We start from the raw sequence: 142,532 nt of genomic DNA, 5'->3' as shown, positions 1-142,532 counted from the left end.
TAAGACGAAGGTTGTAGGGACCCAAGGCCAGTACATGTAATACTGTGCCAACCCTAATCTCTGTTCCACAGTGAGTTGGGCGTTGGTCTATCTCAATGTGTGATGAACCGAACCGATTCATGCATAGACTCTCACTAACTGATTAACCCAGTAATTAATTAAGCACACATAGACACTTCTAACTAAGAGTGTTAAACGGTTCGTTTTGGTGCAATTGGTTCGGTTAGATGCAAGGATTTTTAGGTGAAACCAAAACCGAACCGTTTATTAAACGGTTTCAATTATTGAAAACGGTTTCAATTATTGAAACCAAAACCATTTAGTATATGATTTTGGTTTATAGGCCCTAAATGGTTTCGGTCACTGTTTTAGATACTTAGATACCGCTTGATAACCTTCAGAAACAGTTTCTGGTCTTTTCCCGTTCTGAGAAACGGGAAAACACCCTAAAAAGCATTTGGTAAATAGTGTTTCGTTGAACGTGTTCTTGGGAGCATAAATTAAAATTTATGTGGCATGGAAGACTTTTGACAGAACATGCTGGATATGTTCTGTCGTTTCTAGGCTGAAAATTATAAAACTGTGCCCGATAAAAACTCCTATAGTCGTTGGACTAAACACTTCACGATACACACACCTCTCACTTCTCACTCGACGCTTTGGGAGAACCTGCAACGCTCCTTCAACCTGCAACTCTACTTCGACTGGGATTTTTTTATCAACCATCCAAGGTAAGCTCTCTCTCTCTCTCTCTCTCTCTCTCTCTGAGATCTGGTTCACATAAACCCTAAGAACCACGGCTTCTTTATGCATCCATTGGAGTGAACTGAAATCCGTGGTCCTTAGGGTTTCCCACCTGATTGTTGATTCCTCCATCGTTCCCCTCTATTTGGGAACTCGATTAGTGATGCTTGATCCCTTCTTCTTCCTCCCTATACCAAGAATCAAACAAAGTCCAGAAACGAAGAAAGGCTCAGAAATTGAAACCCACCAACACAACCACCCTCTCCCTGCTTCTCTCTCCACTATTCTCTCACTCTCTTGCTCTTTCTCACTATCTCGCTCTCTCTCGCTTACCCAAAAAGGGGTTGTTTGCTATGTTTTATACTTGAAATTTAAATCTTATGAGCCCAATATAATGCTTATGAGTAACTTTATGTTGATGGGTCTTTTAATTAATTGTTTTTTTCTTTGGGCCTACTATATATTTTGACAGCCCACTTCATAAATTATTAACCCAGTACCCTTTCTTCAGAGTTCAGACAAGATTGGGTGACCTATTAATTGACCAGATTGACCCAATTAGATGATCTGTTGGTTGACTCGTTGAGATCCACACTTGGTTACATAACCTTGTTGCATTTCAGATTGTCACGATATTTGTGAATCCAATTTAAAACATGGAATAATGCTTGCTGTAATTTACGATTTTGCCATTAAATCTTCTAAAGACTTTTTTTTTTAATGGTAAAAAAAAAACAGTGGAATTAGATAAATGAAATATGTACAGAGTATTTAGCTTGTGCATACCTAGCCAAATTAAGAACTATAGACATACAAAAAGTATCTCCTTTTTTATCAAAAGAGATATTTTGAGCTATGTTGTTTATATATAATAGATCTTTAATAAAATACCAAGGCCAAGGAAACATAGTTGGAGATGGAAGAATATCGGTGATCTGTTAATTGGAACACCATACTTCTTTAATCTTCAACCCCATGTTGGAAGCATGGTCAAGATCCGTCCTAATACTGAAAAGCTCAGCTTCCATATAGGTGGAAGGCTTCATATACCCTGTAGCAAATAAAATAAACCTATCATCTAGCAAAAAAATATACGATCATCCTATCAAAATTACTCCCAGAATCTAGTATCTTGCAGAAATTAAAACAGGAAATTTGAGATTTGATAAAGAAGAGATGGTGGAAATTGTAATATCCTCCTCAATACTAAAATATACAATATGGGACGAAATTTTGGGGGGGAAGGGGGATATATTTAAATCAATTAACCAACGGTTGACTTGATTTACCACCCAAAATGGATCAGGTTTTTTTGACCTAATAACAATTTTGTTCCTGACAATCCAAATAAAGTAGCAAGTAATATTAAAAACTTCAAAAAAACCAACAAGAAGATTTTTTATGTAACTTCAGAGAAGAAAAAAAGTGAAGGGAGTGTCTAACGATAATGGTGTTTAAGACTTTAATGATCTGCTAATTAGGTTAAATGGGAGTATCCAACAATACGCATTCTTTTCATTTGTGTTAGTTCAAATGTTGACAATAGACATAATTGTATCATAAATTCAATTTTAATAATAATTTTATGGCCTTATGATGATGATGATCATTATGTAACAATCAAGTTATGATGGAAATATCCAAAGATTAAATTCTTGTTTTGGTTCATATGTTGACAATAGACATATCTTCTTTGAATATTTTTTGCGTCGAGGGAATATCCAAAGGTATCAATTTTGGAATTCTATGTACCATAAGGATCAAGGATTAAATAATGGATATCAGATACGGTATTGATCTCAGCTGATACTGATCTAGATCAGATCAAAATCAGTTTTTATTTATTTTTTTACCCTTGATTTATATCGGTGGATCAATCAAGATCAATCAGAAACCAATATTTGCCTCTGCTAGTACCTATCTATACGAATTGATTGATGCAGAACCGATTCAATTGATTTGATACCATATCTAAAATCATGATGTAGACACAATATCTATGAAAAACAAAAAAGGGGGAAGTTTTCATACACGGTCGTGTAAGCATGCACGATCGTGTCCCCTCTCACAAAGAGTTGAAAAAATCATAAACTCCCACCTCTCACATACACGGCTTACACAGCTGTGTATGAAAACTTTCCCCCAAAAAATAAAGAGACACGAAAAGGAAGAAGCTAATAATATCTAACAACCCCCTCCCCCTCCATAATTGGTATCCTCTCCAATGATAAAATCATCAATAGTTGGGCTATCTAGCACACATCCTGACACAAGTGGTGTTTGAGTCATTTCACATATGGACCCCCCATTAAATGATCAAAACACCCTATTGCTCCCACCACGGCTGGAGGAGGAGAGCCAGATCTAAGAAGTGGAGCCCAAACCCCATATGGCGCCAAGCAAAACAAGATTCGCCACAGATTCTGTTACGTACAGATACGACCACTGTGATCGTCATGTCTAAGCAGGGTTTTGCTTTCCATGTTAGGGTTCTTTAACTTTTGCCCACAACTTGATAATTTTGTGAGGTTTAAATTTTATAAAGAAATTGTACAAATAAGAGAAAATTATTTGAACACCCGTTCTACTATGACCATTTTGCTTGCGATTACCAATGTTTGAAACAATTACTTGACACCCCCAAAACTTGACGGTGTTAGTCTATTGTTAATGTTTAATTGAAAATGTTCATTTTACCCTTATCACCTATTCAAAAGAAAACAGTGGAATTGACAAATTTACACCCTTTTCTTCTTCTTCTTCCTCCTCTTGCAACCCCACCACCCCTATCCCCTACTGAATTACTGATTTCAAACCCTAATTAATTTCAAACCCTAATTGATTTCAGAAAATTTCTCTTTTTCTAAACAAATTTCAAATCAAAATAACCCAAAACCCTTAATCGATTTTCAATCACTGGTTTGATTGTTTACTAGTTGCAGCAACCTATGCTGTCTATATACTGGTTTTTGCCCCAGTTATTGAGGATACAAAGCAAAACTAGGGCACTCTACTACTCCTACTGTCATGCTCATGAAGTACTATTGATCCAGAGATTAAATTTTTGGTGCTTGTGGTTCCAGATTCTGGAAGTTTTCTGAAGTTTGTGGTGTCTGCAATTAATTTCTAAGCTGCCACCAGATGTTGAATTTCTCAGGGATTATTACCCTAATCTAGAGGCCTGCTTGATCCAAAATCGGAGCATTCTGCTGGTTTAATTTTCAACATTCAAATTTCTCCCCAACACAGGCGGCTACTCGGTTTTTGGGTCTAAAATCCGACCACCTGTTATTGCAATTATTTCTGATTTACCCACATGATCGGATTAAAAGTTTGGGATTTATTCTCCTGTCATAGGAGGTCTTTCAGTTTCAGTTTCAAGATTTGAAATTTGTATAAGAAAATTGATTAAGGGTTTTGGGTTATTTTGATTTGAAATTTGTTTAAGAAAAGAGAATTCCTTTCTGAAATCCATTAGGGTTTGAATCAGAAATTGGGTTGTAGGAAGGAGGAAGAGGGTAAAAGGGTCACTTCACTACCCTGAAATCGATTAGGGTTTGAATCTGATTTTTTTTTGGTGAAATTGGGTTTGAATCTCAAATTGGGTTGTAGGAAGAAGAAGGAGACAGAGGGTAACATGGTCACTTCATTACCCTTTAAGGGTAGTTTAGGTATTACAAAAAAAAATTAACTGATGACATCATCACTAAACTAACGGACAGGACCTACTTGAAAGAAATGGTAAAATACAGGGGGTGTCAAGTAATTGTTTCAAACGTTGGTAATCGTAAGCAAAATGGTCATAGTACAGGGGGCGTCCTCTGTGTCTATCTCTTTTCACTTTTTTTAAATGATCTCTTTATCTTGTACGATGTTTCGTCTAATGTTCCCCATTGGTGTCGTCTGCTAGTTTACTGCACACATCCATGTGTCCCTATCCCTTTCCCAAAAACATATATGAAAAGGGTTTTGCCTAATCTAACAATAATGGCTATCTTATTCGAATGGTGTACTCTTAGAACTGGAAAACCCGTACAGTAAGAGAATGAAATGTTAAAATTTAGGAAAAAAACATAGAATGGGTACTACGTACAAACATTGGAACGTGCAAAAATATCATCCTAGCCCTCATGAAATCAAAAAATTACATCTAAATTGATGCGCTTACGTGCAATCTCATTAACCCTTGTACTGGTGTAGGGGCTGCACGACCAAACAACAGTCCCTGGCCTTAAAATTTATTTGAAATTACATTGGATTGTGATGTCTCAGTCATTGTACGTGAGGTTAGCTACTTCACAACCTAAACAGCTTCTTTATTTTCATTACTTCTAGGTGCAAGAATTGCCCACATAACAATAGCATCATGTGGGAAGTGTTATCCCAAAAGACATTAAAATACTCCCTCGATCTATCCGAGTCCAACTTGTTTGCTACATATGTTTAGCTCATAATTTGGCAAATAGAACTAAGACTGAGAACCTTAGAATGGTTGTAACTATGGGTGAAATAGGTCGGGTTGGGTCGGGATTTTAAAACCCTGGCCCAACCTTGAGTCTTCTTAATTCAATCTAAGCCCAACCCGGCCCTAGGTCGGGCTGAGATATCTCAGCCCACGCCCAACCCTGTCGGGCTCAGCCCAGCCCGACCTTGATTGACTTTGATCGGGACAGGTTGGCTCTTATTTTTGCTAGGGTCTAGTTGGCCTTGACTTGCCTTACTTTTTTGTCATTTACATCATCCTATATGCATTAAAAAACAACAATGAGACACATATGATTGGGTATTGGTTTGTTTTATACTCAATTGACTATTAGACTTTTCTTTGGATTAAAAAACTTAGCCCAATCTTAAAATTTTAAATATTTTCATTCAATAGATAATTAACCTTTTTTTAATAAATCAGTGGATAATTAGATACTAAACAAAAAATTGCAAAATATAAACAATAATTTGTACAACATAACATCACACAGGTCGGGCCGGGCTGGGCTTAGCTCGATTCCTCAACCCTGACCCAGTCCAACCCTAACCCAGGGCTTGAAAATTTCAACCCTAACCCACCTCAAGGTGAAAAAATCCAGCCCAGGCACTGTTCGGGCTCAGGCGGACAGGACCAAATTTACACCCCTAGTTGTAACTTGTAATTGAGAATGTGGATTCTCTTTTGAATTAATTTTATGGGAAAAAGAACCATGTCCGGCAGTGTGGCCTACGCCAGCACTCTAATGAGTCTATCTCTCTCCTCAAAACAAGGGGACAGAGGTGTCTTTTCATATGGGAAGGAGAGAAATAGACTCATGGGAGTGCTGGCGTAGACCGGACTCCCGGACAAAAAACTACTTCCTTAATTTTATTTACTTTCTCATAAAAAAAGTCTAACTTGTTTACTATGCCATGGGCTCTACAAGCCCCACACTAAGCCTCATAGATTGTTCCTTATTGTATGGTTCATTTGGTAATAAAGTTTTTAAAAAATCCGAATCAAGCTTCGAATCAAAACGGAGGAGGCCAGTTCCAGTTCAATCCGATTTAACTAACTTTGACCTAACAAACCACAATTTGGAGAATTAAAAAAGGACAAAAAAATAATGAAGAACAAGGAAAAAATTTAAAAGATATATCAAGTCAACTTAGGAATTGATACATAGTTTAATTCCAGTTATAATCTTAGATAGTTCTCTATCCAAAACCAACCAGACAAAAGGTGGTTTCACACAGGTTGACCATCTTGTTCTTTCAATTTTTAAATTCACTATACAAATCAGGTTAAGGGTATGTTTGAAATGTAATTTCAGAATAGATTCTGGCTCTAAAATACATTCTGAAGCAAGAATATAAACAAAAATCGAAATCTCCGAGAATGTATACCAAACACAACCTGGAAACTTGAAATGAATAACAAGATCAAACTCCATTTATTCTTATTAGGGAAAGAGAATGACATGGGCGTGCCACCCATGCACCTGACACAAGGGTAAGCGAATGATCATCGTACCCCCCTAGAACCTTGAAAATAATTAAGCGTATAACGATCATTTTGTGTACCCTAGTGTCAGGGTACAAGGGCGCCTAGACGATATATCTAGCACAAACAAGTGGCGCTCTTTCTCCCTTCTTATTAAAATCAATTTGAAATCAGATAGAATCAATCGGACTCGGTCAGATTCAGTCTAAACTCAATAAATGGAAATCAAAATTAATTGAAATTAGGGTCAATTGATTCCTAGTCAGATGGACCATTTTCGATCCAAAACATGGTAGCCACTAGGCACTAACCATGTTTGAAACTATTTTCCCCCAACAAACCGATTGATTGCTCATCATGAAATCGGGATTAAACCCAAAAAAAAAAAATAGGAGAGGGATGGGTCATTAAAGTCCTTTTATTTATTTATTCTACTTTGTTTTTATTTTTTTTAAGGGAGAGAAGAAAGCGTGAGAAGTAGCTGGCAGAGCGGCTAATCCGCAAGCAATGATAAGAAGCCAGCCCATACCCACTACATAGTCACGTGGGCTTTGGCATTGGGTTCCACCTTTCACACTTCACTTTTTTTTTTTTTTGGTAAATTCCTTCACACTTCGATCCAAAGTAGGTTAAGCAACCATATAAACCCTTAAAAAATTCCTAAAATTAATGTCCCACTTTGATATTCAAATATGGAGAAAGCTCTCTACCAAGACCAAGTTGGAGATGAGAAGAGACTTAAATTTTGTGAATATGGAAACATCGATTTGGGAAATTTTTCCTAAACTCCTAGCACAATGATGACCCTGGTTCACAAATTTAAGTTTGAGAATGGCAGAATATGGGATCCAAACATAGCCGTTTTTTATTTTTTTAAATAAAAGAAGAATCTACGTAACTGTATCAATCGATTCGTATCAGTCAGCCGATCGAATCCCGACACATAACACCATGGCAATAACTGGAATGAGTCCACTACCCGTCTGCCATACAACACAATTTCTTTTCTTTCTATTATTTTAATTTTTTATTAAAATAATATTCACGTAGGCATAAATAATTTTTATCCGCAAAGGATTTACATCCACAGATCAGATCTCAACGACTTTTAGGACTACAAATGAATGAATAAAATCCCTCCATCTCTCTCACCTATATACTCTTGTTTTCTATTTTACTCTCTTTACTTTGTATCTACACCCACACCCAAAGAATCATGCCATTTTCCACCCATCATCTCCGCCTTCTGTCCCTCGTTGGCAACCAAAAAAACGGATTTCCTCCCAGCCCCAACTAGTATGTACGATTACAACAGTCAAAATTACACCTCTAGCTTCGTCCCTGACTCCCTGCACCTGCACCTGCACCTGCACCTGCGCGCTTCTGTCACACTTGCAGTGAAACCCGTGTCTTTATGGGTTTCAGCTTCAAGCCCATGCTTTCTGGCGAGAGCAGCTCCGGTGAGATGCACGATGGACTCAACGGACTCCTGGGGCTGTCACTTAGCTGGCTTGGTCTGTATAGCCCATATCCCATGAAGAAATACTCCATTGGTATCAACATTGCATGGGGCTGCTCTTCCGTCACCATTGATCCACATGCCTGAACCTGCCCGTCCCGCAACCCACACATTGTTTCATAAGTTAGGCTTTCCCCTATTATTCTCTAACGGACCAATTCAGCACTCGATGTGCATGCATGCTTGGTTTTGTACGCTTTAATGAATCAATTACAAACATTACATACCTCCACCAATGCACTGTATCTTCTATCAAGTTTTGCGGTCATGTGGAGAGCTTCAGAGTGGAAAGGAGAGTTTTCACCCACAAAGACTAGTGTTCGACAGTGTAATTTCTTCAATCCATCAGTAATGTCACGTCTCCTGCTTTGAAAAAACATCAAAGAGAGGACACATTCAAATTCTAACTCTTACTCTTACCATACTTACACTCGTAGTAGCAGAATATGTGGATACAGTGAGACACTAAGCAAATATCAAACGAGTTTTACCCATTAATCGCCTGAAGAAATCGCAATACATTTGCACTCTGCCTCTCATCCAACAACTGCATTAACAAGCACAGGATAAATGTCAAGTGGTAATTCCTCTTGACTGACCACTATCAACAATATAGAGAATTGCACTGACATGTGGGGGTGTGTGTGTGTATGCGGGAGAGAGAGAGATGGAGAACTCACACTTCTGCATGCCTGCACAATATCTGAGTCTGGGACTTGTCCACTACCTCGAACTTCCTAACAGTACATAAGCAAATCCCAACACTCAATCCACTATACACAGGGAAATCAGCATTACAAACAGGTTATGAAACTAACAACATCTGCACCAAGTACCTTGCTAAAGTACCGCTGAAGCAAGCATTCTTTCATCATATTACACATTCCATAGAAGTAGAGCAAGTTTATCATCACCTGTAGATGAGATGCAATCTTAATTTTGAGATGACAGTACTGTAAAATTAAAAGGAAAAAAAAAAAATCAAAATGCTGCTTTTAAAGTGGATGATAGCAAAGGGAACATAGAAGTAACCTTATTATACAACCATTCCGTCCAAGACGGTGCTTTACATAGGGGAGAAACAAGTATCAAACCAATGACTCGTTCCCTATATTTCATCTGCAACAACAGAACATTTACAAATATAGAAATTAGAACCAAACCAAAAGTTACTTTATAGCAACCAAAACACAATCAACCACGCGTCAACATACCGCAAATAGTGTAAGGATGTAAGCACCGGCTGTAACCCCCATACACATCACTGCACCAAGCCTAAAAGCAGAAAATAGTATGCACATTCCATTAGAAGCAAATTATTTTTCAAATAACATGTAATTAGCCAGAAGGGATTTATATTTCCTTTTCTTCCTCCACCCAGGAATATTTTAAAGACTCTATACAGCCTTCCAGAGCAAACTGAATGCCTATTTAAGGCAGAATTACTGGTGGAACACTGGAACAGAGACATAACTAGAGAGAAAATTATAAAGACTGACCCTAACAAGGAAGTAAGCCATGCATGACTAATTATAAACCCAAACAAATAAATAAAATGCAAGTCTGCTATAGAAATTACCCAAAGAAATCGAGAACATCAGCAACCTGTTCTGCTAAGTCATCAACAGAAGCCAGAGGGATGTCAGAAGAAAGTGCGGCAGCACCCAACTGCAAGAACTCTTGAAGAAAGGGCCAAAAGAGAAATCATGTGAACAATAAAATTCCAGGGTAGAATGGCATATTGTAGCACATCGGAGAAAAAAAATTCAGAAAAATAACAACAATATAAGTACTGCAATCAAGTCAACAAAGTTACCGACCTGATGCCCAGGAGGACTAATATGATAAATGCAGAAGTTGTAGAGCAACAAAGATGCGGCTTCTGGACAAAAGAATAATCCTTGGAAACAGGACATATCTGGTCAAAGACATACAGAATCACACAGAATTATCATATTCATCCTTGAAAATATGTAAATAAAGAGGCAATCGACTTTTGAACGAGGTCTAATATTTCATAATTAAGAAGTGACACTCCAAACGACAAAAGATGAGCACTGAACTTACGATTTAGAGCTAAATCAGGATAAGTAACAAGTGCTGGTTTATCCTGGTCTCCAAACACCACAACAGACACAGGACCATGGCCAGTTTGTACAATATGTTCCTGAAGGCATACAGCACAAAGAACAATGTCTTCTTAGAAAGTTAAAAACCATATACAGATCAAAAACCATGAGGATACAAACACGAAATAGGACTGGAATAAAAGAAGCTGGTAGGCTAATTGAAGAAGTAACCATTCCCCGTTTAACTGTACATGACTTTCAGCACCAAACACTATCAGAAAATAAATAATTCAAGCCGATCTAGTAAAACGGACATCCCTAAAAGAGCCTTGGCATATGCAAGGATCCATACTGGATAAACCTACACTATCTTGCTATATGTCCACTATATGACAAATTATAGAAAATATATAAAAAAAAAAGAAGGTAAAGCTCAATCATTGGGTGTCTCAGCAAGCTGTAAAGAGAACCTTCAAAGTATAATTTTTTTTAAAGAAAAGCTGTAAAAGAACAGTTTAGTGGGAGACTATGGCAGCTAATAACATTGCCACAAAATAATCAAAAGGTGAACTGCTTAGCCAAAAAAATTGATAATAAGACAATAAAAATAAGCAGAAAAATAAAAGAACAACGCCAATAGCTTTACCTTTTCTTTCAAATACTAGTTTGTAAACCAAAGCAAACCAACAACCCCCCCCCCCCCCTCCCCAAAAAACAATGAAAAGGAAAAATAGAAAGAATCTCAAAGTTTCCATAATCAGCAAGAAACCAACTAATCCAAAAACAAAAAGTTCCACACGAGACCCTCAATTTCGTAGATTAACAGAAAAACTGCTTTCTTCTCCTTCTCCATTGCCTCCTGGCACTGCTATGCAAATGCAGCATAACAGACCAAGTCAAAAGCAAAAGATCATGCAGAGACATAAAAGGGCATTAGCTATATAAATTTTAAGGGTCTACCAAACCCGTCCGCAGAGGAAATTAAATTTGTAAAACAATAGGAATCCATCATTTTGAATAGAAAAGATCCGGTAATTTAGTAATTAAGCCAATCAAAACGAAGACAACTTCCACGGGCAACAGAAAATCAGAAAAAATTTCGAACGAATTAGAAGAATACATTAGCAGCTTCTTCTGAACCAAAAACAAGAATTAAAAAGCTCAAAGAAAATCAATTCTCCGCTCCCTCCAATAATGCAATACCAGAAATCAACAAACAAACCCTAAATAAAAAATTAATACATTCAAAATCTATACAATAAACTACGAAACTAAAATGACAACCTCCCTCACAATCAAGCGAAACGAGAGAGAGAGAGAGAGAGAGAATTATTTAAAAAAAATGCGAAGCAGAAATCGTTCAAACAACGAACAAAATGTCAAAGGAAAACTCCAATCATTCAAAAATCTTAAGATCTGGATATTTAAAGATTGAAAATTCCCCAAACATCACTCGAAAATAAAAAACAGATAGACTCGAGAAATGATACATAATAATTTTGGAAATCAGAACGAAAGAACAAACAATAAATTTCGAAATCTAACCCTTCCACCAAGAGAGATCGTCTCCATATCAACGGAAACCGAATCGCTCGAATCTGCCATGGCCGTGTATTTCTTGTGTCTGAAAGGCGAGAGACAGACAGAAACTCCGCTTGCCTCTCGCGCTTCTTCTCCTTTCCACTCTTCAAAGAAATTTTCGTCTAAGGCTTTGCCGTCTTTTATATGAAGCGATCTTCTCTTCTCTCTCTTTCGTTCTCCCGCCTCTCTCCTCTCTCTCTCTCTCTCTCTCTCTCTTTTCTATAACTGACACCCCACCGACGCTTTTCCCTCACCAGCTGCGGAGGGGACCCCGTACTAAAAGGATTTAACCTGAGACCATGGTCAATATAACCATGGTTAGAGACCGACAGACTGGAGTTCTCTCTTTGATTAAGTTCAGTTTTTACGGTTGATTGGTTGAAACAATTTTTTATTCTTTTTTCGTCTCGTTAGACTTTTGGTTTGACTAAATAACGGAGACTCCCTCTTTTCCGGACTCAAGAGGCCCGATTTCCAGGTCCGGATACATGACCCGTTTTTTTTTGTATATATTTAATCTTATTCAATACTTAATAGCTATATAACATAAAGTTACTAACAAAAAATAAGGATTGATGTTGGCTTATCGCATGGCCCTAACACCAACATGGGCCAATGAGAGTCCACGAAGCAGCATTAATCGGGGGGATTTTTCATTTTGTAAGGGGGTAGGAAGGTCATTACAAAGGATTGTGCCTGGCACAAACTACATGTGCCTAGTTAGCATTTTTTTTTTCTTTCAATTATTTATATGTTAAGAAATATATATTTGGGGCTTATTTGAGTGTTTTAGTGCCCAGAATTGTGAAGGAATGAATTGGATTATCTCTTTATTAATGGAACCATATCTTAGTTTTGGAACCATGTAATAAACATTATAGTTTTAGGATTGTTACTCTCAAAATGAAACCATTTAAGATCGATATTGGTATTGATCAGATATTCATCACTAACATGAGTATGAAATCCCAAATATACCCTTAATTCAAAGGGTATGGTTCTAGACAGTATTTGATATGCAGTCTTGGAATGCATTCTAAGTCGATTTCACATTCTCCTGTGATAAATACAGAGAATACAAAATCGACTTAAAATGCATTCTAATACCTATGGTATCAGCATCTTGAAAGCAAAATTGTTGGATACACCGATATAGATAGATATTCTTCACTCTACCTAATACCAAACCAAATGATTCTAAATTGACACCCTTGGATGATTCATTCATGTAAGAACATTAGAAGCACATCATAAGGTCCAATGTCCTCCATCATTAACCAACGACCATAAACTATTTTGATTCCGTAACAATTAATAAAAACAAATTTATAAAAAAAATGTAATAAATTATGGCTAAGCAATCATTACTTCTTGTATTAGTATGACAAAATTTTTCTTATTTAGCTTTCTAATCACCAGCAACCCCCGAAGTGATTGATTGGTAGGATTCCACTTTAAAAGAAAAGTAATGAAGGTGACTCTCTATTCTCTATTTCTCTTTTTTTCTTTAAGCTAGACGGGTGTGGCCCCCCACTCACTCGCCTGTCACCATCATTAGTCGTAATGTATGATTACTAATTGGTAATTTGAGTTGAGAGATTCAATGATTAACATTACAAATTGTCCCATTCATTTGAGGAATCATATAACAGCAGCCATCTCACTCAGACTGAGTCGGGTCTTGTTTCGAGATCCAGATCCGGAGATGGACCGATTTATTAAGTAATTGGTTGGTAAGGTAGATGGTCTCTGGCCACAAAGCCAGATGGCCGTAGGGGGTGGAAAGGTGTAAAGTGTAAAACATATAATGGCATGTCAAAAATGTGAGTGGCAGGTTCAAGCTATCTATATTGTATCGGCCGATATGTATCGTTGTAAACATGATAGGCATCATAATGGAATTGTTATCCTCTCCTGTTATAACACGGTATTGTAACGCATCGTATGACTGTTGCAGAGACCATGTGCACCATGTGGGGCATGCTATGCCACATGGCCTCTGCAGTGTCACACGATGCGTTACAGTACCGTGCTATAATAGGAGAGGATAAAAAGTCATCATAATGGCCTATGTTCAATGGTAAGTTTTGTTGAATTCAATTACGAAAGTAGTTTTCCATCCTATGTTAATTCTGAAGTCATGGTTGAGGTATTAGACACGGATCGATCGTATCAGATGATCTAGATAAGTATTGGCACAAATCAATCTCGATACTTAGTTGATCCCGTATCGATGGAACAGTACAAACCAGATGTAAAACTAAAACTGTCAATAAAAGTTATTATTTTTTTTTAGAAATTTTTATTATGTTACTATCGGTCTGGTTTTTCATTTCAATAAGTTCAATTCAATTTTGATTTGTTCTGCGCAAGCAACCGGTTCAGGCTAAACTTAGACGTCTTTAGGTTAACCCCTCAAAGACCATGGAACAAATTAATCATACACATTGTAGTACGGGGAGCTATTATCATGGATCAAGGTATCAAGTATCACTTGTACTTGGTACCAATACGAATTGGATAAATTAGCTACAAAGTGATTAGTTTTTGAGATTTCGTTCAATTTCGACCAGATACAGATCGATACAGCCTAATCTATATCAGTATTTACAGTGAATGATACGACAACCGATACCAATACCTATAATCTTGGATATTATGGAAATCAATATGGAGAAATATCAACATCCACCAATGTGATGGATCATGATAGATCAAATAGTAAAATGGCAATGTTAGTGCTTAACGTGAGGCCAAATCATATATAACCAATTGAGTGGGTGACATTCTTAGTCGTAGAGTGACATTTTCTCATTAACATTCCATAATTGTCTCACCATTACATAACATTTCTTATAATATTGAGATAAGATTAATTAATCATTCTTCTTGCATAAATTTAGAAACCTAAAATCGGATTTGGGCGAACTAAACAAGTGTTAGGTGTAACCAATAATCCATATGTGCTGGAGAATATTATCTATTCCTTTATGAGTAGTCTTATATTACATCCTTAGTACTACGGGTGTCAATCTGAGTCAGAATTAGGAATCGGATTGGAACCAATCGAATAAAATCCAGAATCGATTATTTAATAGGTCAGTTCCTTGCCATTAGAATGATTTATATTTTAGAATTAGAAACGGACCAAAATGATTAACTGGTTTAAGGACCGAAAGTATTTAAGAATTGTTAACAAACAATTTAAGGACCGTTTATGAACCTATTACCTCAAATTGGTAATAAAACCAAGACCAAAATCTTTTGAAACAGTGAAACCGAAAATTCCTTAACGTCTGGCTTTCGGTTTGGTCTAACAACAGACTGAAACCGGTCAGCCCAACCAAAACTGGACCAAATCGACGGATTGACACAGTTAAACCATACCTTAAGAATCAAACCGAATCGACCCGACCCATATTGGACAGCCGTAGCAGATTGAATGGCTTTGCAAAATGCAAATACAAATTGGTGAAGTCAATGTTAGGTGATTTCTGGTCATGGGTGGGGCAACGTAATGTACCCATACCGTACCCCGCAACGTATCACATCAATCCTTTACCCTCAATTGTCCTTGTCTGAGAGTTGAGAGAGTACAGACAAGGTGTGTCGGTGCAATTACAATAAATAGGAGCACGTGGCAAATAATTTATGGTAGAGATCGCGAGTTGCGAACTAACATCATTCATAAGAAATGAAATGGTACGCGGCAGGTACACGTTGATGATGGAAGTGAACGACTTGAAGAGGGTTTTAATTCCCGTGTCTCTCTCACGTATATTTTAAACCTACTCCCCATTAACATATCATTGATTATCATCACGCGCGTGCATCTGCGTTTTTGGCGTGTGACTTTATTTATTTTCGAGTGGCGCTCTATCTCTTCACGAGGTAAAACCTTGTCTGCCCCTCTCCTCTTTTGACACGTATTAATTCTTTTTTTTTTTTTAATATAAAACATATGAAAGACGGATTGGGGATCCTACTTACGGACCTTTAGCACGTGCGGTTCCTGTCCGCTACAGTTCCTACAATTTTGTAATAATGGGGTCAAAATGATGATTCCACCCTTTGATCGAACACTCTACCCGGGTGGAGTCTATCCCCTCTTGTCAGAGGATTGTAGGAACCGTACCGAGCAGAGAATCGTAGATGTTAAAAATTTTCATCCATGATTTTACTGCACGGTATCGGATCACAATCATCATGTGAACTGATTAGATATTAATATGGATCAGTTCGAACTAGAATCAATGTTTTAATGCCATAACCCTAGAATTTTTATCTTGTCCTGTTCCCTGCCTGAACAGGACCGTCCAGTCCCCTCATAAGGGGCACGAAATGACGACTTAACCTCCCTCGGGCAATGTGTTCAAGTAAGGGGTTAGGTTGTCATTTTGCACCCCCTATGAGGGGACTGGACGATCCTGTTCGGGCAGGGAACATGAGACGATAACGATTCCATAACCCAAGTGATCTGGATCGACCAAAATCGAGATTGACATCGGCTGTTTTAATTAGTATTGGCCAAACCCATCAAGACTTTAGAAACCCTAAGTAACTTAATGCAAAAATAATCAGCATTGAGATCCCAAATGGATCTATATCATCTTTAGGAAGCTCATAATCTGTCAAAGGTTTAAACCCTTGGGGGTCGGTCTTCATCAATTCCAGTTTAAATCGGTTCAAACTCCTATAAAATGAAATCGGAAAAAAAGGCATAGAGATCCGTGTGCATTCATGACTCATCCAAAATATGGTTATGGGAATCGGGGTCAATCAATTCCAATTTGAATCTAATTTTAATTCGGATAAAACAAATTGTTTTATTTGTGGGGAAAGAGAATACATGCAAAATGACTGCCATACTCCCGGGATTTTCTGCCTGTTCATGGGGGTACGCCCATCATTTTGCGTGCCCCAGTATTTGGGGGGAAAGGGCAGCAGAACACATGCACACAGGTAGCATTTTTTCTCCCTTAATTTGTGTTAATCATAAATGAGTAATTAGAGACATTCAAAAACCAATCCCTTGGTGTATGTTTTTTAACTAATGATATCATTTTGGTAAAACAAAAACAAAGAAAAATGTCAAGTGGAATTTTTGAAGATCAATATTGGAATTAAAAGGTTTTATAATAAGTAGAACAACAACAGAGTATATATTCTATAACTTTAATAAAAACAATAGGACTGAGTTTACTATAAGGAATTACTGCAAAGGGAATTTTTAAGTGTCTAGGTTCAATCATAAATAAAGAATGAAAAGTAGAGATGATGTTGTATAAAGTTATGTGATCGACGTATTCCTTTCAAAAATCTCAAAACAAAAAATTTATTAGAAATTTATACGACCATCAATGATATATAGAGCTGAATGTTAGGCATGGAAGTAAAAATATATAAATTAACTTTGTGTAGCTGAAATGAAGTTGTTGAGATGGATGAATTGTAAAACTAGAAAGGATAAAATAAAGAATCAATAAATTACAGTTAATTTAAGAATAAATCCCATACATTATGTTGGGATAAGACTTAGTTGACTTGTATAACAAAGTTACCAAACCAATTCATCAATTCTAATTGTACTATTGTGGTACATATATTTTACAAGTGAAATAAATGTATAATGTATCAAGGCAAAAGGTTTTATGCACGGTCGGAGCAAGGTCAAGCACAGACCTTTGCCATTGGACGAAAGGGGGTCGAAACACCATCCCCACCCATTTGATGCATTGTCACCCCCCCCCCTAAAGTGGCCGTGCATGAAAACCCTCCCCTTGAAATAATATTGGAGACTATTTCATGATTTTAAGTTTTTTTGCCATTGAGTTTAATTGTTATTTTGGAAGGAAAGAATTGTTTGCTTCATGCGTTGAGTTTCAATTGATACAATGAATTAGAATTTAGAGAAAATTACATGCAGCCCCCCAGGAGTTTGAAACAATATCAAACCATCGGAAATATTTTCACTTTAACGTGCACCCACCTGGAATTTGGACGACTTACAAATAAGCCCCTACTGTCAAGTGTAAAACGTAATTGTAGTTAAACTTTTCTAAAACCCTATTTTACCTTCAGTAATTTACATTGATCTTTTTACCCTTATGAGAGATAACCATAGCCCAAACCCATCTCTCCCAAAACCAAATTTCCATTGTCATCTTCCTCCTCCGGCAATCTGAGCACAAACACCACTGCAACTCATGTTTTTCTATTATCATTTCGTTTATCTGGGTTTTGAAGAATAAAGAAGCTGAGCACAGTCATGGCCGATGTCACCAATGTCTGCACAATTTCCTCCCCATCTCCTTCTTCTCCACCCGGGTTTCCTCTTCTTCTTCCTAATCTTCTTCTATTTTTTCTACTCCACTTTTCTTTGCACCACAGCCGACAATGGATTCCAGAGAGCTTGAGAAAAAATGAAGGCAACCAATGGATTCTGATTCTGTGTTGGATTTGGAAAAATGGGAATAAAAGAAAAGAAATAGGGATCCGCTGGTTATTGGGAGGGAAAATGGAAAAGGAAATCAAAGACAGGATGGGATCAGAAATGATAAATTAGTTGAGGATGGGTGTGGTCATGGCTGGAATTCAGATTGAGGTTTTGTTTAGACAAGGATGTGGGTTAGATTAAAAGTGAAAAGAAATGGAGATGAGAATCGGTGATGGTGGGATGAGGGTTTTTAGAATGAAAATGATAAAAAAATAAAAAAGAATAGGGATGAAAGGAGAAATAGGGGTTAGTGGAGATGATGGTGGTTTTAGCAGAGATAGGTTTTGAGAGAGGGTTGGTGATGGGGTTTCGGAAATGGAAGATGTATTTGCTTTTGGGATTAGATAGAGAAAATGGGTGGACATTGGTGACATCGGCCATGACTGTGCAAAGGGGTAAGTACACGGCGGTGGAGAGACTAATCTTCACCGGAGGGTGGCTGGGCCAGGGGATGTCCGTCGGTGATGGTTTGGTCTTCTGCAACCTTCGCCAGAGGTGGTGTGTAGCAAAACCCTAAATCGATTTAGGGATTTTTTGTTTGGAGGAGAAGATGTAAAAAGGGTAAAATGGTAATTGAATTAAATCACTGTTGGAAAAAGGGTAAAACGGTCTTTTTACTTACAAAACTAACAGTTTACTAACACCGTGAGCCATTAGGGGGTTTTTTGAAATAGTGAAACTAGGGGAGGTGGTTTGATATTGTTTCAAACTATTGGGGGGGTGCATGTAATTTACTCTAGAATTTATTATCTAATAATTGTGTTAACTTTACCTTAATGTGAATGAATCTTTTATCTTGATCTGATGTTCCCAAGCCTGCAATTTATTATTTACCATACCGGGGGAAAAAATACAAAGCCCAAACCCAAAGATGGGCTTAAATAATTTAACTTGATTTGGGCTCAAAGACATTCTCAAACCTAAGGTCGGGCTGGGCATGTCGCAAGCCCTTCTAGACCTAGGGTTGGGCTCGAGCCACTCCAGCATGCTTGAACCACTGATGCCACCCCAATGTAACACCAATGAGTCAATGACATCAGGGTTCAAAGAATCCGAATCAGATAGGCCGAAAGAATCGGCCAGTTTGCATCGCACGCTAGCAGATATGGAATAGTATAGAATTCTATTATAGGATGACTTGGGCAATTGTAGGGTTTTTTTAACCGATTCAGCCCAATTCTGGCCAATCTGGAACAGGATCGGAACAGAATCGGTGGCGACTGATTCAGGTTTCGATTTCGAACTCATGCACCTTGAATGAGATGGATGATAGATTCCCTATCACATGAACCAGTGAACCACCCTTGTACTGCGCTGTGCATAGCAGATAATCAAAAGGTCACCAAGCATTGTTAGTCAACAGGATTAATATAGGAAAATCTATAACAGGTTTTTATACAAATTCTCCACACACCAATCGAGATCCTTCCAAGAAAACCATCCATATCATAGCAGTATTTACCAAAGCAAAAGTGAGAGGCTAAATTAGACCCAATTGCTAGTGCATGAAGAGTATAACCTCAATCAACTGAAAACCTATCGATGGATGGCTCAAGTATATATCAAATTGTATGAAATACAAAATTTTCTTTTACAAAGAAAAGAAATAGAAAGAGTAGGGAAAAAGGTACATGGCTAAGACAAACAATGCCCGACGCCTTGATGACTTTCCAGCTATGATCAATTTGACTAGAACAGGCCAATGGAATGATTTTGAACATAGAATGTCATTCAAGTACTGACATTGAATCATGCTAAAAGCAGCCAAATGAAAAACCTATCTCCCATTGCTATAGCATGCTCAAAGTGCATCTACCTACCATGGAACTGAACAGCTGTTTGAATGGTGGACCAGTAGTGTGTTGTCTCAAAGACACTTCAGACTGCTTGAAGCTGATGTGAACATGAAAATCCACCAAAAGCACAATAACTAGGACCAACCTTTCTGCTTCAATCAAACCTTACAGTTCAGTTTCTTCCATTTCTTCATCAGAGAGTGGATTTTTCACCTCACTAGAACTACTACTCTGACCATCAACATCAGTAGAAGATGGGAACTTTCCTTTAGCAGAGTCATAAGTAAGTTGATACTTCATAAACTTGACTTGTGTCTCCCCTTCAACCCTCCCTTCTCTCTGTTTCCGTCTTCTATCATTTGTTGTGAACTTCATTGTATGAGCAGCAGTCAAAAATGCAGCATCCATGGATTCCATCATTTCGTGATCTCCCTCAACTTTCTTTTCCGCTTCTCCCTTGTTGTCAATGTAAAATAGGACATCACAATCTCCCAACTGGCTGTCTGGCTTTGACACTGAGTATTCATTGTCAACTTTCGACATATCAAGCACTAACTTAGGACGGAATTTTGCAATGTAGTGATCAAATACTCTTGCCCCTCGGTCTTCAAGGTTTAGCATCCACTCTGGAGCATAATATTTAGTTTATCATCAGAAATAGGCAGGAAGTATCTGTTGCAAATCACCTGATAGCTCAGATGAATAATAAAATAAATGATGACGACAGAAATATCAATCATACTTACTGATAAGAGCTTGAGGTGTCGAAACATTTGGTTTGCTCATCTTTCCCTCAATGCCAATCTGATCAGTGGCCCACCTAATCAACTGCGAAGGTAGACGAGACCTAGCAAAGGCATTTATATAAGAAATTGCAGTTTTATGATCCCCATTCGCCCTGTAACCAGTCAAATGATAAGAATTAGCATTCTAAAGTTTAAGTAGCAGCTACCAATCATATCTTAAGTCATAAACCTCTTACTTGACAACCCGAATGGCTTCATGCGCAACAATTAACCTTGTGATAGCAAGAGTTCTCATGCGGTCAGCAGGTAGATGGATCCCATTTTCAGGATTGAGAAAAGAATACTCCACCAATATCACAACATCATAGAGGACCCCTCGCAAAAATGCTTCATCTTCAGAACTCTGAAATGAGACAAATGTTTCAACCACATAATGAATATAACAAGATTGATAAAATGATGCTCCTCGAAAACCAAGAATACCTGAATATCCAATAAATAAGATTAATTTTTTTCTTTATTGATTGACTGCTAGTTGATACCTGATGGTTCAAAGCATAGTTACACAGACCTGACTGGACTGTCGGTCAAAATGGGTTGACCAGAACTAACCACCTTGCAGCTTCTGGTTTCCCATTTATCTTTATGGTTTTTAGATTAATAGAAGGCAAAAGTTTTCCTAGTCGGGCACAACTAGAGAAGTAGAGAGGTTCTCCAAACAGGGTTGCCACATTGAACATCGTGGCAATTCCTACCAGTGGATATCTAGGTAATGGTCTGATTTGCCAAATGCAAATTTCAGAATCAAATTCAATCACATAGCCTCCATTGTATTGGTATTTTCATTCATAATTTTCAGCTGTTCATATATTACCGTACACCCTCCCATAGCCCTGGATTTTCCAAAGCTTCATTTTGCCACTATGCCACCTCCAATTAGGTTGAAAGTTGACATGTGAGCAAGAGACACTTGCATCTCCATAAAATTTTAGCCCCATTGGACATCCCACATGATAGGACTAGTACCCATCTCGAGAACCTCTCCATACATACTGATTAGGAAACCTGCAGCCCAAAAGAAAAGCTGGACCGCTTTTGGTTTGCCATCAAGTCTAGTTTTCAGAACAATGTTTTCAAACAGGTTAATGACCATCTGGAGCCACCTTCCAGATCCAGTTCCCCAGTTTGATTAATGGTTTTAAATGAAAACCAGCAGTTAATAAAATTAACCCAAAAAAAGGGGACCCCTTATTGGTTCAAGATCAGTCTGGTTTTCAGAACTATGCTTCAAATAGGTTAGTGGCCATCCAAACAACTAAGAAAGAAGCAGGACACTGTTATAACCAACTGAATAAATGCCATACAGCTAATTTTTATATGGTGTCCCCACTTTTATCCATCAATAATATTCTATTCTTTATATATCAAATAAAACTAATATATGGCCCAAAAATACTTACTTTCTCGAATTCATGTCCAAAGTTTTCCAATCATTTGTAATTACAATAAAAGGATTTAAGGAAGAAATTGTAGCAGAGGTGCCAGAAAATATCAACATACCCTGTATAATATCTAAACCATGCAATGATGCTAACCAAACTTATTTAAATCAACTACTTACCCGTCCACTTTCCAAATAATAATAGCCATAGAAACCATTAAAATATTTCTCCACCTTCGAAGCTCATGAAAGGTAATTTGAATGATATACGGAAATTAAAAGAACTTTCACAAGTTATCAGTAACCATAGGATGAATAGGTGCTGAGACATCTAATGAAATTTCAGGGAGACTATAATCATCTAATGAAAGCAAGAAATCCCCCAAAAAATGGATGGAGTTGAATAAAATTTTCAAGGAAGATATACTGACCAATAAAACGGTGACAGGCAAAAGAGGATCCAGCAGCATCCTGGCAAGGGTCACTGGTGGAAAGAAGTATGAAATCAGGAAGAAAGCACCATGGTTAAATAATGAAGGCAAGCTTAGCCAAGAAAGAATTAGTCAGCAGTTAACGAAAGAAAACTCTTCTGAGTCCTATTTGTTTAAAGTATCTATCTATCTATATGGAAAATCCGAAACAAAATACCATTTATTAAATTTAAATCATCACCAGGGCCAAAATTCCAACATTTAAAAAAAAAACAGAGAGAAAACAATTTCTGGGCACTAGAAAGGTGCAACCAGGCACGGACGCACACACTCACATACACAGAGGAAATCACTCTTAAAGTGGTCCTAGATTGAATGAGAATTAGCTAATCACTAGGAGTGATAAAAAGATGTAGGTGAACAGATTCCCAGCGAAGGAGACAACTATCCAAAGAATCTTACGGTAATTTAACACTGGAAAGGTGTCCAAGGTAGTTTAACTGAAAATTCAGAAGATAATCAGCAAGAGGAAAATGATCATACCAAAGAAGTAAGAATTCCGAAATCCAGTCACGGAACAAACTGCCCAAGTCCTCAAATCTTTCTTCAACTCTTCTCTCGAAAGCCCAGCTCGAAACCTCAAGCAGAGTCTCAGCAAGAAAGCCTCAACGATAACCACACCAGTCAGATACCCTACCACGCATTCTCCTCCAGCAAGACCTTGGAGAATATCCTCACTAACGAGTGGGAAAAGCATCCTCAAATCTTCCCGAACGTCACGGTTCCGTTCCAATCGATCAGTCATCCAGACACGAATCAAATCTGTGAAACAAGGAAGCAGAGCAACCGACGCATCTTCTTCATCAGAACCCTTGCTACAACAAATGCTAATATAGCTAACAATTCCTTCGATCAAACCCTCGATTTCTCTCGTCACTTTCTTCTCCGCCTTGGAAGACAACTTCTTCTCCGGCAAATCAACAACAGATTGGTACAGCTCAAATAGAACTGGAGCAAGTACAGCGATGCTCTTCAAGCCATCACACGAAGCAGAACAAGCGGCAAGTAGCTGGAACAGATCCTTTGCCATCAGAACTCGACTCTGGGGATCATGTCCCACTAAATTACCACCACGAAAGCTGACAGCAGAGTAAAACCAGATTATCTCTAGAGGTGGATTAACCCTAGCTTGCAGTAGACGGAAGAAAATTGAACTAAAACCAGAAAAATCAGAAATTCCTTTCCGGCATTGGTCTAAGAAACGCTCTATGGATTCTTTTAGCATGATTTCGTAATTCTCTCCCACAACAAGCCCCAAATCCGGCGATTTAGCACCGTTCGAGTATTCGACGACAGCTACATCCATCGCTAGCACTAGAAAAACAGATCAAAAAATGATTCAGTAGGTCAAAAGCTTCAGATAGAGATCGAAACTTCGACGTTCAAACGGGTAGAAACGTATCAGAGAAAGTGAGCAACAACGCGCGCGCAAAGCCCAACTTAATCGATTCGAAAAGGAATATGGAGGAGGCGGAGGGTTTCTAGGGTTTAAGCCTTTTTTAGGCTTAACGGGTCTCGTTCGAATTCGGAACCAAGAGAGTTTAGAGAAAATTTAACTCTTGCTAACTTGCGCGGCTTGGCTGATCGGGTGTCACCTACGCCTCCTCAGTCCTCCCTCCAAAGCGCCACAAGTGCGCTATTTATTTAACGGTCAGATTTCAAAAAGTAGGGATGGGTTTCTACTTTCTCTTTTGCGCAACGGTTCTAAACTTGGAATCGGGTCCGAATCGGTCTCTTTTGATTTTAAACTCGGAATCCAATGATATAGTCACAACAAAACCAAGAGATTGATCAATGCTTTTGGGAGATTGGATTGATTGAATCGGATAATTCTGGCTGATTAAGGGTATTTTGCCGATTCTAGATCATTTGTGTCCGATTCAAATCAGAATTAGATTGAAATGGGGGTGATCAATTCCAATCTCTTGACCCATAATGCCAATGATGGATTAATAATAAATCAAATCGGACCAAACGATTTGGGATTGGGACAGATTGGAATCGACAGAGGCAGATCATTCTGATCGATCCTTGTACAGAAACTACCCTATTAGATCAAAAGGACGATTCCAGGGTCAATCTAGATAGATTTCAATCCAATTTGGATCAAAATCGACTGATCTTGATCCTGATTATAGGGCTTTAAACTCTAGAGCCAACCCTTTCCAAACTTCATTTGAGAAGTCATTGTCAATATCTCCCCATAAAGCAAATTACTCCTACCTTTATTTTCTAGATTTCTAAAATACCTAGTTTTCCCTTGAAAGTGAAATCAAGCCTTAAACCTACTAGGATGGGTCCAATTTATCCGCTGCCCCCCCTCCCTTCCTTCCCACCCCCATTTTTGGGTTCAACCATATTTGGATAAATTGGATCATGCAATGCGACTACGGTTGAGTACAATCTTAAAGTCAATGGTTCAATTTTTAGCCATATAATTCCTAATCGGAGCCTTTAAGAGGTCCATTCAACTTCAACTTGAGGCCCATTCTGACTCTATTTGACCCAAAGATGCGGGGGGGGGGGGGGTTGGAGGGTTTAACCCATTCCTTTACCCTAAATAAGACCATGGTCAACCCCATTAAGCCCTCTCGACCCATTTAACTTAAACTACCCATTTCGCCTAACGACCCATTTATCTTGGATCCACCCATTTAACTACTGATCCATTTAACTTAAGGACCCAACCCATTTTCTATAAATAAGACAAAGGGGGGAGAAGCATTCATTTTCATTTCTTCTCCCATCTAACCTAAATCGTGGAGGAGATAAAGAGAGAGAGAAAGGAGAAAGAAGAAAGAAGAAAGAAGGAAAGAAGAACGAAGGAAGGAGAAAAGGAGAAGGAGGAATGGAAAAGCTTGGTTGAAGGCTTGGAATCTCACCTTGTGGAGCCCTCTACGTGGAGCTTTTCTACATTGGGAAGGTAAGCCATTGAAACCCACATCTCTTCATCTATTTTGAGTTTTGAGGTTTGGAAAATGGGAGAGATTCGACCAAGGAATCGATGGAACCTCTAAACCTACACTATAGTGGAGTTATTTCACTCCATTACAAGCCCTAAGCCTAAGTAATCTCTTTCCATTTAAGAAATTTAAGGTTTCTACCCTATTATGTCCTAATTTAGGTTCTCTTTGTTTTCCCTCTTAAATCCATGGGATTACATGGACCTAATGAAGTCTTAGAACCCTAATGGACCTAGGAGGAAGCTTCCCGAACCCCGGTTTCCTAGGATTTACATGTGGTTGCGAATTTGGGCATGAAACCACTCTGCAACCACTTTGTTTACGAAACCTTACACTAAGTAATTATGGGAGACCTTTTGGGGATCCTTTCCTTCGCTCGTTTAACCTTATTTCACTCTTTGTTTAGGTTAATATATTCATCTTGTGGCTTATTGCTTGATCGAGACGACAACTTATAATCTTGGTGCTTGGCATATACATTGTGAGTGGGTTTGGTTGTTTGGGCTTGATATTATTATTGCATTGTATATTATGTCATCATTATAAATTATTAAGCATGCTTGCGCATGTTGCATATTTTTATATATGAATGTTATGATGTTGATTGGTAATGTTGTACCTTGATGGGTCTCGGTGCCGTTGGGTATCGGTCTGGAACCCCGAACACTATATACATTTATGAAGAAATTATGTTGAATGTCATGTTGAACTGTATGCGCCGTCCGTCTTGTGTAGGACATGCGAGGAGCCTAAGTCGTGTTAGAGGAACATGGCAACGGTGTCCTTGTGACGATTGCGCCTACGGGTGAGAACTCTAGGGACTTGTTCCCCTTTTGTTTATTTTAGGCGTAGGCTCATGAAAAATATTTTTATACCCTTGTTAATCATTATTAGATGGTAATGAAAAATGGATTAACTACGTATTTATCATCTAGGCTTTGATCATTTTGTAACTATTGATTTTATACGCTCGCAAAACTACGATCATTTGGAATGTAATATTTCTTTTCGCACTCGATATTATATTGTTTTAATATTAGTTTGTGTGCGTGGACACTGTCGTGATCGCACTTAGTAGGATGACAGCGTTGTCTAGTCACCCTTATAATGTATTTTATCCCTTGTTGGGATGGGGCGTGACATGTCCTCTGAGTCCCTATTTCTTTCTTGCATCTCTCATCTATTCTTTGTAAATGACTGCATCGTTTTTTGCTAAAGGTACTCATTCTGAGTGTAATACAATCATGCCCATCCTAAGAGACTACTATTTTGCTTTTGGGGAAGAGGCTACCTTTGGAAAGTCTTGTATCCTTTTTAATCCGAAGACAAAGCCTACTACTAGGGATACTATGTCCTTCATTTCTAGGTTTAGGATCATGTCTATATTGGGTAGGTATCTTAGTATTCCTTCTACCTTTGGCCTCACAAAACGGCTGGTTTTTCACAACATCATCAAGAGGGTACAATCTAAAATCGTCGAGTATGTGGAAGGAAAACCTTTTGTCTACAGTTGGCAAGGAGGTCTTGATTAAATTAGTAATGGAAGTCAGGTTGATGTTTACAAGGATCCATCGGTTCCCACTTTGCGTAATGGGTGCATCCTGGGCCCTCCTATTACCTTTGCGCCAAAGGTGGTAGCTAAGATCATTTATGAAAGGATGCGACTATGGGACAAATGAAGTGTAAGCCGTATGACTTGATCGAACCTAAACCATATTAAAGCACAAGTTCTAAGATTTCAGTTTTCACTTCATCTCTTTCACCTCCATCTTCGACTTTCGATTCTCTTCAATTCTCTTCTATAGTTATGCACTTTTGCTCCAAATTATCGAGACTGTATAGAACCAAATGAAACCGAATAGAGAAAGTAAAATAGAAACTGAATAAAACCAAACCGATTGATTTAATTTGAATTTGAAATTATGGAAATCAGATGATTTTGGTTCGATTTGTACAATTATTTTATGAATCAAATCGAACAAACCAGAACTGAACCGATTGACACCTTATTGTGGTGTAGGGCTAGTATCTCTGGAGTCAGGCGCAGACCGGAATAAGGGTGTTGACTTGGAATCCAAATCTGGATCAACTACCCACATGGGATCGGGTGGGGACAGATCTGACCCCTCCATGGGGCGTGCGTGGGTCTCACACCCTGGAGGCGGATCCCACACCCCATGGAGGGTTCAGATCTATCCCCACCCGTCCTCATGTGAGTAGCAGATCTAAACTCGTTGACTTGTTGTGTCCACAACCCCTATTCGCAGTAAAGAGTGGGACCAGAGTCAATTAACCAATCAGATGATGGCAACACGTGTAATGAGGTCATCGCAATAGTCCGTTCTCTTGTCGAACGTATTCTGTACTTTGCGCAACTTCACGCACACTCTGTCACTGCTCATCGTTGCCATTACAAAGCCTCTTTGGACTCCAAATCTAGTGTTCTTCAGAATCGCACCAACACACAGAGCGTGAGAGAGTTGCAGAGCTTAGTGAGAGAGTGATTAATGGCGAAGATGGAATCAATCAATGTTCTACTACTCTCAGCTCTGTTAATTTTGTCATTGGTACCCAGTTCTTACTCTGCCAAGAAACCAGTTTCTGTCGCTAGGAAGGAAGACATTCCGTATATCAAATGCCAGGTCTGTGAAAAGATCGCTAATCAGCTATACCAGCAAGTCAAGGAGAAAGAAGCCCAGATCTCTCCCAAGAAGGTTTTTTTTTTTTTTTTTTTTAATTATCATCCTTCTGAAAAGCAGAACTTCTCTTTTTCGTAATTTTTATCCGTGAATTCAATGATAATGGATCATGGTTCGTCTCTAATCTATTTGTTGTTATATGGGTTGAAGAAATTTCTTCATTTGTTTCTCTTTCGAACTTATTTGTTTCGCACTTGGTTTTCGGATCAGGTATCGGAGTTACAGATCATCGAAATATCTGAGAATGTTTGCAATTTAAAAAAACACGAAGCAGATTGGATTCTGAAAATCGACATAGTGGAGAACGGGAATAAGTTGGAGGTAATCAGGATATCTTTTCTTCCCAACATTTTCATTTCCCTTCCTGTTTGAGGATTTGTTGGGTGTTTGATTTTTTTCCCCCTTTCTTCCTTTTGTTTTTCAGTTCTACCTGTAAAACCTATAGATCTCAATTCACCCATTTTGGAGTTTTTTCAAAATTTCTTTTCGTTTAGCTCCTAGCGGCCATTAGAGATGCCTTCTTGTTTTACCAGTAAGGTTGGAAATTGTGAGGTGGAGTGCTAGCTATATATTTTTTTAGCCGCCGGCAGCATCACCTGTTTCAGTTTCTTCAGATGATTTCTCATAATAGTTTCCTCTTATGACCAGCTTGTTGAGCAAGACTCTGAAGGGCAATGCAATTCAAAATGTAAGACTATAGAGCGGGCTTGTCAGGAGGTGAAGTTTTATCTTATTTTGCCATTTTCCCCCATTGTTTTGTGTATATGAATCTTTTTTTTTTTTTTTTTTTTTTAACTCCGTGTTATTTATTTACTCCTATTATGGAATTAAACTGTTCAAGTGTGTCAAGATTGCTATTACTTGGACCGAAATTGCTAATACTTTGATTCATTTTATGTTTCTCTTTCCTGACTGAGTATGTGAATCATTCCTTTGTTCGTTCTAACGCAGTGAATTTCTCTTTACTGGGTTTTCTTAGCATTGCGGCCTCTTTAGCCAGAACTTGAGATTCAATATAATGCTCATCTCCACTGCTCTAAATTTGCTCAATATGGAAGTTTCCTTAGTACAGAGAAGAAAGAAGAATTGCTGAGCATTTTCACAACTGGATATGTTTTTTTAATTGAACTGTTCAAGTGTGTCGATATGCTATTAGTTGGAACAAAATTGCTAGTACTTTGATTCTTTTTTGGTTTCTCTTTCCTGACTGAGTGTGTGAATCATTGCTTTGTTTGCTCTAACGCAGAGCCTCTTTACTGGGTTTTCTTAGCATTGCGGCCTCTTTACTCGGAACTTGAGATTAAGATTCAATATAATGCTCATCTCCACTGTTTTAAATTTGCTCAATATAGAAGTTTCCTTAGTAAAGAGAAGAAAGAAGAATTGCTGAGAATTTTCACAACTGGATATGACTTTTTTTTTTCAGGTCATGGGGTATTCTGACACTGATGCTGCTGAATATTTGTTTAAAGCCAAGCCTCAGATTGATTCACTTGTAAATTATCTGTGTCATGATCTTACTAAAGCATGCTCTGTCAAGCCACCTCCACTTCCTAAGGTAACTGCCATTTACTGTAGCTTCAAGGAACTAAAACCTGTTTATTCTTGCATGCTATTTTGCTTTCCAGGGGTGAAGCTTTTTTGGACATCTAGGCCAATTTGGACCCTTTTTCTCATAATTATTAGTTGAGCCCTATCTGCCCCTCATTGATACTGTGCAATTTATTACAGGAGTAGTATAATATAAAACAAAAAAAAAAATTTTAAAATGTTTACTTTCCCGCAGACAAGGAAACACTGGTGGCTAGTTCATCCACCTGGAGTTATTTATTTCATCACTGTGACCTGTAGATATGTACAGAAAGTATTTTTTTTGTCCATGGACAAGGAAACTTTCCTTCATCAGTGGCTATTTCTGCCATGTGGAGGGCATTAGTTATTTTGACCCTTAGCTGCGTACATTGACCTTTGGATTGCATGTAGTGGCCTATCTGTTTATAGTCAACAACTATTCTTCTTTCCTCTTGTACTTTGAGTTGCCTGAAACTTGACATGAGAGCAGCAGGTGAAATAGTATTAACACCAATCAAACTGCCATGCAACAGATATACCAGCACAAGGAATGGTTTCCTTATCCATTAAATGTCAAAAGTCTCTCCCTAAGTGTGAGATACTAGCTCACAGCTTGCCTGTCATACATTAAACTAAAATGTTTTGTAGCTTCAGACTCAGATGTCTCTGTTAGTCTAGGCCATGATAGAAAATTCGTCGCAGGAGTCTTTCTGCTGAAAGATGTGTATGCAGCTACAAATTCTAGAAAATATCATAATCTCAATTCAATGCTCACTCCAGTGTGCCTAATCATTGTCACTTAGTCAGACTGGAAAATCCTTAAAGCAGAGAATAAAGTAGAATACTAAAATGTGGCAGTCGATATTGTTTGTTCGCAGTACTACCGCATGGTTTGTCTTTCTGTTGCTGCGACCATATTTCTTTGTTGTGAAAAATCAATGGCAGATCCTAGAAGACCATTGATTAAACAGAATTTTTTTTTTCTTGGGGATCAAGGAGGTAAAAGTTTATTAGTTGCCAAATGAAAGGAACATCTCACACCATGAGCAAAGTTTCTTGCATATTTCATCAATCCATATCACCTGAAAATATTATCTAAACAGAACAACAGAACTAGTTGTTTGGTAACCCCTTCAACCCCCCGGCCCCCACCCAGAAAGGGGAAAAAGTAGTTCCTGAGATGGAGTATAGCATTCCAGATGGAGAAAAGCCATCAGACTTTATCCTTAAAAGTTTCTCAATATAAAGATTCAATTAAAGGGTTGAATTCTGGTGGAATCTCCCACCAATTCAACCTTATCTTAAAAACCCATCATATATCTCCTTTCCTGGATATTAAGATGGAGCAGTGACCAAGGAACCACTAGGCCTAGACCTACTTAAACCATATGAGCAGCCAGCACAATGAAGGCGTTGTAGTTGCACTTGTCCTGATCAGTTGCTCTGACCTGGCTAGACAGACATGACCCACTTTGGAGGCCCAAACCTAGAACTGGTCCTAACCAGTTTTTTGGTCTGGCAAGGGCTGGTAGACTACATAGGATGCAATCTTTAGTTTATCTTATTCTTTTTTGGATGGGTAGATTAAGTAGAAGTTATTTTGGTAGTTTCTTTATTAGAGACATTGCCTTGTTTATTTAGTTTCTATTTGTAATGGGTGTCTATTAGTATGTTAGGGGAGTTTCATTTATACTCATGTACTACGATTTCCAGATTTTAATAAAAAAAGATTGGGCGTGGTTATCGTGACCGGTGCTGTGTGAGTGCTGGTCGAGTGGCCTTTCCCTGTAACTCCAAGTTTTATTTATATTCATATACCCTCTTTTCGTTCTTCCTCATTCCTTATTCCTTTTTTCTCTTGTTAACCCTTCGTCTCCCATCCTCTGTTCGTTAGTTCTTTCAGTCTTCTTTTCCTTCATTTATTATTCTGTTCCAGTTTCCTTCTATCTGCCGTAACCTTGAGTTGATCACAAGCATTAGAACTCCTTGGATTAAAGACCATCGGGTCTGAAATTTCTGGACAGCAATATCTTACTTCTGTGGAACTCGAATTCTAGGATTTCAGTGCTGAAGGGTTTCCCTGCTGTGAGAATCGAGTTCTTCTATAGACTGGACTTGATATTGCCGCTAGGTATAGTTGCAGGTCTTGAAGCTTCTTTCCTTGTGAACTGTTCAAACTGTTGATGTTTGATTTATATAGGGCTCCCTGTTGCGATTAGAACTCTAAACCCCTATTCTGCTTGGATCACTTGTGAGGGAGATTTTCACCGCAGAAACCAGTCTGCTATCCACTGCTGTTCGAAGGTCAGAGTTTGAAAAAGAAACACCCTTCTTAAATCCCTGTTTTGCCCTTCCTTTATTCAATATCAACTATTGTCCTATTTTTACTTCTAGTTCCAAGTTACCCCTCCCCCATTCATACTTGTTTCCTCTATTTACTTGTTTTCTTTTGTGACCTTGCTTGGGTGGGCCCACAAGGGTTGTTTCGACCCGGGTTCGCATCAAATTGTTATTAGAGCAAATCCCTGCAGCCATGGTGAGTAATAATGAACTTCTTCAACGGATTAACTCCAATAAAGATGAAAGTGACACAGTCATTATCAATCTCAGTGAACGAGTGACCACTTTAGAGGTTACCACTAACTCACTAAAAGGTAGTGTGAACACTCTCAATAGCAATGTCAGTTCTTTACAGAAAACGATGGCATCTTTTCGGACGTCCGTTGACAGGATGACAACTTCTAGGAAAGGAAAGAGTCCCATGCTATCTAGGGATTCTTCCAACTCTATCCCACAGGATTCGCTATACCTCACCCCCACCACCTCTCACGACCACTCTATCACTACTGCCACATGTTTAACCACCTCCACCACCACCACAACCACCATATGGGGCTGGATGTTATGATGATGGAGTGGACAGAGGAGTGAGGTTGGACGTCCTTGATTTTTATAGGGACCACAACCCAGAGCAGTACCTTGATTGAGTTCACTGTGTGGACATTTTCTTCAGATGATGCACCTTGACAAACTCTAGGAAATTGTTGTTTGCAGAGGGTAAGTTGAAAGACATAGCTCAGGTCTGGTGGATCAAATAATAGCAGCAGAACCAGACTTGAGGTCTTGGTCTAGTTACTACATGGGCTGAGATGTGATATGTGATGGACTGGAGATTCCTACTGGCCAACTATTAGCAACATGTACACCTCATATTTGAACAGTTGAGATAGGATAGTTTGTCAGTTAAGGAGTACGTGGCCAGGTTCTATTAATTAGCCACTCGTGCTAAGTTTGAGTGGGACAAGGAGGTCTTGGTGGCATAGCTCCACAACGACTTGCATCCATAGATCAACACTGCACTTGCAGCCATTAGAGTGCCTACTATGAAGGACGTAATTCAAGTGGCATCCAGGTTGAGAAAAGTCAGAGGAGGCCTTACACTCGGAGGAGTTTTACAGACACATAATCCAGAAGTGATAGCTCCCTCCCACAGCAGCCTTTTGTTCAAGAAAAGTTGGTTTTGGTTAGTTAACCACAGGCTAGTGGTCTTTTATGGCACCTTCACGACCGGTCGGTCCTTACTCCCCACCTCTGCGAGGTTCAGACATGGGGTCTGCGAGGTTCAGACATGCCTTATTCTCCACCTCGACATGGATCCGACAGACCTCCTTCGAAGCTGCAGCCCGAGCTACAATGTTTTAGATGCAAGGGGTTCGAACATTTCTCTGCACATTGTCCTAACTGATTGATAGCTTACATTGATAAAGACTCTTTCATTCCCCTTTGTACCAGTAGAGCGACGGAAGACAGGGACAATACTTTTGGAGGCTGACTGTGAGCGTGAGCCTAGTGAGGTCAATGACAGTAATAGTGACGGTGAGCACCAACAGTGCCATGTTATTCGTCCCCTCTTGATTGCACAGAAGGTTCCTGACGAGGAAGATTGGCGTCATAACAGTATCTTTCAAACCAGGTTGCTATGCAATAACATCTTATGTGCTATGGTGATTGACGGTGGTAGTTGCACCAATGTCGTCTCTAAAGATGCAGTTCGCAAATTGGGTTTGGAGACGGAGCCTCATCCGAATCCCTAAAAGGTTGCATGGGTGAACAACACAAATCTCAAGATTAATGAAAGGTGTTTGCTCATGTACTCTATTGGTGGACTGGTTGATTAGGTGCAGTGTGATGTCCTCCCTCTGAAAGTCTACCCTTTTGGGATGTCCATGGTTATATGACAAGAACTTAAAAAGGCTAAGCATCGTGGTTATGAGAATGTATATTCCTTTTCAGCATGGTGGGATTGAGATGAAGTTTCTTCCGGCAAAAGGATCTTCCATCTATCAAACTCAAGCGATCAGCTGATACATCTCTTCTCGGGCGAGTTGACTAGGACGACATTCTTGGACCCCATCCAAACTTGATGGAGTCGAGTTCTTTTCAAGGGAGGTGAGATGATGTAGCTGCTCTAGCCTACCTAGACAGACATGACCCACTTTGGAGGTCCAAACCAAGAACCAGTCCTAAACCAGTTTTTTGGTCTGGCAAGGCTAGTAGAATACATAGGATGCAACCTTTATTTTATTTTATTTTTATTTGGGTGGGTAGATTACATAGAAGTTATTTTGGTAGTTTCTTTATTTGAGAGTTTGCCTAGGTTATTTAGTTTCAGATTTGAATAAAAAAGTTGGGCATTGTTATCATTACTGGTGTTCTGTGAGTGCTGGCTAAGTGGTCTTTCCTTGCACTCAAAGTCTCTTCTCAGGTACCCTCTTATCATTCTTCCTCATTTCTTATACCTTTTCTCTCGTCTCGACCCTTCTTCTCCCATCCCCTGTTCGTTAGTTCTTTCAGTCTTCTTTTCCTTCATTTATTATTCTGTTTCAGTTTCCTTCTACCCGTCATAACTTGAGTTGATCACAACCGTTAGAACCAGTGAATCAAAACTCGGTTGAAACTGCTGAGTTGTCTCGGTTTCGACCGGTTCCGAGACGAGTTTAGCATTTACTTTAAAAAATCCCTGGTTTCGCATGGTTTCGACGGTTTCCACCAGGTTTCGACCGAAACCATATGGTTTCGGTCGAAACCTGGGGAAAACTTGTCGAAACCAGGCTATCATTTACGTTTTGAATGGTTTTTTAATGGTTTTTCAATGGCATGTGAAGAATAATAGTACACAGACATGTTTTTGAAGAATAATAGTACATAGACACGTCTTTTCTTCTTTTTCTCTTTCAAACTATGTTTTTTCTTGGTTTTCGCATTCAAACTCTGTCTTTTCTTCTTTTGGCTTTCAAACTGTCTTTTCTACTTTTTCGTTTTCAAATCAACTATTGTATCACATGCAACATCCGTTGAAGATGTAATCAAATTTGGTTTGCAGAGCATTCCATCATTGCTTCACTGCTGAGCTCCATCTCGCTGTCCATCCGAACCATCTTCCTCCATGCTTCTTCTCTAGCCTTCTCTTCTTCTCTCCTCTCCAAGTCTTGGAGAAACTTGTTTTGCAATTCCTCTTGGACCATGATCTTGTTCACAATCTCTTGAAGAAGTAATCAAATTTGGTTTGCAGAGCATTCCACACTTGTAGCTTGCAACCAACGGTTTCGATTTGAACGGTTCCTGCAAAAAGCAAGGTAACAATTTTACAAAAATGACCCACCAAGAAACTCCGCATGGAATTGAAGAGTGGAATTTTAATGTTTTATTTGGATTCAATGTATTATTCAGGGTTCAAGTACTTTATAATTATGTGAACTAATTATAAATTTATAATACCACTGTAGTGTACGTATCGTATCAGTGCGTACGTTAGTAAACTTGGGTCAATAACCACAAGTACTATTTTCAATGATTTTTTTGTCAATGTAATTCATGGATTGTGTTTAAAATGTGAAAAATAGGCAACTTGCAAAAAATCAGGCCTAAAAAACCTTGTTTTAGGGTCGAAACCTTGGTTTCCCCATCAATAGGAAAAAATCCCAGGTTTCGACCGAGATATGGTCGAAACCGAGACGAACTCAATTTCTGGCTGGTCGAAACCTTGTCGAAACCCGAGTTTTAGAACCTTGGTTAGAACTCCTTGGATTAATGACCACCGGGACCGAAATTTCAGTATCGTACCTCTAGGCAACTCGAACCCTAGGATTTCAGTTTCGAAGGGTTTCCTTGCTGTAAGAATCAAGTTCTTCTGTAGACTGGACTTGAGATTGCCGCTAGATATAGTTGCAGGTCCTGAAACTTCTCTCCTTGCGAACTGTTCAAGCTTGTTGGTGTTGGATTTACATAGGGCTCCCTATTGAGATTAAACCTCTCAACCTGATGTAGATCACAAGTCCATATGTACCCGCAGGAACAAGCCCCAAAACCAGCCCAGCAAGGTTGTGGGATTCGACTGTTGTGAGAGGCAGCTTGGTCTGATGATGTGGCAAGTTTTTGGTTTTTGTTGGTTCGATGGAGCATAACCTAAGTCAGCCCCAGCCCAGAGAGAAGCATGAAGAAGATAAGAGACCAAGACAGAAATTATTATTTTTTTTTAAAATTACTGTTCACATAAACAGTACCTGAGCTACTGTTCATATGAACAGTGATTTGGGGGCATATATGGACAGCTTTGTTCCTATTTTTGTTTAGCTATGTTAGGCCTGATTTGGTATGATTTCTATTTCTGAAATTGTTTGGTTTGATTTTTGCACCTTATTTTAGTGAAATAGAAATCAAGTTGAATAGAAATTCTGAAATAGCTGAGGAGCTGTTTCAGAATTTCTATTTCATTTGATTTAGCACTCTTGCTCTTGACTGAGCACATGGTTAATTTCATGGGCAAAGTAGTAATTTCATGTTAAAAATAAAACACCACCCTTCTCCTAATGGTCGCACCACCACCACCCCACTCCCACCATTGTCACTGCCACCACCACCACTATTACCCTGTTACCACCACCACTACTACCCCGCTACCACCACCATCACCACCACTACTACTCCGCTACCACCACCACCACCACTACCCTGCCATCACCACCACCGCCACCACTGCCGCTGCCACCGCTACCGCCACCACCATCACCTCCACCTCCACCTCCACCGCCACCGCTACCCCTTCACCACCACCACCACCATCACAACCACCGCCACTACTTCCACATCACCACTACCCTGCCACCACCGTCACCACCACTACTACCCCGCCGCCACCACCACCATCCTTCCCAAAGAAATATAGAGAATCTATTCTCAGAATTTGAAATATCAAATGGATTTTTTTTTATTCTTGAAATATTTCATATTGATACAACCAAAACAATTTTAATTTTTTGACCAAAAATCTATTTGTTGACTATTTCAAGAAATCAATCCAAAATTGAAATAGAAATCATACCAAATCAGGCCCTAGTTTACCTTGTTTCTATTTTCCAGTTTGGTTGTAATAGGAGAGTAGATAGTTTCTAAATTCTGTTTTAGCAAGTTAGTACTAGTTTCTAATTTCAGATTTAGAATGTAGGCTTAGCTTTTATTTAGAAGTCTCTATTTTCTTAAGTTTCTATTTCAGTCCTTTGTTTCCTTTTAGTTAGATTTAGTTTCTATTTTTGTTTGGTTTCTATTTTTTAGACTTTCTATTTTGTGAAAGCTTAGGCCAAGCTATAAATAGGCCCCTCAGTTGTACTTGAATTCAGACTTTATTAATGGAATTTCTTTTGCTTGTTGCAAGTGTTTGGTCTGAGAAGACTTGTGTTCAACAACTGAAATAGCTGTGGGTGAGAGACCCTAGGCTGAGATAGCCTACTCCTACTACCCCTATCCTCCCTTCTTCTTCTTATCCTTTTTTTATGTTCTTCTTTCATGTGTAAACAGGGGGAAAAAAATACAAGTTTCAGCTATTCAGTTCATCCTTATTGTGTTGATCCTGGCTGCAATCAATCTCCCGCTGGTTTCCGTGGTTCGAGGTCAACTTTTGTTTTTCCCTCCCTCTATTCAATATCAACTATGGTTCTATTTTTACTTCTAGTTCCAAGATTACCCCCAACCGTTCCCCCATTCATATGTGTTTCTTCCATTTACTTGTTTTCTTTTGTGGCCTTGACATTCACTAAACTACCACCCTGCCACCCTCTTATAAACTTCAACTTATTTACAGGATCGCCTCCCTCTTTGTAAACATTGATTTATCTACTGTGTTTCCACTCAACTTTTGGCTTGAGTGTTTCCTTGCTTGGGTGGGCACTCACAAGGGTTATTCCGACTTGGGTTTGCATCATGTCCTCATCTTGAAATAAATATCTATGTTCTTACTGTCTCTTACAAAATCTCTCTCCTGTAAAACTCGAAGCGAAAGGGATGCTCTCCAGCGTTGTTTACGGTTTGAATTAAACAAGTCATGTCCTTCACACTGAATTGGTCATATATTATCAAAGATGAACGCAAGGGCTGGTTGCTGCTCACCGCTTGTTGAACCTATTGGTTTCTGTTCGCCACTTAGGGTATGGATCTAGTCCATTTGGGTTCTACCGTTGCAGGTTGGAGGGCATTGTGGTGCTCTAAATACCAGGATTTAGAGGTCACAGTCAAATGAAGATTTTAAAGAAGGGTTCTGGTTACATCTGAGACTGCTTTATGTCTGAATGTATGGGTTTTAACCAAAGTCTTGTTGAAGTTTGATACTGCTATAACACTTAAAAGGTCAGGATATTTCTTTTAACACATATATTGTACAATATATTTTATGGACTAGAGATCACTGCCTTGTCGTGTGGCCCCTGCACCAGCTCAGGGGCCAAAGAGAGCACAAGCAAGGGCATCAACATGGTTTTGATCTTTTATTTCACTGGGGGTGTCTGGGCGCAGGGGCCACACCTCCAGACAACATTCTTTTTATTTAGATTTTTAACAATTGCTTTTTTGGGTTGATGTAGCCTATTGAAAGTTGAAACTTTCATAATTTCATTTGACTGACTGCTGTGTCTGGTCAAAATTTCATAATGTTCATGTTTCCGCGAAGATTTCTTTTTCTTGTTAATTTCACAATTTTCGTTGGATCTCTCTTCGAAGCCTATAAGTTGGACATGGGTCAATAGTAATGGGTATGGAAACTTGCTCCTCTCTGTGCAACTTGTAGAGTGATATTTCATGAAAATATTGACCATATGTACTTTAGCATTATCAACTCATGAGTTTCTTGACTTCATGTAATTAATCAACAGCATGTTACAACTTTTGAATTTTTGAATTGTTTTGTCTCTTGTGTATCTTAGGATAGGATTCCAGGTGAACCTTTTGTTCCTAAGTCATCTAAAGAGGCTGAAATGGAAAAGATATTGAAATCAATGGAGGTAAGTTTTCTTAATAGCTTTATGTACTGGCACCTTTAATAACAATTTCTTTCGATCCTGGAATTCTTATTCCTAGAAAATATGCCACAGGGTATCCCTGGAGCACCTGGCATGAAAATGTACTCAAAGGAGGATATGTTGAATATGAAGAACTTTGGGGATGAGGAAGACGATGAAGATGATGAAGATGATGAGGATGATCTTCCTTCTAAGCTGGTAATTACCATTCATGAGAACATGTGCTTGTTTCTTTGCTTAACTTGCATTGTAATATAATATAACCCTTAGTGAACCTTTTCAAATTGATGGGGTCTTTCTTTGCGGTGCTTGTAGGGAAAAGTTCTAAAAGAAAAAGAAACCAAAAAGGGAGACTGGAAACAGAAGATGACCAAAGTAATTGCAAACACAGGAGCAGCAATAAAGAGACAAGCAAACAAGGTCTCGTTCAGGGCAAGGCAATGGTGGTCAGGAAAGAAAATACAAGCTCCAAAGAAGTCTCAAAATGCTAAGTCTGAACTGTAGAACCCTGCATCTCAACTTATTTTATCACTCATATTACAAAAAGTTGTTTGGTTGTAACTGTTGAGGGGAAATTAGAATCCAACTGTCCCAGTCTGTAAACTCTTGATGTTAATTGTAACAGTGAGCAATCACGAAATTTTGGGTATATTGATGGCCTCTTCCACCAGACTATATTGCAACCATGTGTTGGAACTTACTTTTATACAAACCAACAAAAAGCAATACGTTGCCAATTCCAAAACAAGCTTGAAATCAGAATGCATTTGATTCATTGACTGTATGCCCAGAACAACAGAGTTCCAGACATCTGAAACAGTACCAGAATTCTCTCTCGTAGTTCAGAAAAAAATTCTTGTACCCATTCCAGAGAGTCCATGCCTAATTCAACTGCTGTGATACCTCTGAGTTTTGAAAAAAAACACTTGTGACAGCTGATTTTGCATTCAACAAGCATTTGGCATTTACTTGTGCTTAATAGTCAGCTTCTCAAACCAGTTCTATGCTCAGGTATAGACTTCAATGGTACGGTGGAAACGGAATTGCAATTGGCAAGGTGCACAAATAGAAACAAATTCAACTCAATTTGAGCACATTCCATTTTGGGGTTTACTCGGATGAATCAAATCGAGTTGATTTTAATTAAAAACAAAAACAAAATGTTACATTTAGAACCATCGAGCTCTTTCTCCTTGAAATAGTTTGTAAAAAATATTGCTTCTCATGAAGTATCACGTAGGAGAGAATCATAGTACTCTTGTCGTGGAGGATCAGAGCACAAATCAACGCATTTTATAATGTTGAGTTCTTGAGACCTGGCAATTCAGGCCATTCAATGAATACTTGAGCACAATGTCTACATCACGTGGATTCTTCTTGTTGGGTGCCACGGTCATGCTCCCAACCACTGATTCCCCTTCACATATGGTTAGTACATCTTCCAGGTATAAGACTGTTTGCTTCCAATGTGTGGCGCGTGATCTTGGCCCTGCAATTTATTATTGGATACTAATTAATATCAGGACATAATAAAGCATCCCCAACCCGTTGGCAAAACTGTTATACAAAATCTTTGAGCTCGACACTACTTAACAAAGTAAAAACTGCTTCTTATAAGCAAAAAAAGACTATTAATTAAAAACACAAAGTTGGAAAGAAGAAAGACAACCTGTTGAGAAGCCAGTCAACTTGTGACACTTTGTAAATGCGACATCAAAATATGCAACCAGAGCATGGATGTAATCATTGCGTTCTGCCACAAGTTTGAAGGGTGCAGTGAAGGAAGCATCCCCAAGAGCCATCTTAGAGATATCCATAGTCTAAATCGGTGAAATCAAATTCAACAAATTTAATCAAAATACCATCAACACTCAACACTCAACACACATTACAATGAAGGAAAAGCAAGAAACAGCAAAGTCAGTTCACCTTGAGTAATTGACAGTTTGTAACTATCTGGTTCTGATCAACAGTGTCAACTAGAGGTTCCATCATGGCTTGCTTCTTGATGCAGCGCATATCAAAGCCATATACATTATTCCAAACTGAAAAAGCACAAGAATTCCGTGGACAGGAGGAATAAATAAGCAGCAAATTGCAACAGTGCAGCCACACAATGACATGAGATATTTGCTCAAAGACCAGCTAGTGACCCCTTTCATGCTGAGCTTAACCCAACTCAACAAGTGCAGCACATGAAAACATAAACAGACATCTAATCAATACAGTGCAAGAGAATAGACTCACATTCGATCTTGTCTTCTTTGTAATCAGCATCTTCAATGGCCGTTAAATATAAGTCAGCTCTGTCTGGTAGCACAATTCCATCGTTAATCTATAAAAACGCTACAACATATAAGAATAGGCAAAAGATAATGATGAACTAAAATTCAAAAGAAACAGATCCTTACAAGCCATTTATCACGTGCATAGAGCACAGTATCTAACATATTCTCAAACAACAGGAAATAGCCCATCCATTCGGAAATGATGATATCCACTTGAGCAACTGGCAGCACAATCTCTTCCATTTTTCCCTTCAAAACAGTTATAACTGAAAGGGGGGGGGGGGGGGAGGAACTGATGAGGATCAGTAAAAGAAGGATCCAACATAATTGTAGTCAGTTGAACATATTTATGATCATCAACATTAAAGCAACCACTTATATTTGTGGTTATTAACAGGCTTCTGGAATAATAATCACCATTTGAAAATCCATTGGCTTCCACAATCTCTTTTGCCATATCCGCCATTTGGGAGCATTCAACCTGCAATAGAGAAGGCTCACTTCAGTAATTGCTTTACGCACTGATACAATCTACAAGACAAAACAACATACCCATGCAAATACGACACATGTAGAATCATGTTGAATGCTACCATAAATGTTGAAAAATTAAGAAAATAGAATTGTTATTCAACAAATGTGACTTCAACTATGAATACTACATGTGGAAACCCTGTAGTGGCTTGGTTAAATCTAACTATTTTGAATAACAATTAGGAAAATAGAATCTTACAATAATCTAACAATTCTAGCATCAGGGGGAGGGAACCAACCAAAAATCACTTCCTGCCTTCACAATAAAATCTTAAGAAAGTAATACTACCATAAAATGTAGAAACTTCAAATACAGTGATTCTTGTGAGAAGCACTTAGGCCATGTTTGATTGGCAAGAAGTGAGTAGAAAAGAAAAGTAGAATATTCTGATTTACTAGAATGGAAAATAAAAGGAATATTTTTCTTGCCCAACAAACAACCTTAATTTTCTCGAGAGCTTTTGAGAGTAAATAAAAATTTACAGTTACTGATCCCTACAAAAATGTACTTATATCTTCAAAGATTACTGTCCAAAGCGTTTTTTTTTTAAGGGGGGGGGGGGTGGAAGGGGCTACTCCGAAGAATGAAGATCGCACCAACATAATCCACTGTGGACAATTACAAGCCCCCAGAATCAAATTGGAGAACTGATACCAGATACTGCCTAAACATATTTCCTTCAACCATACATCCATACAGAAGAATCCAATTACACCACACAACCATTCTGTATTTTTTTAGGGGAGCAACTATGTGATAGTCAAGAGGCAGCAAAACCAACAACTACTAATCTTACCAATGGTTTTTTAAATATTACTGGTTAGTTATTAATCGTTCCATCTGTTAGCAGAGTTAAGGAACTGGGAATTCTTTGTTACTAGAATAGTCCCCTCAACTTCTGTATCTGACATATGACCATAAACCAATTTTCTTTAGGAAGACAAAGTTTAAGCATAAGAGGAACAAAGGACCTTTCTTTCCATCAAGTATATTTATTCTTTTTTATCATTATTCTTTAAACCTAGATTACCAACATACAAAATTTTGTAGTCCGAGGCAAGGATTTAGTGCCTAGAAATTGGGATAAGATCAGTCCTGCTGATCCCAAGTTAAACTCAGCCAATATGGCCGATATTTGCCGATTCTTGAAGAGGATACTTGAGGAGATTGGTGGTATCAACTGAATTGGTCCACGCTGATCCCAAGTTAATTCTGCCGATAAGACCAATATGTAAGAGGAGTGTTCATGGTTAAAACCTTACAACTCAATAAATTGATAACAATAAACTTTGAAACAACAGGAACAAAAATAAATTTAATAGCACAACAGATAAAGGGTCAATGACGGGTCTGCAATCTCATAACATTTTAAAATTTTGAAACAAAAAGAAAAAATCAAATCACTTTGAAACAACAAGAACAAAAAAAAATTTAATAGCACAATAGATAAAGGGTCAATGAGGGGTCTACCATCTCAAAACATTTAAAAAATTTGAAACAAAAAGAATAAATCAAATAACCTATTGCACAACCTCACTCTATTTTTATATTTACTTTTATTATTTATTTTTTTGGAGGGGGGAGAAGCGGTGGAATACTTACTGCATAAACATGCTTTGCCCCTGCTTTTGCACAAAACAGAGACAAAATTCCAGTCCCTGCTCCAACATCAAGGACCACTTTGTTCTTGAAGAGGAAAGTATTCTGATAGATAACATTTTGGTATGTCTTAGTCCTTATTGTATCCTTCAACATTTCCTGCAAGATGAGGCCAAGTCAGAGAATTCTTGTTTAGGATAAAGAGAAGTATGCATCAAATCATTATCCTCCAGCATAGCAGTTCCAAGGTGAAGAAAACACAAAATTGCCAGCAATTATTTGCAAGCTCTAGAATGATGGACGGAAGACATGAAATGGAGACCCAGAGACATTATGGACCACCAGCATGGCGGGGGAAGGGAAGTTGAAGGTCGCCTCCCAACAACATGGTAAGGGAACTTCCCCTGCCGCCTCCTACTGCAACTAGTGTATTACAGCTCTTTATCATGAAATCCTCCTGAGCATCCGATAATAAAAGGCCATAGTTTTCTTCCTCCACCTTCCAAGTGTTTTCAATATTCGAGCATTAGAAACTGCAGAGTTGCAACTAAATATACGCAGATGGCTGTATTATGAGCAACCTAATGGTGCATGTATCATCAAATTTAAAAGGCTGAAAGATGTCCAACCCAGAAAGCATAGCCACTAAGTGGGTTTTGGGGAAGGTTACTAACATTCTACAGAACTATATCATACATTGCCAGTGTTCGTGCCAGAGGAACGATGTAACATACAGACTGCTTCCAGGACATTCCCAGATTCATAAAACAGTAAATAAGGCAAAGATTGAAGCATAACAATAACCACAAGCAGGGAATGATGACTGAAACAATATCCTAGCATGGACAAAGACAAAACAATATAGGTTGAAAAACACATTGATCAATTGACAAATTCTTCACAAAGTACTGCAAGACAAACAAATTCAACACCATTCGGGGCTACCATAACCAATCAATTGAACTCCATCGTACTCCTTCATTACAATTATAAAAAGCTACATTTCCCAAATTGGTAGATCCGATGTGGTGTACTTACTTCATGAATACCTGTTAACAAAGAAATAAAAAGAAACATGAGTTCTTGCAAATTGAATACTGCACATTCATTTGAAAGCTTTTAAACCAAACAAAACTACATAAAGTTATAAACCCATAATCACAGGAAAGAAGGAGGAACACTTCTTCTTTTTGGTAAAGGAAACCCACATAAAAAGTAAACTGAACATAAGCAAAACGAGGAAAGAAAGGGCATTGCAAAGGAAACTCTTACCAAAGTGAGAATAAGAATCAAAATAATAGTCAGCACTGGTCTTGTCAGCACCAATGAGACTATCACCAGGCTCATCGGAGATGGGGTCATCGAGGTTGGAACTCTCAGTAGTCTCATCCAAGTCCTCGTCATCCACCATCATATTCGTCACTTGCTGGTGGCTGGAGAAGTTGTTATTGCTGGACGAGCTCTGTTTGTTATGACCCTTTCGCCGACCCATTCACTCCTTCCTTTTTGGGTTTTTTATTTCAGTTCTGCTTCAGGGATTGATTACTAGGGTTTTTGAGCTGTGCTAGTGATGCTGAAGACTCTATGGTTGGCTCTCACTGATGGGCTAGTGCTTTGCTTTCAAGTGAAAAACTTTTGATTTATATAATAACTTCGATCTCGATGTTTCGGCCTCTCTCCACTCGGAAGAGGTGAGAGAGGGTTAGGCGCTTGGGGTTTGATTTAGGGCATCAGCCGAAATATCAAAGAGAGAGAGAGAGCACTACATCACTACCGACGTCTTTGTCTTGACAGTAACTCCATTGAGTCCAGAGTCCAAAGTCCAAACAGATGCTCGGGTTTGGATCCACTGTACACACATGATCGCTGTTGTATCGCACGATGACACAATAGCGCTGTAATGCATAGCAGCGGATAAAACTTCCTCGGATTTCAGCTCTGAAAATGATTTTATCCATTGGGGGTAGGGTTTCAAGAATCAGTGAATCCGATCGAGAATCGCACAATTCATATTATGGAATCGATCGATGCCTGTCTTTTCGATTTGAATCGGAATCAGCTTGAATCTATCTGAAAAGATCGGGTCGGCTCGTATCGGTCTAGATTGAACAAATTTACCTTTATTGTTTTCAATAAATTATTATTTTTTTACTTTCTTACCCTTGGTTCGCACTGATCCTCTAATACATGATTGGCTAGGAAACTGTATCGGTCTCTAAAACACCCTGATTTGGGATAAAGATCCCCACTATGGTAGAGTGGGGATTCCTTACCATACCCTCTTGCATAATAAGCTAAGATATTTTTTCCATAATGTCAATGTAATGCCACGATTCAATGGCATGTTTGGTATTAAGGCCAAAACCATCATCAAATCACGATGCATGCATACACATATCTTCTCAAGAGTTATAGTCATGCCAACAATTTGGCCTTAATAATGGGGTCCATATTGACACACTCTCCTAGATAAAGCATGGGCTCTAAAGTACAAGTTTGGCCCAACGAGCCTGAACCCATCTTGAATCCAACAAGGCATGGGCTGGGACTTTCAGCCTGCAAAGGTGGGCCAGGGTTGAGACTCCTAAGCTTGAGCTTGGGCTAAAGCTTTGGGTTGAGCCTGGCCCGGCTAAACATTTAGACATTTTTACGAGATAGGGTTCTTTGCTTGGTAGTGTGGCCCCTATGCCAATGCATGAGAGCATAAACAAGAGCGGGGTTTTTCTCACTCAATAGGGTAGTGCGATCGTTTCGCCTCCGTTATGTTTAGGCACAAGCGCCACGCTGCCAAACATGGCTTTTTTCCTTTTTATATTTATATAAATCAAAACAAAAAATATCGTAAATAACTTGACATGTCAAACTTTATTTATAGACATCACATTCTCTATTCCTACTCTTACTTTTTCAATGTGTGACAAAATAGGTGATGAACTTCTAGCTCAGTGGTGCCAGCTAGCTAGTGGAGGTCTAGCATAAGTCCAGAGAGAGGTCGAGTGTTTGACCCTCCTACTCTCCACCCCCTCTAAGTAATTGTAGGTAGAAGTAGTGCGACAATAAGTGGCCCTCAATGGTCCCCTATCTAGCCCCTCGGTGGGTTCCTTGTTTGTCCCTATAGTGGGTCTTGCACCCTCTTACAGAGGAAATGTGATTCTTCGATGCTTAAGTCATAATTCTGTGGAACAACAGTAATTTGTGTTGGGAATAATTGAAAGAGCAATAAGCAAGAGAAAGTATTAAGCAATTAGGATCCTCTACCTTGTGCCCTAACTTTATTATTTATAGGGTGTGGGATGATGTAACCCTAGTCGAGTGGTGAAAAGCCATCTCTGTCTTCATTGGAAAAATGCCTTTACGAAGAGTCTAAAGTTTGTTATTCGATGGAGAGCCCAAATAATAAGATAATGTGATGGTTATAATCAAGTTTTGTTTTGGTATGGTCTCCTGCCACGTGTTGATCATCCCTGGCAACACGTGGCATCATCCAATGGTGGGTTCATTTTATCTATATCACACCCAAAAAAATTGTATGACCCAAAAATAATTTTTTTGATCAAAGGAAAGATAAAAGACTAAAGAAAATGCACTCATTTTCAATCTCAAATCCATGCTTGGCACTGCTGACCCGGCCGATTCCGCTCAGTTAAAGCTAGCCTGACACGATTATTAAACATGTTGGGCTTAATCGGACGATCCTGGTGTGGGGCCCTAGCCCGTCGGGCGCCTGATCATACCAATCAATTCCAGGTCCAATCTAGCCCGCCCGGTTACAACCCGACCTAGCCCGGACTTTTAACTTGTAAATTTCCCCTCCCCTTCCCTCTCCCATTCAAATCACTGCATTTGGAATCTCTCAACTCTCGTAGAAATAGACCTTGACTCCCTACCCATTGAACATCTATAGAAAAATTATATATGGTGAATGTATGGGAGCCCCACCCCTATTTTTAATTTAAAAAAAAAAACTTTAGTAGAATTGATGAAATTCCAATACAACTAAACCTCAAGCCTGACCAATTGGAGTTAAAAAATGAGCTTAAATTTATATTATGGGTTAGCACGAGTTGCACTATTTTCTAATGAATCAGCCATGTTCAAACGGTTGAAATATTCAATTTTAATTGTAAAAGATATTATTTTTTTTTTTTTTTTGGGGTGTAAACAAAGAATTAACTTCTTCTATTTTTATTTTTCAATAAATTTTTTTTTTAGGGTTGCACTGTTTAAAGTCAGTCTAGATTTAAACAGGCCCATAGCCCGATTAAGGCCTGGTTTTAATACCCGATCATAGCCCGACCGCGACCGGTTGACACCCCTAAATAAGAGAATGAGAGTCCATAAGTAAGAGGGAAAGATGATGGATAGACTCTAAGTTGGTTATTTCTACCCCAAAAAGTTGGTTACTAATCTCAAGGAGATAGCGTAGTTGGAACAACACTTCACAATTAAGAGGTCATGAATTCAACTCTGTTTGGGACTTATTGAAAAAAAAATGTTGGTCATTATTGGACTAACAAAATGGTTTGATAATAGAATAGAACCAAGCTCAACCTACTTTGAGCCTGACAGGGCTGGTCCTAAGCTTAAATATCTTAGACCGACCTAGGGTCAAGCTGGCCTTATGGATCCTAAATAGTTAAAGGAAAGGTATTTGTACATGGCAAATTCTTCCATTGACCACGTCAATTAGGTGGGCAAGGGTGTTTATTTCAGTTTGAATGAACATTTATGCCAATCTGACTACATTTAACACTAGTTGGTCATGCACATGCATGGCCGTGTATGAAAAGTTTTGTCATAGTTAAATGGAAGATAATAAATTTCATTTATAATTCCTATAAAACAACAAATTACAATCAAACTTTATAAGTAAACATTACACATATGGATTAGATTTGTTTCCCTAATTTACAAATTTAGTTTTATAAAGGGAGATGGTTCTATGGGCAAGCACGGTAACTTACACTCACCTCACAATGATTTTTTTATTCAGTTTTATCTCTTCTCAAAAGAATTAATAATAATAAAAACAAACTATGCGAGAAGACATAGGCTATGCCGCATGCTTAAGGAGACTTTTCCATTTATTTAAAGATAACATATTTAAGTTTAATTCCAATATTTCACATTGATGGATCAAAGCCAATTGAGGGGGGAGGGAATGTGTTAATTTAATATTTTTGCAGCCTTTGTTTCTTGTTGTCTTTCAATGTTAGTGTGGCTTTAGGACACCTGTGTATAACGTCGTTGTTAATAATGTTATATTATACATAAAGATGAGTAGACTTTCGCACTTTTTAAAACTTTATATGAATAATGAACCAAGTTATATTTTCTATATTCTTTATTTTTAAATTCATTTGTTATCTATTTCAAAGATCCTTCTCTTATCTATAGGTTTTTTTTTTTTTTTTCCAAAAATAAAATAAATATAAAAAAACAAATAAATTCAACAACTTTACTCATGTGTGAAGTTTTTTCAAACTTCTCCTTAATGTTATTTTATCATTACAAAAAACAAATTATGTCAATTCATAGAAGAAAACTTCAACATCATTTGGATTCTCGCACAACCAAATTACAAATCACAGTTCTCATAAAAATTAAAATTAATACTCTTAAGATTCATCTTATCTATTTGTCACATGAAAAGTCTTTTTGATTTTAAGTCAATAATTGCACTATCCATAAACAAGTTAGCTAGAGGAACTCCAAATCAATCATCATTTGCTTTATATGTTATTATTATTGTTATTAGTTGGGTTAAAAACGTGATTGCAATTAGATGATGGGTTTCAGTTCAATCGTAAAATTGCTCAATTCACTAATTTGAATTGGCAAACAACCTCTTTGCAAAACAAGGGTAAAGTTGTATACATTATGACCCTCCTTAGACTACACAGTGGTAGGAGCTTCGTGTGCTGGGTTGTAATGATGTTAATTATCACTAAGTAATTATCCTTCATCAATGATAAGATAGACATGGGGAGGTTTACGATTTTTAAAATGAAATCCCTAAAAAAAATATATACAAATGAAGACAACCATGTAATCTACCTTAAACATTACTTCTATTCTTTTTTTTCGGATGTGTGATGATGCAAATTCAAAAAACATGTAGGACTATTTTTTTTTTGGGTAAGAATGTAGGACTACAAATTTACTTTATTTTGATGTAAGTGCATATATTATATTGGCATCACAACATCATAGTTGTACATATGAATATGTGAGGAAAGCGATTGATAAAGTTATTGACCTTATATCTCGAGGCTATAAATGATTGATTGTATACATACTTAAAACTTATTAATAGAATCAATTTTGATTTTTCTAACGTAATAGTCACTACTATGTATGTGGTCTAAAGGTCTTATGTGAATGTTACATTTGGAATGATCTCTTTCACAAATCTATTAGGTATTTTAGAAGAAAAAAAAAAAAAAAACTGTAAATTTGTTTCTTTTGTTTTTTAGATTTGATGGGATGGTCAGACTGTGCGTCTAATAGTGGTAGTTAATATAGCATTTTTTTTAGTGTATGTTTTTTTATGTATGACACAAGTATAATACAATATGATATCTATGGATGATAGGTGGAAGGAAAAAAAAAAAAAAAACCATAATAAAAGAATACTATTTAAGATTTTAGGATTGAAATCTAGGGTTAGAGAACCCAAAGATTAATAAAATGAAAAAAATTTCATAATTGATTTTGCTTAATTGGTATCAGAGATAAAAAATAATTTTATTTTTTATTAATGATAAATTTATAAAATTAAGCTCTTTGTATATATAGGTGTTTCGTATGTTCTTCTTTAATGTGCTATTAGATGTTATTTTTGTTAGACACATGCATGATGTAGAAAGAAAATATAATTTTAGCAAACATGAAGGTCCTAACAAAAATTTGACCCTTAAAAAGATATCATGTTATTTAGGTAAAGGTTTCTCTATACTATGGAATTAATAGGATATCTCTTAATTATACACCTTATCGTACCACATGGAAGGGTGATATGGCAAGACCAACAATTGGATATATAGGAAATTGTCTACCTTGGACATGTGTTGTCACACCCCCATCCCAATAAGGGATAAAATACAATAAAAGGATATGACTAGGACGACACGTGTCATCCCAACCACTATCAGGATCACAGATGCAGTGTCCCAATACACAGTCAGAACTAATATTAACAATACAGTAATATTGGAGTGCGGAGGAAGAAATATTACATTTTGAAAGATCAGAAATACAAGCGAAAGCATTTACCATAATAATTATTTCATGCTCAAACTACTAAGTGATACATATAGTTTAAAGTTTTCATCCTGAGCTGACCATATAGTAACTACACAAAATATATAGTGTAGCAGACAATGTTATTACAAAGGCACAAGGCCCAAAAGTCAAAATAAAAAAAGAGAACCAAGTCCCAGCCATTAGTACTCCCCATAGGCTCAATCGTTGCAAGAACATCGATCGCAGTGCTCCTCTGCCACCTGCATCAACATCTAAAAGAATGTGTACAAAGAGGTTAGCTCCGCTGAGCTACTGAGGGAGAGAAGGGGATGCATAAACACACGATCACAAATAGTCCATGATGCATGCACATGTTAATTTCTTTTTCACCTAGCACACAAACTAAGTTAATGATATATGCTACTATAACAACTCGAGAGATACTGTGGGTCACTTAGATTATCGCCACAATGAAACCTCAATTGTCACCAGGGGTCTATGCCGGTCGAAGCCACCAAAACCACCCAGTGGCAGACCCCGATAACCATTACTACTATGACTGGCTCTCTCTCACGCTCCACAGAATCCAGAGCTCTGGTTACCCAACACCTAAACCCCTGTTGGTAAGGGTCGTAGCATAAGAGAACAAAGATCCTAGCCACAGATATACTACATGCAAGTCCTATCATCCCGAGAGGTATTTCGGATGCATCAACATCCCATTCTATCTATCACCCGGGTATCAGCATGACACAGCACATACAGTTCAATATGGTATGCAATAGAGGATATCAAATACATTTCTGGGGGTTCTGGCACTGGTGCTTCCCGGCACCGTAACCCGACGTAAGAGAAGAATACAAGTCACAGCAGTTCTCATATCACATCATATATCAAGAATAATATGCAAGTATGTTATATGCTCATTCATGTACAATTACATGTTAGATACACTGCAGTTCCCATATCACATCATATATCAAGAATAATATGCAAGTATGCAATATGCTCATTCATGTATAATAACATGTTAGATACAATTATCATAAGTAAACCCAAGGAAATCACCCAAAATCCACTCATAATATAGGTTAGGCCCTGTTGCTACAAGTTCGTCGCCGCGATTGAGTAATACGCCACAAGGTAAGAGTTTTAAGCATAGGAAAATAGTGAGAATAAAATTAAACAAGTAATGGAGAGGATCCCTAAAAAGCATCATTTAAATCACCTAAGTATAGGGTTTCAAAGGCAGGGCGATTTTATGAGTGGTCTTAACCCAAATCCTGAAACCATATGTAAAACCTCTCTAACCAATAGCTTTAAAGCCTGGCGGTTTTATGGGTGGTTTTACTCAGAGCATAAAACCGTATGTAAAACCTCTCTAACCAGGGGCTTACACAGGGAGGCGGTTTCAAGGGTGGTTTCTTGTAGGTCTCACACATGTAAAACCTTACACCTTCAGGTGCGAGATTCAAGGGATTTTTCACCAAGGGTTTCATTCCCAAGGAGTTTGAAGGCATGAGAACATCAAATGAGCTTCCCCCTAGGTCCCTTAGGGTCCTAAGACCTCATTGGGTCCATACAACCCAAAGGATTCAAGAGGAGAATCCAAGAAGAACCTAATCTAAGGCATAATAGGGTAGAAACCCTAAGTCTTTCAAGTAGGATGAGATGGTGAATCTTAGGGTTAAGAATGGAGTGTAATAACTCCACAATAGGATAGGCTAAAGGTTTCAGTGGATCATTGGGTTCCAAGTAGAACCTTAGGTCAAGGTCTTTCCATCTCCCAAGTTTTCAAACCCAAAATCGATCAAAGAGGAGGGGAATGAGATGTTAATGGCTTACCTTACCAATTAGAGGAGTTCCACAATTTGTCCACTAAGGGATGTGAGTTCAATCTTTAGCCAAACCCCTTCTCCCTTCTCCTTCCTTCCACAGGTTTCTCTCTTGGCTTGGCCTTCAAGAGGGGAGGATGAGAGGAGCTTCAAGGGAAGGATAGCAAAGGCTCCCTTCTTTCCCTTCTTCTTCTTCTTCTGCCCCTCCTTCTTTCCTTCTTCTCCTCTTCTTTCTTCTTTCTTTCTCTTCTTTCCCTTCTTCCCACGTTTTGGCTTGAGGAGTAAAAGAAATGGGCTAAGGGAATCCAAGCCTCTATTTATAACTTAAATCCTTCCTAAGGTCTGTTTGGTTGGGTATTAGATAGGTCAAAACCCATTATTGGGCTATAAATGGTTAAGTGGGTCCACCTATCAGTCCCACGAGGAACAAAAGATTATGAATGGGGTCCACAAGATATGGGAACACAAGTCCCTTACATGTTTCCCAAGTTAAGTGGGACCCACAATAGAATATTCCATAAACAGCTAAAATAGCCTAGGAGGTCCTATGGTGGCTTTACTCAACACCCAAAGCACATGATAAACCACCCAAACAAGGATGGGTTACAGCTTAACCCAGACATGCCCAGCTTGGCCCCGCATTTCGAGGACATCAAAGGGAAGGGTAAACAAATAAAACAAGGGACTAGAACTTACTTCTCAACTGTCATGGTGTGTCCCCCATGACCCCGAATAGTTTTTCCACAGCAATACCAAGTTCATCACTGAACGAAGTATCCAAGTGAGGCGACGCTCCGGGGTACTCTCTCTGAAATTCTTTGCTTCCCGGGCTGATACTTGGGGGATAGTCAACAAAGTCACCATGAATAAATTTCTCCCACTGTCGGTTAAGGAATCTTTCCTCCACAGGCAAACCCGTACTATGGTCAATGATCTTGTAGCTTAGTTTGACCACCATTGAGAACAATTCACAAGCATACAGGACAACGGTATTTACACGACACGAGGAAGAAAGAATCATTAATTATTATCCCGAGTGCGGGTATAACATGTGTAAAATTCCATACTCAATTTTTTTTTTGGGTAAAATTTCATACTCAAATTTAATTGTATAAAAGGTGTTAGTTGTCTCATTTAGTAAAGACCTTGACATGTTGCTATTAGGGTTTGGGATTGAATCCGCCTTCACTTTTCACGTATGACCCTCCCTCGTCCTCTTGTATATGTATTATGTGATTCATACCATCTGTGCCATGAAGTGAGTATGGTAAATCGGTCTCAATGGGCAAATAAACCCATATATTATTGTATTTACTCGTATTTTTCAGCCATTTTTTTTTCTCATTTTACCAAACAACGAAAATGTGACATGTGAGTAGAGAGCACTGGGGTCTATCAACCACAAAATTCCAGCTCCATCAAACTGCCATGTGACAAATATATTGTGACTTTCATAGATCCCTTAATGGGCATGTCACCCAAGGAGATCACTTATTGACGTTTAAAATAAAAGAGGGAGAACGCCACCCGGTCGCGCAGTGCACCCGACCCTAGCACCCAGACACAGGGGCGTGCAAATTGACCGCCACATCCCTAGTTATTTTCATCTTTTCAAGGGGTGTGGCGGTGTGCGATGGGCAACCGGGTAGCGTTCTTTATCCTAAATTAAAAATATTGCATTATAAAAATAGAAAGAAGGACAATTTTTCTTTCCAATTTTAACAAGATACATTGTGATGATTATCATTATACTTATTTGAAAATAAAAAAATGATGGATTAAATAGAAGTCACGCTGCACTCGTGTTTTACTTGTCATTACTATCCATACACGCGTTTATAATACTTTTTATTGTCATTTTTTGAAGATGCATCCACGTTGTATATGTCGAAAATAACGTTTCTAAGACCATCCATTCACTATTTATTGGAAGCCAGTTCATGGAACTGGTGAAGACAAGCTAGAACCTTTAAATATTGTAGAGGTCTTCCTCAATTCAATCGTTTTCCTTTTTTGCTCTAGTCATTCTATATGTAGAATTTACATCTCAGGCCATTGCCTTCAAACCATTTCAATGCGATTGATATAAAGAGTTGTTTTTCATCTCCTTCTGTTGAGCCTTACTGATAAGGGTACGCTACTTTGTATTGAGCTTAATTATTTAGTTTATTTACAACATGCAATGTAATTTCCCTTGTTACCTTACCAAAAACATTGATTAACTTGGGTAAAAAATCCCTGATTAAGTACTAGCTTCATAGACATTAGGTAAATCTAGGAAAAATATTAAAGGAAATAACAATCTTTTCCTTCCGAGAGAGAACTTAGAATTCATTTCCACACCCCTGGGTCATGTTTAGGGTTTTTTTTTTTTTTTAGGAAGGGGGGGGGGGGGGGAGAGAGAAATTAGGTTTTACTCCCACACCCCTTATATGTTTTACACCTTAACATGCAATGTAATATCCCTTGTTTCAATTTACCAAAAAATAAAAAATATCCCTTGTTACCTTATCAAGAACATCGATTATTTTTTTGGTTCATATGTAAACAATAAGTTAGTTGTGATTCATGTTGATGTTAGTACTTCGGTAAAAAATGTCTGAATAAGTACTAGCTTCATAGGCATTAGATATATCTACGAAAAATTAGGGTTTATTTCCACACCCCTGGGTTATGATTATGGTTAACTTCCTTTTTCTTTTCTTTTTTTTTGGGGGGGGGGGGGGTTGGGGGAGAGAAATTAGGGTTTACTTCCACACCCCTTATATGTTTTATAGCTTATATGGGAAGGAAAATTGTAGGTCGAAATAGATTTCAAGTCACCTAATCATTCAAGACAATGATAACCTCTTGAAAGTATATAATTGTTAGACATAAATTTTTTTTTTCCGATTTAGTTGTGTTGATAAAATGGTCACATACATTGTTATTCATGATTTCACAACCATCAAGGCATGACAGAGACTGGATAACTAGTTTTATAGTTTTATATGTTATACCAATAAAAGTAAAATATATAATTTAAAATATATTAGCATAGCTTATTAAGCAAACTTAAATTAAAAAACTTTGAATACTTATCTTATTATATATTAAAATGAAAAATATAAATCAGTTTGGAGCGTCTTTAAACAAAGGGATATTCCCCCTTTGTGTTTAAATAGACCTTCAAGCGATATCGATATGGATCAGTTGTACCGGCTAAATCAGACGGGTTTTACTCTCAATTTTAATTTAAAAATATTATGGTTCAAAATATCCGCTATATCCCTGAGAAATTCTACTTTTTCATGGGAATACGACAATCATTTTGCAAGCCCTTGTCTTCGGGCATAGGGGTAGCGCACCACACACGCCCAGATAACATTCTTTCTCCCAAATATTATTACATAGATTTAACCCAATTAAGATACCTTGATATAAGATTGAGTGAATATTGATATTGAACATGGCCGATACATCCGATCTGATACCATTTTTTATAACCATACATCCCATCAGTAGGTGAGATTTGTCAAAACAACATCTTCTTCTCTTATCAAAATTTACTTTAAAATACATTTTGTTATGGGCATTTTTCTTTTCTTCTGGCGCGTCCATGGGTGCCTAGACACATAGGGGGCAAAATGATCGACTTACCCCCATGAAATGTGCAAATGATGCCTACACTTGATGCCTCTCGCACATTCTCCCATTGTTCTGGACGGAGAACACTTCCTCTTACCTCCCATGAAATGTGCAAATGACACCTACACTTGCAACGTATCTTATCTTCCCCGCGACAAGAGGACCCACTTAAAGTTATCAGATCATGCAGAAAGCGGTAGTTTAGCATCCAAGTGCAAAGCATGTAATGAGAGGTTATTACCACTGTCCACCTAAGCCGTCAGGTATGAGATTCTGACACGTGAAATCTCGTTAGCTAAACGGCTCGTTCAGGAAAAATGTGTTAACACATGCTCACGTTGATAATCACAGTAAGGCAAAGGTGCGAAACACGTGAGATTCTTCTTACATCCCTTAAAAATATGCCACGTGTCATTAGATAGATGGCTATACGGGAATTTTGAGCAACGCTTCTCCAGTTCTTGACAACGAGATGCTAGCCTGCTAGGGAGTGAAAAGCATTTGAAGTTCTTGCTACTGCTCTCATATGTTGCCACGTGTTAGGTTTCAGTTCTCATTGGCTAAAAGGGCGTGTAGATAACGTGCATCAACACTCCTATCGCTCCCACAATCTGACAAGTGTCAACACATGGTTAAAGCTGAGCCCCAGGCCTCCAACCGGTTGGTTTGATCGGAAGCATCCGGTTCATCCCGGACCAAACTGAACTATTACTGGTTGAGTTTTGGATTAGAATTGTTTAGAACCAATATAAATCAAAACCAAGTCAAGCCCCGAACTCGATGGTAGTTTGATTACAAATCAATAACAAACAATCGAAAATGACTCTAGACCAAATTGGTCTAAAACCAAAAACCTCTTAATGGTTTGTTTTTCGAGTTGACCTCAATAAAACCAGATCAAACCGACCGATTGAAACCCTTAGAGTAGAGAGGAGGAAAATCTTGTTACGGAATAATGACACTACACTACTATAGTGATGCACGAGAGTTAATCACCTCATCGAAGGCCGTTCGATGGCCACAAGTTACATCAGAGCCGTCCGATCATGATACCAAGTTACAGGATTATTAGACTAGTAGGTCTTTAAAGGCATTTTGGACATTATGGCGAGATTACGTTTACGTTCCATCCACTTCGTCGTTTACTGGGAAATTTTAATATATTAATATATATTTTAAGTATAAAAAAAGGAGGGATCAAATTACAGAGAGCTGGTTAGGGAAGAGTGATTTGGTTCCGAAAGCTCGAAGGGACGCATTTCCTGCTCCGTTATTTTCTTCCAATCTCAATTTTCTCCCTCTCACCACGGAAAAGGAAAGGGAAAGGAGGAAAAAGGAAAAAATAAGAAAAAAGGGAAAAGAGAAGAGAAGAGAAGAGAAGAGGAGAAGAGAGCCCCAATCGCCTCTACGAACCCTCAATTGGTTGTTGTCTGTAACTTCGATGGAATAACCGAGAAAACCTGCATTTTTTTCATAGTGTATTGTGAGGATTTGAAGCTATGATCTTCTCTTAAGTCTGACAAGAAGTCGATCCTTTTTCATGCCGTGAGTCCTTAATCTGGGGATTCATTGGTTGATTTGGCTGGAAATTTGCTCGGGAAATGAACGGAGGGGAAGAGTCAGGCGTTTCTGCTCCAGCGCCGCTTGAGTGGAAATTCTCTCAGGTTTTTGGTGAAAGGACTGCGGGGGAAGAAGTTCAGGAAGGTATGACCTTTTTGTTGGATCCATGAGATTGTTTGGTCTTTTAAGATATCGGTTAGATTCAATTTGGATTAGGGTTTGTTTGGCCAGTACTCGATCTGTTTCGGATCATTGATTGCTGGATTGTTATTTATATTTTTTTGTCGATTTTTTAATGGGGTTTCTGGAGAAAAATGTGATTTTGTTGTTGATTGGAGAGGGGAATGCTGCATGTCTGACTGTTGCTGCTGCTGCGGAGGTGAAAGAATTAATCTACAGTGCATGTGATATCTATGGTGATTGACAGAAAGAACTGGTTAATTTGTTTATTTAATAGAAAAGACAACAGTATAGAATTGAGCTCGATAAAGCTGATGTAGTCTTATTTTAGTTTGTTAGTGAAGGGAGGTTTTACCTTCAGTGAAGGAGAACATGTTTTAGGTTCAACTTTGTTGAAGGATTTTTCTGATAGCTTGCACGCACTTTCAAGTGTAACATTGGTTGAACTTGTCTTCAGATAGTAGAATCAGCCATATGCAATTGAGTTTAATACATCGTAGTTCTTATGAACGCAATACTTTTATCTTTCTTGGTAGAAGAACTAGACCTCTTCCTCAATCAACATCCATGGGCCTCTCTGTTAACAATTTTCAATGGTTACTCAATTGATTGTCTGTTCATCATCATAAGGAGTTGCACTTAAAGTGCTTATTTTGCATTGTCATTAGTGCATGTTTAGGTCATAATTTGGTACGCCAGGTCAGATGATATATACCATATTTTAGGTGGTCTTTATATGTTTACATTCTCATAGGTTAGTTCTCAAGTGTTGTGATAAACTAGATTGGTTCATGGGGACTTCAGACCAACCAACAACAGTAGTTGCCAATATTAACAATATATTCGTCAATGCCATGTTTTATGTAGATTAATGTGGGGTTCAAATCATCTAATTATTATAGTCTACTACCTATAGGATGGTGGCTTTAACCTTTGCTGTATGCCTTTCGGTATTGTTCTGTCTGTTTTAATATTATTTTATTCTTCAACATGTGATTTGTCCACTTAGATATATTTCTCTTTTTTGTAATTCGCTGAGTAGAGGGAAGTAGTTTATGCATACATGCAGTCTACTAAATTTTGGTCTTTGTAGAGGGACTATCTATAAAATTTTTGGACCGGCTGATAAGGCTCACTCAGTGGCTTTTTGTTGTATGTTATATCCATGATGTTCTTGTTGTCAGCTGGTGATCTAGCGAAAGCTCAAGCCTTAAGTTCTTCAACCAGTCATGGAGCTAATGCACTATCCACCATGACTCCTGTCCAGAGACAGAACCCTAATACCATTTAGAATTTAACTTCCACGAATCCTACCAAAATATTTTTCTAATAAAAGGCAAAAGGAGACAGAGGGAGTGAAAGAAGAGGACAGAAATCAACGAAAGTACGATTCTTTGGGCCTTAGGTACATCAACATAGGGGACTAAGTGGGCCTTTGTGGTTGTGTTTTCGGGGATTAAATATTAACCAAGCTGTTGTAAAGTAGTCGAAGACTATGCTAATTGCTGAGGGAAGAAATATGCAATCTCATTCGATAATTTGGTATATGTTTCTTTATACCCATAAGAGGGTGGACGAGATTAAGCAGTTTTCTTGCTGCAAAAGGGTTCTTTGCTTGCCATATAGCTTCTGCATGGGCCGATAGTATGTGTTCTTAATCTTTTTAATATAATTATAAACATTTTCTTTCACATGTGCATGGAGAGTTTTGACCCAGTCAATACCTCTCTGAGTAAATTACTTTTGCCAATTTCGAGTCTATTAAGAAAATGTGATTTTTGGAAATCTAGGTGCACCCTTGACTGCTCTTCAACTATTTTTTTTTGTGTTTAACTTTTCTTTCTTGGAAGTTTTACGATTTGGTTCCCATTTTGGTACTTAATTCACTAACCAGTTCGGTACCTTTTTGCAGTTGATATCATTTCGGCAATTGAGTTTGACAAAACAGGGGACCACCTAGCTACTGGTGATCGAGGGGGACGGGTGGTTTTATTTGAAAGGACTGATACAAAAGATGTACATTTAATGACCACCTTTGATCTATCTTCTTTCATTGTTGTTTCCCATCTTGGTGTTTGTTTTAAAAAAATAAATATTTGATATTTCGGTAATTATGATCTGTAGCATGGACATCGAAGGGATCTGGAGCGAATGGATTATCCAATTAGTAGGCATCCTGAGTTCCGCTACAAAACAGAATTTCAAAGCCATGAACCAGAGGTATTTTTCCATTTTATTGCTAGTTGAATTCATATGTTTTCTATATAGCTTTCCTTCTATACTTCGAAGTGTTAACATATTCTGCAATTTTTTCTTTGTTGTAAACTCAGTTTGACTATCTGAAAAGTTTGGAAATAGAGGAGAAAATTAACAAGATCAGATGGTGCCAAACAGCTAATGGGGCCTTGTTTCTTCTGTCTACTAATGACAAAACAATTAAGTATTGGAAGGTGAGAATGGTCACTGTCTCCATAGTTTTTGGGGATATCAGGATAAACTGTTTTGCATTTGTCATGAATTATGATGTACCGTCTTCCTAGGTTCTAGTTTTGAGATTAAACTACTTTGCATTTGTAATGGATTTTTTGTTATGGTTGTGCAATCTGGTTGTAAATAAGGTGTTTTCTTTACAAGTATTATGTTGTCTTGTGTGCTTAATTCTTCATGAAACATAAGATTGCATATTTTTCCCTGTATTATTTTCTTTTTGGGCTTAAAGTTTGTGAAAGTGTTAGTTATGCATTTTCTTAGAAAGAAACATATCTTGCTTAATCAGTATCTGGTAAGATGAATTGGCAGTATGTTGTATGCATTGGTGCTTGCTTGTTTATTTTTTAAAATGTAATATCATGATGCATGCTCTAGGCCATACATGCTTAGGAAAGTACTGTAAATATGGTTTTGGGCAGCATAATCTATGGTTCCATGTAGTTTATGAATCACCCATGTAATTTATGAATCGCCCTGTTCAGGCTTTGTGACTCTGTTGTGGTAATAGGCTACTATAAACATTTCTTAAAATAATACATGCTACGATTTTTTTCTTCCTTTTATTGATCTTCATTTGTTCTTCTGTATGTAAGAAGTTAGTATAGTTAAGGTTTTAATCTGTTTAAACACTTGAACTGATGCATTATGAATGCGGTTACGTGGGTCTCTTTTGGTGAATTCTCTTTGTTCCAAACATGAGATGCATTACGAATGCGATATGTGGGTCTCTTTTGGTGCATTCTCTTTGTTCCAAACATGAAGATGGATGCCTCTGCACTAGTTGAACCTGGTAGCTAGAGTCATATAGTCTTACTACTGTGGATGAACTGTGAAAGGATTATAAGAAGAGAAGCGTGTGTAAGAGGATTTCCAAATGTCAAAAAGACATATTCTTCCATCACTTATCGATGACAAGTGATTATCCTTCTGCTGGTTCTTCAATACAAGCCTTGACATTTGCCAGTTTCCACTGTTCTGCCTCTTAACAGTTGCCCAGCAGATGATTCTGACAATCACTTGGTTGGTGGTTCTTCAACACATCCATTTTATTTTTTCAGTTACGACAGTTCTCTCATCATCTGCTCTCTATATGGCTCTTTGATAGCTCTTGTTTGATCATCAATAGGTGCGCAGATTTTTTTCTTTTACTACATTCCTGGTTACCTGATTATACCAAAATGATCCTTCCTGTTTTTTGGGGGGGTGGGGAGGGGAGAATAGTACAGTGTACATCAGACCACTTACGGTACTCGCAGACTAAGAAGTTCAATACTTATGTTGAAAGTCAACATGAATATAAGAGCATGGGCCCCAGTTTATCATGATGAAAAATATTTTCTTTTAACAACTCAATTATATGGCAATATGGCATCAACCTGTGAACTGCTTATTAAATTTATATTTTTCATGTACCTTTGATATGTACATTGATTTAAGATTTTGTTTCGGTCTGTGTGATTTCTAATTGGGGATTCATGGTCTAAATTATATCAAGGTTTAATTTAGGATTTCAAGAGTAAACATTGTGGAATGTGAATTATGATGGGTGCTCATGTGTGAACCACTTTCATTTTCCCCCTCTCAAACCTTTCCTGGATAAGTATTTTCAATCCTTATTTGGATATTGCTGTTTTGTACATTACAGACGCTCTCTCTGAATGTGATCTGATTTTTATTTTATAACTATTTTTCATCCTTTAATATGATGTAATTTTGATTTTAAAAATATTTTTCATCCTTGAATGCATATGATTTTGATTTTAAAAATAGTTTTCATCCTTGCTCGATAATTATAGGTGTTGCCATTGTAAAAGTAGTATTTTGGGCCAATTTTGAATATTGAATTTGTTATTAGTCTGGAATTGCCTTTGGCTGGCTCTTAGCATGCAACCACTATGCATTGCATTGCTAATGTCTTATATTTCCATCTGCATTAATTAGCCACTTTTGGGTTCCTGGATGGCATCTTCCTAAGCTTCTGGCCTATTTGAGATTCTGCAGGTACAAGAAAAGAAGGTGAAGAAAATTTGTGAAATGAATCTGGATTCCTCAAGAGCTGCCGGAAATGGTAGTATTGCTAGTTCAAGCATATCAACCAGCCCAAAGCCGTATCTTGCAAATGGGGGATGTCTAGATAAGTCCTACAGTTATTTGAGCAATGACTTCTCATTCCCACCTGGAGGCATTCCATCACTACATTTGCCCGTGGTAGTTGTACTCAGCCTAGCCTAATGTCTTCTCTGCCTGGTTTTGAAATGATGAGTCTTTTTCAGATTCCTTCAATTAAATTATTTTCTGTTTAAAATAGACCTCGCTGTTTGATTACTTGGATACAACGAGCTTCTTCTTGCATATACTTTTCTTTATGAACCTGATGGATTAGCTTTGGTTCTAAAGTTTGTCTCATTTGTGATATTTAGGTTGCTTGCAATGAGACAAGTCTTGTGGCTAGGTGTCGAAGAATCTATGCCCATGCTCACGACTATCACATCAATTCTATTTCAAATAACAGGTTCATACAGATCTTTCTATTGAATACACACTTTTTACTTTTTTACTCATAATAATATTGTAGGTATTCAGTTCAATGTTTTGCAGTGTACATGGGTTTAGCAGTAAAGATGAGTATATTGAGCACATTGTTCTCTAGCGTTGCATATTTATTTGAAGAATTAATTCAGTATTTTCTTTATCAGTTCTAAGTTCTCTCTCTCTCTCTCTTATAAACATAAGGAATCATAAGATGGATAAAAAATTTTCATCCTCCCATGGTTTTTAAAGGATGAAAGCTGTTCGCTGAGGACCAGATAGCCTGTTTTGGAAGTTAGGTTGCAGTAGAGTCCGCAAGAATTTAGGAATCTCTGAACTGTTTGGTTCCTCATGCCATTGCCATATGTTGCTTTATTATTATTATTATTATTATTATTATTTTCTTTTAATTTCTTTGGATAAGTTTTTTTGTGCCTTTCTGTTGGCTCTGGAAGGACAAAAAATTCTATTTTCAGCCTTTACATCTTCTCTTTTATCTTTAAACTGATCCTAAAATTTTTGTAGCATTATTGATCTTTACAATGGAGTTAAGGATTGTATGATTGAGTGCTAAGTAGTGCTAGAACATCTGATGGAGAGAGATACTTCTGAACAAAATGATTTGGTCCGGTGTTAGGCCTGGATTTATTCATATGTCTCTGTGTGGAGCCCTACACCACAAATATATAGACACATCACTGGTCAAGCAAAAATTGAAAGTGTCCAGATTTGTCATTCAAGGGTGAAGTTGTAAGTACTTGAGGGCTCTTTCAGTTTGATTGTTTTATCAAGGTCTTTTGGGGTGCCATCCTTCAACTTCTCCTAGAAGCTGTTTTGGAGGTCTTAGGTTTGCAGTAGTTTTCTTTGTCTGGTCTGTGTCACTTCTTCTGATGTCTGATTATTGTACTTAGAGAGGGTTGAGGTTACATAGCATGTGTTTCTTGTGTAAAAGGGATGAAGAAAACGTGGATCATCTTCTAATGTATGTTTCTTTATAGACGGTGGTTATGTGGGAATATCTTGTCTTGCTTGGTGTTAGATTTTCCCAAGAAAGTTTATATGTCTCTTTAATGGAAAGAAAACTCTTCAATTTAGAATTTGGAATTGGTGGACATAGTTTGGGAACCTTGACTTATATTTTGAAGCTTAGAAGAGGAATTTGAAGAGCTTTGGTTACAATCCATGCCTTCATCATGGCTTGACTTGTCCATAAATTTTTTTGATTTGTCATACTTGAGGTCTAATGTCTGGCTGAGTTGAAATATTTCATGTGCTAATAATGGGATTCTAGGTTCGAAAACAGCAAACTACAGATTCCACCCACAATGTAGAACCATAGGGTATCTTTGAGCAGAACCAAAATTGGAAAGTAGTGTTATGACTTATGATGTTATCTCTCAAACCAGAACTTAGATGGGGTTGAAATCAAGGTTGAACAGACCTCTAAGATGGCTGAAGAACACCTCATTGTGTGGCTGAAATCTAATGGTTAGATTAAAAGTTATTGACACAGTCATGGAATAAGCAAGTAGGATCAGAATTAGAAAGTTACTGATTCCTACAGATCTAACCAGTGGATGGGGTTCAACTTCTGGTCAAATGAAGGGTACTAACAGTAGATGAAACTCCCCAAATATCACAAGGATCTGCTGGACAGATTGAGTGATAATAGGGGAAAACAGTCACCGGAATAGAATTTCAATAACTAGCCGTAGTGTGTAGAAACACTGAGATTGCGCTTCAAACAACCTTAGTTGTAACCAGCATTAAGTTCTCCAATAGATCAGCAACACAAGTTCAGAAGGAAGGCTTGGACAGGTTCAAAAAAGAGTTACAGGGATCAAGGGATTAAGTGGAAGAAGGAAGGAAGAAAGAAAGAAAGGGATATGTTGGTCTCCCACCAACTAGAAGATGGCCTCTCACCAATCTCCACCTTGGAATCTCACCAAGGTTTGCTGTCTCTCACACTCACACACATGCACAAAGCACACATACGTTGGCTGTCAAAATCGTGGGAAGCTAGGGACTGCCTCCTCCTTTATTAATGAATTGCCTTGTTACAAAAAATAGAAACTTTCGTTGGCTAATTTCGAGATCTACAGAATAGCAACTGAATAAAGCCTAACATTGTCAATGAATAAGCAAAACATAAAATAGAAACTAACTACTTAATCCCGTATAGTACTTAAATCCCTAATACTTGGGCTTATAGAATTGGACACTCAAAATTACACGTTTTTGTTCATTCTTGGTCCAGTTTGATGGTCTGGTTTGTTGCTGGCTTTCTTGGTTTTTCTTAACTACATCAGGTAACCTGGTGAGTTTATGGGTGTTTTGGTTTGTCTCTTGGCTGCATTTTCCTTGGGTTGAAGATGCGGATTCCTAATGTAGAATGAGAAACCTATGAATCTATTTTTGGAATTCTGTGGGATCTCATAAGCAGAGATTGAGTTTTATTTCCAGTACTGTATGTAAAGCAATTAGTTGATATGAGAAGCAAATTATTTGCCAAAGGGATGAGGAGTCAAATTGATAAAAGGTTTCTTAGTCTTCCGATATACAATCTATTCTTGTTCAGCTTGAAGAGTCTCAATGGCAGAAGAGTTGGAAACTAAAGGTTGTAAGAGAACAAGAAGAGAAGGGAGAAGATGAGGGGAGGAGGAAGAAAAGATAGAGTTGGTGGTAATGTGTGTTGGGAGAGAATAGACTTTTCCCATATATATATATATATATATATATTTTTGGTGAAAACTCCCATATATTGATTCACTTAGCCATTATAAGAGAAATTACATACTTAACCCCCATGCTAATATAAGATAGCGAAGTGAGGTAAAAAGGTAAAAAAGTAAAAACACAATACAACATAATATCCCAGTACCCAAAGTACTCTTATTACATGAAATCTAACAAGAAGAACAGAGAAAATGCAAAGGAATTTCTTATAGACAAAGGGTGAGAGAATTTATTTAATTGCCTAATTGATTGGGAAGATAGAAGTGTGTGATCATTTGTCTTCTTTTTTACTTTCTCACCCCCTGACCCGAAAAAAAGATGAAGAAAAGATTGGGAAGATATGTGGGTCTTCCACATGTAACTGGTGGCTTGGGCTTTTACTAAGATTAAAGGTGTGCAACCTGGCTTTGGTGAAGAAATCTCAAGCCTGTGGAAGAATACAATTTCAGAAAAATTTGTTTTAGAGAACTTCTGGGAAACTAAGAAGGTGTCCTCTATTTATTGTATTAGTGTTAGGAAGAGTGTCATGTGGACTACAGAGCAGTTCATGGAAGGAACTTATTCGAAGTTCGGTTAATGGAAGTTGCTCTCATTTCTGTCATTTAAGTTGGGTCTTCAAATCCACTATTCAAAGTGTTTTTTCCTGAAATGTTCCGAATACCTAGCAACATTTAAGCGTTCATTGCAGATTATTGGGTGGTGTTTAGTGTGTCTACTTGATCATGTGTTTCCTCAATTTGGAGAAATTTTAATGATGGGCAAATTTCTGATACTGCATCCTTATTGAATTTGATGGAAATTTCAGTTTACCTGAAGTGGTTGAAGTTTAAGGTGTCGGAAGTGGAAATTTTCAGGCATGAGTAAACTCAGTTTGAAGTGATCCAGGTTTGGAAAACCTGATTCTCTACTCATTGGGCGCTGTGGAGAGAAGAGATTCCTATCGAATCTTATTCTCTAAATAGATTCTTTGTTTTCATTCAATGTTCTGATATTGCTGCAGGTCTGAGGATCAATCTGAGGTAATGTGGTGCTGGAATTCATATTAATGGCTACAATGGTACTGAAGGATTGTTCCCTGAATTGCTGACTGGAAAAGACCATATCCCTCCTTGCAGTTCAGTTTTCCTATGATGTTTTGCTGAGGCAGTCAAGCCTTTCGATCTGGGAATCTTTCCATAAACAGAGCCCAAGTTTTGACAGTCAAATACCCACTATCCAGGCCCCCTTCGATGGCAGTTTGATGTTCATCCGATGGTTAGGTTCTTCAGTTCCAACTAGTTACTAATTCTGGAACATACTTTCTAATTTCTGACCTTGATTATAACTCCCAATCTAACCATCTGTTGGATGAGATATTTGGAGGGTTATCTCCATTACTTGAGTCCTATATCTGTCCCAAATCTAAAGGTGATCGGTACGGTTGGGCTGTTTCTGGTGGTTACTAATTCTGAGGTACTGTTGCTATTTTTGCTCCTGTTGAACAGAAACCTTAGTGATAAGGATTTGTTTAAGGTGGGATAGAGGTGGTTCTTTGTTGAACTACTGCTACATTAAGGTGGTATAGGGGTTTGTTTAATTTTATTGAGTTGTATTGGTTCCAGGGTTGCAACTTTGGGGCTGTCATTTATGGTCAACTTTTTGAGTGATTGTTTATGAAGGTTGCATTGGTCAGAGGACCCAATGAAATGTAAGAAACTATCTTAGTATTCTTAAAGTTGTCAATATTCATGACTGTTAAGATTTGCCATCATTATGGCTACTGTCAAATTCCAGTTGTCCACCTTGCAATGTTTTGGGTCATTTAGAGGAAGGTGGTTTGCAGATTCAACAAAATGTGGGCTACCCTGGTAGACCTGAAGTTGATCCCTTTTATGGAGAAGCTTTGTGCTGGGAGAAACCTGTGGAATCTTTGCCCTTGCCTTGATTTATGGATGGAGAACTCCAGAATTTTTGAAGGATCAACATCCAGGAAGAACATAATGATTTATATCTTGAGAAAAGTAAAATTTTGGGGCTTCAAACTCGATTGTTAGAATTTTAAATAGCCAGATCGTAGAACAGGTGTTCCGTAAATTTTGAATTGTTGGTGGATCAAATTTCTGTATGTTTCTTGCATCTCTGATGGGTGACTTGCACATCCTTTTGGAATAGAATTTCTCCTTATCCCCCCCCCCCTTGAAAAAGAAGGGGGGGAAAAATCTGCACCTCTGCATGTATTGTACAAGTAGTGCAGGTTTTGGTTCCTTTCTCTGCCCACTACCTGCTTGCCGAGTACTAGGCATTAATATTGCCTATCAGGAAATTGAGAAAAGAAAAGATGTTTGCCACTGCAGCATTTGCTGGATATTCTCTTATATAAACTATTGTTATGTACTTATGCTGGTAATGGAAAATATATAGTACTATTTTGTGGTCCTGGGAATTGTATGTTATGTATTTAGCCCTTTTACCTGTAGTGGATTCTGTATGAAGTTCTTTATTTCTGGGAGTTTGCTTATCCTAGTTCATATAGGTGTATGTTTATTTTCACTGATTTGTTAATTTTCCAGTGATGGGGAGACATTTATATCAGCTGATGATCTGCGAATTAATCTCTGGAACTTAGAAATAAGCAATCAAAGTTTCAATATTGTTGATGTCAAGCCTGCAAATATGGAGGATCTAACTGGTAAAAATTCTCAATATTTTGATTGCCATGTGACGCTAACCTGTCAATACCTTTGACTTTTGTTCTTTTGGTTCGTTTTGTTATTTTATGATTTGAATGATAGAATTGATACTGATTTTTATATGGCAAGACACATTCTTCTGGTTCTTGGTTTTGAACTCTAGCTAGTTCAATAGTGTAATTTCACTGAATATCCTCCAGTAGAGTAACAAGTGTAACCTTCAATAACCCATTCGGTGGAGGTGATGATTTGTGGTTAAAGTTGGTAGTGGTACAGTGGTACCTCCCCCCCCCCCTTCCCCCAGTTAATTCTTATTCATGCTTCAACCAACAATGTCACTGTATTTGCAGAGGTTATAACTTCAGCTGAGTTCCACCCAACTCATTGTCACATGTTAGCGTATAGTAGCTCAAAGGGTTCAGTCCGTCTTATTGATTTGCGGCAATCGGCTTTATGTGATACTCATACCAAAATGTAAGTGATCCTGTGGTTTTCTTGCTGTCCTAATAAATTTTTTCCAAGCCTCGCATAAGTGAAAAGATCTAATGTCTTAAGAACCATAGGAATTGTTTGCATTTTCTTTTGAGTACCCATCATACGTAGTTCTATTGAATTTCATTTGATTTATTAAAAAATTACCTGTAGAAGTCTTTTTATACAATATTCAATGGTATTTCCTGCATACAGGTTTGAAGAGCAAGAGGCACCTGGCTCAAGATCTTTTTTCACGGAAATTATTGCCTCAATTTCAGATATTAAGTTTGGAAAGGATGGAAGACATATTCTTAGTCGTGATTACATGACCCTTAAGGTTTATGGCTTCACAATTTCATTCTTTCTACTAAATAATCATGGCATCATTTGAGGCTTGAATTATTAGTTAGGTCAAAAATCCAACTGGAAGTCATGCAGTACTGGATATGGTTTGGTTCTAGTGTGCATTCTTAAACGCGTTTTTTGCAATCTTTATCTACTTTCCTTAGATAAATGTACATGTGGCATATACTTAACTGGAAACAATTGTAAAATAATCGTGAACATGAATGATAGTGCATTAATGTCATGATTTCATCCTGTGGTATTTTGGCCACTGCACTTTGATTCAATCTGCCAATCAATGTCCGTTTATTTTATTTCATCTGATATCACTTTCTTAGTTTTTTGAGTGTGAAATCAGGAAGGTTTGGTAGAAGAAAATGACAATCTATCTTCCAAATTTGTTCTATGCATTTTAAAACTGTTTACAATGTTTAATAGTTTATAACACTATCCACTACTCATTCTTTTCCCCTTTTGGCCTTGTGGGAGTAATTGACAAATCTGTTCCCTGCTTTTATTACTTGTACATCTCAACTCATTCAAAGGAGAATTTCATTTGATCAACATTTTCCCACACCTTCTCACTCTAGTATGTTTTACTTGGTTACCAGCTATGGGACATAAACATGGATTCTGGTCCAGTTGCGACTTTCCAGGTTCATGAATATTTAAGACCTAAGGTACTTGTATTTCTTTAAAATTTTATTTCAAGAACAGTTGTACATGGAATTGATGTATAGCTAAATCATTTTGGGCTGATTATGATAGCTCTTGATCTTGACCAGCTATGTGATTTATATGAAAATGATTCGATCTTTGACAAGTTCGAATGTTGTCTGAGTGGCGATGGAATGCGAGTTGCCACTGGATCCTACAGGTACAGTCCTGTCCCTTTGATGTTCCTAGTTTATCATCCTCACGGGTACTCTAATTTACCATGTATCTGAAATTGTGATGCTACCTTGTTGCTGTGATTCCAGTAATCTATTTCGTGTGTTTGGTTCCGCTGCTGGCAGCACTGAGGCGACAACATTAGAAGCCAGTAAAAACCCCATGAGGTATATGACTATAATAATGATTATAGATAATGCAATAATAATAGTTGTAATAGAAGTTATTTTACTATTATTATTATTGTCTTAGCTGTAATTGTGTTAAAACCATGGTACTAAATCTCGTCTCGTTTCGGTGTTTCGGTCTGACAGAAATTTCCGAGATACCGAGTTGAAATATGGTATTTTTCTGTGGGTGTAAAATGCCAAAATGACCGAGATTTCCGAAATTTTCGAAACGAGATTACCGATATTTCCGAAACGAGATGACTGAAATTTCCAAAATATTCGAAATATTGCACGTGACACTTTTAGTGACTTTTTCAATATCTCGCGATATATTGTGAGTCCACAATATTTCGTCAATATCTCACGAGATATCGTCGAAATATGGTATTTTTCCATTTCGGATTGGTATTGTATCTCGGACAGCTCGAGATATACGAAATTTGGCGAACTTTCGCGAGATTTTGAACTATGGCTAAAACTAGATAGTAGTCTAGGAAGGCCTAAGATTTCCAGTTGACTAATTAGACTGTCATTTCATGCTATGCTTTTACTCTTAATCAGGAGACAAGTGCCAACCCCTTCGAGGCCTTCAAGATCCCTGAGCAGTCTAACACGTGTCGTCAGACGAGGTTTGTCTTGGCCTTGTTCAATTATCGACTTTTTGAAGGGCCTAGTGTTATCTATAATGGATGCCTTCATTAGCTGTTTTCTTTTGGATCTTGGTCTGCTATTAACATGATTCTTTGTTCAAATCTGTATCAGGAGCGGATAGCCCAGGAGTTGATACTAATGGAAATGCTTTTGATTTCACAACAAAATTACTCCACCTAGCTTGGCACCCAACTGAAAACTCACTTGCCTGTGCCGCCGCAAACAGCCTGTACATGTATTACGCATAAAGATGGTCCTGGAAGATATGTGGTTTTTGGCAAGCTCTTTTGTTTGCTGTTGGGAAGACCACCTTGCCTTAACCAACCAACCAGTGAGACAGAGGCTGCATGATAACTCAATGCCTGAGCATCCCTTAGATTGTAGCACGTTATCTGATACTGGGATCCAGATTGGCTGTCTCGGAATCCATGATGAAGTAACTGGTCTTTTGTTTCCGGGTGGGCGGCTTCTATCTGATTTTGTCTTTCCTAGAAGAAAAGATGCAGTTTCTGTTTTTTTTTTGTGTTGGGTTTAGGTCAAAGAAAATGTGATTTGTAGCTCTCCTACAACCAAAACAGAGGCTGTTCAATTCTGCAGCTAGATTTGAGATGAATGGGGTCTTAATTCGAATTGGAGGCAAAGAGGCTGGTCTGTTGCGTCGATCTCGTTGGCACGCATGGGGCTTGTATTGTTGGACTTACATTTTTAGGGCTTGTGAAATTTAATTTAATCATGATTATTGTCATATCCCAAGCTAACCCTTCTTTCTTCTCTTTCAGAGTTGCCAGTCTGTTTGTTTGCATGTCTGGTAGCTCTCAACTTATGGTCCCCATGGGTCTTATGGAAACTGAAGTACCCGTGGAAATCCTACTCTGCTCGGGTTTCTGTTATTTTTCAGTTTACAATTCAGTACTTGTAAATTTATGAGGGTTGGTTTGAATAAGCTTGTGACTCTCTCTCTCTCTCTCTCACACACACACAGTTGCTGCAGTTCGAATTGAATATGATCCACAAACATATGGGTTGATATGATCATTGATGGTTGAACAAGTGAAAATGTTCAATCGAACTGGTCTTTAAAACTGTTCCTTCAGAACCAATCCCTTGATTCATTGGATGGTCCAAACCATCCCTAAGTGCTTAACTAAGCTTTAACATGTTAGGACTTGGTTCATTTCAGTGCTGAACTCTTAATAATGAATTACACGATTTTTTTTTTTTATGATTTGTGATGTGGTTCAATTCTTTTTAGGGAAAAGTTCTCTTTCATCCACGGTGAAGAGTGCACATATAAATATAAGGTCATAATTACAAGGAATACGTGGTCTTTGTGCAGATTCCAATATACTCTCATTTCATAATAAAGAGTGGGATCACATTGATACTAGTTCTTCTATTTTGATCATGTAAGTCTCATGTGGATCTCATATGAATGATACCGTTTTAGATGAATGGGTTGAGTCTTATTTTATCATTTTTTATATAAACAAGATAATATTTTGGGTTTTCTTCAAATGCCCCTTGAAAATGGCCAAAGTTACAGTTGTCCCCTTTGAACTTTCACTAAATTCACATGTACCCCTGTTTTCCAAACTAAGTACCACTATAGTCCCTCTCGTTAGACAGATCCGTTATGTTATAATGGATCTTAGTTTATGAACATTTATGGATCATTTTGCCCCTTGATAGGGTAGAATGACTCATTTGACCTCACTTAAGCATATGACCTTTAGAGCAAGGCAAAAGAGGGAATCGAGTTTTAGGTCTGCAACTCAACCCGACAACTCATTTAACCCCCAAACCCTAGCTATCTTCTCTCTTGGCGATTGGCAACCACAATGCTTGTCGTGACCACCATGTTTGTCGTGATCACCATGCTTGCTGCTGCGACTGAGAGGAGCTGAGACTGAGTGCACATTGCTGTTGGGACCTGTTACTTGAGAGGACAAGCTGGTGCTGTGCGACTGCTGTTGGTGGTGTGGGGCTACTGCTGGTGAGACCTTCTATTACTGCTGGTGACTTCCTTTTGCTGCTGTTGAGACCCAAAAAGGTGATGCTACAAAGCCTTCACTCTATAATTCATCTCATCCCTAACATTTCCGAATATCCTAAGGTTTATCATGCTTCAAATGTCCACATAGACTTCTTCCCTTTCCCCTAATGTCCTGTCTAACTACCCTAGAAAATGTTAAGATTGAATTTTAATTGATTGTAGTTAATAATTTTGCAGGGAATATGTCTGTTGTTAGTGTGAATGAAAGCAGAACAAGGTACTTGAAGTTATCTTTCAAGCAATGTCATTGTAGCAAAAGAGCTGTTGTGAGGGTCTTAAACTCAATAGAGAACCCAAATAGACCGTACTACAGTTGTGATGACAAATTCAGGGGTGGTTGCAACTTCTTTCAATGGTGTGATCTAGGTCAAATGGGTGAACCAAGTCAAGTTGCCCTCACCAATGATGCACCAAACATTATGGGGTCCAACATTATGGGTGAAAACATTGCAGAAGAGCAACAAAGGATGCTGCCACAGAGTAGGGAAGAGCTCTACAGTCTGAAAGACAGAGTGAAGGCTCTAGAGGAGTCAAATGAAGTTCTAGTGAAGTCAAATGAGACAATGAAGTTAATGTGTGGATTTATGTTAGAGTAATTTCTAGTGAACCTTCTTGTTATTATTCTGAAGATATAATATGTAGATCCTAGTATGTCATTGAAAACTTTGTGGTTTGAATGAATGAATGAATATAACTGAAGTTCCATTTGGTCCTCCTAAACATCAGCAATCTAACCATCTTCAAGAAAAGAACAAATCATTTTCTAGCCGAATAAAGCAAGTCCCATCTCCAAAATGGTTTATGCCTTAAATCCATGTCCTTATCATTGATAAGCTAGCTAAGCAATTAAAAGGGCCATTGAAAACAAGATTGCAAATAATTCATGAATAAAAAATGTATATTATCAAGCTGCCAGAGAAATTTACACTACAAAGACTAAGGTTGCAAATTACACCACAGAGACCAAAGCTGCAAATTAATCATTTTAATGGATAATGGAGACAAAAAGGATGAAGAAATGAAAGAGAATAAGTAATATGACATATAATGTTATTTCAAACAACATACACAACAACTCATTGTTATTTGCATCAATATCAATCCCAATCTCATTGTTTTCGAACACCATACATAACAACTCATTGTTCTTGCAACAACTTCATCCTAAACACATAAAACCACTCATATTACAACAACTCATTGTTTTTAAATACCATATACAACACCCTAAACACATAAAACCACTCATATTACAACAACTTCATCTTTGACAGCTTCTCCATCCTTGACAGCAACACCCTCCTTGACAACTTCTCCATCCTTGACAGTAACTTCTCCATCCTAGACAGCAACCAATAGCCTTTGGCAGCAACTCTTACCCTTGACATGGATGAATCACATCAAATGAAACATATAAGTCCTTGCTGATACATCAACTTTGACCAATGCTGCTAATGAGCAGCATATTAAGCAAACTGATACATACCAAATCAACTTGGACCTTGCTGTTGGGCTACTGCCTTAGTTTTCCTTGCCTTTTTTTTGGCAGCCCTCCTTGACTTTTCTACCCAAGCCTTATCTTGTTCAGCTACATTAGAGGTTGTAGTTGAATTTTGAGAAGACCTTGTTACCCTCTGAAAGAGAGTTGGCTCTTCATCCATACTCTTCCTCTAAAAATTGCATCACCAACAGATAAGTGACTAGAAAATAAACAAAACCTAATCTAGTACTTACACAATATAATGAAAATCAAACATTTGAGGTTTTAAATAAGTATCTTGACACCATTGCTTTGAGAAGAGGATGACCCTTTTTCTTTACCCTTAATTGGACCTCATTTGCATGTCCTCCTATTGTGATCATATTCTTTGCATTTGTCACACCTAATACTGGAGGACTTCCTCTTGTTATTTTGTTTAGGTGGCTCATTAGTTTCTCTCTTTCTATTTTTACTAGGTCTACCAAATGACCTCTTCAAAACAAGAGGAAGCAAGGCAGTGTCAGCTAAATTCTTCACATCAGATAGTGGATGAATCATCTCACCATTGGCCATGAGATATCTCTCTGTAGTCAGATATGGGTCACCATAATCCAACACTCCTACCCTGGTCATTACTAGTTGAGCCAACATGCTTACATGACAATCCAATTGCTACCCAGACTCCACATTCACAGCTCTTGGTTCTTAGGTTAACCACATAACTATTCAGACCATCTTGCACCTCAAATTCATCTACTCCAGCATACAGTGGATGACAACACCTGATATCTTTCTGCAACACATTAAGCTTTTTTTTTCATTTTGGGAGTTAACACATGTTCGTAGCTCCAACCCTTTGCATACCTTTTCTGAAACCTACCCATCAATTTCAATCTAATTTAATCAACTTAGGTAAGTATTGGCTTGCCTCTGAAGGGTCTAACCCACTGATTGAATGACTGTCATATTATTGGTAATGTGATCACTTTTGACTCTGTGATAAAAAACATGTCTTGCCCACATACAGACAGGAGTCTTCATCAATCACTCATATGCTTCTAGCTTCTCCTCTTTCATGGCATTCATAGCCCTTTGAAAACCCGTAGCATTATATGATTTACTTGCTCTCCAGAAATATCCCCTCAATGTAGGCCCACCTTCAAACTGTGTCTTGAAATTATTATATAGATGTCCGCTACAGTGCCTATGATGTGCTAATGGGAACTTGATTCCAATTGCTTCAATCAGACTCTAAAAATCAAAATAAAAAACCAACAACTTATAAACTATTTTTTGGAATAAAAATGAATCTCAAAATACAATAGATTACAAACTATTATTATATAGATGACAACCAAACTGACAACTTACTTTTTGTTTGTCTGTCATGAATGTAAATGGTTTTCCAATAGGTGTGACTGTCCCAATGCATCCAAGTAAGTGATCAAGAAAGAATAACCAACTATCTTTACACTCTGTTTCAACCACACCATATGTAAGGGGAAACATTCCATTGTTCCCATCAATTGCAATTGCTGAAACCAATACTCCACTATATACTCCCTGTAGATGACAACCATCAAGGCTAATGAATGGCCTACATCCCTTCAAGGATCCTTGCTTACATGCATTAAAGCATATAAACAGTCGCTTGAATTGTGGATTTACTATTATCACTCCATGCTGCTCTTATCCATATCTATTCGCATTTTGATATTGAATCACAAATTCTGTCCCAGGGTTTTTTTCCTTAACTATAAGCCCATAATTTTCTAACTTCTTGTATGCCCTTGCATGACTGCCATCAGTTTCTTCATTGTCAATACATTTAGCCCTGTACAATTTAGTCTTATTAGCTTTCACACCATACTTTTCTGTTAAATAGTCTTCCATTACATTGATGTTCATATGTGGATCTGCCCTAACATTGGAAGCCAATTTCTTTGTTATCCATGCTACAGTTACACCCTCCTTTTTAATACTAAACCTCTGACATGTGTGATTGGGATTAAGTGTCTTGATTACAAAGGTGATCCCATCACTGTTAAGTGAAGCATGAATCCTCCATGGACAACCTCTCCCACTGCAAATTCCAGTGACTCTGTTCTTATCATTTGTCTTCTTCAAAATCTGAATTCCTTCTTGAATTTCATATTCCAACACCTCTCTAAACTGATTAACATTTATAACCTCTTGACCAACACTTAGTACAATGTGTTAGTCTACAGCACCTTTGCTCCCATTTCTAGCCGATCTATTACAGTATCACCACCAATCACTCTCAATTTGTGTCCATTGATGGTAGTACATTCAGTTTGCTTGATCATTTGTACATTGTAAACATAAAGATGTATATCATCCATTTCATTGAACTCATCAAACATCTTTACTATATCAGTGTCACTCTGCACATCTACATCTTTTATGGATGTTACATATTTCATTGTAAAGTTGACAGATATTCCCTTGGGTATATGACTCAAAACTGAGTTGTATATATCCCCAATCATCTCAAGATAACCAAACCTATCCGGTCACATCTACCAATTTAGATTCAGCCCTTATATAATGGTACACCAACATGTAAACTGTATTAGTCATTCAACAAATTTATACATGTAATCATAAACAAAACTCAAGTGCTTAACAAAATATTAGATTCAAGCATACAGTTTAAGAGATTTAACAATTTAACAAATCAATGTCTTCTAGCATGAACACAAAGAGTTTAAAAATTTAGTAACTTCAAGCATGAACACAGACATGAAGGATGGGGGTTGGAACAGACAAATTCAAGTCATTGGGTTGGGTTTGGGCAACCTACCAAGCCAACCAAACCTGCCCAGTATCAAACATATCCCAACCATAAGCTCAAGCAAGTTCCAAGCTTGATCAATCCCAGATGGAATCAACTAAGTTAAGGATTTCAGGGCTTGCTAGGACTGCAGGTTTAGTTTAGATCCTAAACATTCAGGTGATGATGAAGCTTCATTCAACAAAACATAGCGAAATTTGACAGTGTATCTTGTCATCCAATAGATGCAGATACAATATTTTAGAACATATCAGGTGCTTAAAATTCAGAGAACTTTTCTGTAACATATTTAGCATGCACCACAGATGCATAACATGCATTGCTCGAACCACAAAGAGCAAGGAGTGGTGACATGATAAGCAAAAAATGCAATTGACATTCAAGAGATGTTGCATTCAAGCTCAGCAACTAATTGAAATAGAATATGATCCAAATATCCAAGTTAAACCAAAATCCTCACAATTTGAACCAATTGAATAACAAATTACATAAACCCTAAACCTATTTAACATAAACCCTAAATCTATTTCACTGAAATTAAACTTAACTATTCAGGTTCACAAAAAAAAAAAAACCCTAGTTTAACATCGTTTCAGTATACACAATAATCACAACGAGATAGACCTTAGTTTGTTAGGGGTTTTCACTTACAGTGTATATGAGGTCCTCTGATAGTGAAAGTTGTAGTAATGAGATGAAGACTTGCAGGTTTTTGCTTCAATCGTCGGTCCTTTCTTCTCCAAGAACAGCCGCGAATATGAAGCGCAAGGGCAAGAGGAGAATAGTTCCCTCACCTGGCCGCGAAGATGCAGTGCATGAGCGAGAGGAGATCAGTACCCTCACTGGCTACGAAGATGAACTGTAAGAGAGGAAGATGAATTGCAGGGTTGAGTTGCAGACCTAAAGCTCGACTCCCTCTTTTGCCTTGCTCTAAAGGTCATATGCTCAAGTGAGGTCAAATGGGTCATTCTACCCTATCAAGGGGCAAAATAGTCCATAAATGTTCAAAAACTAGGATCCGTTATAACATAACTGATCTGTCTAACGGAAGGGACTATAGTGGTACTTAGTTTGGAAAGTAGGGGTGCACGTGGAATTAGTGAAAGTTCAGGGGGCAACTGTAAGTTTGGCCATTTTCAAGGGGGCATTTGAAGAAAACCCTAATATTTTTAACCTAAATATTGATGTAGTGAGAGGGTTGGTGATGAAAAAAATAGCCATTGCAACATTTTCGTAGTGAACAATGCAAAAGTGTTGCATACTTGGCGGGGTCTAGACAAAGAAAACCTAACGACCTGACAATCCCTTGTTACTTTCCCACCTCGATACTCCGAACACATGGAGTTTACTGCTCATCGGAAAAGTTGTTTCACTTTTCCATTTCATAAGTCCCACCTCGAAAACCTTTCCAAACAAACAAGGACTTTATGTAGCTGAGATGATGATGTTGAGATGGATGTGTGATAAAACTAGGAAAGTTATAGTAAAGAATGAACAAATCAGAGTTAATTTAGGAGTAGCTTCGATACGAGATAAGCTGTGAGAAAGTCATTTGAGGTGGCCTTGTACAATGAAGGCCTTTAAATGGAAAATTATCTACTCCATTTCCTGCCCGGTCCAGTTCCCCAAGTCCCTCTAATAGGAGGGGGTGGACCCCACTCGGACAGTGTGTTCAGGCAAGGGTAGGGTGGTCATTTCAGTCTCCTATTAGAGGGACTTAGGGATGTCTCAATACTAATAGATTGAAGGAACTAAAATAGTCGACCTAAAATGGCTTTGGAGAAATGGTGAGGACAAACATGCATAGCTTAGGCCTTATCATGCTTTTTTTTTTTTTTTTTGTTGGTAAAATCAGGTATGACTTTGAATATAACTAATTAGAGGGATAATGATCCATGTAGATGATCCCATTTAGTTGAGATAAGATTGAGTTGAGTTGTATTAAATTTTCAAGTTTTCTTGCCACTTGGCCAACTTTGTTTCGACCGAAACCTTATACACCACTACAAAATTAAATGCTCACTACTGCATGATCCAATCACCGACCCTCTTATTCGTGGGAAACTACAATGAAGTATCATAGCGATGAGCTTAATCCCATCTTTGGACTCCTATATGTGAACCCCATGTGGATGATACTTTTTCAATGTCACCCATTGGAGTGGTGCAATGATTTCTCCCACTACTACCATAATGGGGAGTCCAGATCCTCTCTAGCGCGCATCGGATGGCTGGGCAGGTTGGCATGCATCCCAAGGCCAGCGCCAGCCGTCGATGAGCACTAATGCGCAAGAGAGGATTTTTGCACCATAGTGGTGAACTTATCCCCGTTACGCCAGTTTAGATACAGCTATTGAGTTGTATAAGTAAATGAAATGTTACGTCACCACTATATAATGGGTACCTGAAACCTCACCGTTCTAGGGTTTTCCAAAATTCGTTTCTCTTCTCTCCTTTGCTGGGTTAGATTTGCAGAGAAGTGCAAAGCTTGTTCAATGGCTGAGGAGCTTCCATTCGCACCTCGAATGGACAACAAGCGGAAGTATGAAGATCAAACAACTCCACCACCTTCATCGGCTCCTCGTCGAGCTACTGGATTTTCTGCTCCCATCGCTTCTCCATCTCCAGATTCTACTCACTCTCATCCTCCTTCATATAGCAACGTACCTCCACCGCCGGACGAGATCCAACTTGCTAAGCAACGCGCACAAGAGATCGCTGCTCGTCTATTCAGCAATGCCGAAGCCAAGCGTCCTCGTGTGGAAAATGGTGGCACCGATGAACCAAACGATAAGGGTTTCGGCTTCGCTCCGACCGGTTTGTCTTGCCTCTTTCTATTTATCTCTTTTGATATTTGTCATATTGAGGGCTATGCTATGAAGATTTTTTGGGGTCCGGTCCCTTGTTATTGGCAGGGGATAGAGTTTGTTGTCTCTTTTCACTCCCCCGCCCCTCTCCTTTAAAATCCCTGTTTAGGGTTTTTAAGTATTTGTGTTTAGCAGTCGTCCCTGATCGACCATTGGGACGATACGGGAGGGAAAACAATTCGTATTTTGTATATGTTAAGTTGCTTGATTTGAGGCTTAGCGACTTTGACATCATTGAATACAGATTTCGGGCAAAAACCTCCCAGTCAAGTTGGTTTTGCCCCGTCTTCAACTGGGCCTGTCTCATACGGTTTCCAGGGGACAAGCAAAACGATAGACATCCCAAATGGAAGGGTTGGTGTTATCATTGGAAAAGGTGGAGAGACAATCAAATATCTTCAGCTCCAGTCTGGAGCAAAGATTCAAGTTACCAGGGATATGGATGCTGATCCTAATTCACTTACCAGAATGGTGGAACTCGTGGGTACTGCGGAGCAAATAAGCAAGGCTGAACAGTTAATCAGCGATGTTCTTTCTGAGGTATTTCAATTTAGGAAGTATTGCATTCTCTATCTTACTTTTGCCTGCAAGAGAGTGCTCACATTATTTAACTAAATCTTAGGTTATTATCAGCTAAAGACGTTGATATAGAACTTTGATTGTAGTCATGGAGATAAATTGATATGCCTAGTTTTGACATAAGTGGTTGTTGTGTGCTAACATATAGATGTGAAGAGCATATTTGTAATCATTATTATAGTGAATTAGTGATAATATATCAATATCATTGATCTCACAAGTATCATACCAAATCCCATCAATCGAATCACTTTTTCAAAAAATGCGAGACATCTTAGTCCTACTTCGATTTTTAATGGTTCACTTTTATGAAAGTGTGTGTGTGTCAGAATGTGAGTAAGGGAACAGCTTAGTATTTTAGAAAGTTGGAATGCTTTTTATCTTCTTTGTTCTTGCTGTATAATTGATTCCTTTGTCTTGTTCCCTTTTAAAGCAGGCTGAAACAGGAGGTTCTGGTATAGTTTCTCGAAGGATAACTGGTCAACCTGGAGCTGAGCAATTCATAATGAAAGTCCCTAACAACAAGGCATGTAGAAAGAGGCTGGAGTTTGTGCTTGGGTCTCTCTAATCACTTAGATTTTGGGATAGTCTTTAATGTGTTATGCTTTTCAGGTTGGTTTGATAATTGGTAAAGGAGGGGAGACAATAAAAAATATGCAAGCTAGGTCCGGTGCTCGTATTCAGGTTAGTAATAAAATCTTAATGTCTATTTTTGCTTTATATGTTATACTTTTGTATATTTTTCCCTTCTTAAAGTAGATATGTGTTGGCCTTGTTTAAGTATCTCTTGCTTCTCTAGTATATTTCATAGACATTGTTTCTCCTTGGTAACTTGCAGTATATCAATTTATTGTGCTGCATAATTTTTACAATGAAACTGTCTACATCTAATCTTTCCATCATGTTCTCTATTGTGTAGTTGATACCATTGCATCCGCCCCCGGGAGATACATCAACGGAAAGAACTGTTCATATAGATGGCACACAAGAACAGATTGAATCTGCAAAACAATTGGTCAATGAAGTGATCAGTGAGGTATGTCTTATAGCCCGGATTATATCTTGGGTCTTCTTGTATTGATTGAACCTATTGTGTCAATGTAGTCGAATATAACTTACTGAAGTAGTCAGGTCTAAGAGGGAAGAGAAACTCATGTTGTGCTTTGTATATTTTAGTTGGGTGATTTATTTATTATTAAATCTTTTTGTTTGAAGTTTGAACTATGCTGTTACTCCCTGCAATATGTGTTTGTTCTCTCGTACTGTATGTGCTAGATGTATACCCTTCTATTTACTTAGGTGCACCATAAAATTGGCCCTGCACTTTGGTTCTCAAACATCTGCTTCCATGATTAGTTATACCAAACTATGTTGTTCAGTACCATAGGCATTGTGCGCGTCTTCAGTCATATCACGCTACAAATGTGGTGTTCATTGATGTTTGCCATTTGACATGGAAATGTTTTGCTGTAGGTTTTGTATTATTGACCATCTATTCTTCTCAAAAATTGTTGTCATGATCTCTTTGGGTACAATCCTGGAATATTTGTATGTTCACCATTTCATATATACTCCTATTTTAATTTTCTTATATGCAACTATTCCTCAGTGAAAAGATGTGTCAAGTTTTTTTTTTTTGGTTAAGTGCGTGTCACGTTTTTTTGCTTCCCTGTTGCAAAATTTCTACTGTCAAAAAATTTATGACTGGTTTGCTGCAAGGTCACATAGGGAGGCCATCCTTTATGTTCCTAATGTCTGCTGTGTGGCAGATCAGTCAAAAATTTAATGGTGCCAGATAGGGCCCCGGTGACCTCACATGTCAAGTTTCAGACTTAATGGAGTAGACTACATGGCGAAATAGGCTTCTTTAATAGTCCATTAGAAAGCCATGCTTTTGGGAAGGTGATACAATTGAATTTGGCTCTGAAATTTGACAAGTTGCCAATTCTGAGGGTTACGTATGTGTTCATCAGATGGAATTGCCAAATCACATTCCTATGTTGCACAAATTAGGTGGGCTGTATAAGAGGGGCCCTTCCTATGTCGGTATGCAAAGGACTTTTTGCTTTTCAATGTTGATTTGCTTAAAATTTGTTTCTTGCTATTTGTTTTGGTCATTGTTCTTTTATATGGTCTTGTGTTTCAGGTGGGTTTCTAGACTAGGCTTATATATCCAAGAAGGTAGTGTTTTTATTTGTATCACTGTAGACTTATAGGATGTATTTGGCAGCTTTGGTTCATGTTAAATCTTATGCCAATTTAGTATTGTTGTAGAGATTTTGTAGTACTTTTTCTTAAACTTTATACCTGCTTGCCTAGTGTGCATGAGGAACTTCTTTAGATTTTCCTTCACTGAAAGATTTGATGAAGCTTTATTTGAATAATTTTGTGCTTGGTTAACTTGATGGGACAACTCATTTTATCTTAGAAGTTGTTTCACTGGATTTCACCAGCTCAGCTAGCTTGTGTATCTCAATACTCCAATTTTGTTGTATTGTCACTTCTCTGAATATCCATGCAGTTGGGTTGGTTATGAGTTGATTTTTGTCTCCTTTTTCTCTTTTCTGGAGTATTTGAAAGAAACTGGAAGTTGTTATATTGATGATGCTAAATGTGGACAGCATAGCATGATCAGTCAGCATCCTATCATGGACGGTGGCTGTGGGGCTAAGCATTGGGCTGTGGCAGTGCTTGTTTCTTTGACAGTTATTTTCAATCTTATAAACTTCATAACCAGATTGCCTATACTGCAGGATATCTGTATGAATCTCTCATACAATTGTGATTTAATCTCGAGACTCTGAACCTGCTTTATCTCCGAGTTTATAGGATGCTTTTCCATCTACAGTTAGCCTTCTTAATTGTCCCAACTGAAGTAATTCCTGGAGATATGGATTGAGAATAGAATTGTAAGTGGTATCCTATAGTTTTGGACATGCCTGAATCTTCTCTGAAGGATATGCTTAAGTGCTGAAGCTGTTTGCAGGATGCATTGGATCTTAAGTTTTGATCTGTAGTGAAGTTCTCGACTTATATAAATGCTTCATTTCTAGGATGTATCTCAATCAAGTCTAATAATCATCTATACATGAATGTGCAAGTGAATAATCTTTGGGATAATCTCCTGAGCCAATCCTGAATACTGTTATTCTGTGCAGCATCTGACTCAAATTGTTATTCGGAATTATTGTAGGATTAGCTTATGACACCAAGGTGAAATCATATTGGAGTTCTTTGGCATGGTCACTGGTATGGTCTTGAATACTGTCAATGATGATTAACTGATCTTTTAGGTTTAAAGGGAAAGCTGCAGTTGATGGGCAATGTTGGCATACAAGTTTAGAATTTTAAGCTCAAGATGTTTAGTTTTTGGGATCATTATCTTGTTAGTGTTTGTCATCAGAGTATTCAATTGTTTGTCTTTCTATCTTGATTGGTAAATTGTGACCTCATGAGGAATTACAAATTGTGTTATGCTTTTTGTATCTTTCTTCTGCATTCCAATTCGCAGGAGGAAGCTGTTAATGCCATTGCCTGTTTGTGCAATGGTTGTTATGCACATCTCCTTTACTACTTACTCTTTGAAGGCTTTTTCTCCCCTTGATTTTGTTCCCCTTCATAGCATTGTCACTGTTTGAGAAACTTTAAATCTTCCTGGAATTTATCCTCGCGTTTTTTGTTCTGAAACTTCTTAATATTTGAGTATCTCTTTATCTAAATCACTTTAGAATTTTCCATTGTTGGAGAGAGGTTATTCATTGACTTGAAGGGAAATTACTGTTTATTCCTGAAGTCACTTGTTCCAATTTGTTATGTTTCAAGGTCAGGAAAAAAGTTTAAGATAAATTATACATTTCTTTCAGTGAAATTGGCTCTTTTTATTCTGAGTCAACTTCTAATTTCCTCTATAGTAGATAATGAGCTCACTGAGAGAGAGAGCATACCAGTGCACGAGGCTTCTGCTACTGCAGGGGTTGGGAGGGGCAAATTACATAGCCTTAAGCTCGCTTTGCGGAGAGGCTGTTTACATGTTTCGAATAGTTCAATTTAATCGTTGCTAAATTGAAATAGTGGATAATGATCTCTCTATTTCATATAAATTGCTCCTTGCATTTTTTTACCCATGCCTTACAATAACTATACTTTTTTGGTTGTGTTAGGGTGAGGAAGTATCATTTTATTGCTCTATGCCTTGGTCTGGTGGCTTTATTGCTAAATATCCTTTGTAGGTTTCTAATCTACTTGATTCTTGTGCCCTCTCCTCTAAATTCAATCTAGCAATTTAGGACGAACCCCCTCCCCCCAACAAAAATAAAATAAAATAAAAAGCGCAAGAGAGCTGGTGACCATTTGGAACAGAATAATTTATTGACTCAGTCCACATGTGCAAATCAGTTGGCTATTGTGACGATTAAGTTGGTGTTTATTGTCTAATTGGTATCCTCTGAAGATGCATTCTTTCCTCGAACAAAGACTTGTCTGCGGGGAATCCTTCAAATGTTGCTGGTAATGTCATTCTACCAGTTTAACTAGTATTGGTGGAATATAATCAATAACTATTGGCCACTTGAAAGAGTTCCTTCTATTTAATCCACTGGAGTTGTTATTGTATCTTGTTTGCTGTTTTTCTTAGTTTCATGCTTCAAATTCAGCTGGTTGTCTAGTGATTTCAATGTAGTGTTTGAATTTGTCTTTTTGTTTGCTTTACAAGCTCAGTGGAATGGTTATTGGAATCTGGTTTTCAGCTCTTACTGTTGTCATTGTCTTAGAAGAAGTGCTGTCTCCTCTGTACCTTTTCATTTGTCAAGCCTATCAGAGCTTGTAATGTTTAGTTGGAGGTCTTCCCTATTGTATCTTTGATGATAGTCTTTTGGAAGGACTATCGGGAGTTGATGCAGTGTAATTGGCGAGTTGCACTGCAGTGACACTTCCTGTACCATCCAACTTTGTCTGATTGGAAGAAGGGAATTATGTTATTTATTTCTTCATTTCATGTGTGAGCTTGCTATCGTGTTATTCTGTTATAAGTACTTGTTTTCATGCTTTCATTTTCTCAGTTTCTAGCTCCAGCTGGAGACACTGCTTCACAAGAGGTAGGTTTTTGGTGTTTCATTTGCCCCATTCCTATTGTTTTGTTCATTTGATACAATCGAAAGATTATTGTCTCTTTCATGCTGTGATTTTATGCATCGCAGTCATTGCCTTTTTATATATATATATATATATATTTTGTTCATGGCTTGCCAACTTACTGATACCTTAGTTGTCCGAAGTTGTCCCAAGTTTTGAATCTTGTATTTATATCAATATATTACTTAGCTCCTGCAGCGGTTTGGAGATTCATTCATTCAACCGTATCATTAGTTATCTGAATACAATGTCATGCACAAATTAATCTAGGCTAGTATTACAATTGTTTGCCAGATGCCTTCAATTCTCTTATGTAATGCTTTTGTTGATGAGCATGCATCAACTGGATTGTGATAAGATAAAATATGGTATGGAACTTTGGATTTTGTTGCCTCCCAAGGGTATGCTTGGCTCTCTGGTTTTATGTATAGATATCTGTATAGCTTTTCCTGCATTCTTTTGTACCCATTCACTTCGAGTAGGGAGAGGATTGGCATCTGCTGGCGTAACTCAAATAGTTCAACCCCCAATGCGGTATGTTGGCGTCTGTACCCCTTTTAATGCTGATACGGAATGCATCAATCCTCATTTTAGATTCTTTTTGCCATCTATATGATTTATTTTGATTGTTAGATGTGAAGTTGCCTAGTTGCTGCTGTTTGTATATTTTGTTCTCCTCTCATCTATGTATTGCCATAATATCTGAAAAACAGACCATGGTTCATATGAGGGAACATTTTCTTTGCAGAATCGTGTTAGAAATCCAACAATGTCTGGAGGATATTCTCAGCAAGGCTACCGTCCTCCCCGGCCACCAACAAGTTGGGGTCCTCCTGGCCAGCCTCCAATGCAGCAACCTGGCTATGGGTACATGCAGCCTGGTGCATACCCAGGGCCACCACCTCAGTATAACATGTCTCAGCCATCCTATGCTGGCTATCCACCTCAACCAACTTCTACTGCCTCTGGATGGGACCAAACATCCGTCCCATCAAGTCAGCAAACTACTACAGGCAGTGGATATGATTACTATAGCCAACAACCACCTCCACAGCAGCAACAACCCCAGGGAGGTTCTTCAACCCCGGCTGAAAGCACAGGTTACGGTTATGGTCAACCCCCACCATCTGGTTATGGTCAGCCAGGATCCTACGGTGAATCAAATTATACCCAGCCTCCTGCTGGGCAACAAGGTTATCCTCAAGATGGTTATGGTGGTGGGTATCACGCACCAGCACCTCAACCAGGATATGGTCAGCCACAGCCAAATTCTCAGCCTGGATATGATCATCAGCAAGGTTACAATTCAGCACCAGGTTACGGGAATGTGGGTAACCCAACACAAGATGGTGCAGCTGCCTCGTATGGACCACAGGGTGGGTCTGCCCAAGTCCCTTCATCTCAGCAAGTCCAACCACCTGTCCAGCCTCCTGTCACACCTCAGCAAGGATACTCAGGCCAGCAGCCTGGCACTACTCCCCCAAGCTATCCCTCCCAAGTTCCTCCTGCTCAGCCAGGTTATGGAATGCCACCAACTTCACAACCAGGTTATGGAAGCCAATTACCAGCTCAGTCGGGTTTTGGGCAGTCAGCACCATTAACACAACCAGGCTATGGGCCACCACAGGCTCAAAGGCCTCCTGTTCAGCCACTTTATGGGCAGTCTCAACAGCCTCCAAGCACCCAAGGGACCTATGTTCAGCCAGTACCTGCACAGGCAGGGTATTCACATTCTCAGCCACCTCCTACCCAGTCTGTCTATGCTCAGCCAGATTCTACTCACCATCGACCCCCAACTTCTAGTTATGGCACAGCTGGTCAGTCAGGATATGGTCAGCAGCCTTATGGTGGACCACAGACTGCTCAGCCATACGGAGATGCTTATGGTGGTGGTTATACACAACCTCCAGGTTATTCTACTACTGACAGCAATGTGGCAGGAAATGGTCATGGAACTTATGATGCACCCCCAAGTTCTCAGGCTGTTCAGCAGGGTGGAGTTGCAAAAACTTCGCCCCAGAGTTAATTTCGTTTGAAGTGTTAGGCCCACATGGATTTCTGTTTTTCTTTTTTGTTTTTTTTTTCTTCCCTCCAATTAGGTTCAGTAATACTTTCAGACGGTCATGATAATGATGGGGATGTTTGTTTGATATTATTTTTTGGTTGTGGACAAATATATTTTAGCTTAATTGGATTTGGTTAAGTTCTTAGTTCCAATGATCCTCTTCCAAGCTAATTCTGATTTTACAAACCCGAACTTGGTTCCAATGATCCATTTCCAAACCCATTCTGGTTTTTGAAACCCAAGATTTAGTTTCAATGATCCTCTTCCAAAACGATTCTGATATGTGAAACCCTAACAAATGGTGGCAAGCTTAGCCAGTTGGATCTGTTCTAGATCATGTAGGTGAAAACTAAGTTAACATGAACATAATTTTTAAAGCGTAAAGGTTTTCTCTGTGCTTTTAAGAAGGAATCTCCTATATAGTTTTGCTATGTGAAAGGTGTAGCAAACTTGGTTGTTGGATTTCTAGGGAGTGGCTTCAAATTGACTCTGCCAAAATTTTGCTTAAAATAATTTCATGGGAGAGGGTTCTTTGGTATGTGGCATTGGGTAGTGGACCAATCAGGGATGAAACGGTTGCTAGAGAGGTCATTGTAAGGGTGATTTCCATTCATTTTTTTTTGTCTTTTGTCTGATTGGTATAAAATATGGCATATGAGCAGGGGGGGGGGGTGGATCTTGTGGTTGTCTGATCATAAAATTTCAGGAACAGTGCCTCTCCAGCGCGTATCCAGCGGTTGGATGTGTGCATCATGCCAGCCCAAACACACACTACATGACAACCTCAGCCTACCATAAGCTAAATGGTAATGAACTACTTTGGTCTAAGCAAGTCTTGGTGCAATGGTTAAGTTGTGTTATTGCAATTTATTGGTTGCGAGTTCAAAATTTGGAAACAGCTTTTCTTGCTTCACATGGGGAGGGGGAGGAGGAGGAGGAGGAGGAGGAGGAGGGGGATAAGGCTGTGTACGTTTGCCCCTCCCAGAGTCCAGACCCTGTTGTAGTGAGAGCTGACTCAGAACTCCAGCTTAAAAAAGTCTTGGTCCAGGGCCCCAGCCACAAAGGAGAAATCCAGAACTTCCACTATATTTTTACAAGGGAAAAAGATCTCTGCTAATTATCCCGCTCTCAAAATGAAAAATTCCACCTCTGTTGATAATCATATCGCTCTCGAAATGAAAAATCCCACCTCTATTGATGCCCCTCCGTTTATGTAGGGACCACGCAACCTAAGAGTGATCTTGGGGCCCATTTTACAACCCATGATTCCTAGTTATTATTCACAACCTCCGATTAAAGATTCGTACCTTCTCGAAAACAAGATTCTCTCAAATATCATCATTAATGGAATCCTTAAAAAAAAGAGATTCTTGTTAGTAAATGGAGAAAAAAAGAATATCATAGGCAAATAATAGTGAGAGGTTTAACTAAACTTCTAAAACCTCTCACTCCATTGGACAAAATCTTCCATAACCTAACCAAATTAAATCCTTAAAATTCCATCAACCTATCAAATTTTAAAATCTATTTAACAACAACTAAATCCCCTAAAATCTGCTAAATTGTATTCTCTCACTCCAACTCAGATGATGTAACAACTCTAGCTTCCCTAATTAGACCTAGATTTTAATTAATTGTATCAACCTATTAAAATTCTATATCCATCCTGAGATCTCAGGTGGTCTTCTCTCCAGCTTGTATCCCTTATTCCAACACCATTATTTCCAAATATTTTTATACTACCACCTAACTCCCTATCGTACCCAACAAAGGAAATCAAAGCACATGACTCTCTCTCTCTCTCTCTCTCTCTCTCTGCTAGTGACCAATGCTATTGATATCTGGTAAAAAGGATCAGTACCTTGTGTTGCTCCAACTTATGCAAGGTCCTGGAATGAGTGAATATGGAGTCGGCTAATCAAATAATCATAATGCAAGGATATACATGGTTCGATTAAGTGCGTATGTCCTCGGTGAGACGAGGGTGTCTTCAATAGTAATGGAGAATAGGGTTACAAGCTCTCTTCACCTCACCTCTGTTTACAAAGAAGATTCCCTAATCTAATGATTCCCAAACACGGCCAGTTTCAAGGGAAAACATAGAAATATAATTTTCAAAATTACACCTATAAATCCTAAAAAAAATCTTTTAACGGTCTTTTGGAGGCGGGCCATAACCCAAACCATAGAGTACAAGACATTAATTCTTAGCAATTTCCACCTTGGTTTGAATTCTATAAAACCTCCTGAAGACGTCTTTACCTTCGTACCTTCATAAAGGTATGCAACTGCACCCTCCCTATCATAAAATAAGTGCAACCCTCACTCTCAACAATGAGTAGTACGTCCAAGCAAAGCTTAAACTTCTTTGTAGTGACTGACTTGGTAAAAATATCTGCAAGATATCATTTTTATAGATTTTCTTTTAAGTGAATGTTTCCTTCGACACAAGTCCTTGATTTTATGGAACCTCACATCAATGTGATTTGTTCTTACATGAAACACTTGATTCTTTGCAAGATTAATGACACTTTGACTATTACAGTCTAGACCATATCTTCTTGTTCCATTCCCAATTCATGAACTAGACTAGTCATCCAGATCCCCTCCTTGGCAACCTCAACTGTTGCAATGTACCCTGTCTCTATTGTCGACAAGGCAACTGTAGGCTGAAACATTGCTTTCTACAAAATAGGTCCATTTGCTAATGTGGTGGCCCACAACCCAAACCATAAAATACAAGATATCAATCCTCAACAAATTCTTCCCTTCCTTACATTTTATTATAATTTAATCCTTGTAATGCTCGATTGCATCTTTAATTATTTTGCATCGGGCTCCTCTCTTTGGAGGCATCCGCCCAATGATTACCTAATGAGGCTTCCAACGGTTGGGCTGCCTGGCACACATCCCGGCATGCACTCAAGGTTGTGTGCCAGCCAGCCCAACCATCGGATATTCATTGGGCACTCATTGGGTTGGCACGCTCATTGGAGAGGAGCCGGCCATAGGATCCAACTCCTCTTCAGAGAGCTCAGTGCCCAGGGGGCATCCAAGGGTTGGGCTGTGCCGCACGCATCTCAGTGCATGCCTAGGGATGTGTGTGCGGCACAACCCAACGGCTGGATGCTCCCTGGGCATGATAGGCTCCCTGGAGAGGAGCTCAATCGCCGGCCATATCATACTCCTGGGGAGGATGAAAGTTCTCTTGCCTCATGTTTGGAATGGTGATAAATGTATTTTGGGTTGTTTTTGTTTGCAAGAAATGAAAAAAAAAATTCAAGAAAAAAGAAAGAGAAGTTGAAATAACATTTTTGTAGGGTTTTCTTTAGCTTTTTTTTTTAAAAAAATTTATTTATTTAAATTTATAAAATCTTAATTTATTTAATAATAAACAAAACAAATGTTTTACCAAATATAAAGTTAGGTACATCATCCTTAGCCCTACAGGCTAGAATACTAGCAACTACCAATATACTAGTCTTAAATTTTATAATAAAATCAAGTTTCTAAAGCATAGATACAATAGACAATGCTTCCCTGAGTTAACTAGCGATATAATTCTTCATTGTCCACCCAAATTTCTATCTTCCGGAATCTTTTTGCCGAATTTTTATCACCTCAAGTATAATACACCTCGAGTACACCAAAAATGTACATCTGACGGTACATCTTAAAGTGCTTTTGTTTAAAACACTCCCCCAAGTGCATGTGCAACATCAGATGTACCTTTTTGGTGCACTTGAGGGGATAAAGGTTTCCTTTTTCCATAGCTTGCTGCAGATATCCTACATGATATTTCTAGTCTCCGATGTCAACAGGGTCCCTGTGGTGCCATAACTTAGAGACATGGAAAAAATTGGATGAAACTCATCCACTATTATAAGATAAAGGATCTTTATATCCGTCACACATGAGTACAAACGAGAAATTAAAATGATACAGAAAGGAATGGAAATCGCAAACAACAATCAATTGAACATAAGGATTTACGTGGTTCAACAAGATTGTCTATGTTCACAGTGAGATGAGATTTGCTTCACTATCAATTGAGAGGGCTACAACTGTTTGTCCTCATACCTCTCTTAGATTGATTACAGAAAAAGAACCCTTACCACAATTATAGAGAAATCCTATATAGGTAATTTACTGAAACCCTTTGGCCTCTAAATGGTCCTTCGGAATCAGCCCACTTATGTAAGTAACATAATACAAGACATTGTATCCCTCGAATAAGATGATCCCCCGGTAGATAAGGTTTGATATTCAATAAGAGACATAAAAGATGAATCATATTGCAAAACCCTATGCGAACCATCAACAGATAAAACATAATCAGCTACCCACATGCAAATTAAATCAATAAATTGAAATGACGACAAGGTTTGGTTTTGGAAAACACATTTATTTTTTTTAAAAAAAAAAAACCCCCACAAATTGAGAAAGAAATTTTGTAAGAAAAAATAAAGCAAATTTCACCACTTCCAGATGAAATCAAATTTGAAAGAAAAACATCTTTTCTTTTATTTTATTTTTCATTGACCAACAAATATTACCTTAAAAAAGGAATTTTGATTGAAAAAGAATGTGAGTAGGGGCTATGTCATTTGACCCTCACATGGTAAATTTTTATTACATTGGGACCACAATGGTTTTTGTGCCAATTACTTCCTCTTATGTATTTTATGCAAATGCCTTCATAATCCCAATTTGACATATATCGGAGGGTTGATAGTTCCTATATATTTTTTTCCCTGAATCTAGTGACAACAATAATAATTTGTCATGCCAATTGACAGTCCCATTTGAGCTGCACACTTTGCATCTCATGCATCACAAACCTAACATAATAAGAGAAAAGGTTGGGTACGTAATCAGCGCGTCCAACATGTGTCATCCTCTTTCCTCCCTTTTTAGAAAAAACCCCTTGTCCTCTTATGTCAAGCCCTTAGATTGGTGTTTACTACTAGCGGATCGAAAGCTGATGGCATAACCAATCATCTCTCAAAAAGTAAAATTTATTCTACATTTGTTGGAGATTAGCAACTTTATTTAGGTTAGTTTCCATATAAAAAGAGAGAAAATAATTTTTTTTTTGTAAATTAATATCACTATTGATTTTGATGTAAATACAAAAATGACATTGAAAAACAATTATTTTTTTTACAATGAAACAAACAATACATTAAAAATATCATCAATAGATCTTAAAGATTGAGAAACATTTTAACCAATTAATGAAATTTTCCTCCTCCAACGATTATGCTAGCGCAAGGCTTATCATATACCTATAAAATTCTTATCCAATGGTTAAACTTAAACTTTGACAACACCACTAATGGATCATTCAATTTGCATATTCCAAGGATAACCTTACATTTCTTTTTGGTGGGAGGATAATCCTTACATGCCATCTTCATCAAGGGTGTGAATTAAATCGATGGATATTTAAATCCTCAAATCTATAACATCTAATTAAAATCTGTGATTGATGAAGACATCCTTATATGGGTAAAAAGTATTGTATAATAACAACTCAAAAATGAAATTACACATATCACTGTTCATGTGAAGAGGTGATATGTCATAAATATCCCTCCCCTTTTGTCAGATCCTAATGGGGTTCTCTTATTCGATCAAAACTGCACTCGGGCAGTGTAGGGAATTGAACCCTCTCCCCCCCTTATATATGATGCTTTTTTCTTCTTCCTTTGAATGTGGCATGTGGGGTTACCCTAGAACACACGTTCAAGAGGATTCAGCTTGCTAGAACCTACCCAAGTCTACTCAATCACTTCTCTAAGCTCGTGGTTTACATAAGAGTAAAGTTGACTTTGACTCCCCCTTTCTCCCCTTAAAAAAAAAATCCCCAACAGTTTTAGCTAGATGTAGGAGACTTTGGAGACTGTTGTCAACCACAAACAAACAAGAAATAAAAGATGCTTATAATCTACAAAACAAGTTGGATTAGCCCCACAAAATATTTATTATTCAGCCCCCAAACTCCATTAAAGACTATATGATCATAAGTTTAAAAATCTAAAGAGATCAGAACTGATTAAGAGTACTTTATAATATTCAGAGTGCTTAGGTTGTGGAAAGGATATATAAATTAAATGGTGGTTATAACTTAACCTCTTTACCTCTTTTATATATTATGCTATAATTGTTCCTTCCTATTATAAGAGAGAAAGATCTTCCTTGGAAAAATCAAGAACTAGTATTGGTTTACACCTGATATTCTGATCTGGTACATCATTTGGTGATACTAGTTGCATGTGATTGAGGAGGGTAGATCTGAATTCTTAATTTGTTGGTCCCAATTAGTCATATATTATGATTTCATTAATTAATTATAATTAATTTACTCGAAATGATAGTATTAAGATATGTAATTAAACATAATTTAGTTAGGACATCGTTAGGAGATAGTAAAACATACTTTACAAACAAAACTGCTGGTGACCTTTCAACTTGTGGCTTCAACTAGTTATATGGTAGAGCATTTGATAAAACTACACTATAGTCAAAATTTTTTTTATTATAAACAATGGAAGATAAATAAAATCAATAAGTCAAAACAAATAAAAATCGGTTTACTTCTAATGCTTCATTGAAGTATTATTTATTATATTTATATCGTAAATATCCATTCCAAAAGCTCAAACTATTGGATAGAGACACTCATAGGTATATAAAAGATAATTGATGTGGCACTATTTTATTAACACTCCCCTATACGTGTAGGCAAGCCGGAACTAAAAGTGAATCAGTGGGCCATTTACTCCTCTATGAGAGGTAATCGATGTGAGACTATTACGGAAGCTTTGAAAAATCAAAACATATAAAAACCGATTTACTTCTAGTGCTTCATTGAAGTATTATTTATTCTGTTCATACCATAAATATCCAGCCCAAAAGCTCAAACTATTGGGTAGAGACACTCATAGGTGTATAAGAGGTAATCGATGTGGGACTTCTATCAACACTCCCCTACACGTGTAAGAAGGCCGGAACTGAAAATGAAACAATGGGCCATTTACTCCTGACATGCTTGATGACATAAGTAAGGTATTGTTGATCTAGCCAACTGGTAGTCTGGTACCATTAATCTAGTCATGAGTGTATGTGTTTTGATTATTCCACATTCATTTGTCATAGCTTGAAGTGATTATCAAACCCACAAAATATATATATTTTTTGAATTTTTAGTATAGTTACCATCAAAATTCACAAACCCAAGTAGACTTTAATATTATTTAAGGATTCGAGAAGGAAAATGTCTTTTATTATCTTATATCTAATGAAATTTTAATGAAGCAAATTGGTTTCATTCTATGAATGTATGAACTAATAATTCTTATATCTTTTTACTAATAATTTTTATTAATTTCTATACATTATCAATTACAGCAATGAATTTAATAAATACTCCTCCAAGTCAGGGTGATCCATTCGGGTGGCCACAAAAAATGTTGGAGTAGGCCAATCTTCGAAACGGGTACAAGAATTCAAGATACACATAACAAATAAATTGTATTTCATTCTATGAATGTAGAACTAAGTAATTCTTATATCTTCTTACTTATAATTTTTAAGTTAATTTCTCTCTATTATCAATGATGCAAATTGGTTTTCATTCTATGAATGTATAACTAATATTTTCTTATATCTTCTTACTAATAGTTTTAAGTTAATTTCTATACATTATCAATTAAAGCAATGAATTTAATAAATGAAAATCCAGCCAACTCGAACAATCGATACATGCATATGTGCCAAGGTCATATCTCCTATGGTCTTAGCAGTCCAAACATGATGAAAAATGCACGCCCACAGACATAGTGACAACCATTTCAATTCATAGAGATTAGTTTTACAAATACAATAGACTTCCATCCCTATAATCAATATCTTAGAAACAAATAACTTCTTATATCCATTAATATCTTCAAGAACCAGGTTGGTTCTAGAGTATATAACTTAAAATATCTTATAATTAATAGGTTTTGTTAATTGAAATTTATACCTTTTTGGTGTTATGGGTTCAATATAATTTATAGAAATCAACTCATTCCTCTAATGAATTTATAGACCAGCTGGCTGAGTTGAAATCGAGTTTAACTATGTCTGCTTGAGCAAGACCTCTCCAAAATGACAAAACATTTTTTTTCTTAAGATATACTCTATATTTTTTTAAGACCTCTCCAACAATTTATATCTTTTGTTGCTTGGGATTTGAAATATTAATGGCTCTTTCAAACCAATTAGATAAGCTTCAAAATAGGAGACAAAGAAAAAACTTGCAGGTTTGAGTTAAAACAGTGGGCAATCATACAAGGAGCGTGTAGAAAAAACGTGAACCTAACACAATGCAAAAAGAATGGAAATCGCAAACAAACTATGAGGTACTTGACTAATATCTTAAAAGCTCCAGAGCTGATGAAACACGTTAAATCAAGCGCTTTAACCTATCCTATACTAGGCTGGTCCAATCTAACGCTCATCACTAGAGTGGGCCCCATTAATCATATGGCACAAACAATCACACAATCCACGTAAGGATTTACGTGGTTAGACAAGATTATCTACGTCCACGGTGAGATGAAAAATGCTTCACTATCAATGAAGAATAGTGTTAGAGTTGCTTGTCCTCACACCTCTCAAATTGATTACAAAAAAGAACCCTCGCTACAAATATATAGCAAAATCTATACACGTAATTTATCGAAATACCCTATACTTGCAATTTACCGAAAATCCTCGGGGCCTTCAGCGCTACGGTCTCTTAACGGCCCTTTGGATCAGCTCACTAATGCAAGCGACAGTATAAAAGACATCGTACCTGCCTAATAGGGGGTCACCAGGAACTACATTATTGAAGCCAAGAGAAGGAAAACAAAACTTATATTTCAATTTATAAGAAGATTTACAGTATTCAATCAATTGGTTTTTTTTTTTTTCATATTAAAAAAGAATACAAAATAATGAAGAAGAGGTCAAAATTTTAACAAGAGAGATGGTTTCATTGTTCTATCTTCTTGTTTCCATGAAATCATATATTCTCTTCAGTGCAACTTCTAGTGTTTTCTCACTCATGTTGGCAAAACACACTCTAAACCAGCCAGGTTCAGAACAATGGCAAGAAGAGCCTGGTGATATGTTCAGCTTCACTTCATGCACTATTGAATTCCACAGAGCCAATTCACCTTCTCTTGTGGGCTTATCCAAAAATGGACTCAAATTCATCCAACAAAACAATCCTCCATTCCCTTTCGAACACTCAATGCCAGCTTTCCTAAGGCCTTCAATGATCATTTCATATCTCTTCTTCAGTCTCTCTCTATTAATCTTTATATAATTCTTAGTGAATTTAGTGTCTGAAAGCATTGAAGCCAAGAGATTTTGTGTTTGAGAAGAAACTAAGCTGAAACTAGACATTCTTCTCGCAGTAGTCACAACATGATCATTATACGAATATATCGTCCCAACCCGAAAACCAGGAAGGCCTAGATCTTTAGATAGACTGTAAACAATATGAACTCTCTCTGCATTTCTGTATTTCTGAGCTTCAAGGACTTCTGCAATACTTGTGAATTCAGAGGAGGAGAAGACGGAACCCGAATAGATTTCATCTGATACAAGATGGATGTTTTTACTGGTGACGAATTTGAGAATTTCTTCAAGGACTGATCTTTGAATGCTGGCACCTAATGGGTTTGATGGGTTTGTTATCAAAACCCCTCTGACCTTAATGTTCATAGCTTGTGCTTTATTGTATGCTTCTTCTAAAGCTTGGGGAGTAACTTGAAAATTGTTGGAGCTATTGCAGTGAACTGGTACAATCTTGACACCAGTTCTCCATCTAAGATCTCTGTCGAATCTGTGATGAAATTTTCTAATTAGTTCACAGATTGAATGAACTCAAGGCCATAAATTGTGGAATTTCTGGCTTAATTAGGTTGTTTATAGTTTCTTACCCTGGATAGTATGGAGTTGGAACAAGCAAAGCATCACCAGGGTTTGCTAAGATGAAAGTTAAGAGTTCATTAGCCGCGGTTGCTCCTGCTGTGAGAACTATTCTATCAGGATCAAATTTAGCTCTTCCTCCTCTTATCTGCTCCATGAAACTTGCCATTGCCTAAATTTGAATGGAAAGGAATGAATTGTAGAGTTAGTATATATTTCATGAATCTAGTCCATATACAGAGTCTTAATTATTTGGGAAATTCATGAACATAAGGTATATATTACCTTTCTGAAAGTTTTGAGCCCATGATAATCTTGAAACAAAGCATTCTCCCTAAAGCTGGAGATCCCATTAGAAGCTTCTGAATGTTGCTCCAAGTACTCTTCTAATAAATCAAAGGAAACCTGTTCACAAGGAACAAATTAAAGGGCAATATTATTACATGCAAGCTCAAAAGAAGAGAATAAGTAAGATTCATATCAGCAACTGCTTTGATACTTACTTGATTTTCAGCAAGTCCCATCTGTATCACTCCTGAAGGATTCTTTACTTCATCATAAGGATTTTCATCATATGCTTTCCATCCTTCAAAGTATGGAGAGTCTTCTCCATGAGTCTTAGAAACTGCAATTCTTGAAAGCCCAACAGAAGGTTGATCATTAATGTCAATCTCAATCTCAATAGCCATAACTAATAGCTTTCTTGGAGCTATAGGCTTTTTGTCCAAAGAAAGTTGTTATTATGTGTAAGAGATGAAGTTCCCATTAAAGGAGAACCATTTATATAGGTAAGCTCATAATACCTAGAGATGATAAAGATTCTTCTCAAGAAAAAGCAAATTATTGATTCTGTAGTAGAAGCAAGATCAAACCTCACAGCTTTAAAAATTCAGTTTTTATCTCCTTGGACAGCTGGTGTCTTTTATTATTCTTTTAAAAGGTTTTCTTTATCCTTCAATCTCTATGAGATCTAATCAAACATGGTGGTTGACAAGATGAGTATCATATATAAGCTTCATTTCTTTATGGAATTTTTACTTTTACTTTTTTTTTTTTTTTTTTTTTTTTTTTTTTTTTTTTTTAAATTATGTTGGTGGTCAGATATCCTAGCAGATCTCTACTTCCCAACCTATGACTAATCAAATCCTTCAATTAACCAATACTAAAGTACTCCTTATTGAACCCAAATTAATCAAAGACATCCATAGACATGCATACTTGAAGAATATATACACAAATATTAGAAGTCATCTTAAGATTAGTTTAAGTTATAATGCAATCATCAACATACCAACTAGACAAAACAGAAGCTCTTGAAAGATCTTCTTCCCCATAATTGAAGTTAGTCCAAGCTAGCAACTTCCCTTGAAATCATAATTATTGGGTTCTTAGGATTTCAAATTCTTTCTTAAATATATATATAAAACCTAGTAGATATGGATCAGTGGTTTGGCTTGTTAGTCAAACACTTAAATGTGAACATAATTAGATCACTCAAAACCAGTGAATTCATGAGAACATGGGTTTTGTTATGTGCATGAGTTCTAATAAAAAAGAAAGTTGTACTTGCAATCCTCTAGATATCCTCAACAAATTCAGAAAAACTGCTCTCCTTTTACTCTCTCTCTCTGTGTCTCTGTGTGTGTGTGTGTCTCCAATTAGAACTTCTTCCCTTAATTACCTTTCAAATATATATTAGCTATGAAGATTTGTTTATAGTATAAAGATTTCTTTAAAACTTAAAAAAAAAATCAGAATAAGAAAATGATTGGTTTGATGATCTTCTACGTAGGGCTGAAGATCATGAAGCTATAAAGCTCCATGTGCTAAGACTCAATAAGATGGAAAAAGTGATTCGGGATGATTGTCCGGCGGCTTCAACCTATAATAAATTGACAAGTAGTATCAAACAATGGTCTTCAACAGACATTGAAGATTTTATTGTTTAGAATAATAATGGGATGATGTTGTTATGCCTTTTCCTACTACTTCAGCATTCTTTTAAGTGATCCAAAAGAACCCACAAATCATTGGCCTTGAAGCATGATTCTTGCTAATTAGAAATTTAGAATAACATATGCTCATGATCCTTTACATACAGAGCACAGTAAAAACAATATTGTATGAAAATGTTTACTTCTTTGAGACAGAAAGAAAAGAACTTTTAGTGTCTTTAACCAAATATAAAACCATCACTGCAAGTCTTCCAATAGAACTTCAAAAAATTGTCAGTGTTGATTGATGTTCTAGTTGTAAAGTTACATTCTTTATTAAGAAATTAACATAGTCTAATGTTTACTTCTCTCAGAGAGAGAGAGAGAGAGAGAGAGAGAGAGAGAGAGAGAGAGATTTAAACTAGTAAACAATAGCATCTATTTCTGTTCTTATTAGCAATGAAGTGATCATTCTATAAGGAAGAAGCATTGGAGAGGAAGAGAAAGATATCAATATAAAAACCATTAAACCATCACTGCAAATCATCCAAATAGAACTTAAAAAATTGTCAGTGTTGATTGGTTGTTCTAGTTGTAAAGTTACATTCTTTATTAAGATATTAACATAGTCTAATGTTTACTTCTCTGACTGAGAGAGAGAGGAACAGAGAGGAACAGAGAGAGCAACTTGTAGTGTCTTTAACCAAATATAAAACCATGGCTGGCTCACTTCAAGTCATCCAATAGAACTTCAAAAGTTGTCATTGTTGTTTGGTGTTCTAGTTGTAATGTTACATTCTTTAATAATGTTTACTTCACACAGAGAGAGAGAGAGAGAGAGAGAGAGAGAGAGAGAGAGAGAGAGAGAGAGAGAGAACTAGCTTGCAGTGTCTAACCAAATATATATAAAACCATGGCTCACTTGAAGTCAGTGATTGGTTGTTCTAGTTGTAAACTTTCATTCTTTATTAAGAAATTAACATAGTCTAATGTTTAGTTAATTAACTGAGAGAAAGAGACAGAGAAACAAAGAGAAGAACTTGTAATGTCATGATCAATCAAATATATATAAAACCATGGCTGGCTCACTTCAAGTCATCCATTAGAACTTGAAAAAATTGTCAGTGTTGATTGGTGTTGTAGTTGTAAACTTTTCATTCTTTATTAAAGAAATTCGTGGGAATCACCACACCAGCTTGTCATCATAAAAATGAAAAGAATTGAACTCTTTTTTTTTTTTTTTTTCTTTCTAAAAGCTACTAAGAAGTGCCCTTTTAGTGTGTGTGTGTGTGTTAGGTAACCTCAGAAAAATAATGTCGTGCGTGGGTGTTAGATAATGCTCAGGTAAACCAGCTTGTTCGAACGTGTAGTTGGACTTTAAATGCCATGGTTAAGGCTAACACTTGGCTAAACCACCCCAAATCAAGGAGTCAAGGTGAAAGAGATAATATATATTTATTTTCATTGATCTTACTTGCAAACCATGCATGCGTGAGGGTTAGATATACATGGCCAAGAGGCCTTACATTTGATGGAGGTTTGGATCTACAAGGAAATTAGGATTACAATGGAATGAAAATAAAATTCTATCCAAAATTATGGGTTTGTTGGGGGTAAGGATGTCAAATGGTGCGGTTTTGGTTATACGGATCGGTTTTGATTCGGTGCACATTTTTCAAGGTAGAAATAAAAACCGTTGCCAAAATCATAATCGTTTTATATGCGGTGCAGTTTTATCGGTTTCTATTCGGTTTTTGTTATCAGATTAACAACCGATTTGCATGTGGTTTGTAGCATCGGTTCACATCCGATTTCACCTTTGTACCGTTTAATTTTATTTTTTTTGTCCTTGTTCTGTAGGAGAGGGAAAGGTAGAGAAGAGACTTATTGTCGTCTGTCCGTAGAAAATGATAGAGACCAGCCTTAGGGTTAGTTTTTTATATCCATGTTTCCATGTAAGGACGTAACCCACCATGGTAGCAGTGATTGATGATGGCAGCTATGGATAAGGATTAAAATATGAAATGGATTAAAAAATGGGCAAGGAATACACTATGAGTGATGATGGTAACTATGGAAAGGGATTAAAATATAGGTAACGGTTAGAGAAAAAGGGAACAAAATGTTAAGTAGTTAAGAAAAAATTAAAACTATGCCCTTTTTTTTAATTCTTCCATTTTATCTATTTTATTCTTCATTGTGTCCACGACATCATTTCCTATTAAAAAAATCATCAATTATAAAATAATTTTTATACAGTTTTTATGCGGTTAACCGTCGTTTTTTTTTTTTTAAACCATAATCGAACTAGGAAAGAAATCTATGAAATCAAAATCGGATCATTTCTTTGCAGTTTGATTGTAAATGATTGGTTCTGGTTCCAAAATTCGGTTTCAGTTCCATTTTGACACCCTTAGTTGGGGGTAAATATCTTGTATCCTATCTTTTGCATTAGTGGTTGATTCTGAAGGGTTGTAGGAATTGGCCCACCTTGTGCGTTAATCTACGTTATTGGCGGGATCTCGATGAGCTAATAGGTCCATGTGGGAGGTTTCGAGGGTAGTAACCCCCCGTGAAAATTTTATAGGGTTATATGGGTATTTCGATAAAATTCCTGTATAGGATTTCGCTATAAATTTGTAGCAAGGGTTCTTTCTCTGTAATGCAATCTACGAGAGGTATAAGGACGAGTAGTTGTAACCCTATTCTCCATTGATAGTGAGACGGATCACATCCCACCGTGGACGTAGGCAATCTTGCCAAACCATGTAAATCCTTGAGTGTAATGTGGGTATGGCAGGTTGTAGCAATGTTGGGGGGGGGGGGGGATGTGGGATAGTAGGAATCTAATGGAGATGATGCAACAGTGGTACCGAAAGTGGCTACGACAGCAATGACAACTTGTTGGAGTAGCCGCAGCAATAAAAAAAAAAACAAAAAGAGGAAATTGAGAAGATGATCAAAGGCTCAATGGAGCTAAGAGCTCTGATACCACACATGCGTGAAAGTTAGATACAATTAGATATACATGGCCAAGAGGCCTTACACAGATGGAAGTTGGATGTACAAGGAAACTAGGATTACAATGGAATGAAGATAAAAATCTATCCTAAAGTATCTTAGTTTAACGAAGGTCAGAGAATGTAGGTTCCCTTCTTGCGTGAACTCAATATTCTCTAAGAGAGTATAACTAGCTAAGTGCATAAAAATCAAGATTTTTTTTTTTTTTTTTTTTAAACTATATGTATATCTAAGAAATGGAAGGCAGGAAATACTTTATTTCATCAAACAAATCTTTTGGTTGTTGGAATCTAATGAAACACCATGAGTTTAAAAGCTGGTAGATGATAGGTGTCCTTTATTATTATATACAAGTGATGGTAATTAATAGGTCTTGTAGCCTAAGATGCTTTTCATCCTTTACAATCCAAGGATATGATTCTTCTTAGAAGATATATCTACCATCCAAAGAAATGCCACATTTGGTAACTATGACAATTAAATACATATCTAGGAAATGGTCAATATAGGGCACATGTCAAATTTCAATCTCAAATTCAGTAATTTACTCCCATGCACCCCTCGTAGTCTTGTACACGGTTTTGGTAATCCTAAATTCTTTGATGCTTTGTTTTTCCACATATTTAATCCTATTTTTTTTTTTTTTTTTTTGTGTGATTGCTGAAGGCACTTGCTTATATGCTTATCTACGAATTTATTTACTTTGAGTTCATTATTGCCATGAATCCTTTATTTTTCCTAGCCATTGGCTGGGTTGTATGTTGGTGGAAGTTGTGTGTTTTTTTTTATTCAAAAAGTCAAGTCCTATAACGATCCAAATCCTCGTTTTGTGTTGTTGAGATATGCACCTAAGAAGAAAATCTTTGCAACCGAAGTAAGCTGAGTGATGTGCGAGCACAACTGATTGATTATCGACACGTAGTTGTGTTGCCGATGCCTTTCGAAGCACTTTCTAGTGTGAATCGCGAGAACCAAGCAAGTCCTTCCACAAAGAATCCACTCATGAGCGTTAGCTTCTTTAAAACTTTACATACGAAAGGAGGACCTTAGGATCTATAAGTCTATCCATAAATTTTCTTCCCCAAATGATCTACCACATACTTGGAAAATTTAGGTGTCCACACACTATTTTTGTGTGTGAATTGACGTCCACCATAATCACTCGGAATTATACTGGTAGATCTAGATAGAAGAAAATTTACCTAATCGTATGATGAATCATTGAACATGAAATTACGCACAAGAGATTCGATAAGAATCTTGTACATGGATCCATATTGTTTGAAGAAGATGATTCTCTTTTGCGCCCAGACAATCTTCGCTGATTTTGTGTGCTCTCTTCTATATGACAGTTAGGGTTAACAACTAATGGACACTACTACTGATTTTTAAACTGAGAACATGGACCAATCTTATAATTAAGAGCAATTATTGTCTCTCCCATAATAAGATAAAATTGTAAATAGGCCCACACATGAAATATTACTTTACACTTTAAGGCGGTTAACTAAAAAACCCATTACCCATTAAGGAGATCACTGCCTGTATTGAGCTCCATCTAACCAAATCCACCAATCAACACCCTTCCACTAATCCAACACTATACAATAACTGTGCTAACCCATTACATATAAAAACATTACAGATCTAGCTAGGCTGTTTTTGTTGCTATCTACCAAAACCACTCCTTTTTCATATTTGGGATTATAATCTCAATCCCATTTCAATATTGACTTCTAAGCTTGACCATTCCTAATATATGGGTGTTGGAGATCAATCTTCTCATCTAATACGCGTCTTCCCTTTCTTATGCAGGAAATTTTCCACCATGCTTCCAACATAAAATGTTAGGTCAGATTCATAAGTTGTTATTATTGTCATCTTATAAACCCTAATAAATGTGGTCCACATTTCCTCATAGCCTCACCTTTTTACTCTTAAATTTTAGTTTTATTCTCTCAACTTGTTTTTCATTATTCACATAATTAGAAATAAAGGTTGTTGGAGTACGGCGAGTTCATACGGATGTGTCAAGAATTGCCTTTTATGTAGGAAATTAAATTTTCTAATTAATCAAGTGGTGCTTAACTACAAAATAAACTTATAATTGCCTATGGAAGTAATTAGATTTGACTCATAAAGTGCATTATAAAACACTTAATTATTCTCTGCTCAATTCTTGCTTTTCTAGAGTCTTGTTCATACGTGGGGTTGTGTTTCTTTAATAGAATAAATCCAGCTTTTTGCCAACCCATCATGCAAGCTTGGTTTAATTATGATTTACTACCATCACCACCACCATGCCCTCATCACCCACCAGGAGTTGCAGAAGCTTCAAGATCTTCACTACAACCACCACCATGATCGAGCTTACATTGGGACTCATGAAAACAGCTTATTATTCAAAATATGTTGGAGGTAGACAATGCCTCGAAATTAAAAAACACCTATGGCCCACTTAAAATATTCTTTGCAACTTCATACTATTATGTAGAGAGAGAGAGATCTGATATAGGAAAGCATGGAAAGAGAGAGAGAGAGGGAGAGAGAGAGAGAGAGAGAGAGAGAGAGAGAGAGAGCCCATAAGAGGACAATAGAAGATGCTAGTTCATCAAATCATGTCACTTGTACCTTATAATTTTAGGAAAAAGGTTGGGTATGTTAGCGATATACTGTAAGTTAGCACTCTATGAGTCTATCTCTCTATTCCTTTTTTTGAGAGGTAATCAAGGGAGTCATTTCAAGGGGGGGGGGGAAGGAGAAGAGAGATAGACACATAGGGAGTAGACACATAGGGAGTTAACTTATGATATACTGCTAGCATATCCATCCCTTATGTCCGAGAGTGTGTCCTACAACAGTACTCCCATGTGTTTATCTCTCTCCTCCTCAAAATAAGGGGGCGGATGTATCTTTTCATATAGAGAAGAGAGAGATAGACCCATGGTAGTGCTGGTGTAGGCCACACTCTCGAATAAAGTTCTTTTTCCCAACATTAAAAAACCCCGCTGACAAATAGAATAAAATGATGGAAGGAACCGTAAAAAATTATGACCTAAACAATGCAAAAAAGAATAGAAATTGTGAATAAGCAATCACACAATGCACACAAGGATTGACGTTATTTGGTAAGACTACCTACGTCCACGGTAAGACGAGATCTACTTCACCATCAATGGAGAATAGGTTACAGTCAGTTGTCCTCACACCTGTCTCAGGTTACTTACAGAGAAAGAACTTTCATCGCAAATTTATAGAGAAACCCAATGTAGGTAATTTACCAAAATACCTATATAATCCATACAGCCTCTTAACCGTCCTTTAGAATCAATCCACTTGTAAAAGTGATGGAATACAAGACATCGTACCCTACCCCGACAGGAACTACATTGCATAAGCAGATTTCATCTACTTTCACTCTTGAGAAGGAGAGAAACCCAGGTCCCAAATACCAAACTTTGATTTAGTTGAAAGGAAAGGATGAAGGTTTTGCACAAGTCCATAAGTGCCCTAGCCAAACCCTAATTTGGGCTGGGTTCAGGCGGTCTAGATGGGCTGGGCTGAGAATTGAACAAATAATCACCCTAGTCCTTATGAAGTGAGGACGGGTTCATTCATTAGAAATTTGCTACCCAAGCAATCACAACCTCAAAGATTAAACCACTGTGAATCAAGGTTATATGTATCGGTATAGGTGGCCGAATCGGTCATACATACCGATATGATACTAATACGGATCGGGCTGTTTCAGCCCATATCAGGTCCAATATTCAAAACCAATCACTCTTTGGCCGATACTCTTACACTGTATAGGCATTCGGCCCATAAGCCTTTAACCCAACATTCTCATTTACAAAAAAGTTGTACCAAAGTGCACTAGACTCCGGTCACTGCGGGGTCTAGGGAGGGACACGATGTACAAAGCCTTACTCCCGCTTCATGGTGAGACTATTTCCCAACTCGAACCCGCAATCACTAGGTGACAATGGAGCATCGGCCTTACCTTTGCACCAAGGACCACCCTCTTCCAATGTTCTCATTTATAAAGTTCAAATATTCAACAATAAGGCTTTGTTTGTTTCCATCTAAAAAAGATGAAAAAGAAAAATCTTTCTGTAAAATAGGATTTTCTACTATTTATTTTAATTTAAAATTAAAAAAAAATTACAATCAAGAAAAAATTTCATGTAAAATGTTATTTGCATGAAAATTTTTACAACGAAACAAACATGGCCTTAAGCTGCTTATTTAGGCAAAATTGAAAAATAAAAAGAACATTAAATATGTGATAATATGTCTAATAGGAAATGAAAAAAAATGTGAACCACTATTTTTTCCCCAAAGTTTATATATGAAAGCATTTTCCACTTTAATGCCCAAGGGAATGGGGTCATGGGCCTGAGGCCATGTAGGTGGTCCATATACGCTCTAGCCAAACTTGCTTTAGAGAAACTATTTCTATGGTAATTTTCGGGTTCGGCAGGTTTCTGGTTATGTGGTTCTACTCATTCGTAGCCACTAACATTATTTTCTTGTGTCTTTGAAAATATTAATCTTTGTATAATTTTCTAAAGCTCTACATTGACAAGTTCAAAATGGGTCGATTCTTACCATGTGAATTGAAGATGATGTTGAATATCTATAATTTAATTTGCTAAGGTTCATCGCATGGCTTTAAAACATGTCATATCATGTGAAGGTTAGCCGCTGCTTATATGGACATTCTATGACCTAGGCACAATCGATGTGGAACTGAATTCTGTGGCACAACAAATTAAGTTCCTCCTTGCGATCTAATGTCCATGGGTTCGAGTCGAGAAATAGTCTCTCTGCGAAGCGGGTAAGGTTGCGTACATATGTCAATCCCCTCAGAGTATTAGGATCGGATCGATGTCTTGGATTGGATTGGTATCGCAGAGAATCGGGCCAAATATGATGCATTTGCCCCTATTCTTTCACTAAAAAAATATTGTTCTAGCTTTACCCTTGTCCGTACATGTGTATCGAATCGATCTTGGTCAGCACCAATCCGATTCAACCAATATCGGCCGATCCGATCTGAGTTACAAACCATGCCTCAAACCCTGTAGTGTTAGGTGCTTCATGCATTAGATACCCCGTTTATGTTGATTAATAGATCCCCATATTCAAGAATGGTCTTCCCACCCCACCCACAGTATCCCCCTCCCCCACTAGTTGGCCTATGGGCCCTCGAAAGGATTGGAGCCCAAAAAACAATATATTCAAGCTTGGTTGGTAAATTCAGCCCACCTAAATTTTTTCCTCCCATAGCTTTATTTATTTTAGTGAGAGGGATTTCCCATGTCAACACTGTGGGGAGAATCTCCCATGCCACATCAATCATGACACGAAACGGTTTCGTCAACAAGAGATCCACATGGTTAGGGAGGGGAGAAAATATCAATGCAAACCCACAAGGTTAGGATGTGAAAGGGCATGGAAAACATAGGTTGAGTAAGGCCAGCCAACCAATAGAAGCCAGATTGGACAATGCCTTGAATCTCCTTAAAAAAATGAGTTTTCTGATCATTTTACCCCTTGTTCGTACCTTGCTATCGATACAGTATCGATATTGGTATTGGTGACTAGCAAAACTGGTATGTATTGCCCAATACGGGCAATACAATATCGATACTTAGAACCATGATTTGTTCGAAGAAGAACGATGAGGATGAAATATTGAATAAAAAATTAATTAAATAGAAAAATTGAAGAAAAAAAAAAAAACCGAATGGAGTAAAAAAAGGGAGAGAGAAGAAGCGGGTGGGCGCTTTGTAGAAGATGAATGGTAGGTTAAATAGATTAGCAGGTTACTAGGTGAAAAGGAAGGGCAATCTGGGTATTTAAAAACATGAGGGTAGAAGGAGATGTAAAAGTTTAAAAGCAGGGTAGTATCAAAAAAGAAGTTTAAGGGAGGATAGTTTTAGTAAATATAAGCTAAGTGTAGAGTAGTGATAGTAATTGCCCCTAATAATAATTATAATAATGGGCGATGTTCTTTGCCTGGGAGTAGACAAGGGCCTAAGCTGCGTCTAGACATATGGAGCGAGACGAGGTAGCTATGTCGGTAATTCAGGGAGCCAGGCCGATCATTTTGCCCACACCCCATGTTTCTGGGTGCGTCCTACGCTCTAAGTGCATAAAACATCCCTATAAAGAAAAACCTTGACTCTTTGTTTGGCAATTCTAAATCATAGGTTGAGTAAGGCCAGCTAGCCAGCAAATAGCAGTCAGATTGGATAGCATGGCAGCCTGGTTGCACCCCATTTTTTTTTTTTTGGAAGGGGAAAAGTGGGTGGTTGGGGGGGGGGTGTGGTGGAATATGAGACCCGATTTATGTTGAAAGGCCATAAATAGATCAAAACTGATTAAAACCGATTGAGACCGACCAATTGACAACCCCTACACGAAGAGCTAATGCTCATCATGGTTTGAGATATTGGTATCAAATCAATAGTATAAGGCATATCGGTATCGATAGAGGCCGGCTGATCCCATATTGGTGGAACGGTAGAGGCCGGCTGATCCCATATGAGACCCGATTTATGTTGAAAGGCCTTAAATAGATCAAAATTGATTAAAACCGATTGAGACCGACCAATTGACAACCCCTACACGAAGAGCTAATGCTCATCATGGTTTGAGATATTGGTATCAAATCAATAGTATAAGGCATATCGGTATCGGTAGAGGCCGGCTGATCCCATATTGGTGGAACGGTACAGATCAGTGGTAAATCTATTAAAAAAAACCTAATTTTTAAAAAAAATTAAGGGGCGTAACTGTCCAATACGGGCAGATCTGTGGATATAATATTGGTTTCTGGGATGGCCCATACCCGATCCATACGGTACACTGAATCCATGATATTCATTTGGGGGAGCCCTATTCGTATGGTAAGGACTTAGTAGTCCAGATGATCTCCATTCTCCACTCTCAAGTCTCAGGAGTAGTCTCTTTGGAATCTCTAATCCCCTCCACACTGCATTTCCATTAGGTTTGTAGCTGAATTGACAATACAGCCCCTCCTGATAAATGAAATAGCGAGGAAGGATAAAAGCTGTGAAGTCAGCCATCTTTGCCGTTCTCCCAAGACTAACTGCTTCAAGCCTTCAACAAAGGAGGGTGTGTGGCGAGAAGCTTAAGGAGGCACTTTCCAAATTGCTGTCTCTGCATCTCTCAACCTATCTTTCATTCCTCCGATTAGTGAAGGAAGAACAAGGTAAGGAACCCTCACAGTTCATCTTCTCAGATTTGGAATGCGTTTCTCATGTTTGCTATATCTATATTTTCCTCTGTTGGATTTACGATTATTTCTAATCTAGGGTTCTCCTCATTTTTTCGTTACAACTCACGATTTTGAAATTTTTTCTGGGTTCTGATTATAATTGCCGAGTATCGAGATATTAATGCTTCATCGTATGCCTTTACTTTGATCCAAATCACTTGAAGTTGTTGTTCTACCGATTTGATTTCTCAGGTTTCCTTGATCTTCTGTTCTCCTGACCATCTCGATTGGGTTTAAATTGAACGAGATTTTTGTATGATGTGTTAGATCTTAAGTTACGATATTTGATTGTTAGGGTCCGGCCTGTTTTGTTTGTGCAGTCAAGTTTCATCAGTATATTCAGTGATCTGTGAATTATATAAGAATATAAACTCGTCATCTGAATTATTTCTAGTTTGATTGCTAAAGAGAGCGTAACATGATTATGTTGCGCGGGTATACTTTTTAATATCTGAAAATGCTGTAGGTATACCTAGCCTTTAATGGGAAGAGTCCGTCAATGTCTGCCTGGACAGCTTGGTTGTTCAAGTGGTGCAGGAAACTTACATTGAGTGGAAATTTATAAGGACCTGCTAATGCTAAAGTATGGAAATGATAGAATTTTTATGACTCAGTTAATTTGAACCAAGTCAGAAAAGGGTGTTTTGTTACTGCAAGGATTCCCGGGGTTCTTTTACATATATATATTTTGGGGGGTGGGGGCATCTTTTGTGGTGTTTGAGTAGCTTTAAAGTCCGTACATAGTTGTGTTTCTGAATGCTGAAATACTGGCAATTTGTAGTATGATTTTGCTAAATTGTTGATTTGGTAATTAAAAAAGTTTTATTTAATTTGCTCAGGTTTAATTTAGAGGAGTTCATGGCGTCCAAGTTACAACAAATACAGTCAAAGGCTGTTCAAGCTTCAAAATTTGTGGCCAAGCATGGATGTGCTTACCAAAAGCAGTTATTGGAGCAGAACAAGAAATACATCCAAGAACCACCTACTATTGAGAAATGTAACGAATTGTCAAAACAGCTCTTCTACACTCGTCTTGCAAGGTTGTTCTGTTTTTGTGCTTGGGAAAGTTTTTTTTTTTATTAGGGCTTTCATGTTTTATTTTTTTATGACACACTATGTCTTTAACATAGTGCAGCATTGCGTCTATGAGGTTTTTTTATTTTTAAAATAAGGTATATAAGGTAGGTGTTTAACTACTTATATCTCTTCCGTACATTTTTTCACCAGTTCCTTTTAATTCATATAATTTTACTGACAAGAAACATGTTTGATTGAACTTATACTTTTTTTTTTTTGGTAAAGACTAATGAATAGATTGAACCTATACCTGCGATTTCCTTATAAAAACTCTGGAGTTTGTTGTATTACTGTTTTTATTCATAAACAATATTTGTGCATTCTATTGCTATTTGTGTTTATTCAAAGAGGTACTTGCTACAACTTTCTTCTTCTTCTACTTTCTACAAAGTAATTCCTCTTTCTTGTTTCTTGTCCTTTAAAAAAAAGGTGAGTTCTGCATTATAGGCACATCTGGACTTCTGGTGTTGTTTGTATTGTTATTAAACATCGACAGTTTCTTTTATGATGCTTCCAACAAGTTACCAGGAAGTGGTGTATATTTGTTTATAATCATTATTTACAAACATGAAATACTCTTGTTACATTTCTTGCTTGTTCTGTGCATTCCATATGTATACTGTTCTATTCTGTTTGTTGACTATGAATGAATTATGATATGATTAGCATGTAAATCTGCAATAGATTTTAATGGCAACATTACATTATATTACTAAAAATTGGTGTCTTCTTATTAAGGTTAAATTAAATGTTTTTTTATGAAGCATGAAACACATTCTATAAATAGAAATATAGAATAATGAGTACTTATGTGTACCAGTGGATAGTCTTGGAGAACTCTTCTCCTGAGGTGGCATGGTAAGGAGCTCTGGTTTGGGGAACATGTGAGTTTCCATGGATCATAGGATTTATCATGTTCTTTGTGAAGCATGAAACACATTCTATAAATAGTATAATGAGTACTTATGTGTACCAATGGACAGTCATGGAGATTTTTTCTCCTGAGGTGGCATTGTAAGGAGCTCTGGCCTGGGGGACACTTGAGTTTCCATGGATTGTAGAATTTATGATCTATGGAACAATGATGCATGTGGAAGACGCAATTGACCAAGAACCACAAGTTGGTCAGTTCAAGAAGACCAGGAAGCACAGAATCACGTTATGTGGAGCTTTAATGGCCCACTGCAAAGTCATTATCCACTTTCTTTTAGACCAAACTAGTTTGCAACTTTGCATATCAATTTCTTTTATTTCTCACTTCCCAGCCCCTTCATGTGTATGACTGAAATTTCCTTTTTCATCCTACCTTAACACAATATTTTCAAGAAAACCCCTAGATAGACCAAGAAAGCTCAAGAACAGTTCCCGAGCTTCCATTTGGACAGCTAGATATGGTTGACCTCCACTTCTAGATTAAAACATATTTGGCTAAGAACATTAAGAGCTTCTTCCGGAGGTGAAATGGAAGGCAATGTAATATACTCTCAGGCAGTTGGGCATTCAGGCCCCTATATTACATCTAGGGATGTGAGACAATCGTTATTACTGTCTTGCAATAGTTCTTCAAATTTGGAGTTATCCTCTTTCTATTCAGTTCCTAATCTATTAGAACTTGTCAATTACTATTAAGATTTGTAGCAAGTTTGTTTTAGATAATAAGGACTTGGGGGAGCTGGAAAACTTTGTCTCATTGAGACATGCAAAATTACTGTGTTATGGGACATTATTTTGCCTGTGTAGATGGTTATTGGCTAGATTGGAATAGATTAAACTTGGAAATGTATATCTAATATAATTTAGATTATCAGTTGAAAGTTGAAACCAGTCCTCCATGTGCAGTAGAAGTCATAATTGTGCAACCAAGTTGCCAACGGAGCAAGCTATGTTTGTTCAACAAGAGGTTGCCCCTAGGCTGCCATTGTTGAATCAACAGAGCTGATGTTTTGTTGCTTTTAGAAGAGCCCAGCCACAAAGGTACAACAATGCATGCAAAAGGCTTGTGTACACCCAAATATATTGTGCTAACTGTGACTTCTTGTTTCAAGTGAAATTGGATTTATTGCTTCATGGCTGATAGACTAACCTTGATGAATTTTTGGTTCAAGAGTAAAACCATTGCAACCTTGTAAGCTGTTAATAAAGTTCAATTACTGTTCATCACTGATATGAGAAATGGCATATTGCATAGAACACCTGAAGACTGGTATTTCAATGTGCTCAAAAGAAATTTAATCCATGTCTTTGCCTATTCATGTGTTTATGCTCATGTCATTAATCACTCATTCTGCTTAATTTCGACAGTATTCCTGGTCGTTACGAGTCCCTCTGGAAAGAACTTGATTACGTCAAGCAACTTTGGAAGAGTAGGCCGGAATTGAAGGTTGAGGATGCTGGCATTGCTGCTCTGTTCGGGCTGGAGTGCTATGCCTGGTATTGTGCTGGTGAGATCGTTGGAAGAGGATTTACATTCACCGGCTACTATGTCTAAGCAAGGCAATCTTGAGAAAAACTAGTTGTGGGCGTTCATTCATAAATTTCTCATTAAGGGTGATTTTTGTCACTTACCTAATTCTAAATGTGAAATTTTGTTTTTCCTACAAAAATTTGAAGCTGACGAGTCAGCATGACAAGAAGTGTGGTAGAATCAATAATCCACCTAGTTGGCTATTTTTTTTTCGTCTTAATGAAATTGCTCTTGATTGGAATTGGACCTTGAATTAAGTTTTACCTCGTCAGTTTCTATGAGATACTAGTGCTGCTATTTGTGAATAAACTTCTTGAATAGGTTTATTTGGATCTACTTAAGCTGTCAATCAAGTAGTTGTGGATACTAATGCCAGGAGGTTGGAGTCTTTTTACTTAAGCTCATGCCCAAAGAACAGGTGTTAGTGTGTGTCTCTAATTGGATCAAATTGCAGGATAAGACTGCACTTTGTAGAGGTGCATTGACATACTGCATTTTTTTGCTTTTTTGGCTTTGTTCAGGATGTGTGACAGCCATGATACTTGTGTCTTGAAATTATGAAATCTAAAATTTGAAACCTTAAAATTGGAATCATGAAAGCTAAGTTTTGGATGGTGCCATCAAACTTAAGGCCCAACATTCCATGAAACCTCAATGAACCTCATTGTGAAATAGGGTACGGCAACCAAGGGAAAAGCTGGGCCACATTGTTGAGATATGCCATTGAATTTGATGTTGGCCCTTGAGATTCCCTATCATTTGAAAGTCAGATTGCCAAATCATCAATAAGAGGGCCTTACCCAGTGTACAAAGGCTCCTATGTTTCGCAGGGTCTGGGATAAGAACAGCAGCCACTGGCGGTTACTCACCGAAACTGCGAAGGGATGGTGTGTAAACAAAATCGGAGAAAAGCCTCGCTTTGCTACAATAACACAGGGAGTTGGCCCTAGAAGAGGAGATTTCCTATGACATTCTCAACTCATACTAGGGATATCATTAGGGGAGAGGTAGATGGTAAGCCGCCTTACACCCCCTTCACTCGAACCCATGCCACTCCACTGGTGGTAACAAGACCTTACCATCACACCAAGCGACGACTCTCTATTCCCAAATCATCCATCAACTTGGAAAAATAGAAAGGGTAAGCGTAAATGCTTCCCCCTCTCTTAAAACAGAGAGATTTTGAAAAACAATAGGTCGGATGCAAGGATCTGTAGAGTTCCTATTGAGTGTAGACTTCCTCAAACATTTTTATCCTCTATTGTAATACTTGGGAATATCAAAGTCGTTTGATAATGAACATAATTGGATGATGATGTTAGCATATATGTTGACAAGTTTGGATCACTAATGAACTGCCACCGGCATTGGTCTGAATATGACCACATTGAGATTATGTGAATATATATATGTCCACCACATTTGAGCTTAAGTGAAGAAGGCATTTATTCAGACTACCCTAACAATTCTGTTTAAACCTGTTTTGACATTGCCAATGACTTTAAACAAACAGAAATCACAAATTATACCAATTCCCTGACAATAATGATCAAACCATCCAAGTATAATTGTCACAAGGCATTGGAGGAGACCTGGATGCAAAGCGACACTAGTTGTCCAGACGCCTAGATGCAAAGACGATCACCTAAGCAATGCCTTGACAACTAATCAACTATGCATCTAACTACCACTAAATCACAAGCACAAATCGTTTGTCCACTTTATGAATAATGCAATAGGTTCCTAGAAATTTACCACATTTTTCCTCGCATTTATTGTCACTATGCATTAAGTTTCCAATTTGAAAAGCATTTTGTCCCAAGTAATGGAAGGGCAGATCTTGAAAAACAGGCGGCCTTTAAATCCTTCACTAGTTTCCTTAGAATTTGAAATTTTTTCAAAAGGGGCAGCCATTACAGGACAGAGTGGAACAATTAATCCCAGAAGATCATGGTCCAATTCGAATCACAGTGTGGTCATCGTCTAGGCATGTCACACAATTGTACCTGTAGAGCATTGCAAGAGAACTACCAAAGAAGGCAATTTTATTTCTCTAAACTCATCCAAAACTCAGGTACCATATATTTGGCTACCCACCATTGTTTTGCAGTTGCTCTATGTAAATTTTAATATGAACAAAACCAGGTTTGTAAGTGCATGCTTCCTCAAAGGAGGTTATTCCTGCATGCTGAGATCAGCTTTGGTGACAAAAGCAAAACAAAACCTAAAATTGAACCAAAGAACAAATTAATTGCATATCTCAATAGATCAGTTTCAGCTTCCTTAGTTGTGCTTTCTTTGGTTGACATGGCAGTTGCTGAAGGTAGGGCTTCAAGCACAGCATCTGCAAGATCAGAGATGAAGGAAGAAGTGCAACCAAGGGCAGGAACACGACCCCAGTTCTCAATGCCGGATTCAAGAGCCAGTTCCTTGTATTCCATATCAATCTCTTCCAGAGTCTCAATATGCTCACTTACAAAGCTGAAATTGACAATAGCTAATCAGAAAAAATATTTACTACGATAAAACAAGAAGGTTTGTAATTAATGAAAACATCCTTGCTTGAATAACAACAGATCATTAACTAAGGCCCACAAATGGATGAGGATGAACCAAAGTTTTTACAGAATATTTTTTTCTAAGTCAAAATCTACAGAAAAATCATTGGAACTAATTTGGAAAACAATTAGCTAGTGGGTAAGCCAGAGAGCTCAAGGTGTCAAGTATCGATATGTATCAACCATATTGGCTTTATACATTATTGTGTTGGGGTGGGGGAGGGACTTTGTATCGGGTTGTATTGACTGGTATTTGTCAATGCGACTCGAAACGGGTCAATACTCCTTGATACAGCTAGAGATAGACTTACAAAACAGTTAGAAAACCGAATTTGAGGATGATAATCTTTTTGGAGCTTAGATCTGCTGAAATTTGAACTTGAGAAGCCTTCTAGTGGTTAAAATGACCTTCAGTGATCAATCAAAGAAGAACTCAACTGCATTTGTGCAGAAGAGTCGAAGATTGAAGTGGAAGTTCCAGATTGATGTATGTTAAATCCATGCTTTTGTAGTTTTTTTTTTTCTTTTTTTGGGGGGCTAAGGATCACATCTGGGTTGAAAAATAACCTAGATCTATGAATCAAATCTTTATAAATACATGAAATTCTTCATAAATTGACCGCTTTTTTTTGCTATAAATGCACGATTAGTGTGTTGATAAATTATATAAGTAATTGTGAATGTTCAATTGTTCTCAATACTTCCAATTTTTATAAAGTTGGAAAATTATAAAAATTGCATACTTAAAAGTTTCATAGTGCACTTGTCAGTTCTCATTAAAGGTTTGAAAAAGAAGATACCGCCAAAACATTGACAAGCTGACTCTTTTTTTTTTAATGATGAGAAGAAGCATTAAATTAAGTAGAAAAATATTTACAAGCTGACATTGCATGGCAATATTGTGAGAAAATAAGGGGCAGGGTAGCAAAACAAAAGGAACATATGGCAGGAAGGTATGTGAATGATCAAATGGGTACAAAATGCACACTTATGAACATGATTATTTGAATTAATGTTCAAAGTTTTGCCACAAAATTTTGCAAAATATTTTAGTTTTGCAAGATGTTGAAATGAAACTCCACGCGAAATGTAAAAAGTGCAAGGTTTCAGTCAAAATTTCACAGTTTCGGCGAAATTTCAACAATGTGTGTGGTTTTGGTATCATTTCAGTTACAAACCTTTAATGCAAAATGTAAAGTTTCGAACAAAATGGGTAGAAATGTCAATCCATTTCGTTGGTTCTGCTGACTTAGACTCTAAGGTCTGTGGAAACCTTTTTTTTTTTTTTTTGGAGGGGGAGGGGGGAAATCACTCCCATATAAACATGGAGCAAATTGTTGAGCAGTAATAAAATGCATCGAATTCGACGATTTACAGCATTTGTGAAAGTTTTGTGTAAGTTTCGAAGTTGTATGGAATATGTCATATTAGGGAATGTATACAACAACATACAAGGTATACTACCTACCTGGGTCTGAAGTCAAACTAACATTTTGGGTGTGTTTTTTTCCAAATATAATGGTTCCACTATGTTTAGAGAGTCTAAAATAGGGTTTCCTAGAACTTTCGGGACCTAATTTGGCCATTTGGGCTTCAAAACCATCCATTGAAACCTTCAAGGTTTCGACCAAAATTTTCGCAATTTCGTGAAATATTTAGACTCAAAACTGAAACCTAGAACCTTGATTTGAATGCACTCGACTCATAGTTCTATGTTCTGGTGATTATATATGACATATCATTATATACTGCTTATTTATGGTGTATTGTGCTTCAAACACTAGTTTGCATGTATTCTAAGCTTATCATGTGTATCTTTAGCGTATCCATTGTCTCTCTAATACATCTCATAGACGTTTCTTAAAACTAGCTTCCCAATTTGCTATTATACTGATACTTGATACCTTGTGGACTTGTTGCCCATCCCATGATTTGTCTTAGATACCTTGTGAGTTAACCCAACCCATGATTTGTCTTAAATACCTTGGAGCTTACCCACCTAATATAGTTAGTAGGCCAATATATACATAAAGCAAGAGTCAGACTGGGAAGTAAACGACAGATTTTCTCATTTGTTTCCCAACAATCTCCAAGAACCTAAGCACCTAGAGGAAACCCAAACATTGTGTGGCATAAATTACAAATTCCAAATTAAATTATCAGTAAGTTCAATAAAGTGGTTTATGATCTCAATAGAATACCTTACTGGGACCGCTACGAGACTCTTCACACCTTTCTGGCCAAGCTCAACAAGAGCTTCATCAGTGTAGGGCTTCAACCACTGTATAGGTCCAACTCGGCTCTGGCATATCATAACAGTGAGAGTTACAAAGCTGAAAGAAGTTGGTCACAATCTAACAGATGGGAAAAAAAGAAGAAACAGAAAATGCATGGCCAGATAAGAATGAATGTTTCTATGGCAGGAAAGCATGAAAAACCTAGAAAAAAAGGAAGACAGAAAACAAGAACTCATATTTCAAACTGACCTGGTAAGCAAGAGTGTGTTCATTGTTAATTCCTCTTGCTTTCAGTTCTTGCATGATCAAGGAAATACATTCCTCCATCTGATCTTTGTATGGATCTCCAGCATCCTCAATATAGGTAACTGGTACACCATGTGCACTGAAGAATATCATGACCTGCCAATTTACTGTGAACATTATGAACCTATCTAAAGCAGCACCAACAGAATAACATGAAGATATGACCCAAAACTGATAACTTCTATTTCCACAAATTGTCAGTATAATATATTAAATGCAATTGAGCAAGAGCAAACTAACCTCCCCAGGATTGGAGAACTTCTGTAATTCCTTCTCTATCAAACTAGCCATTGACTTGATATAACCTTCACGCTGATACCATGACTCTATTATAGAGACTGGCAGTCTTGATAGATATGAGTCCTCTCTGACAAACAACTCAAATTCAGTGGAAGTTGATCAAAGTGAACAAGCTTAAATCTTCAATTACAAGGACAGAAAGATGGAGTTTATAAACTGAAAAGTCTGAAACAGTTTAGTTCTCCACCTGAAAATACTTTGGAGAAGACGGATGCTTGATCCACTCGTGGAGATGGAGTACTGAGGATAAAGTGGCAATACAACAAGCTTTGTAATCCTGTCCTCCTTAATCTGTCACGGAAAGCAGAAATTATCACTAATGATGATTCAATTAGTTCTGAGACTAAATCACACTTGTTAAATGCAAGCATGCAACCCCACATAGAACCTGAAATTCCACATGAATCTAGTCATTTTTGTTTCCTTTCAAAATCACAAGAAGAACTAAAATCCACTGTATCGATTTTCCAAATCAAGTATATATTAGCATTCAATACTTTGCTTATACATTTACAGACCTAACAGTCAAAAAGGAAAAGCTACAGTATTGGTGAAAACGCAGGTGCTTTTACAAACATAAATAGCTCATCAAAATGCACATAGAAAGTGTTCGACCACCCTGCTGACTGGGGTATTATATATAGAATTTCCAACGATGAAGATGTTTCATGCAATAGGACACCCACAATCATTTCCATCTCAGAACATAACAATCTGCAGTTATGGTATCATACCTGTTCATGATTATGATTAAAAAAAAAAAAAAAGCAATAATGTACAAGTGCAAAATATTGGTGTTCAAACCTGGTGATGAAATTTAGTTGCTTTTGGTTGAAACCTTCAACTCATTTTCATTTTACGAATCTCAATCAAATATGCAAACTACTTGCATGTCTTGCTCACAATTGAAAAGGCTTGATTGAATTATTAGAAGACTCATCCATTCAACTTGTCAATGATTAGATGGACCAAATGATTTTTTAAATCCAAAAAGAACCTCATTGCTAAAGAAGCTTATTATCCTACAAACTTGATTGCCCTTTTTATGTTTTATTTCTTTATTGAACACATTCAACAAACTTAGATGTGGTTTGGATGCTAGATGCATATAGTTAGTTATTGCTTTGGTGCTTAAGGAACACATTTTTCATACTACAAGGTGAATCAGAAGCCAGCTATAAATCTATGACAAAATTCATTAAGAAAGAAATTTTGCAGTATAACTTCGTTGTATAAATCAGAGAGAGAGCTCACTTGACGAACTGCCTCCTCAGTAAAAGGGTTCCAGTATCGCATTCCAACATATACATTTGCAGGCATTTTTTTTGCTTCCAGAGCCATTTTCAGTGCATGTGCCTGAAACAGATGTATTTAACCATTCAGTCCAGTGCCCACACATATAAACAGGAAAATTACACAAAAGCAGAACAACATAATCTCCCCAACTCAACTCAACTAAGCATTATCCCATTTGCCTAAATAAGACTTTAACTGGCATCAAGTAATTGTTGTGAGTTTTCATTTAACCAAGCTATTTCATCACATGATGAGGAATGACTCACTTGCTCATCTGTAATTTTTCGCAAAGGTGATCCACCTCCTATGGCTGCATAACCTTCTTTACTTTTTGGAGCTCTGAGAACTGAAATCAGTTGAGCCAGTGGCCGTTGGAGAAAACGGAATAATCTGGGAAGTCTAATAATATCCTGTCATGAGGCATTATTAGATTATCATTCATCAGTACTCTTGAGATTTATAACCCATTTATTATGCCTATTTTTTGGTCATCTGAGTACATTGCAAAGAGGATCAAGTAACATACAGGGTCTGCAAATAGATTGAACAAAAATGGTTGAACATCATTAAGTGTCTCCGGTCCTCCAAGATTCAAAAGCAGCACCCCAACCTTCTCATTTGTGGCATGTGAAGGAGATTCCAAAGCATTTTCACCTGAAGTACACACTCCTACAGAGCAAAATGTTTGCCCAAGTGGGTTTCTGTGTCCATTTGTTTTATCAGCCGAATTACAATATGAGAGCTGACACGCTTGAAATGAAGACTTATCAAGGCGCCCCAATCCTTCAGCTGAAAGGCAACTTGCAGATATGAATGACTTGGATCGTCGACATGCTCTGCAGAAACAATCACCATCGGATTAAACCTTAAAGGGAAGATAAGCAAAGTTACCCATCAGGTAGACTGTCAGCAAGGAGATACCAAAAAAAAAAAAAAGGAAAAAATGTAAACAGAAGCGAACATATGCTTAAAAACAGAATATCATTTGGTTTGCTATAACATTGAATTAACAAAATTCTTTGGGGATAAATTAAAAATTATAATAAAATGAACCATAAAGCTACTAAAGTTTACAAAATCATTAAACAACATTAAGAACATTTCCCGCTATGATGCATAAAGAAATATACATCAAATCAACCCACACTATTTTGATACACCAATCCAATTTCGAACAAAACAAATCCTTTAAGATGGGAGAGCCAAAAAGGAAGATACATAAAGGGGATAGTATGGGCTCACATGGTGCCGTTACAATTCGCACTGCGGAGACGCGAAAGAGAGAGTTCCCCACGAGGACGTACCGCAGTGTTTGTTGTAGCAGGAATGGCCTCCATCTCGAAAAGAATCAAATCAGTAAGTTTGCACCTGCAATGACGTGATTATTAAGAGAAGATCACAGACAGCAGAGGTAGAACCCAACAAAAATTTGTAGAAGAATTACCTAAAGAGAAGTTGCAGAACAAGAACTTTTTAGGGTTCGGGAAAGAAAGAAATGAGGTTTAGAAGTGTAGGTAGAGGGAGGAAGAGTCAATTTAGAGGTTCATTCAATTCTTCGGACAGGTTGGCAACCAAACTCGCCGTCTCTACGAACAAACTACGAAGGCTCTCTTTCCGTAAACCATAAATGTCCCCTTTGTCCCCGAAGGTTTTTCTCTTCCCCTCTCTGACTCCTCCATAAATCCGATACCCGAAATTCGACCCGATGCTCCACAACCAAACTAAGGTTATGTTTGGATGTCGAAAAAAACAAAAAAAAAAAAGTTCAACCTCAGGGCCGCAGAGTTCAGACTTCATATCTGAGCCGCAATGATTCAATGATTCTCGCAACCTCGCCTTTAGATTTCTCTTAGTTTTTTTCCTTTCGATTGGGGGATGAGTTAAAAAAAAAAACACCGCAGAGTGAGAAGGCCGAAGGGAAAGAGGAGTTTAGGGACCTCAAGTCTCCTTGTGTCTTCACTGGTTTTTTTTTATCTTTTTTACCCGATTTGGGGATGAGTTGCTGGAAATGCATGAAAACAGGGCAGAGTGGGAAAAGTGGAATTTTAGGGGTTTTGTGATTTAAGTTTTTTTTCTTAATTTTCATTTTTGTCCTTTAAAAAACGCATACGGGTGAAGCCCTTGATCGGGTCGGGTTCGGAAGGCAGTGGCTATTGGGAGCCGGGGTAGTTAAGGAATAATACGATTTGAAATGTCTCAAATTCCTTAACTGAAATTGGGCAGAACGGGCACAGAGAATTGTGGAGGAGTAGCAGAGCCGAGGTGGCAGCTAGGGAGAGATGCCGCGTGTAGATCTCTCGAAGTGGCCACGTTATTGTATCATTGTGGCTGTCGTCTCTGGCACTCTTCGTCGTTGCCGAGTGTTCTCCCAAGTCGGAATTCTTAGGTTCAGTACGATCTCGCTTCGACCCCTAACTTCTGCATTTTTTTTTCGTTTCTCCCATTCTTTTCCTGTCCGTTTGGTTTCTAAAACCCTAATATTCTTTGGATTTATGAATTGGAGATCAAATGCAGTAGAACCTGTGTCGCCGAGAACTGAAGAGTAGGATGGCGTGGTTGTCCCCGGGTAAAAGCACTGCGATTATTTCGGTACCTGTTGTAAGGCTCACGACGAATGCGCGGGAAAAAAGTGTAAACTTTCTGCATTATTTTTCTAGTTAGATCATACTGTGATTTTTTTTGGAAGAACCTGGACAACTGTTGTTTTGTGCTTTCCTTAGTTTTATTGTTGGACAATGACGACTAAAAGAACTGGATTAAGTGGACTAAACAATTAATTAAAGTGTGTTTTGTTGTTAGCTGCTTTAAGACATCTCTGTGGTGTCGTTCTGCTATTTCATCAGGAACTATTCAGCTTTTGACAGAAGAAGGAAATGGAAGAAAAAATAGTGGATGCATTGATTTCTTTCAGAGAATGCATGGACTGCCATGAGTGGAAGTAACCATCTTGGCTTGTGCAAATTTGCCCTTTTCTTTCTGTTTTACTTTTAGGAGCTACAAAAGCAAGAGTCAAACACAAATGACAAGGTTAACTGATTTAGTGGAGTTCATTGGAGTCTTTAATAGTTTGAATGCTTTTCTTTGTGTTTCCTTGATCATTTTCTAGATTTGGTTGCTTACATTTTGTTTGATGGTCATATTCTTATTAGTTTCAGTACCTTAGGTTTCCCATGAGAATACTGGTGTTGGTTTTAAGAAAAAAAAGGCTATGATTAAGACACCAAAAATTTCTAATTTTGCATTTGCAATGAAGCCTCATCCTGTTTATTTGCAAGTTTGGCTAAAAAAATTCTGTTCTGCATTTCACTCCATTGGATGCAATGAAACAAAAAGGTGTCAATATAATAAATGGGGTTGTGAAACACAGATTTGTGTGTGAATGTCAAATGTTTTGGCTTGAGTTTATTTTGACACAACCTTTTAACTAAGTGTTGTCCTTAGTATTTGGGGTTGGTTAGATGAATCTTGTTGGAGCCATCATATTCTATTGAAGACCATATCCTCTATCAAGATATAAGCTGTCAAGAAATCTTCCATGACTCTTGTGAGAACTTGGAAGTGATTACACAAGAACCACCTTAAATTGTTCATATCTTTATTGTTGATCAAATTCTAATTGTTAGCCCCAGTTGAATGCATTCATGAACTCAATAATCAGTTTTATAACATGTAAAAGAAATTTTTTTACTAGTAAATAGAAAAGAAAAGAAACATACTTTTTCAGGTTAAATGTTGGAATCCACTTCTGCATGTCAACAATGTAATGATGCTTTGAGTAGATTGAAATAGACAATGAGAACACTCTTATATGGGGCTACCCTTTATTATGAATGTAGGTGAACAATTGAATTGGCAAACCCCAGCACCCATTCAATTTAAATGTAATCTGGAATCATCCTACTTAAAAATTTGGTCAGTCAGAATCTCTTGATTGTGTGATGCTTTCAACACCCTCTAGCTATGATACTTAAAGATCCAGTTGTGTGATCCCAGTATAACCTGTCTTGTTATTCTTCTTTTCTCTAATTTCCTTTTTATCCTCTTTAAAATTTTCCTTACCATGTCCAAGACCCTAAACTCAATCTATTTCTCATCTCAAAATTAAATTCCATAAATATCCATTAACAATTTCTATTGATTTGCATAACATCTACAGTAGTTCTGGTTTTTCTAGCCTATCACTTGGATTGGGCATCCGTAAACTATCCATTGATGTCTTGTCCAGTGTCCGTCAAGATCTAATATGAGCCCTGCTTGCCCTCCTTCATGAGTTCAATAATTACATATTATGATCCATAGTTACCATGTCTGTTCTCAAACTATAACATAAACAGCCTTATCAAAAGGAAAATAAAATAGAGTAAAAGAAGTGTTCTAGCTTGCTGTTTGGACAACACTACAAGATTATTGGTTTTTTAGAATCTAATCATGATGCTATCCATTTCCTGTGGCATATTTTGTCCTAAAAGCGTTGCACCGCATGGCAAAAGAGCCATTATTCAAGCTTTATGAACTTAGAAAACTCAAGAATAACTGATGTTTCTCACGTGTCATGTGTAGAAGTGCAATACAACAGCCCCCTCCTAACCTTCTGTTTGTTATACCATGAATAATGGCCCATTCTCTCTCTCTCTCTCTCTCTCTCTCTCTCTCTATAAACCACCCATAATGGATGGGAACTAATACTAAAGATGAAAAAAAACTGATTAGAATCATGAGTAGTTGAGAAGAGAAGCCATTGCCATGGGGGCTTGCAACAGAGTCATGGGAGCTTTGAGGAGTGGAATAACATAGGAATAGAAAAAATACATCATCAGGAGCCTCTGAAAACATATTTCGTGGCCAAGTTCGTTTTAAGGGACGATCTAGCAATTCTGTTTCTTCAGAGTCTAGTATAGCGTCCCTTGACAATGAAACATCAGTGACTAGCTCTATAAAACAGGATAGATGCTATTAGAAAAGTTCTTTCACAGTGGAGTCAATCAGCCTCAGTTTGCAGGGTGTAACTCCTGAGAAGGTGTTTTTGAAGAAAGTCTTCTAGCCAATCTGTTTGTACCCTATTTCGGTCAAGAAGCAGGGCCAGTAAAAACTGGGCCCGGAGTAACACAGGCCAAGAAAGGTCAGAACAAGTTGGACGGTTCACCTGGGCTAAGTCAAGGCAGTTGTTATTATATTATGACTAAAACGGTTATGATTGGTCTGTGAAGTCCCGGTACAGGTGATTATGACTGGTCAGAGAAGAAGTTACAACCGCTGCTAGGAGAACGTGGGATTGATCAGTTATGAAACTGCCCAGTATAAATAGAAGATTTGAATAAGAAGGAAGGACTCTCTTCGTCAAAAACAAAACCTGAATTTACATATCTTTAATCTTAAGAAGTAGAGTAAACTTAGTGTAGTCTTAGTCCATAGATCCTTAGAGTAACAATCCCTTCCAGGGATCATTTTCATGTACGCAATCGTTTGAGAGAGCGATTTGTTCAATCTTGATATCAGTTATCAGTGCTTATTTGTTTTGTTCCCATTTGAAAACTCCTTGGTATTACAATTCACCTTCATCAAAAGTCCTTGGAGCAATCGAGGTAGGAGGACGATCCACAGATCCTGAGAGAAGTTGGATTAACTCTTTCAATCAAGCCACACTTCTTGAGTCTTTGTGACTCTGGCACGTCTGTGCATTCAACAAGAAGTTTGTGACCGAAATTGTCACCAACACAATCCGAGGTAGAATTTTTTTACCATTAACAACAGAACGAAAGAAGTGAGTACAATGACAATTTTGGGGATGGAAGAATCAGAAAGCAGTCTTTTAGATCTACTTCATGTCATGTAAGTGCTGATGATGTCATATCTAAAAGATATTGGAATGATGTTGATGAAAACTATTTCATCAGTAATTGCAAGTAGGCTCCTAGCAAACTGGGTCTAGTAATTTATCCTCTCATAGTTTTTGATGAATCTGGTTCAGATGATGACTTGAATTCTGATTTAGGGACCAAGTATGATGGGCATGGATCCAATTGCTGTTTCCTTTCTCCAGTTAGAGAATCACTTTGACATCTCTCAACAGATACAAACACATGGAGCCCTAGTGAAAATAGAACCAAGTCCTGGAAAAGAAGCCTATTGCAGAATAACATTTTGTCACAGAACTGCAACCCCTTCCAAGTCTTCAGATGGTAAACAAAATCTGGAGTTCCTTCTCAGTCAGATGACCTATTACCTTTTGCATTTGATGATTCAGATGGCATGGGTTCTCATAGTGAAGAGGACCATTTAAAAGTGAGTGGAAGAACAGGTTCTAGGAGTGGGCTTCTTACACAGAATATCTTCCCTAAGCCTATCATCAATCCAGAATGATCGGAGTCGTTTATCATCAGGTTTCTCTATCAAATATGAAGTCACGAGAGTGAACAGAAAGGTTATTTTGCATTCCTTTTTCTGATGGTTTAGACTCTGAAGGAGGACAACTTGGTAGAAATCAGGTAAACTGAAAGATGTTGATGACTCTTTGGAAAAATATGGCTGCGCTAACACCCCACTTGTCAGCCTTTTCCAGGACGCAGAAAGTCTATTAAGAGTTTGGATGATTCAGTAAGATCCGTTTTACAGACCACTTGTTGGGGGAGAAGCTATTGCAACCTCAAGGTTTTCATCTGCCACGGGAGTCGAAACTCAGGAAAGTTCCAGCACACTGGAGTTGCATTATATTATGGAATCTGTAAGTGTGCAGGAGCTGAACTTTGGGAAATTGTGGTCTCTGAAGTAAGGGATACAAATAATCTCTCTATACTAGAGCTCTTTAAGGTGACGCTTCCTCTATCACAAGACTGAGCAACTGAAGATACTCTCCCTCCATTGAGTGACCGAGTGTTTCCTCAATGATTAAGACTTCACTTGGTTCTGAAATGAGCAATGAGGAGCCATACAATCAGAAGATACACCTAAAAGCTCATAATGGATCAAGCTCAAAGAATCTCAAAAACTTGTTTTGCCTCATATAGTGATGCTGGCAACAAACAACCCCAACGATGAACTGTTGGTAGCAAAAGTTTTATGGGTGGTAATCTTTCTCGAAGGACAAAGGATTTCCCTAAACAGTCTGAAACTGGTACTCCTTCAAGGATTATGCATGGGTTGAAGGTGGGCATGGGTAGGAAATCCTTTACAAGTTCCCTGCAGCGGAACCTCTTTGGAAAACTCAATCCCAGGTGATGAGCTCAGGAGGAAGTGGAGAGGATTCTAAGTTGTTGGCAACAAATGCCCCAGTCCAACAAAGCCTTCTAAGCCTATACCAGAGTCCAAATTCACAGTATATCAAAAAAGTTGAAAGCCTACTCAGGCCAGTTAAGCAGTTGATCAGTTGTATAATGACTCTGGTGCATCAATTTCTGCCACTAGGTATAGGACTATTCTAATTGTTGGATATGTAGCGATTGGTTTGGATTAGCCATATGTCAAGTTTCAAACTTTACCTCTCCATGTAACAATGGAAGATGATGTTTCCGATAATCAAAACCGAAAATCACAAGATAAATTGTCATCTATTTTTTATATATTTTTTAATCTAAATAGTTTGTTTCCATTTAAGAATTGAGAGAGTGCAGAGAAATATCTGGAGTACTAGTGCACATGCATGGATATAAACGGGATTTGTGTCATCACTAAAGGGGTTTATTTGATTGAATTAGATTTGGAAATTCAACACATGGTTAATCTAGACAATGTCCTCTCTATCCAACGGTCAGAATGGACATATCATCTCTCTTTTTCCTCTCCAGTATAGTCAATTATGTCTTTTTTTTTTGGTAAACAGTCGATCATTTGTCCACGTGATAGAAGAAATGCTTTGTGACATTTGAAAAAATAACAGACATTTGTTACAATTAATAATTTTCTATATTTCAATCCTTTAATTTTACCACTTGGCTAATTCTTTTTAAAATTCCAAGTGGCATAACCAAAGTCTGCTAAGATTCATCTCTGTATTAGGGCTGCCTAGTAATCCTTCCCCGTTTCTTAAAAGGCATAAAGAAGTGGCGATGGACGTATTCTTAATATTTGTGGGGTCTGCGTTCTCTGAGGGGAGGGTGGCCTCTGTGCACGCACAGTGGCAAATGAACACACGCATTGGCATCATATGAGATAGGGTTTCCGCCTTTCATGAGGGTGGGGCAGTCATCATCCCTCCGCCCCCCCTCCCTTGGGGGCGTGGGATACACTCCCCCACCCCATAGAGAACTTTTCTCCATATTAAATGAAAGCCCTACCTTAATTTTTGATCATTGTCATTGTCGAGTTCGTGAAGAGTAACTTCCTTTGACAAGGACGGGAGTGGTGCAAGTCAAGCCTCTTCACCACTTATTATTTAGGGTTTCGTCATTATAGGGATGGCAATGGGATGGGGGTATACTGTATACAGGAGACTGATGAGTATCCAAAGATAATTAACTAATAAAAAATAAAGTCTCCAACATTGATTTTACATACCTTGAGGATCTTAGACATACAAGCTGTAACAACTAAATTATGTGCTAAATGGAGGTGTGGTTATGACAAATGTTCATTACCAAAAAAAAAAAAAAAAAAAGGTTATGACAAATGTTGGGTCTGGAGTAGGTAGGGTTTACCCCAACTCAATCCTTGGGTACATGTAGCTTGCAAATAAATCTACATGATCTGGACTCCTTTGGTTAAGTCTCGTAACCCCCCCCCCCCCCCTTTTCCATTGTACAAGGTTGAGTCCAAATAATAGAAGGTAAGGGTATGTTTTAAGACCGAGTGTCATATGTATTAAGACTCCATTGCATACCTACATGTGTGGTTGTGATTTTCTCTCTTTCTTTCTTTCCCAGGCGCTACTACTGGTGATGCTAGGGACTGTCGGACCATTGGATGCCTGAGCTGCTAGGTGTCAAGATCTCCACTTAGCACTGTCGCATTGCATACTATTAGGGAATTGGAGAGGATTATTTTCCAGGGACCGTCGGCAAAATCCAAATGAGGGATAAAAATATCGATGTGCATTCCTAAATTTTGATGTTTCTCTTTGCTGGGTGTGAATGTTGTGTGGAAACCCCTCATGATAGGGCAACGAAGCAATGGGGTGCGTGGTGAGTGGGCTGTTGTTACTGTGCTCTGGTGCTTATTTGCGAAAATGTAGAAAACTCCATTGGACAGAGAATAGGAAAGCTCTTTTGAATATTTTTGTAGGGCAAGAGATCGCTGCCTCAACCTCTAGAGCTTGCACGCACTGGCTAGTGGGAGCGCAAGCGCAAGCATTGACCTAGGTGGGATTTTTGCCTTTCCATGGGGGAAGGGCAGTATTGTGTCTATAGGCGCAGGAGCCATGCTATCACGAGACCAGGTAGCGTTCCTTTTCCCATTTTTGTAATACCCAAACTCTATTTGAGTAATAGATTTTTGGGCAAGAGAATGCTGTTTAGTTGTGTATCTCTTGCACTAACACAGGCGCCAATGAGAGTGCATGCGCAGCCAATGAGAATACATGCGCAAGCATTGATCTAGGCAGGATTTTTGCCTTTCCATTGGGCTAGAGCGGTACTTTCCATGGGGATAGGATGGTACTGTGTCTAGGTGTAGGAGCTATGCTGGCCACGCGACCAGGTAGCATTCCTTTTCCTATTTTTGTAATACCAAAACTCTATTTGAGTAATAGATTTTTGGGCAGAGAACATCGTTTAGTCGTGTAGCCCTTGCACTAGCGCAAACCGCCAATGAGAGTGCGTGTAGGGGCATCAACATGGATGAATTTTTTATTTCAGGAAGATTTGGACAGTAATTCTGTGTACTCTTGTGTTTGGGCGCATAAACCACACTACTAGATAGCACATCTCCTATGTTTGGGCCCAGAAACCTCACTACCAGATAGCATTCTTTTCCCCATAATATATTATAGTAGACATCAATCGGTCAAGTCAGTCGAACAACTGTCAGACTTCACTTTTGGACTAGGAACGACTGAATAATAATCAATCGGTTCTCAAACCTGACACGTTTATTATTATTATTCAATTGTGCCAGTTTTAGGTTTTGACTGATCGGGATAGGTCGATTCTACCAGTGTGAATCTGGAATTAACACCCCTAATTTTAGTTATCATGTTCATGTTAGTCTCGATCGATACCAATATGGATTGGTTGAATTGAATTCAGGGGTCAATTTAAAAAATTATCCACTTTTTACCAATACATTTGATCCGTATTGATATCTTATTGGTATCGGTTTGATGGTACCAAACAAAATGTATCGGCTGATACGCGATATGATACTGATACTTTGAACCACTGTTGAGCATATATGATGTGCCACCAACCATAGAAGGCAGCGTATCCCAAACGATTGGAAGTCCTCAGATGTCAATTCACCAACGATGTGACTCTGGTCTCATTGACGAGTCCCCGCGCACGTGCAGGCGCTACACGACCAGAGAGTGGTTTCTTGCCTGTCAGTATAATCCATTCGTTTCTGTCTCTCCCTCTCTGCTCTCTCTAGTTTCTCCCAGTCTCCCTTCCTGTTCTGCACTCTCATATCTTTCATTCTTCACTCCAAAACCCTCGCATTGTAACGTTGAGTGAGAGAGATGTGGAGATTCAGAGCTGGTGCTCTTCTCTTCAGATGGTCAAGCCGTTTAGCTCCTTCGCTTCAAAACGTGGTACCATTGAAAGCCCCAATTGTAATTCGATTTGCATCTCCACATTTCTCAAATTCGGTCTCCAAAACCAAACCCCTTTATCAAAGCCCTAGGTTTTTCTCTCTTGATTCAGCCTCTAATAGTCCTGATTCAAGTGACGAAGCTCATGATTCATTAGGTGCTTCTTCACCTACAGAAAGAGATGGTGTTCTTAATGAAAAAAATGGTTTTGTTTCGCAAGATTCAGAGTCTTCTTCAGTCCTTTTTGCAGATAAGGCTAGTTTTGTTTCTCATGAATTGGATGCTTCTTCGGAAATCTTCGAAAATGCTACCGATAAAGAGGTTGTTCAAGGTGAAGACCAAGGCTTTTCATCGTGTGAGACTGCTGATGGTGATGATCGAGTAAGCAGTTTTGCCTCAGAAGAATCTATAGAAGAAACCACGGTCGAAATACCCGAGATTGATCTGGAACAACTCGAGAATGTTGTATCTGTTCTTCAAAGTACTTTGGAGGAGCCTTTAGAATCAAGCCTGGAGAAGATGGATTTGACGGTAAATGAGGAGTTCGTTGTCAGGGTACTCCAGACGCCACTTATGGTGGGTGAGAATTTAATTGGGTTTTTCAAATGGGCCTGGAAAAAACCTGAATTTTCTATCGGTACTCGGGTTGTTGATACCCTTGTTCGAGTGGTCAGTGCTAGTGTGAGGAAGAAAGATGCCTACGCTTTATGGGATTTGGTCAAGGAGATTGGAGAGAAGGAGAATGCTTTATTAAGCACTGATATTCTTAATGAGTTGATCCATCTGTTCCGGAAGTTGGGCAAGGGAAAGGCTGGTCTAGAAGTTTTTAACAAGTTTGAAGAATTTGGTTGTGATCCAAATGCAGATTCTTACTATTTTACTATTAACGCACTTTGTTGTCGGTCATTCTACGATTGGGCCTGGTCTGTCTGTGAGGAGATGCTCAGCACTGGAAACTTACCTGATTCTGAGAAGGTTGGTAAGACCATATGTTGTTTCTGCAAAGGAAGTAGGGCTAAAGATGCACATTTGGTTTATCTGATGGCAAAGGAGAAGAACAAGTACCCACCTCGATCTTCTGTTAATTTTCTGATCAATTCTCTATGTGGAGAGGATGAAACTGTTCAGTTAGCGGCTGAGTTGCTACATGATTTTTCAGGAGAAGCACGTAGGTACGCAATTAAGCCATTTTCATCTGTTGTTCGTGGTCTATGTAGGATAAAAGATGTGAAAGCAGCAAAGGACTTGCTATTTAAGATGATTGATGAAGGCCCACCTCCTGGGAATGCAGTGTTCAATTCACTCATCAGTGTGCTTTCTAGAGCTGGGGACATGGATGAGGCCATGGAGCTGTTGAAAGTGATGGAGAGTAGGGGTCTAAGACCTGATGTGTACACTTATAATGTGATTATGAGTGGTTATGCACAGGGTGGTCATATGAAAGAAGCATGTAGAGTTCTATCAGAAGCGAAAAAGAAGCATTCCAAGCTCACCCCTATTACTTACCATATACTAATTCGTGGGTATTGCAAACTTGAGGAATTTGATAAGGCTCTGAAGTTGCTGAGTGAGATGAAGAAATTTGGTGTCCAGCCAAATTTTGATGAGTATAATAAGTTGATTCAGTCTCTTTGCCTCAAGGCTTTAGACTGGAAGACATCAGAGAAACTCTTAGAAGAAATGAAACATAATGGCTTGTTTCTTAGTGGGAACATTAGGGGTCTTATAAGGGCAACAAAGGAATTAGTAGAGGAGGAATTGCAAGCAAGAGATGTTGGTGCTGATGCGTAGATCATCCATGGGTTGTTTGGTGCAGTTTCACGATCACAATCAGTTTTTTTATATCATTTTTTTAGCTTATGGAGAGGATCTTTGCGTGTAATTTTCCTATAAAGAATGCATTTTTCCCATTTGAATTTCTTTCAAATTAGGAGATATGCTTCTGTTTCATTATTTTCTTCCCTTGTATAGGTTCATCCAGGAGAAAGTGACATACATATTGGGATGGCGTTCCACCTCTCTATGGGTCTCATCTAGAAGAGCAGCCAATGAAAGATCTGCTAATTGGATAAATTAATAACCCAAGTTTTTTGTTCTTTCAATTAATCCTATTAGGTAATCTGTCAAGTTGGCATCCTTCCTGTATGATATTTTATAAATGATCCATCAAGATTTCAGTCCAAAGGACCACTAAAGGTCCCTATATGTTTGTGGCGCTTGGGATGCCTATTCTCATGGGGGATTCCTTTCTTGAATTTATTTATCTACCTTTCTTTTTCATGGTAGCAGCCTATACAAGCTCAAATACAATGTAATAGGGTTTAAGTCCTGAATGTTAGCTTTGATGAAGCTGGGGGCAGAAATTATTTTCTCTTTATGCTTTTTTATTTCTCCGTTTTTGTTTTTGGTTTAGCTTGGATAGAAGGCAAAGTAGCTTGATCATGTGGACATAAAGGTACCTTTTACCATGATTTCCAACTGTATCTTGTTAAGTAAATGTGTAATCCTTGTGTGTGGCATATTTAAGGGGTTCTTAGTCTAGCAGCTGAGGTCCTAACCGCAAGACTCTTAAGAGTGCAGTTGAGGTTTCAGTGGTAGTACTCTAAATTATAACTCTTGTGCATGACAGCCTCTAATTTTATAAAAAATCAAATCTTCAGCTTGTAGCTGCTCCTTTTCTGGTTTCCTCTCCATTTTGTATCATAAAATTGCTTGTCACCATTAGTTAGATGCACTGATTTTTTTTACTAAGGACCAACTTTCTGATTTCCAGGTTCCTTTACTTTGCTTATCATGTCATCTGCTTTGTTCATGATTGTTTTAGCCTCCCCCCACCCCCACCCCCCCGGGTAAATGCCAAATCAAAGTAGTTCATTTGCCTTGATTTGTTTGCAAGCACTTTAATATGAGTAGAAATGCGGATTAATCAAGACTCAAGAGGGTATGGTATGTGCATCAGCTATTAATGTAGAAGGGGTTCAACTAAGAACCACTCTACAGTAGGATCGATGATAGGTTGCAGCAGAAAATCAAATTAGAAACAAAATCAGAACTAGAAGGTTTAGTAAATCAAACCAAACCAGCCACTGGAATGCAACCAAACTTGGATCGATTGATGCTTGTATGGAGTAGAAGCACTGCTGAAAATCTCACTTGGTTCTGATGGTTGAATTAGAAGACATGGCAGCAACACAAAAAACTAAAATTCTGCAGGCCAAACCAGTCACCAGTTGGGGCTCAAGTTTGGATCGAGTGTAGGGCGTATTGAGGGAAGGCTTTGCTGCAATTTTGATGTGGTTCTGATGGATGGAAGTGAAGTTATGAAGGTGGAATGAAAATAGAAGGTTTGTGAATATGGAGGATTCCAGCCAATGGAATGGGGTAGAAGTGGGGATCGAATGGAGGGGATGAAGGTGTGGTGTTGTGCTTGAAAACCCAGCAAGGTTTGATGGAGGAATATAGAGATATCAAATTCAGATGTTGCAGCAGGAATCCAAGTACAAGAACAACAGCAGCTTGCACTCGAATGAGGAAGACAGTAGCAGCAACAGCCTTGGTTGTTGGTGTTGCAGCCTTTAAAAGGGAACTCTAGTACTTGAAGTAATCCAGCAACAGGTAGCAGCACAAGGGAATTTCGATTGGTGATGGAGAGAATTGGGAAGAAGAGAATTAGAAGGTAGGGGAGATAGGTGGATTAGGCTCTCTCAGCCAGGGTCCTTCAGCCTTCAAATCACAACCAATTTGGACATGAGAATATTCATTGCATTCAAGCAAAATTTCATTCATCAATTAAATCATGGGGTGCCTCTATGGGCAGGTTACAATATATAAAAGCCTAAGGATTGAGCTCCAAAATAAAAACAAAAAATAAGAAAGTCCCTGATAAGGCTGAGGCTTGGGTTACAACTTACAAGTAATGAAACTAAAGTAGAAACTCTAAGTTGCAAGGTTCAAAATAGAATAAGTCTAATTAAAAACAGAAACTTAATTCTATTTTCTAAATCTGAAATTAGAAACTAAACTGAACTTCTAAATCCCCACGCATAAAGCACCATGCAATCTGATCTTGGGCCCCACAGAATCTTCTAATAATATTCTCACCCAGGCAAAATAAAGGGCTGTGACACTGTTGACGTGAACAGTGTTTTGGCCTCTTCTCCTTTATGTTTTGATCTACATCAGCTATTAATCAATCATCTACAACCTACATGAATTACTCTGCAAAAGTAATTATTGGAATATTCTGGTTCTACTTGTCAGTCTTAAAACTTGATGGAGATATTGATGCAGAAGCCGAAACCATGATTAATTTGGCTGTTCTTTGATTTTTTCGTTGGAGCCTTTTTATTTGATTGTTCTTTTAGCCTAGGGTTAAAACAGTCTTTTTCATGGTTTATCTTCTTAGTTCCCCTCCACGATTTTAGAGGGATTAGTATTTTATTTTATTTGTTTTAGTTGTTTACACTTATACTCCTATTTAGAGTATAAGTCTATTCTATGTTTTATAATTAGGATTCAGATTAAGAATCCCAACTCCTAATCTGATTAGGATTGCTTTAGATTGATTATTTGTAAGGCCTTTAGGCCCCCTTTTATTATTATAAATAGTAGAATCGTGGGAGGCTCCCCACCTATTATGTTTGAAATTTTGTTTCTTCTTCTTCTGCCGCCATGATCGCTTTGCTTCTCTGTCTTGTGTGTCATATCAAGGCCCCTTGTGAGTAATATCAAGGGCTAGGGCTGGAGTAATCCGCGACTCCTTGCATCTTGCGATCGGGAGGTTCGTCTTCTTCTTCCTTCAAGCTCTTCAAGGTTGCTGCTGCTGAAATTCTGCAATTCCAGTAAGAGTTACAATTTCCTGCAACTTTATCATCTCTTCTTCTTACTTCCATCTAACCTAATCGACTTCCCCAAACCCTAGCTTCATCTACATTCATCACAGCCCTATTCCCTCATCGATTACACTCAAAACCTAACCACAGGTCCATCACAAGAACCCTCCCACTCGATCTCACTTGCAGCCTCACCTATCCACTACAAACCCTAATTCCTTCCCTCAACATAAAAACCCAGAAACCCTAAGATCTGCCTAGGCCTAACCAGCCATCAAAACCCCACCAAAGTCCAGCCGAACCACCCCCTCTCTGCTAGGAAAACTCGACCTAAAGCCCAGCCCCTAAATCTGCTCCTAACCCTAGTTTCAGCTTAGATCCTAAATCTGGAAACCCAAAACCCTAACCCTAATATTTTTGAATTTCTATTTCTTATTCAAACCTCATTAAAACCTATTCTAATAGACTCCTAAAATTCTGCAGACCATTACCCAATAAAACCGTAACTCAATCTCCCATTCCTAACCCTAATTTTGCCCTAGTTACCCTAAACTGCCCATTCGGCCAACCCTAAAACAGAACCTGGTCCTAAGTGAGATTTATTTCACCTAGGCTACATTAAATTGGTATCAAAGCCATGGCTGAACATGGCAGCCCTGCTATGGATCCCACACGACCACCCCAACTTGATTCCCTTGCAATCATGGCTATGCTGAAGATCTCAACAGACCAGCAAGTTCTTGGTGATCGAATGACAACAATAGAACAAAGGCAAGCTGTGCCTCTTGTAAGCAACCCTCTATATGTAGAGGAAGACAGATTCCAAGTTCATTCTCAAGTACATGGAACTCGGGAAGGGATGAATATCATAGAAGTCATCCCGCACGTCACAGGGACCATAGAGATCGGTCTAGACATGACCGAGACTACGAGGATCGACGTAGGTATGACAGAGATGACTACAGAGAAGACAGGGGACAGAACTATCAAGCACCTCGAAGACCTAACTTTGAGGAATATTTGAGGTCCTACTTCACCGGAGATGAAGCTACTAACCGGCAGCTCGATACACGAAGGTCAAGCTAGAATTGAAAGAGTATGATGGGCATGGTGATCCACAAAAATTCTATGACCGGCTTGCTGCCCTAGATGACTACTTTGATCGGTATGATTTGCCGAAGACCGAAAGATGAGATCGCACGCACTAAACTAATTGGTTACGCTTCGAGAATGGTGGCGCAAGGCAGAGCGGGACATGGAACGTGAAGGTAAAGCACCTACCAACCGGGAGGATATGAAGTATGATTTGAAAGAGAAGTACTTACCAAGACACTACACCGCTCGGATGCAAGATCAATTCAACTCCCTTCGTCAAGGGAACATGACCGTATCCGAGTACATGCAAAAGTTTGACTCTCTCTCATCTCGCCGACACAATAGAAAGTGCTACCGGATGTTGTCCCGATTCCGGTTGGGATTGAGATCCGACATCCTCGGGGCTATTGGCGTTGTGGATGTTCTGGACGTCAAGGATTGTTTTGAGAAGGCATTGAAGGCTGAAGAATTATTGGTTGGGAATAGAGGATTTGATTCTTCCACTGAGGGTACTGTCAAAACTTTTTCAGCATTCAAATCTACTACCACTAGTCACAATCGAACTGGAAATTCTACTGCTGGTCCTACTCGATCAGGCTACTCCGCTGGTAGTTCTTCCCGTCCTCCACGTGCTGATTATAAACGTAAAGTTTCCATGGACAGCAATGAACCCCACAAGTGTTTCCATTGCAATGAACTTGGGCACTATGCCAAAGATTGCCCACAAAAGCATAGACCTATTAATGTGGCTGCCAAGGCAGAGGAAACCTCTGAAGAGCACGATGAGCATGGCATATATTCACTACCCCCTGATAGTGATGAAGACTTAGACCGTCACCTTGAAGATCTAGATGGTGGTGCTCAAGGTGTCCATACAATTGCTCCAGTTCTCATGGATGATGTGGTTGATTGTGACAAGGTAATTGGGAACATTTCACAGGGAGACAGTATCAAGCAAGTTGCTGTTCTTGAAGAGGTGGGGCTGAATGAGAAGGTTATAAATATTGAAGACCCTTTGGAGGTTGAACACATTGATTTTGTGATGCCCCCTTGGTTCTTCAAAGAGAAGGCCCCACGACTTGAAGACCATATTCCCACTGTTATAACTTCAACAGAATTCTGCCAGGGAAGTGTTGAAGCTGCTGCCCACATGTTACTTCCTCCTCCTCATCACAAGGTTCGTGGACGAGTTTCTTCACACAAGCATGGTACGTGGACTCCCATTCATGAAGTCAACAAGCTCAGCCCCAAGTTGCCAGAGCGTTGCATGGATTTCACCCATTCATCGGAGATGAATGTTTCTAAGTCGGGGAGAGTTGATGCAGAAGCCGAAACCATGATTAATTTGGCTGTTCTTTGATTTTTTCGTTGGAGCCTTTTTATTTGTTTGTTCTTTTAGCCTAGGGTTAAAACAGTCTTTTTCATGGTTTATCTTCTTAGTTCCCCTCCACGATTTTAGAGGGATTAGTATTTTATTTTATTTGTTTTAGTTGTTTACACTTATACTCCTATTTAGAGTATAAGTCTATTCTATGTTTTATAATTAGGATTCAGATTAGGAATCCCAACTCCTAATCTGATTAGGATTGCTTTAGATTGATTATTTGTAAGGCCTTTAGGCCCCCCTTTATTATTATAAATAGTAGAATCGTGGGAGGCTCCCCCACCTATTATGTTTGAAATTTTGTTTCTTCTTGCTGCTGCCGCCATGACTGCTGCTGCTTCTCTGTCTTGTGTGTCATATCAAGGCCCCTTGTGAGTAATATCAAGAGCTAGGGCTGGAGTAATCCGGCGACTCCTTGCATCTTGCAGATCGGGAGGTTCGTCTTCTGCTTCCTTCAAGTTCCTCAAGGTTGCTGCTGCTGAAATTCTGCAATTCCAGTAAGAGTTACAATTTCCTGCAACTTTATCATCTCTTCTTCTTACTTCCATCTAACCTAATCGACTTCCCCAAACCCTAGCTTCATCTACATTCATCACAGCCCTATTCCCTCATCAGATTACACTCAAAACCTAACCACAGGTCCATCACAGTAACCCTCCCACTCGATCTCACTTGCAGCCTCACCTATCCACTACAAACCCTAATTCCCTCCCTCAACATAAAAACCCAGAAACCCTAAGATCTGCCTAGGCCTAACCAGCCATCAAAACCCCACCAAAGTCCAGCCGAACCACCCCCTCTCTGCTAGGAAAACTCGACCTAAAGCCCAGCCCCTAAATCTGCTCCTAACCCTAGTTTCAGCTTAGATCCTAAATCTGGAAACCCAAAACCCTAACCCTAATATTTCTGAATTTCTATTTCTTATTCAAACCTCATTAAAACCTATTCTAATAGACTCCTAAAATTCCGCAGACCATTACCCAATAAAACCGTAACTCAATCTCCCATTCCTAACCCTAATTTTGCCCTAGTTACCCTAAACTGCCCATTCGGCCAACCCTAAAACAGAACCTGGTCCTAAGTGAGATTTATTTCACCTAGGCTACATTAGATATACTTTCAAATGAACCTTTGTTGGTAGTTACCAACGTTTCTGGAGCCACTATAATTGTTTTAGATTGTGTTTTTGGTAGTGGTAATGCATGAGGCATTTGGTGTTTGTAATAATTTAGGCATCATTTTTAGCACCTTGTATGCTGTTATCAATCATAGCCAGCATCTGTTTTCAGTGTTTGCTTTGTTATTTTAGTTGAGTTTTTTCTGTGTTTCAGGGCTTTATCTTATTTTTAAGAATTGTTCATAAATATTAGTAATTGTCTCTCTATAGAGAAGTTAATAGAGACGAAGTTAATGGAGAGCCTCTATGTTAATAAAGATGAAGTTAAAAACATTTTGTCGTTCCATCGGACCTATCATTCAGTGAAGAAGCTCTGGTGCATCTAACACATTTTTTTTTAGAGCAGAGCAGTGAGAAACTTTAGATTGTCGGATGTTCTAGTAAAGTTGGAATAAGTAACAAAGAATATATTTAGCTTCAAAATTACAGTGTAAAGCATTAAATTGTATATTGACTTGGATAGTTGTATCTTAACTGTATTTTTGTGCTTCATTGTATTTTATGATAAAATGAGGATGTCTAACATCCAATGGGGGGGGGGGGGGGAGTCGAACCCGCAACCTCACCCTTGGACTTAGGCCAGCACCCTATTGTACTGGCAGCCACCACCACGCCAAGAGGCGCTTCCCCTTAAAACTGAAATTGGAAAGAAAGGGTACAGAGAATCACGGAGGAGTAGCAGCCGAGGTGGCAGCTAGGGAGTGTTGCTGGGTGTAGATCTCTCAAAGTGACCAACACTCTTCGTCGTTGCCTAACGCCGAGTGCTCAACAAAGTCCGAATCCCCAGGTTCAGTTCGATCTCGCTTTGATCACCAACTTCTTCTGCATTTTTTTTATTTTCCCATTCTCCTCCAGTCTGTTTGGTTTCTAAAACCCTAATATTTTCTGAATTTATGAATAGGAGGTCATGTCATTGAGAACTGTAATTGTAAGACCTTCTCCAGATCTAACTTTAGTTTCCTTGTTTGAAGAACTTGAATTTAATCTCTGAACCTAAGTTCCTTGCACTGTTTGTTGGTTTTTCCTCAAGTTCAGCTGTTGGGATTCATTACGGGAGATTCTGTGGAGTAGGATGGAGTGGTTATCCCGGAGAAAAGCCCTGCGATGATTTCGATGCCTGTTGTAAGGCTCACAGCGAATGCGTTGAAGGGGGAGCGGAAAGGTAAATTTTCTGCATCATTTTTCTAGTTATCATATTGTAAACTATTTTGAAAGAACCTGGACAACTTTTGTTTTGTAACACCGTAGTCTCTTCAACATTCAACGTGGGAGTTAGATTTATTGTTGGACAATGACGACTAAAAGGACTTGTTTAAGTGGAGTAATCAATAAATTTTTATTTTTTTTTGTTGTTAGCTGCCTTAATACATATCTGTGGTGTTGATCTGCTATTTCATCAGGAACTATTCAGCTTTTAATTTTATTTACAGAAGAAGGAAATGGAAGAAAAATAGCGCATGCATATAATTCCTTCAGAATGCATCTACTGCCATGACTGGAAGTAACCATCTTAGCATGTGTACATTTGCCCTTTTTGTGTGTTTTACCTTTATGGCGATGAAAGCAAGAGTCAGGCTGGAATGACAAGGTCAAGTGGAGCATATTAGAGTCTTTATTAGTTTGAATGTTTTTCTTTGTGTTTCCTTGATCATGCTCTTTTTGTCATTTCATTGTCATAATTTGGTCGCACAGATTTTGTTTGATTGTCATATTCTTATTAGTTTCAGTGCCTTAGGATTTCCATGAGAATACTGGTGTTGGATTTAAGAACAAGGCTATAATTAAGACACCAAAGATTTGTATCTGTGCATGCCCAATGAAGCCTCATCCTGTTTATTTGACAAATTAGGTTTTGCATTCCACTGCATTGGAGGTAATGTCTTCTGTCAAATTATGAATTATCAAATACTCTTGCTTAAAATTTATTAGTACTTGGATGCGATAAAACAAAAAGGTGTCAATATAACAAATGGGATATAAAACACAGAATTTGTGCATAGATGTCAAATGTTTTGTTCGAGTTTATTTTGACCGAGTATTGGGGTTGGATAGATTAATCTTGTTGAGCCATTGTATTCTGTTGGAGACCATGCCCTCTATCAAGATATAAGCTGCCAAGAAATTTCCTTCACTCTTGTGAGAACTTGTACACTAGGGGGGCAAAAAGGCATACCCAGTACACGAGGCTCTTGCCACTACAGGATCTGGGGAGGGTCATAATGTACACTGCCTTTTATCCCTGCTTCGCAGAGAGACTGTTTCCAAAGACTCGAACCCGTGACCACAATGGAGCAACCTAACCATTGCACCAAGGTCCACCCTCTGGAAGTGATTACACTAAAACCATCCTAAATTGTTCATATCTTTATGTTGATCAAATTCTAATAGTGAACCCCAGTTCAACTGACTTGAAACTTTTATGGATGATAAGGGTATTACTCTTAATTTCGGGTTCAAGGTCAGGGATGACCGATAACTTCTTGAATATCTGACTAATCATCTAGATAGAATCTGTAGCCTTTTGAATGTCTGGAGATTCTTTAGGGTATTTGCATTTCTTGTCTCTACAGAAGTATCTGTACTCTCCCATGTTTATTGATGCCATTTTCAAGACTTGTCTTGTTCTTATTCTTCTTACGGATTTGAATCAGAG

The 142,532-nt window shown here is 38.0% G+C and overlaps 11 protein-coding genes and 2 long non-coding RNA genes across 17 annotated transcripts; 6 read left to right on the top strand and 7 right to left on the bottom strand.

Moving 5' to 3' along the window:
• Positions 1-7,949: 7,949 nt before the first annotated feature.
• On the bottom strand, positions 7,950-12,030 carry LOC122654419 (protein NDL1-like). The gene is made up of 12 exons (XM_043848498.1): positions 11,846-12,030; positions 10,299-10,398; positions 10,052-10,149; positions 9,811-9,899; positions 9,446-9,506; positions 9,264-9,350; positions 9,068-9,145; positions 8,912-8,968; positions 8,723-8,778; positions 8,459-8,594; positions 8,086-8,320; positions 7,950-8,045 (listed from the first exon to the last, which is right to left on the bottom strand). Exons 1-11 carry the CDS (start codon positions 11,903-11,905, stop codon positions 8,099-8,101), a joined length of 1,044 nt encoding a protein of 347 aa, XP_043704433.1. The 5' UTR covers positions 11,906-12,030; the 3' UTR covers positions 7,950-8,045; positions 8,086-8,098.
• An 8,058-nt stretch (positions 12,031-20,088) lies between these two features.
• On the bottom strand, positions 20,089-24,322 carry LOC122654418. Of its 2 annotated transcripts, XM_043848496.1 has the most exons (6): positions 23,335-24,322; positions 22,792-22,844; positions 21,156-21,322; positions 20,920-21,071; positions 20,319-20,799; positions 20,089-20,243 (listed from the first exon to the last, which is right to left on the bottom strand). In XM_043848496.1, the coding sequence occupies exons 1-5, from the start codon at positions 24,155-24,157 to the stop codon at positions 20,339-20,341; spliced, it is 1,656 nt and encodes a 551-aa protein (XP_043704431.1). In that variant the 5' UTR covers positions 24,158-24,322; the 3' UTR covers positions 20,089-20,243; positions 20,319-20,338. The 2 variants fall into 2 exon arrangements, with proteins under 2 accessions (XP_043704431.1, XP_043704430.1); XM_043848495.1 differs by having other exon boundaries at positions 20,089-20,799; positions 23,335-24,321.
• Positions 24,323-25,781: 1,459 nt separating this feature from the next.
• On the bottom strand, positions 25,782-28,412 carry LOC122654421. Its single transcript, XR_006331910.1, has 3 exons — positions 28,277-28,412; positions 27,163-27,168; positions 25,782-25,795 (listed from the first exon to the last, which is right to left on the bottom strand). It is a non-coding gene; the product is annotated as an uncharacterized LOC122654421 (long non-coding RNA).
• Positions 28,322-39,953, top strand: LOC122654420 (nucleophosmin). Its single transcript, XM_043848499.1, has 7 exons — positions 28,322-28,528; positions 28,724-28,834; positions 29,162-29,230; positions 29,940-30,071; positions 39,337-39,414; positions 39,505-39,630; positions 39,748-39,953. The coding sequence occupies exons 1-7, from the start codon at positions 28,322-28,324 to the stop codon at positions 39,934-39,936; spliced, it is 912 nt and encodes a 303-aa protein (XP_043704434.1). The 3' UTR covers positions 39,937-39,953.
• Positions 39,954-40,576: 623 nt separating this feature from the next.
• Positions 40,577-45,420, bottom strand: LOC122653521 (probable protein arginine N-methyltransferase 1). The gene is made up of 9 exons (XM_043847376.1): positions 45,127-45,420; positions 44,893-44,903; positions 43,858-44,013; positions 42,138-42,201; positions 41,844-41,986; positions 41,680-41,767; positions 41,362-41,477; positions 41,102-41,252; positions 40,577-40,921 (listed from the first exon to the last, which is right to left on the bottom strand). The coding sequence occupies exons 1-9, from the start codon at positions 45,344-45,346 to the stop codon at positions 40,716-40,718; spliced, it is 1,155 nt and encodes a 384-aa protein (XP_043703311.1). The 5' UTR covers positions 45,347-45,420; the 3' UTR covers positions 40,577-40,715.
• Positions 45,421-57,748: 12,328 nt separating this feature from the next.
• Positions 57,749-72,199, top strand: LOC122655641 (serine/threonine protein phosphatase 2A 55 kDa regulatory subunit B beta isoform-like). Of its 2 annotated transcripts, none has more exons than XM_043849895.1 (14): positions 57,749-58,265; positions 60,214-60,317; positions 60,426-60,521; positions 60,632-60,751; positions 62,793-62,999; positions 63,212-63,303; positions 68,606-68,724; positions 69,076-69,199; positions 69,413-69,536; positions 70,156-70,224; positions 70,330-70,421; positions 70,525-70,602; positions 71,167-71,234; positions 71,368-72,199. In XM_043849895.1, exons 1-14 carry the CDS (start codon positions 58,163-58,165, stop codon positions 71,502-71,504), a joined length of 1,533 nt encoding a protein of 510 aa, XP_043705830.1. In that variant the 5' UTR covers positions 57,749-58,162; the 3' UTR covers positions 71,505-72,199. The 2 variants fall into 2 exon arrangements, with proteins under 2 accessions (XP_043705830.1, XP_043705829.1); XM_043849894.1 differs by having other exon boundaries at positions 62,793-63,002.
• Positions 72,200-75,833: 3,634 nt separating this feature from the next.
• On the bottom strand, positions 75,834-77,233 carry LOC122655023. Its single transcript, XM_043849271.1, has 4 exons — positions 77,021-77,233; positions 76,515-76,961; positions 76,161-76,352; positions 75,834-76,040 (listed from the first exon to the last, which is right to left on the bottom strand). Exons 1-4 carry the CDS (start codon positions 77,231-77,233, stop codon positions 75,834-75,836), a joined length of 1,059 nt encoding a protein of 352 aa, XP_043705206.1.
• Positions 77,234-80,027: 2,794 nt separating this feature from the next.
• LOC122655640 (far upstream element-binding protein 1-like) lies at positions 80,028-88,213 on the top strand. 2 transcript variants are annotated; one of them, XM_043849893.1, is made up of 7 exons: positions 80,028-80,421; positions 80,716-81,011; positions 81,487-81,576; positions 81,663-81,734; positions 81,970-82,086; positions 86,929-87,925; positions 87,956-88,213. In XM_043849893.1, exons 1-7 carry the CDS (start codon positions 80,100-80,102, stop codon positions 88,204-88,206), a joined length of 2,145 nt encoding a protein of 714 aa, XP_043705828.1. In that variant the 5' UTR covers positions 80,028-80,099; the 3' UTR covers positions 88,207-88,213. The 2 variants fall into 2 exon arrangements, with proteins under 2 accessions (XP_043705828.1, XP_043705827.1); XM_043849892.1 differs by having other exon boundaries at positions 86,929-88,213.
• A 9,058-nt stretch (positions 88,214-97,271) lies between these two features.
• Positions 97,272-98,903, bottom strand: LOC122655644 (1-aminocyclopropane-1-carboxylate synthase 7-like). The gene is made up of 4 exons (XM_043849898.1): positions 98,718-98,903; positions 98,500-98,619; positions 98,226-98,386; positions 97,272-98,128 (listed from the first exon to the last, which is right to left on the bottom strand). The coding sequence occupies exons 1-4, from the start codon at positions 98,901-98,903 to the stop codon at positions 97,279-97,281; spliced, it is 1,317 nt and encodes a 438-aa protein (XP_043705833.1). The 3' UTR covers positions 97,272-97,278.
• Positions 98,904-110,275: 11,372 nt separating this feature from the next.
• LOC122655642 lies at positions 110,276-114,353 on the top strand. 2 transcript variants are annotated; one of them, XM_043849896.1, is made up of 3 exons: positions 110,276-110,412; positions 111,318-111,518; positions 113,857-114,353. In XM_043849896.1, the coding sequence occupies exons 2-3, from the start codon at positions 111,337-111,339 to the stop codon at positions 114,041-114,043; spliced, it is 369 nt and encodes a 122-aa protein (XP_043705831.1). In that variant the 5' UTR covers positions 110,276-110,412; positions 111,318-111,336; the 3' UTR covers positions 114,044-114,353. The 2 variants fall into 2 exon arrangements, with proteins under 2 accessions (XP_043705831.1, XP_043705832.1); XM_043849897.1 differs by having other exon boundaries at positions 110,276-110,417.
• A 1,694-nt stretch (positions 114,354-116,047) lies between these two features.
• On the bottom strand, positions 116,048-122,068 carry LOC122654386 (ferrochelatase-2, chloroplastic). Its single transcript, XM_043848454.1, has 9 exons — positions 121,959-122,068; positions 121,243-121,552; positions 120,983-121,126; positions 120,675-120,776; positions 119,608-119,711; positions 119,361-119,487; positions 119,064-119,216; positions 118,779-118,879; positions 116,048-116,500 (listed from the first exon to the last, which is right to left on the bottom strand). Exons 1-9 carry the CDS (start codon positions 122,051-122,053, stop codon positions 116,185-116,187), a joined length of 1,452 nt encoding a protein of 483 aa, XP_043704389.1. The 5' UTR covers positions 122,054-122,068; the 3' UTR covers positions 116,048-116,184.
• LOC122654387 lies at positions 121,340-141,665 on the top strand. Its single transcript, XR_006331900.1, has 3 exons — positions 121,340-121,421; positions 127,860-127,869; positions 141,654-141,665. It is a non-coding gene; the product is annotated as an uncharacterized LOC122654387 (long non-coding RNA).
• LOC122654385 (pentatricopeptide repeat-containing protein At3g02650, mitochondrial-like) lies at positions 131,286-133,301 on the top strand. The gene has a single exon (XM_043848453.1). It carries the CDS (start codon positions 131,320-131,322, stop codon positions 133,180-133,182), a length of 1,863 nt encoding a protein of 620 aa, XP_043704388.1. The 5' UTR covers positions 131,286-131,319; the 3' UTR covers positions 133,183-133,301.
• Positions 141,666-142,532: the final 867 nt, after the last annotated feature.

Source organism: Telopea speciosissima, chromosome 3 (assembly GCF_018873765.1).
Source record: "Telopea speciosissima isolate NSW1024214 ecotype Mountain lineage chromosome 3, Tspe_v1, whole genome shotgun sequence".
Classification (NCBI taxonomy): Eukaryota; Viridiplantae; Streptophyta; class Magnoliopsida; order Proteales; family Proteaceae; genus Telopea; species Telopea speciosissima.
This window is presented reverse-complemented; position numbering and strand designations above follow the sequence as displayed.

Excerpts from the sequence above, each read along its gene's own strand:
- LOC122654419 (XM_043848498.1), bottom strand. The coding sequence starts at position 11,905 with ATGGCAGATTCGAGCGATTCGGTTTCCGTTGATATGGAGACGATCTCT. Across the intron at positions 9,507-9,810 it reads GATGTTCTCGATTTCTTTGG|GCTTGGTGCAGTGATGTGTA; the intron begins GTAATTTCTATA and ends TTCTGCTTTTAG. Across the intron at positions 8,321-8,458 it reads GATACAGTGCATTGGTGGAG|GTTCAGGCATGTGGATCAAT; the intron begins GTATGTAATGTT and ends CGGGACGGGCAG.
- LOC122654418 (XM_043848496.1), bottom strand. The coding sequence starts at position 24,157 with ATGGATGTAGCTGTCGTCGAATACTCGAACGGTGCTAAATCGCCGGAT. Across the intron at positions 22,845-23,334 it reads TCGGAATTCTTACTTCTTTG|TGACCCTTGCCAGGATGCTG; the intron begins GTATGATCATTT and ends TCTTTCCACCAG. Across the intron at positions 20,800-20,919 it reads GACACCTCAAGCTCTTATCA|AGTGGATGCTAAACCTTGAA; the intron begins GTAAGTATGATT and ends ATTATGCTCCAG.
- LOC122654420 (XM_043848499.1), top strand. The coding sequence starts at position 28,322 with ATGGCGAAGATGGAATCAATCAATGTTCTACTACTCTCAGCTCTGTTA. Across the intron at positions 28,835-29,161 it reads AGAACGGGAATAAGTTGGAG|CTTGTTGAGCAAGACTCTGA; the intron begins GTAATCAGGATA and ends TCTTATGACCAG. Across the intron at positions 29,231-29,939 it reads TAGAGCGGGCTTGTCAGGAG|GTCATGGGGTATTCTGACAC; the intron begins GTGAAGTTTTAT and ends TTTTTTTTTCAG.
- LOC122653521 (XM_043847376.1), bottom strand. The coding sequence starts at position 45,346 with ATGGGTCGGCGAAAGGGTCATAACAAACAGAGCTCGTCCAGCAATAAC. Across the intron at positions 41,253-41,361 it reads CAAACTGTCAATTACTCAAG|ACTATGGATATCTCTAAGAT; the intron begins GTGAACTGACTT and ends TCACCGATTTAG. Across the intron at positions 40,922-41,101 it reads GTTGACTGGCTTCTCAACAG|GGCCAAGATCACGCGCCACA; the intron begins GTTGTCTTTCTT and ends AATAAATTGCAG.
- LOC122655641 (XM_043849894.1), top strand. The coding sequence starts at position 58,163 with ATGAACGGAGGGGAAGAGTCAGGCGTTTCTGCTCCAGCGCCGCTTGAG. Across the intron at positions 63,304-68,605 it reads AATTCTATTTCAAATAACAG|TGATGGGGAGACATTTATAT; the intron begins GTTCATACAGAT and ends TTAATTTTCCAG. Across the intron at positions 70,422-70,524 it reads GTTGCCACTGGATCCTACAG|TAATCTATTTCGTGTGTTTG; the intron begins GTACAGTCCTGT and ends CTGTGATTCCAG.
- LOC122655023 (XM_043849271.1), bottom strand. The coding sequence starts at position 77,233 with ATGAAATATGTAACATCCATAAAAGATGTAGATGTGCAGAGTGACACT. Across the intron at positions 76,962-77,020 it reads GGCTAGAAATGGGAGCAAAG|TTTAGAGAGGTGTTGGAATA; the intron begins GTGCTGTAGACT and ends AATGTTAATCAG. Across the intron at positions 76,041-76,160 it reads TCATGACAGACAAACAAAAA|AGTCTGATTGAAGCAATTGG; the intron begins GTAAGTTGTCAG and ends TTTGATTTTTAG.
- LOC122655640 (XM_043849892.1), top strand. The coding sequence starts at position 80,100 with ATGGCTGAGGAGCTTCCATTCGCACCTCGAATGGACAACAAGCGGAAG. Across the intron at positions 81,577-81,662 it reads TGAAAGTCCCTAACAACAAG|GTTGGTTTGATAATTGGTAA; the intron begins GCATGTAGAAAG and ends TATGCTTTTCAG. Across the intron at positions 81,735-81,969 it reads GGTCCGGTGCTCGTATTCAG|TTGATACCATTGCATCCGCC; the intron begins GTTAGTAATAAA and ends TCTATTGTGTAG.
- LOC122655644 (XM_043849898.1), bottom strand. The coding sequence starts at position 98,903 with ATGGCTATTGAGATTGAGATTGACATTAATGATCAACCTTCTGTTGGG. Across the intron at positions 98,620-98,717 it reads TGGGACTTGCTGAAAATCAA|GTTTCCTTTGATTTATTAGA; the intron begins GTAAGTATCAAA and ends CCTTGTGAACAG. Across the intron at positions 98,129-98,225 it reads CCAACTCCATACTATCCAGG|ATTCGACAGAGATCTTAGAT; the intron begins GTAAGAAACTAT and ends ATTTCATCACAG.
- LOC122655642 (XM_043849896.1), top strand. The coding sequence starts at position 111,337 with ATGGCGTCCAAGTTACAACAAATACAGTCAAAGGCTGTTCAAGCTTCA. Across the intron at positions 111,519-113,856 it reads TTCTACACTCGTCTTGCAAG|TATTCCTGGTCGTTACGAGT; the intron begins GTTGTTCTGTTT and ends TAATTTCGACAG.
- LOC122654386 (XM_043848454.1), bottom strand. The coding sequence starts at position 122,053 with ATGGAGGCCATTCCTGCTACAACAAACACTGCGGTACGTCCTCGTGGG. Across the intron at positions 120,777-120,982 it reads GAAAAATTACAGATGAGCAA|GCACATGCACTGAAAATGGC; the intron begins GTGAGTCATTCC and ends CATCTGTTTCAG. Across the intron at positions 119,488-119,607 it reads CTTCTCCAAAGTATTTTCAG|AGAGGACTCATATCTATCAA; the intron begins GTGGAGAACTAA and ends GTTGTTTGTCAG.
- LOC122654385 (XM_043848453.1), top strand. The coding sequence starts at position 131,320 with ATGTGGAGATTCAGAGCTGGTGCTCTTCTCTTCAGATGGTCAAGCCGT.